The sequence below is a fragment of the Anolis carolinensis genome, chromosome 4 (genome assembly GCF_035594765.1).
Source record: "Anolis carolinensis isolate JA03-04 chromosome 4, rAnoCar3.1.pri, whole genome shotgun sequence".
NCBI lineage: Eukaryota > Metazoa > Chordata > Lepidosauria > Squamata > Dactyloidae > Anolis > Anolis carolinensis.
Genome location: NC_085844.1, coordinates 229,127,941 through 229,253,766, shown reverse-complemented (window position 1 = coordinate 229,253,766; position 125,826 = coordinate 229,127,941). Strand labels below are relative to the sequence as shown.

General features: G+C 40.5%; 1 protein-coding gene across 4 annotated transcripts; it reads right to left on the bottom strand.

The window, feature by feature from the left end:
• Positions 1-33,322: 33,322 nt before the first annotated feature.
• slc9a8 (solute carrier family 9 member A8) lies at positions 33,323-115,712 on the bottom strand. 4 transcript variants are annotated; one of them, XM_008110130.3, is made up of 16 exons: positions 115,337-115,712; positions 100,693-100,871; positions 85,330-85,410; positions 64,753-64,811; positions 62,579-62,662; positions 62,107-62,208; positions 59,394-59,428; positions 57,438-57,581; positions 54,983-55,121; positions 52,750-52,855; positions 45,875-45,991; positions 41,100-41,182; positions 38,189-38,300; positions 37,467-37,687; positions 35,333-35,479; positions 33,323-34,783 (listed from the first exon to the last, which is right to left on the bottom strand). In XM_008110130.3, the coding sequence occupies exons 1-16, from the start codon at positions 115,357-115,359 to the stop codon at positions 34,676-34,678; spliced, it is 1,740 nt and encodes a 579-aa protein (XP_008108337.1). In that variant the 5' UTR covers positions 115,360-115,712; the 3' UTR covers positions 33,323-34,675. The 4 variants fall into 4 exon arrangements, with proteins under 4 accessions (XP_008108337.1, XP_062834997.1, XP_062834999.1 ...); XM_062978927.1 differs by having other exon boundaries at positions 115,279-115,527; XM_062978929.1 differs by lacking the exon at positions 100,693-100,871 and having other exon boundaries at positions 115,337-115,558.
• Between the last annotated feature and the right edge of the window lie 10,114 nt (positions 115,713-125,826).

Sequence of the window (125,826 nt, the reverse complement as noted above, 5' to 3'; positions counted from 1 at the left end):
CATTGCCCTTTTTGTGTGCCTTTAATTGTATAGCTAAATAGTATTGCATTTTGTACTGTTTGAAACTTGGGATAAGTTTCCTTTTGAATTTCACAGAATGTCAAGTCATAGCAATGAGATTTTGCAGACAAGGGTCAAATCCCCCCTTGTAGAAGGTGCAGAAGAAAGGGTTCAAGGCTCCCCATGTGTAAGCCTTAGATCCAGTCTGCTCAAGATTCCATCTAATGCTAGCCTTAAATCCAAGCATTCATCTAGGCATAGCAGTTCCTCCCAATCCACACACTCATTCATCAGTACTTCTTCCAAAGCAGCCCACTACAACAGAGAGGCTGTCCGTTTGAAAATTAGAAAAGAGGTTTTAGAAGCAGAGGCGTCTGCAGAAATGGCTAGGCAAGACTTTGCCTTCAATGAAGAGGAACTCCTCCTTCAACAGGCTAAAGCCAAGCAGAAACTGCTTCTAGCTCAGGCTAGGGCCCAGCAAGAAGCTGATCTAGCGCAGGCTAGGGCCCAACAAGAAGCTGATCTAGCGCAGGCTAGGGCCCAACAAGAAGCTGACCTAGCGCAGGCTAGGGCCCAACAAGAAGCTGGCCTAGCGCAGGCCAGGGCCCAGAGAGAAATAGAGCTTGCAATGGCTGAAGCCAAGCAAGATGAGCTGCAACGGGATCTAGATCTGCTTCAAGTAAAAAGAGACACAGCACAAAAGATAGTCAGAGCTAACGTTCTAGCCAAAGCCCTATCACAGGAACTAACCCAAGAAAACCTTAGTTTCCTGCCAACACAAGAGCCTACAGCAAAGGTTTCAGCACACCTGCAACTGGCACCACCTGTAGTGCAGAGTCATATCTCCTTTTGCCACCTTGAAGATCGCTCACCTGTTCCAGTGTTCACGACTTCAAGGCCAGCCTATTCCTCAGAAGTACAGCAAAGCACGGCCGGGAGAGTGCCATCATCTCTGTCAGAGTCCATCCCTGCACTTAGGCCTCAGAGATACCACCTGTCTACTTGGGAACGAAAGGATGACGTCTTTCAACAACATCCAGATGTCCATTCAGATTGGCAAGGCATGGCCGGGAGTGAACCACCACATTCATCCCTGCATACCAAGTCAATTCTCCCATCGCTGAAGATAAAAGCTTCAGAGGTGCTGCCTGCCAGCAATCTGCTGAACCCAGCATCGCCTACCATCGCAACAAGATGTGTTCAACCAAAGAACATTCAGTTTGTCATGCCACATCACACTACTCAGATGTACCCTTACACACTGGAGTCTCAATTGGGTTCCCTCTTGCGAAATCCAAGAAGAGACATCAGAGACAAAGGCGTCCAGAAATTCACTGACCGACCGGATGACTACCTTCTGTGGAAAATCACCTTCATGAGGGCCATTCGAGATTTCAAGCTAGAAGCGGATGAAGAACTGTCCCTTCTTATGGCGTGGCTTGGACCCAGCTCAGCCGAGCAAGTAAAAAGACTTTATGCTGCTCATGTAGCAGACCCCCAAAGAGCTTTGTCCACAGCGTGGTCTCGCTTGGACCAGCGCTTCGGTGCGAGCACTGAGATAGAAGCATCCCTCATGGATCGACTCAACAGGTTCCCATCACTGAAGATGAAAGATTGCAAACAGCTTTGGGACTTTAGTGATCTTTTACTAGAGCTAGCTTCAGCCAAAGGAAATCCAGAGCTGCCAGGTTTAGCATGTCTGGACCAGCACACGTCGCAGAGTGCCATCCTCTGCAAACTTCCTTTTCCTCTTCGAGAAGCTTGGGGGAAACAGGTGTTCAAGTACAAAGAGGAGAATGCAAATGTATACCCGCCCTTCACCTTTTTGGTGGATTTCGTCACTAGAGCAGCCCGTGAGAGGAATGACCCTCAAACAGGTCTTCTCGCTTTGTACCAAGACCTAAAGCCTGAAAAGACCTCCAAAGAAGACAAAGCCCAGGGCAAAGATCTTAGAAGGAACCTGAGTGTCAAGATGACAGACGCAACTCCTGCAACTTCTGCTCAACCAGTCAGCAACAACACCATATCCTGTCCCATTCATCAAAGTCCACACAGCCTAGCTGAATGCAGAGAGTTCGCAAAGAAGCCTTACAAAGAACGACTCCAAATAGTTCAAAAGGCCAAGGTGTGCTTTAGATGCTGCGGCGCCACTATTCACTTCTCCAAGGACTGCAAAGAAAAGGTTAAATGCCAACACTGCAACAGCATCAAGCATTGCTCTGCAATGCACAACTTCGATTCCCCTCAATTCAAAGCAAAGTTAAATTCTCCTACCAAAGAAGAAACCAAAGAAGACCAAAAGCCTACAGAACCTCAGGTAGCCCTCAAGGCTCCTGCGGTTGCCTGCACCAAGCTTTGTCAAAATAGCCACAAGCCCAGGATTTGCCACCCAATCTGCCTGGCAGAGGTGTATCCAGACAAGCAGCCGTGGAATAAGAAAAGGGTCTACGTCGCCTTGGATGCCCAAAGTGACGCATCTCTTGCAACCCCAGAGTTCTTCGACATGTTCGATCTTCATACAGAGACAATAGAATACACCATATCCACTTGTTCTGGAAAGAATAAGATGAATGGCAGAGTTGCAACAAAGTTCAAAATCTCGCCTGTAGGACAAAAGGTCAGGTACGATCTTCCTGACCTTATAGAATGCAGCCTGATTCCCAGGAACAAAGAACAGATAGCCACGAAGGAGGTGGTACAAGCCCATCCTCATCTCAAAGGTATTCAAGATCTAATACCAGCTTTGGACTTGGAAACAGACATCGTCATGCTTATTGGTGCAGATTGTCCCACACTGTTCCGTGTTAGCAACCAGATTGAAGGTCCTAAGGGATCACCCATGGCCCAGCAGTTGCCTTTAGGATGGACGGTGTTAGGCCCAGTCTGCCTGAACAAGATGTTCCAGCCTGTCACTAAAAGGCCTTCACTAATGCAAGGATGTGCCAGCCACATCTCAGTTTGCTGCCAGGGAGTAATGCCCGATTACTCTCCCATCTTTGAAGTCACAGAGAGAGATGAGCAAACAGCCTTCTCTAAAAATGATCAGAAGTTTCTTGAGATGATGAACAACCAAGTCACTCAAGACCCTGAAGGTAATTGGATAGCACCTTTACCTTTCAAGCCGGAAAGACCATCTCTACCCAATAACAGAGATGTTGCCCTTCATCGTCTCCTGTCCTTAAGAAGAAGGATGCTAAAGGATCCGAAGGTAAAGACCCAGATCACCCAGTTTGTGGAAGACCTCTTCAAAAGCAACGATGCTGAACCAGCTAGTGTGTGTGTGGAGGGAGAAGAGCAGTGGCATTACATATCCACTTCAGAAAATCCGGCAGATGTGACATCCCGAGGAACATCAGCCGCAAAGTTGTCCAAGTCATCCTGGATCACTGGACCCAAATGTCTTCAAAATCCTTCCTTTCCAGAAAGCATTTCCATGCTCAAAGACACTGAGTTGCCAGAAATTCAGTCCTGCAAATCTACCATCAATGGCCAAGACTTATCAAGGCAAGGTTTAAATCCAGCCAAGTTTGAAAGATTTTCAAAATGGACTAGACTTCAGGCAGCCATTGCCAGGCTCATACATTACATCACTACAAAAAACAGTGGTGCAATTCAGCCCCAAGATCTTTCAAAAGCCTCAACAGTCATCCTGAGATCCACTCAAAGACAGTGTTTTTCAGAAGAAATAGCTTGTTTAGAAAGAAAAGCATCCTTGTCCAAAAATAGTTGTTTAAAGGACTTGAACCCCTTCCTGGACAATGAGGGTCTCCTTAGGGTTGGAGGTAGACTAAAAAGAGCAAAGATTAGATCCTGTGTTAAAAATTCTTTTATTTTGCCACACCATAGCCACATAGCTCTGCTGTTGACACAGCATTTCCACACAAAGGTCAAACACCAAGGAAGGTCATTTACTGAGTCTGCCCTAAAAAACTATGGGTTTTGGTTTGTTAATGCTCGTAAAGGTTGGGGATTTGGTGTTACTTAAAGAAAGATGCTCCTAGATACCAATGGGCTAAGGGTATTGTGTCAAAATTATATCCTAGCTCTGACAATAGAGTGCACAAGGCCCAGGTTAAGGTCGTCTCTAACGAAAAGGTTTCTTTGTTTGACAGGCCTATTAGCGACATGGTTATGTTATTTTCACAAGACATACAGTCTTAGAGTTATTAGAGTTAAAGGTATTTAACTCCATTTTGTTTAGATTTCCGAAAGTCCGGAAATCTAGGCCGGGAGTGTGACGGCGCGAGTGGCGCCATCTATATGTCAAACTATAAGTTTCAAGATTTGAATTGCTGTATCATGCCTGATTTTGCCCTTACCCTGTAAATGTAGTTGGATTGGTTATTTATATCTGTCAATCAATGTTGTTTGTACCTGTTATATTGCTCACTTAGCTAAACTATTTGGCTCCACCTCTTCCTGGAGTAGGACTGTATTTCCTCTTTTCATTCCATCAGCAAGTTCTGTATCGGATGGACGTGAAAGAGAGGCTTGGCTCAAAAAGCCCTTCAAAAGTTACCTCTCAGCACCAATTCTGAGGTTCTTACCCTTGGGACTCACACTTCATGTTCAGGGCCAACCTGAACAACGTTGAGGAGTCTCAAGCGCCTTCACATCAGTCCTTTGGCAACAGAGGAAGACTCTTGTCTTCAGATATAGGTCATTGGACTGAGGCTGAGTTTGCTCCGGCATTCACAGCCAGAGAAAGAGGGATCTGGACAAGCTTCATGGACTTAAACAATCAAAGACTGTAATGTATATTTTCTTTTACCCCCTTTGTGAAGAATAAATCCAGTTTTTGAGTTAACTACAGTGTTTTGGTCCTTGGGAGTTCCAGTTTCCCTAAAGGAGGGCAAGAAGCAATCCCCTGGGGAAAGATGTCACGTCCATGCCTCTTTCACTAAGAGTACAGCCCCAGGCGCGACGGCACATTAGGTATGTTTAGCTTGTAAGCGAGAAGATTGGCATGACAGCTAACTTTGTGAAGGGATGTTATGTAGAAGATGGGGCAAGTTTGTTTTCCTCTGCTCTGGAGATTAGAACATAAACCAATTGATTCAGATTACAAGAAAAGAGGTTCCATCAAAACTTTAGGAACAACTTTTTTACTGTAAGATGTGTTCAGCAATACCTCAAAGGGTGGTGGTCTCTCCACCTTTGGAGTTCTTTAAACAGAAGTCAGATGGACATTTTCAAGAGTGTTTTAATTCTGTGTTTCTGCATGATGGGCAGTTGCACTGCCCTTGTGATATACCCAGGCTTAGAAAGTTTCTATTTTAGCCTATGCTCTGCTTTGCAAGTACAACACAAATATATACATATACACTATGGGAATAGTTACTGTAAGATGAATAGAAAAGAGTCAGATCAGAGGTGCTTTTAAAATTCTCCTCATGGGGCATCACAATTATTTTTTTTTCTCCCTTCTGCTGTACTGGTGGGTGAGTGATTAGCAGCCTCTTTGTTAATTCTAATTGGTTTCTTATCACCCATTTTTACTGTTTATCTCCCAGGCATCTTCATTTGAAGCTTATCTTCTGCTGTACAGCAAGGCTCTTATTAATTTGTTCTTCACCACCCCACGGAACATGCCCATTCCCTGTTGTTCTGTGACACGGTCTGTTCAGGGGTTTAAAACAGATTTATTCAAGGTGGAATTGTCAGAATCTACTCTTCCAGGTCACCCCCCCCCCTCCCAACCAAGAACTCACCTGATGCATGCCAATTGAATTTTTGCTGAGAGAGAAGAGGAATCCTCATGCTCAATGATACCAAAAGGGAAAATACATACAGGGACTTAAAAACAGTATAATACATGTTTAGGAGAAAGGACATAAGGGGCCATGTCCAATAGTCATGGAAAGTTAAATGTGGAATAAGAAGTCTGAGTGTAGAAAAGGAGACCATGGAATGGAAGGGGACATGGCTGATTGTCTGGATGGAGTGCTTAACAGAAGTTGACCATAAGACCAAATTAGATATGTCTATGCTAAAAGTAAAAAAAAGTAAAATTCCTTACATTTTTATGAATGCCTTTCAGCATAACCAGAAGTGGTCTAGTAGCTGTGCATTCATAGTGCCCCTGTTCATCTTTCACTTTTTAATGCATACATGCACCCTTAAGCCCCATGTTTAAGATACAGTGACACTTCCCTATACAAAACTTGATGTTTGAAAAGATGCCAAATTGAGGAAGGGACAGACTTGTTTTCGGCTGCTCCAAAGATTAGAATTCAAATTGCAAGAAAAGAGATTCCACCTAAACATTAGAAAGAACCTCCTAATGGTAAGAGCAGTTCAACAGTAGAATATGTTTCCTTTGAGTGAGATGGGGCCTCCTTCTCTAGAATCTGGGTGGCCATCTATTGGGAGTGCTCTGTGTGTTCCTATATGGCAGGAAGTTGGACTGGCTGGCGCTTGTGGTCTCTTCTAACTCTCTGATTCTAGATAACACACATACCATTCAGTTTACAATGCCCACGTCCTTCCTTTAGCTTTCACTCCAGTCAAGGGTACGTGGTGTGTGTGTGTGTCCATTTGCCTTTTAAGGACTTTATTTCCTTGCTCTCAACTGCCTATTCCACTTTGACTGGCAACCAAAAAGGCCCAGAAAAGTGTCAACTCCTTCAGAAAGCTATCACTGGAACTGCAATCACTCTTGAAGAGCAATTCAAGGAAATTGCGTCCTCGGGGCCCCATTGCTGCCCATCACCTTGAACAGGCCCTGGGGAATAAAACTAGCCTAACTGATTTCACTAGAAAGAACACTTATTCCCAGAATTGTTCTGCCACCTCATTTTCTATCAGTTGCTGTCAGTAAGCTGCTGAGTCTTTGCTGATGGCTCACATTTACTCCTGTCCTTCTAACACCTGTTTCTTTTTTATGCAGGCCACTGGAAATGTTCAGATTTGGAAAGCAGATAAAATATTAGAAAGCATCAACAGGTGCAACTAATTCCCAGTGAATTTCTCTAGAACTGCCTTCCATTAGCCCTTCTCAAAAAATGGAGTTTCCCCTTCTTCCCGCCCACCTAGGAAGGCCCCTAGACTTTTAGAATCGATATAGCAAACAGAAATTCAGCTGACAAAGCTTTTCTTCTGTATAGAGACTTGCAGGAAAGAGGAAAGTTTGACCATTTGTCAGCAAAAGAAAGGCCAATCCTATCATGAAGCAGGGTGAGATAACTGACCCAGGCAGCAAATATTGTCTGACAATAAAATATGATATTATATGCCCAGGAAAAGGAGATACATTATATTTTGTTGCTATATGCTTTCAAGTCAAAACAGTCCTTCTGCTCTGGATATTTGTCCAAACTTTAAAGCAGCTCCTCAAGGTTCCAAAGCCACAGCAGAACCAGAGCCCCACTGAAAAGAGGAGCCATTAGCAATCTTTGGTGGATGACATTTGGGCTATGTATGCATTGTTGCTATCTTTCTCAGACAACAAGTCCTGAAGTAAATGCACTTTTTCTCAAGTAAATTTATTTATTTACTCTATTTCTGTTCTGCTCCTTCTCACCCTTGCAGGGGATTCAAGACTTCTGTGAGAAATGTGAGAAAGAAATACTTTCCCCATTGTGCTTTTTCCCTAGCTTATCATTCCCTATGTAACTTTTCAATATTTTACTTCCTGGGAGCCTTAGAAGGGTAACATTGGAAGTGTGGGTGTCACATGCTTTCATACTGACTCTGGTTTGTGGTAACTTGATCATCATATTTTCTTGGCAAGATTGATTCCGAAGAAATGTGCCATTGCCCTCCTCTGAGCGTATGTGGCAGAGCACTAGAATTCTGATTGTAGAGAAGTAAATGTTTCTGCCAGATAAGTGGTTTCCAAAGGAAGGCCTTTTTCTCTGCACTCAGAGGAGGAGATCCAAACAATGTTATGGTTCCAGGACACACTCTCATTATTGTCCATATTAGAGGACAATAAACACTAGATTACATATCGACAACATTGGTATCAGAAATTACACTTGCTTATTGGTAAAAAGAAATTTAAATATAGTCATGGCCTGCCCTCTAGTGGTGCTTCTTTGACAAATAGCCCTTTAAAGTTCATACACTGTATGCTTATCAGGCTTGTGCATGGATTCAGAGTGGTCTTCAGCTTGTTCGACTTGATCAGATGGCCATAATGGTAAGGGCTCAGCTGTCATGTTTTTTCATCCATTATGGGACGATGTGGCAGCTGATCACAGCTCCTCCTCTCTTATTCTGAGAGGCTGAGAGGCTACAGCATGCTGCTCGCACGGGGTTTCCCTGTGAGCCCTAACTGTTGGACTAATCAGAACAGAAGATACGCAAGCTGTGTCTAAGGAAAGGATCCCAGGAAGGATGCTTCCTTAACCCCATTCTTCAAACCCAAACTCCCTTGAAAGGAAGAAAGGAAAGGATCCCAGGAACAGAAAGGGGAGCCTCGTAAGTTCCCCATTCCCACCAGTGGGCCAGATCTTCCTAGATCTTTTGGCTGTGGACTGGAAATGGCTATTTGGCAACCTGCCCATTTTCGGGAGGCACATACAAATGGATCTGCGGGTCTCCCGGAATTCAGACATCAGAAACAGATTGAGGTTCAGCCAAAATGCACAAGCCTAAAGCTTATCATGTTTCTAAGAGCTTGTCTGGATGATCACTTGAATTCCTAGTTTCATCTTTTGAGCCTTGCTGCAGTCATGCAAAACTTGTGTTTACTTTCCCTTTCCACTGTGTAGACTGCCCCATTGTATGTGTGCTTTTTAAATGCCCAAAACAGCTGATCAAGCTGCCAAAACATGGAGCCACAGACACACAGCTGGCTCAAATGAAGCGAAATAGGAAAGCAATTGGAACTCTCTGAAACTCTTCGTTTAAACTTTATAATATTAAAGAGTGCTTGAATTAACAATTGGATGAAGAGAGAGATCTGGCAGGAGGTTTTTTTTTAATCACTCTGTTATGTGCTGGACCTCATATATGCACATGTGAATCTATTTGTGTTTATATTAGGATATTTACATATGCACATATGTGATCAAGGGAAGTAATGGTTCCCCTCTATCTTGCTTTGGTCAGACCTTACCTGAAATACTGTGTCCTGTTCTGGGTGCCAGAATTCAAGAGGGATATTGACAAACTGGAACGTGTCCAGAGGAGGGTGACTAAAATGAACAAAGGTCTGGAAACCATGCTCTTTGAGGAATAGCTTAAAGAGCTGGGTATGTTTAGCTTGGAGAAAAGAAGGCCAAAAGGGGACATGATAGTAATGTTTAATTATTTCAAAGGATGTCATATTGAGGAGGGGGCAAGCTTGTTTTTTGCTGCTCTGGAAACTAGGACATAGAGCAATGGACTCAAATTGCAGGAAAAAAATTCCCCAAAAATGTTAGGAAGGACTTCCTGACCGTAAGAGCTGTTCAGCAGTGGAACTCTCCGCCTTAGTGTGTGTGGTGGAAGTTCCTTCTTTGGAGGCTTTTAAACAGAGGCTAGATGACAATCTATTGGTGGTGCTTGGATTATGGCAGGGGGTTGAACTGGATGGCCCATGTGGTCTCTTCCAGCTTGGGTCCCTTACACACAGCTGTATAAAATCCACCTTGAACTGGATTATATAGCAGTGTGGACTCAGATAATCCAGTTCAAAGCAGATATTGTGGATTATCTGCCTTGATATTCTAGTTGTGTGGAAGGGCCCTTCATGATTCTGAAAGTTGAAGACTAAAACATATGTAGGCCATAGGTCCCCAAACTTCAATCCTTCAGGTAATTTGTGCTTCAACTTCCAGAGGCTTTGATCAACATACTAGTCATTAGGGATTCTTACAAAGCATGTGGAGTAAAGATATACTGTAAAACCACTAGTAGAGCAAATGTAGAGACTGATGGGTTCATGGTTGCCCTCTAATCATAGTTAGAATGTGTGGTACCATCTTTAAAAGAAAATCAATGGCTCAATACTGTCATAATTACCCCATCCAATGTCTCCTACTTCCCCACTAGACCCCATAAAAGCAAGCTAGGAAGAGAGTAGCAATATAAATAACAACTCAGATACATGACCATTAACAGAAGCACATTGAAAATTGCAGTTCTCTTTACAGTCCAATGGTTACTGCAAGGCGATATCTTGGCTCTCCCTGGCAGAAGTGGAGGCTTTATTTGCAAGTAAACATTCTGTGATTATATATGCAAATTGGGCAATTTAAAACCACGCTGATGCAAACAAATCTATACGGCATCAAACAGCCGGTATCGGCTTGGCCTGCCGTGCCTGAACTTTTGTTTCTATTAACTTGAGCTTAAATTGAAATGTAGTTTTCCCCATACGTGTCATTTGGATTAAAAGCCTGAATAATTTGCTGAGAACACAACTGGGCAAGGTTGGAATGCTAAGCTCTCCTTCAGACTGGCAATGTTTGGACTCCCAACATGGTTAATAATTTAAAGTGAAGGTTTGCAGAAAACAATCAGCAAGGAGCTGCCCACGTATTGCTGCTGCTGCTGTGAAGCTTCCATTTTAATGGAATGCAGTGAGAGGAGAAATATGTTTGCATTAGCACAGCCAGATGTAAAGGTGGCCTAAGCCTTCGGTAGTTGAGGGAATTCTGATAAATTCTGTCCACCATGTGAAGGTGAGATATAATTCCCTCTTGCACACTGTGATTAATTGCACAAGACACTGGGCCAGATAGTCCACTTATGCACTGCCCCAGAAAAAGAGAGCATGGGCTTACGCAAAGTTGGCAAAATGAAGACTTAGAAACACATGCTGTAAATTGGCAATGGTAAAATGCAGCCTTCCAGATGCTGCAGCTCCCAGCATTCCTCACCTTCAGCTGCACTGATTGGGGCTGATAGAACGCACAGTCCACTAACATCTAAAATGCTGCACTTTGCTCACCACTGATTTAAGCAGAACTACTGTCCATACAACTGGATTGAGGACTACCATTACTAGTATGCCTGCTCCATTTGCTGTCCCAAAAGCTGCAACTTCAATGCTCCTTCTCCTTTCGGGTTCTTTATCTTTAAATCAGACTTGCTTTCTTAGAGTAAGCAGCCTTTACATGCTTATGGTCACTGATTACTAGTTCAAATGTTACTTTCCAGAAGTTTAGGCACAGCATATACAGTAGAGCAGGGGTCCTCAAACTTTTTAAGTAGAGGGCCGATTCATGCTCCCTCAGATTGTTGAGGGACCAAATTATCATTTGAAAAAAAAAAAAAAGAACAAATTCCTATGCTCACTGCACACGTCTTATTTGTAGTGCAAAAAAAAAAAAACCAGCAACAATTACTTATTTATTTATTTACTACATTTATACCCCACATAGCATATTGTGCTATGCTAGTAATATAATATATTGTACATACAATATATTACATTATTAGCATAGCACAATATTAGCATTATATATTACTATATTGTACTATACCATTATACCGTAATATTATTAGTAATATTACATTTAATATATAATATATAATTAATATTATTATATTATACAATATTATTATATTGTATTATTATTATTAGCCCCCCTGAGTCTCCTATTGAGTGAGAAGGATGGGGTAGAAATACTGTAATAAATAAATAAATAAATATTATATTGTATTAGATTATAATATTATTATTAATATTATATGTATACACAATATATTATTACCATATCATTCATTTACAATATTTCATTTACAATATTGGTAAATGAAAGAACAATACAATATTTAAAAAATAAAAATAATTTTAACCAACATACTGTAAACTTATCAAGATTTCAGTGGGAAGTGTGGGCCTGCTTCTGGCCAATGAGATAATCAAGTAGGATTGTTGCTATTGTGTGCCTTCAAGTCATTTCAAACTTTGGGCGAGCCTAAGTCTAAAACTGAGAGCGGGGGCCAGGTAAATGGCCTTGGAGGGCCGCATCCGGCCCCCGGGCCTTAGTTTGGGGACCCCTGCAGTAGAGTCTCACTTATCCAAACCTCGCTTATCCAAGCTTCTGGATTATCCAAGCCATTTTTGTAATCAATGTTTTCAATATATCGTGATATTTTGGCGCTAAATTCATAAATACAGTAATTACAACATAACATTACTGTGTATTGAACTACTTGTTTTGTCAAATTTGTTGTATAACATGATGTTTTGGCGCTTAATTTGTAAAATCAGAACCTAATTTGATGTTTAATAGGCTTTCCCTTAATCCCTCCTTATTATCCAAGATATTTGCTTATCCAAGCTTCTGCCGGCCCGTTTAAGTTGGATAAGTGAGACTATGGTAACTTCCTGCTTGTTAGAATTTTTCTCCTGCATGTTCTGTTTGCATCACATTAAGCTGCAGCCTCTTCCTCCTCCTCCCCTCTCCCCCTCTCCTTCATTAGACCCTATGTTTGACTACACACTAATTAAGATTAAGTTCATGTATTTTTCTTTGCTAGTCTGGGTGTCAGGACATTGGTTGTTGTTTAGCTTCTGCCTTGCCATGTGATTATTTTGATAGAGAACAATCTACTACAAACTCTCACATTTCCCAACATTGTTTTTCAAACAAAGAGCCACCCTCAATATGTTGGATGTTGTAGATGTAAATAAATAGAAGCTTTACCATGGCTTCTGAACCAAAATTTACCCTGCAGTGTAATAACATACCACTCAGGTCTGTGAGATAAGTAACAGTAGGTTTACTTCAGTTCAATAGGTCGAACAGAGCAACAATATATACGGTAGTCTCTCCGGCTTCTCACAGAGAACAGAGGGAATAAACAGTCCTTTTAAAACAGTCTTTAAATATGCCTCATTGCCGTATAAATGATCAGGCTTCAGAGAGTTGGCAGCCATTAATTCCCTAGTTGTTACCTCTTCGCTCTCTGAGGTAAAAATGCCTGCTCAAACCATTTCTCTCAGCAGCAAGCCAGAGGCAGTAGCCAATCAGAATGTTGGCTCCTGGCACACTTAGCCAATCAGTAGCTGACACATGTCTTTCCAGTCAACCCATTACATCATGGTGCCTTTTACAAATCCCCACACAATAAAGTAGAACAAAGAGGCTACCATGCCCATTTGGGTGTTCTTTTTACCTGTAGAAAAGGAAGGACTGCAGTAAAGCAAGAACACTCAATACAATACACCACAATGTAATTATAATTTTAAATTATGTATTCAGCCAAGTGCATTTGAAACCACACTTTGAACATATGTTGGATCGAGGATGCAGGTGCACAGGCTGAGATTCTGGTGGAAGTCCTACATCATACTGATGGAGCAAAATTCTCAGCCAGTGTGTTTAATATGGGGCCGCAGGGACAGTCTTCTTTCACAGAATCATACAGTTGGAAGAGATCACAAAGGCCACCCATCCACCTCCCTGCCATGAAAGAATACACAAAGCACTCCCAACAGATGGCCATCAAGTCCTCCAGGGAAGAAGGCTCAACCACAATCCAAGGCATCACATTCCACTATCAGACAACTATTACTGTCAAAAAGTTCTTTCTAAATGTTATGGTGGAATCTCTTGCTCTAGTCTCTAGAGCAGCAGAAAATAAACTTACTCCATCTTCAACGTAACATACCTTAACATATTTAAACATGATTATCATGTCCCCTCTGAACAAATCTTTGCAAGAAAACCACGTGATAGGTTTTGCCTTAGGTTTACCATAAACCAGAAATAATTTGAATGCACACGCAGCAGCAGCAGCAGAAACACGAATAACTTAGAGACTAAGGTGTAAACAAGCACAATTTGTGATTGTGTACATCCCTCATGATCAAGGGACACATCTGTATAGAACATGACAGTGGCAAACCACTTCCTTCACTGTCAGATCTAGATATGGCTCTAGACATGCTGTTATCCAGTAAATTGAACCATTGATGCTTCACTGTTATCTCTTCCCTGCATCTCCGTTCTCAAACAATTCTGTTCGTTGTCTGTTCACTTAGAAATTTAAATACACACATCAGAGAGAATTTTAAATCTCTTTTATGGGCCAGATAGTATTACAGTAGAGTCTCGCTTATCCAACCTTCACTTATCCAATGTTCTGTATTATCCAACACAATCTGCCTTTTAGTAGTCAATGTTTTTGTAGTCAATGTTTTCAATAAATTGCGATGTTTTGGTGCTAAATTCATAAATGCAGTAATTACTACATAATGTTACCATGTATTGAACTGTTTTTTTCTGTCAATTTGTTGTAAAACATGATGTTTTGTTGCTTAATTTGTAAAATCATAACATAATTTGGAGTTTAATAGGTTTTTCCTCAATCTCGCCTTATTATCCAACATTTTCACTTATCCAATGTTCTGCTGGCCTGTTTATGTTGGATAAGCGAGACTCTACTATATATACAAGCATTTGGGCATGATAACATGCCACTTAGAAACCCTCCCATCTATTCTAAATGGCTCTATAAGAGCCTTAAATGATACGTATCATGATACAGCCAAAGACAACAAGAGCTTTGCCGCTGAAAGAGAAAAGTGCAGAAAAGTTCCTTTTGGGGAAAACTCTCCAAATGTCTTCACCAGTGGTGACTATGCTACGGTAGCTAGATGATTCTGGGAGTTGTAATTCCCTAAAAGGAAATTCCATAAGCTCTGTGCCTAAGTGACAAAGGATATGGGAAGGGAGATCAGAGATATCCTGGTAGCAATACCAGACAAGCTAAGAGAAGCTGCAGCAGCTGGCTTTTATCTGAGTGTACAAGGAAGAGGAAGATTATGGATCCATCTCTCTTCTTTCCCCACAAACTGAATGCAAACTATGTTTGTCCTTTGAACTCAATTTGCAGAAACTGAAGTCTGCTGAGAAAGGGGGAAGATGGGAAGAGGAGAAACTGGGACATTTTAAAAGCAGCTGAAAAGGTGGGATGGCAGAGGTTTGACCAGGACTGGCCCTGTCAATTTGAGTTAATTGGAGGGTTAACAGAGGCTGATGGGAACTGGACTTCAACAACACTCAGGTGTCCACAGTTTTCCAACCGTGTCCTACTAGCTTAATTTAAGTGAGCTCTGGAACACATTAATACTGAAGATGGGAAGAACCATCATAATAGTTTTAGAGCCTCTAATATGAGCCCACAATCACAGATTTCTTATTATTAATGGACGTAACAGTTTCATTATGCAGCTCTTTCATTTAAGGGGAATATTCACTGCAATTTTCATTTTAAAATCATCTTAAATCAAATTAGGAATTAAATGAAATCTTTTGCAAGGTAGATCTAAAAGCATGAACCTGCTCCCACTTTACCAAAGAGAAGCAGGCAAATTTAAAAGAAAAGAGTAAAAAGAACTACAGTAGAGTCTCACTTATCCAACATAAACAGGCCAGCAGAACATTGGATAAGCGAATATGTTGGATAATAAGGAGGGATTAAGGGAAAGCCTATTAAACATCAAAATAGGTTATGCTTTTACAAATAAGGCACCAAAACATCATGTTATACCACAAATTTGACAGAAAAAGTAGTTCAATGCACAGTAATGCTATGTAGAAATTACTGTATTTACAAACTTGGCACCAAAATATCACAATGTATTGAAAACATTGACTACAAAAAAGCGTTGGATAATCCAGAACATTGGATAAGCAAGTGTTGGATAAGTGAGACTCTACTGTACCTTAAAATCTTAAAGCCATGAGACAATAAACATCCTGTACACACAGGCGCAAACAGACATAATTATTCCAAATGCAAATGCAAAATCAGAAAATACATACCAATACACCCCACCCATTAACAAGTCAGAAAAACACACCAACACAGAGGCATATCTTTCAACATTTTGGAGATGGAAACTGGGATACCCTTTCTTAAGATAGCAAAAGTCTATGAGAGGCTGCAGCAGTTGCTTTTCCTTCCACTTATTGAGCAGAGCAGCAGTCTCCCCCCTCCTGTTCTCTCCCCCAGGTGAGTTGTGTGCAAAATAGTTTTGCACTTTGACCTCATTTTGCAGTAACTGAAGTAAGCCAAGGAGAGAGGCGGGAGAAACTGAGGCATTTAAAAAACAACTGGGAAAATGGGACAGCAGAGGATTAATCTGGGCTGTCTATTTAAAATCTGGTCAGTTTGGAGATATGTCACCAGGAAAAAACAGCTCCTCCTCCTGTTGACCATACTGTGGGATAACTACAAAGGGAAAGAAGAAAGCTGAACAGGGTCAACGGAATATATTTTCAGCTTGTGGCAAAAGACAAGATATGAAGCTGATTGGAATGGCACATAAAACATCCTTCGACACTGGCAAAGGGTGTGGTTGTTTACCATGCCTAAAGACAACTGGTTAATTTAGGAGATGCAAGACAAGACCAGATATTAATCAGAATGGAGACTGTAGTCAAGAAATAAGAGGACTAGGACTGGGAAGGGCAACTCTGAAGGAACTGGATACGATACTGAAGTGCAAAAATGTATAATTGAATCTAAAGTTAGGGTTGTCCATCCCATTGTATTTCCCATTTCTTTGTATGATTGTGAAGATGATAAGAAGGAAATCAACACAGAGTACCTTGGAGATCTCTCATGCATAGAATTGCCATAAGTAAAAGTTGACTTGATGCAAGTTCACAACAAACAAGGACGGGCTTTGGGGCATATGCAGCTTTGCCCCAGCACCCAAATGTGACGTTGCTCTGGAGTACCTGTCATTCATGTCCCCAAGCATCTGCCACTTGGAATGCCTCATTTTGCCTGTTTTGAAGGGAATGTTAGAGGAAAACCAAAGTAGGGTAATACCAACTGATTAAAGAAGAAGCTCAATAATCCCTAGAAGTACAGATTATGTATTAGAGGGAAAAGAGAATCTAGAATTGGAAAAGACCACATGGGCCATCTAGTCCAACCCCTTGCCATGTAGGAAAAGCACAAAGCACCCCCAAACAGATGGCCATCCAACCTCTGTTTAAAAGCCTCCAAAGAAAGAGCTTCCACCACACTGTTGAACAGCTCTTAGGAAGCTCTTCCTAATGTTCAGGTAGAGAACAATAAAGCTGATTGGGAACACATTTCCTGCAGATTGTGGGACTGGGAATTCACAGACATCACACCCAGACATCTTTCAACTACAAGGCATCGGCTGGAATTTGTTTCGAGGACTCTCCATGGATATCAGATTCCATGGAAGCGCAAATTCAGTTACAGTCTATACAATGATTTAGTAAAATGTCCATTTCATACAATGGCAAAATCAAGTTTTGCTTTTGGGATGGAGGGGATGGAGGGGCAGGATAATTTCAAACTGTGGAAAGTTAAATCCATAGATGTTGAATCTATAGATATGGAGGGTTAACTACATCTTTTGAGAGGCAGCCAGGTTAATAACTGGGGCGGCATACAGGGAGCACACAACTCCCATGTTACGCCAGCCAGGTTTGCTATCAGGCATAATTCAAAGTGCTGACTTTGGTTTATAAAGCTCTCAACGGCCCCAGCCCAGTTTAACTGTCCAAATGTATCTCCCTTTACGAACCATCGTGAAGACTAAGATCTTCTGGGGAGGCCTGGCTCTCGGTCCCGCCACCGTCACAGGCATGTTTGGTGGTGACGAGAGACAGGGCCTTCTCAGTGATTGCCCCTCGCCTATGGAACTCCCTTCCTGGTGAAATTAGATCAACCCCTTCCCTCCTGTCCTTCAGAAAGATGATAAAGATCTGGCTGTGGGACCAAGCCTTTGGGGCAGTGCAATGAGGCAATAATAGAAAACCTACTCCGCTGACTGGAACCAGCCCAGTGTCCTGAACTGGTTTAAACAGATGATTTTAAAGTAGGTATAACTGATTTTAATGTTTGTGTATATTTATAATTATTATGTCCCTGCATGAATTACTTGCCATATATATGTTATGTTCTGCCCTGAGTCCCCTTCGGGGTGAGAAGGGCAGAATATAAATGTTTTAAATAAATTAATAAGTTGCTTGGAAATTTCCTCTAACAATCTTGACAGTATCTCTCTTCATTTTAAGATCATCTGATTAAACCATGCACCTGTCTATGTGCTGGCTCTTGGCTGGCTCTTCATGTTAAAAAAAAAAAAACAATCTTAAGACTTTTTCTTCTTTTAAAAAGCTGGCAGAGAGAGTGATTTCTCATAGGCCCAGAACTATAAAAGAGAATTACCAAGGGCGTCTTCACCTCCAAGGAAGATGAATGGCAGTGCATGCCGTTTGCTTTCAGAAGGGCCTCAAGGCTAAAATGACCAATGGGAGCTGCTCTGGTTCTTTTAACTAATCGACTGGAACCTCTGAGCAATGGCAGTCATTAGGAACAGCAATGCAGCACTGCAGCCAACATGCCAAGACTCTTGTAACTAAAAGACGCTATGCCAAGAACGGCCCTTGTCGGGACTGCTTGAAAGGGCTTGGCTCCATTGGCTGTTCCACAAGCAATACAGAGAAATGTCACATATATTTTCAGTAAGCCTCTGGGTGTTCAGGAACACTTTCAGCCAAAGAGCTGTTGGCATTGAATTAGGACTATTGCTCTCAGGCAAGTTAAAAGGATACATGAAAATGCTGTAGGGGGTGGAAAAAGTTGAAAATTGTTTCTCTCTCAATCCTAGAACTTCATCCATCGAAATTAAATGGTGAAGAGACTCAGGATAGATTAAAGGGAGTATCTTTTCACACATTACATAGCTAAACGGTGGAATTGAGTACCACGACCTGCCAATGTGGGCATCTTTGAAGGGGGCTTTAGTTAAATTGATTAGATATACAGAACAGCTGTATGTCAGTTTCAGTATCAGAGGGACTAAGACTCTGAGCCCATACCCTCCAACACTTCACAGATGAAAACTAGGACACTTATGGCCAAGCACTATTAGTGTGAGAAAGTAGACATGGTAGAAGAAGCTTCAGTGGTTTGTTTTTGTCTAACCTTACATGGAAGAAGCATCTTTCTTCCTACCCTCTTCTCCATTAGTAGTAACTCCTTTTGCACTTTCAACTTACGGTAGTTTGTTTTTGTAGCAATTGAAGTAAGCTGAGGACAAGTGGGAGAAGAAGAAAACTGGGACATTTTAAAAGCAACTGGAATATGGGACAACAGAGGATTAGTCAAGTCTGTCAAATTGGGACAGTTGGAGCATGTGCAAGCTATAGCATCTGGGAAGCACAAATAGAAGAATGCTGTTGCCTTCATATTCTGCCTGTTTCCCAAAAAAAATAGGCTGTGAATAGAAAGATGGATTAGAGTGGCTTATAGTTTGATCCACCATAGCTCTTCTTGTTTTTGTTGGTGTGTCCCTTCAATTTGACAATGACTTCCATCAGGATTTTCTGGCAAGGTTTTTATAGAGTTTTGCCATTGCATTCCTCTCAAGTTGAAAGCATGCGACTTGCCCAAGCTCAGCCATATGTGTTTTCATGGTGGAGTGAGGGTCCAAATTCTACTATCCAGACTTATATTCCAACACTCAAGCCAGTACATTTGTGGTCTTGCTTCCTTGTGAAGACAAATCACTTGCTGAATCCATCAAATGACTTAGACACAATGAGGAAAATGTGACTTCAAAAGGTGGCTGTAGCTAGGGATGGCAAATAATTCATTCACTTTTTTTTCCAGACAGAGACATCTATTTTTTGCACCTACTGAGACTACTAATGCATCTGGTCTTAGAAATCTGAACATTGATGAGGCTTATGTTAAATGTTGAAGAAGAGACAAAAATAGGAGCACATTTCAAAAATGGAAATGGTTTAACAATAGATACATTTAAAAACCCTTCTCATTAGGGAAATGTACACAACATACATGTAAGGCAGTGGGGGGAGTACAGACTGTGTGAACATTTTGAAAACATAAATGCAAATAACCACAATATTTTTCAAAAAATGAGATATTGAAAACATTTAAATATGCACATTATTTTAATGTGAGAAAGAAAATGAAGTCTTACAATCCAATATGGAGCTGGGACCAAACCAAAGTATGGAAGAGACATGGAAAAAATCAGTGGTAAGCAAGACTTGAAGAGTTTTACAATCTCAACTGTAGGTAATTTACCTTAGCCATATTTGGCTTTGCCATATTCCCCCAACATTTCACAAATGAAAACCAGGACACATTTGGTCAACCAACATCAGAGGTTAATCAAAGTGGTGAACATTATTAATGAGGAAGAACACAAAAATTGGAGAGCCTGCAGCAATTTGCTTTGCCTGTGTATTGGAAAAGACAAGATTATACCTCTCTCCTCTTTTCCTGCAACTGAGTTAATAGGAATCTCTATGATAATGTGGACAGCTTCCAGTGGAAATTGATCAAGTTTTGCTGGAGGGCCTAGAAATTCATAGGGGGTATTTTTTTAGGTTAAAAAAAGCATTTTTTGTATTTGTGGTTGTTATTGTTATTGTTATTGGCAGAGGAATGAGAGACCAAATTACCAATACCCGCTGGATAATGGAGGAAGCCAGGGAGTTTCAGAAAAACATCTATTTCTGCTTTATTGACTATTCTAAAGCCTTTGACTGTGTGAATCATAATAAACTATGGCATGTTCTTGGTGGTATGAGGATACCAAGTCACCTTGTCTGTCTCCTGAGAAATCTGTATAAAGACCAAGTAGCCATAGTAAGAACAGACCACGGAACAACAGACTGGTTCAACATTGGGATAGGAGTATGGCAGGGCTGTATACTTTCACCTTCCCTATTCAACTTGTACGCAGAACACATCATGTGACGTGCGGGGCTTAACGAATCCAAGGCTGGAGTAAAAATTGCTGGAAGAAACCTTAACAACCTTAGGTATGCAGATGATACCACTCTCGTGGCTGAAAGTGAGGAGGAGCTGAGGAGTCTTCTAACCAAGGTGAAAGAAGAAAGTGCAAAAGCCGGCCTGCAGTTAAACATCAAGAAAACCAAGATCATGGCAACCAGACTGATTGACAACTGGCAAAAAGAGGTAGAAAACGTGGAGGCAGTGACAGACTTTATATTTCTAGGAGCTGCAGGCTGCAGCCAGGAAATCAGAAGATGTTTACTTCTTGGGAGGAGAGCAATGGCCAACCTTGATAAAACAGTGAAAAGCAGAGACATCACAATGGCCACGAAGGTCCGCATAGTCAAAGCAATGGTATTCCCCATAGTAACCTATGGATGCGAGAGCTGGACCATAAGGAAGGCTGAGCGAAGAAAAACAGACTCTTATACTGTGGTGTTGATGGAAAATTCTGAGGTTGCCTTGGACTGCAAGAAGATCCAACCAATCCATACTCCAGGAAATTATGCCCGACTGCTCACTGGAGGGAAGGCTATTAGAGGTAAAAATGAAGTGCTTTGGCCACATAATGAGAAGATAGACGCTTTTGAACTCTGGTGCTGGAGGAAAATCCTGAGAGTGACTTGGACCGCAAGAAGATCCAACCAGTGCATCCTCCAGGAAATAATGCCCAACTGCTCACTGGAGGGAAGGATACTAGAGGAAAAGATGAAGTATTTTGGCCACATCATGAAAAGGCAGGAAAGCTTGGGAAAGATCATGATGCTGGGGAAAATGGAAAAAGGAAGAGAGGCTGACCAAGGGCAAGATGGATGGACGGTATCCTTGAAGTGACTGGCTTGACCATGAAGGAAATGGGGGCGGCGACGGCCAACAAAGATGGCCAAACAAACAACTGTGTGAATGAAGAAGAGAGAGAAGATTGTTTTCTTACTTTCATTGAGGTCATGTGCTTCTAATTCAAATGAATGTGGAGTGCTTGTCATATGTCTTTGACATGCAGTTTCTCCCTTTATTATTTTGTTTACAGTTTGGCTGGCTTCTACTCTGGAATTGGTCAGTGCCTATGTCCTTGGCATTATACAAACATTGATATCTTTATCTTCCGTACTTGCCTAACAAGCTTATTGCTTTGCTATTTAAGTTACAGTTACATTGGAACCTCTACTTAAGAGCATCCCAATACAAGAGTATTTTGAGTTAAGAGATGGTACTGGGTCTAGGTTTTGCCTTGCCGTAAGAGCATTATTTTGAGTTAAGAGCTAGTGCCAGAGGGAGCACTAGCACAAGAGAGAGTGCTAGCGTGGGAGTATAGGGCTTTAGGATTTCAAGGGAGCAGCCTCCATGCCTCATGCCTTATGCTCTTGTCCACTTTGGGAGATTGCTGTATGCTTTGCTCTTGTCTGCTTTGTGGAACTTAGTTGATTTTGTGTGTTTTTTATTCCTGGTATATTTGGCTTCATGAAGAGAGAGAGGTAGAAAAAGCAAGAGAGGGAGGGAGGCTGGAATGAGTACGGTATGAAGAAAATTATGCTTCTGCCTCTTCACTTTGTGCTTCCTTGCAACAACTTTGTGCTTCTACCATTCTAAAGTTGACCTTTCTTTTTTATTGTTCCATGTGAATGTGCAGGTTTTGCCTTGCTGTTACACTGGCCAACACCCAATTTGTTGCCTCAAATGTGCTTCCTTGCCACAACTTTGTGCTTCTACCATTTTAAGGTTGATCTTTCTTTTTTATTGTTCCATGTGAATGTGCATTTATACATTATTATTTATAAAGAACATTTTCTTATTTTAAAATATGTAACAAAAATGGGGGGGGGGGGCATTCAGGAGGCCGGAATGGATTAATAGCATTTCAATGAGAAAATTAACTTTGAGATAAGAGCACTTTGAGTTAATTGCTGAGCCAGGAAACAAACTCTTAAGTCGAGATATCAGTCACTGTACTTACATTATAGAAAATGTAACCCCATCAATGTCCAGCTTATAATAGATAGTAACTTTAAAACAGGACAGGGGAAGGTGAATACAGTTAGGAAACTATAGATCAGTTACCTTGACATAAATCCAGTGCAGGGTACAGTGAAAGCTGCATTGTCAAAGAAGTCCCCTGATGATGCAGCGGGTTAAATCACAGAGCTGCTGAACGTGCTGACCAAAAGGTCGGCGGTTCAAATCTGGGGAGCGGAGTGAGCTCCCACTATTAGTCCCAGCTTCTGCCAACCTAGAAGTTTGAAAACATGCAAATGAGAGTAGATCAATAGGTATCGCTCCGGTGGGAAGGTAACAACACTCCATGCAATCATGACCTTGCAGGTGTCTATGGACAACACCAGCTCTTTGGCTTAGAAATGGAGTTGAGTACCAACCCCCAGAGTCAGACACGACTAGACTTAATGTCAGGGGAAAACCTTTACCTTTACCTGTCAAAGAAGTAGGTTTCAAATAGACTGCTACAAAATTATATCCCAAGACCTCAGCCTTCCATGGGGGTATAAAGAGAATGCTTATGTCAATACTACAGAAGACAAATTCAAGTGTAAAACAAATCTTGATGGGCTGAAACACTGGGTCACACATCTAAAATGAAGAGTATGTGACAACATGTAAATATAAAATAATAAGAAAAAGCTCAAATGTAGATCTTATCCAACTTTGCATTTTTATTTTTATTTTTTTTTAAAAAAACAATCATTTTCCAAGTGGCGATTTGACAAGAAAGCCAAATAGGGCTGTATGAAAATTCCCCCAAAGACTTCAGAACACCATCACACATTGCATTGCTTCCTGGGATAGACCATCCAACGTAGTTCACCACCATGTAGAAGCATCAGGAAGCCTGGGCATTAAACCTGATTAAAGGCATTTCTGACATCTGGTGAAGTAAACTCCAGTCTTATCAAAATTTATGTAATAATCAGTTAGTCCTTAATGTGCTATAAGACTATGTAGTGGTTGAAATTATAATGTATTGTTATACTGGATATGTTACTAGTTTTCTTCAAAGGAGTGGAATGCAAAACATAAAGAAATATACTTGCTTCTTCAACACAGTTATTCAACTCTACTGCTTCTAGCTATGACATTGAAGAGGACTTGGTTTTGAAAAGTTTATTATTCTTCATACTTTATTCTGGGACATGAGAGAAGCATCCCAGCAGGATGGTAACACACTGGGGCGTCCCCTGGGCAACATCTTTGTAGACGGCCGATTCTCTCACACCAGAAGCGACTTAGAGTATGTTCTCAGTTCGCTTCTGACATTTTTTTAAAAACCCTTTATTCTAAATGTTCTTAATAAATTATTGTTAGGTGTCTTTCCCAAAGCCACCACTAGAGGCCAGAACATGACAAAAGAAAACTGGAATGATTAAGATTATTCATGACTTTTCAAAGGAAGCAATAATAGAGCAGAACTGGGAGGCAAAGAAGCAATCAATGGGATATATCTGTGTTTAGTAAAAGAGCATATTTTAAATGAGTAACTCAAGAGAGTTATATTGCTAGAGATATGATATTTTTGTTGTATTCCAATCATAACATAATGCAGCTGTGTCCTAGTTATTGCCAAAAAAAAAAGGAATCATGTGCAGATAATAATGTGTGTTTAACATCATGTTGTTAATATACTGGGCTTCTTCATTATGTTTTATGATGCTCCTTGCATAACCCATTCTGGGAGCGGTTGAAAGTAAATATTGATGTAATGATATATCACTTCTTTGCTATTGCCATTTGCCACTAAGAAAAATGAAGGAAAGGTTCTTTAGCAGAGACAGTTGCTAAAGAAACATTTTAGCCATAAGATCATTTTGTTCCAGTCAGGACTTGCTTGTTTCAACTAGAGAAAAACAACTGAATCAATGGAATTTGCCAACATGGTAAATTACCAAATCTCCATTGATTCAATGGATCTACTATAGCAGAGACTAATAGTTACATTTATGCCATGGCTACCTTTGGCTTTGTAAGAAAGTTGTACAAGCTATGATAAGTGCGGTCCTAGCAGAGGTAGTTTATCTCCAAAATGGCCAGTTGGAAGACCCAGGTAGCACTGCGCTTGTCCCTGGGACTAACCAAAGCTTTGAAAATTTACTTTTTAAAGGATGCCCCATCAACATGGATAGTGGCCACACTGTATGGGGGAATCTGTGAGTTGCAGTTTGAACAAGGCAGCCTCTTTAAGCCCTGTCCCTAAATGATCTGCTTTGAACTGGATTATATGGCAGTGTGGACTCAGATAACCCAGTTCAAAGCAGGTATTGTGGGTTATTTTGCCTTGATATTTTGGGTGATATGGCTGTGTGGAAGAGCCCTGAGGGTCCCTCCACACAACCATATAACACAGAATAGCAAGGCAGATAATCCACAAGTATGTTTCAGTCTACTTGGAATACAGGAAGCGTGTTTAAGAACCGGTCCAAGAGTCCAGAAGAGCCTTGGCTCCCCATACCATCATCCCACTTACTTTGCTAGTTAACTTGAACCCAGTATGCTTTATTATGTCAATTGTTTGCCTTAAATCAGGCATGAGGTAAACTTCGGCCCTCCGGGTGTTTTGGGCTCCAACTCTCACAATTCCTAACAGCCTACCGGCTGTTAAGAATTGTGGAAGTTACAGTCCAAACACCCGGAGGGCTGAAGTTTGCCCCATGCCTGCTGTAGATAGTTGAGCCAATAGTTTTCATGGTTGCCCCTCGCTGTTAGGAATTGTGGGAGTTGAAGTCCAAAACTACCGGAGGGCAGAAGTTTGCCTATGCCTGCTGTAAAGTAAACAAATGCAACTTGGCAGCACTTTTAACTGCCATGACTCAATGCTATAAAATCCTGGGAGTTTCAGAAAGTTTTCAGACTCCCTCCCTCAAGCCCAAGTATCTGAAGCAACCAATCAGGAGGCCGCACCTCAGCCCTCCCCGGGAGCGCTAGGAGAGCTCCTTCAACCCCCTCCCAAACCCCCGCCCACCCCGAGTCCTGGCTTACGGTGCTGAGGAGTCGGGCGAGGGCTTGGGGCTGCTGCAGGAAGCGCCACAGGTTGAAGGGGCTGCCCACCTTGGCCGCTCCATAGGCACCCCCATCGTCCTGGCCCCCGCTTTCCACGCCACTGCCCTCCATTCCTCGCCAGAGCTGGGAGCAAGCTGCAGCCGCCACGCCTGAACTTGAGTTGCCTCCTCCTCAGACCACGCCCCCAGGGAGGAGACTTCAACTCCCAACAGCCTGACTGCTTTGGCTGATGCTCGGCATTGGTGGGAACTGGAGTCCAAAACACCTGGGTCACCACCGAAGCTTGGGAAGCACTTGAAGGAAGTGACTCTGCGCCTCTGCTTTAAAGTGAAGGCACCTCGGCCCCACTTTTAACTGCCATGGTGGCCTGGCTGCCGCGGAGGCCCAACCAGGCTGCGGCCGTGGAGGCAGGAAGGCCACGCCTGGGCGAAGGTGCCTTAATGGTGCACCCTAGACGCCATCTGGAGAATGGCGCCTTCACCAACTACATTCTTCACCTAATGGTTGAACCGCCTCTGGATTCCAGTCATAGAACCCTCTAAGGCAGGCATGGACAAACTAAGGTCCGCGGTGCTTGCCCTTTCCTTATGCTGAGAGGATAAAGGCAGGCAGTGCCTGAGGGAACTAGAGCACTCTCAGCCGCTGCTTGTCTTGTCCTCCTCTTGGCATAAGGATGGTGTGAGCAGGCCCATCTTTATGCCAGGAGGACAGCCCAAAGAAGGCACGTAGTGGCTGAAAGCCCTCTGGGGCACTCTAAGCTGCTGCGTGTCTCACCCTCCACCCAGCACGAGGATGGGGCGAGCAGCCCCATCCTTATACTGGGAGGACAGGCTGGGGATAACTTGCCCCCAGTACCGTTCCTCCTGGACCCGGCCAAAAAAGTTTTCTGATGCCTGCTTTAAGGTCTCATAGAATCTCAAAGGATCCATTAGCCTTCAAGGCTGAACCATTTTAATAGGTCCTCCACCCCTGCAGGGGTAGGTTGTAGTTGTGATACTAGCTATAACCAGAAAATTATCTCTCCATGACAACTCAGAGGTATTGATCACCTCTGTCCACAGATCTATATGTTCTGAGCTGAAAATCACATCAAGGGTATGACCTGCTGAGTGCATTGGTCCATAAACCAATTGGGATAGATCCATGTTTGTCATAGATGCCATGAACTCCCAAGCTGCACCTGAAAACCTGTCTTCCAGTAGTATGTTGAAGTCACCAAGAAGCAAAAGCGTGGGCGACTCCAACAACACCTCTGAGGCCCATTCCATGAGCTTGGCCAAGGAGTCTGTTAGGCAGTGGGGTGGATGATACACTAACATAATCCTGAGTCTATCTCTGGTTTTTAGATTCAGGTATATACACTCAATGTGATTTAGCTCCCTAGTAGGTAATCTGGTCAGGATAAGATGATCTTTATAGACCACAGCTACCCCATCCCCCACTTACTCTCACCTGCTCACTGACACAGTACCTGGATGGGAGGTTCTGATCCCAGGCTGGCCCACTATCATCCCCCAGCCAAGTTTCAGTGAAGCATGCTAGGTCAGCTTTTTCATCTTTGAGATCATAGATTGTATGTGTCTTATTCTTAACTGAGCAAGGTGAGGTTTTGTGGATAGCTTGCCTCACTCTCCAAGGTCCCCAGGCTGGCAGGGTGACTGGAAGGTAAGATATATTTGCTCCCTCCTTGGAGACTGCTAAGTCACACCTAGCTGGAATGGGCCTGGGTTGCAGTCTACTCGTGAGAAGTCCAGAAGCAAGCAATAAAAGAGCTGGATGGAAATGCTTCTGACCTCTTCTGCAGCAGCAGACTCTGAGGCCATGCTCATTGGGGGAATGTGCACAAAGGAGGGGAAACATACAACTGCCAAACATGTATTTCCATAACCAATAGACTTGGTAAATTGGATTACAGTGGTGTATTGTGATGAGAAAAACAAATGCCTAATGGGCATAAGTGTGGTCTTATTGCTTTCAGCAATTATAATCAATTATCTGCCAGCTATGAGCATATGCATGTCTTTGCCTGCACTCTTCTGAATGTAAAGGTCACGGTGCATATCTTTATAAGGAAGGAAGAGTAAAATATGCAGAACGTTGTCTTACAGATCACTGATGAGCTACAAATTAAATCAGCAAGAGAAGTTATTAGCAGAGGTCAATAAAAAGTAAACTGTTTTGCAGGGCTATGGAGTCAGAGTCAGAAGTAATTTGGGGAAGCGTCAGTTTGCAAAATTGTACCTTAATATAAAAGTTCACACTGAAAACAATATATAAATATGTCACTTTGTAGTTATATTTTGCTTTCAAAAATTACTATATGCCTTGTTTATTGCATGTTTGCTTTCATGGGAATTTTGGAAAGTTTTCTTGTTTGGAAATATAAATTAAACAAATGTATTTTATGTTCTATCAATCTAATTAGCCTGATGATTCACATGATGGTGATAAAATATTTGTGTTGCCATTTTTCTGGAGTTAATATGCTATCACTAACAATACACACTTACTGTTCGTGAAGGATGACCACCACTCCTCAGAGCTGGAAGGGGAAACCTTTACCTTTATCTGTGTTTGCTGTTCTAAGGCATTGAATGTTTGCCTTGTGTCTGTGTTTGCTGAAATCCACCCTGAGTACCCCTGGGGAGATAGGGCAGAATACAAATAAAGTATTATTATTATTATTATTATTATTATTATTATTATTATTATTGACACAAAGACAGAGTATGACACAGCAAACGAGATATATATGCTGGATTTTGTATCACAAAATCACAAGTTGAACACTTCCAAAGCATTTAGGACTGTGTGATGTATTTTCGGATGATGAGCACAGATCTCAGTAAAGTGACCTTTTGCAGTTGACAGATCGTAATTTTGTCAATGCTGATTGTTTCCAAATGCTGACTGAGATCTTTTGGCACGGCACCCAGTGTACCAATTACCACCAGGACCACCTGTACTGGTTTATACCAGAGCCTTTGCAGTTCGATTTTGCGGTATTGATAAGAGTTGAATTTTTTCTTGTTGTTTTTCGTCAATTCGACTGTCGCCTATTATGGCGACATCAATAATCCAAACCTTTTTCTTTTCCACAACCATGATGTTTGGTGTATTGTGTTCCAGAACTTTGTCAGTCTATATTCGAAAGTCCCACAGTATTTTTGCGTGTTAATTTAATACCTTTGCAGGTTTGTGATCCCACCAGTTCTTTACTAATGGCAGATGGTACTTGTGACATATATTCCAATGAATCATTTGGGCCATATAGTTGTGCCTCTGTTTGTAGTCCATCTGTGTGATTTTCTTACAGCAGCTGAGGATATAATGAATGGTTTCATCAGCTTCTTTGCACATGGGTGCCACCTTGTCATAGTGGGGGGGGGGGGGGGGCTTAACTGTTCCAAGGATGCTGAGAGCTGTGCTGGCGGTAGTGCAACTACCAGCAGGTCCAACAAAGCCAGAGAGGTCTCAGCTGAGGAGTGGAACTAAGAGCACCTAATACATTAGCGCTATGGAGAAACAAACCAAAACAAAGTCTATACTGGCTCGGTTGTTGCCCAGGATAAAAAGGACCGCAGTGGATGCTGCCGATTCTGGACATTCATCGACAAGTGGGCTACAGAATCAAAATACAAATGAACAGTCACAGAAATGACAGAAATATACAATGCCAGAAAACCACGCTATTATTATTATTATTATTATTATTATTATTATTATTATTATTATTATTATTGAGTTGGAGTTAAAGCTTTGGCATACCATCTCTACAGCCCCTTTGGTCTGCATCTTCTATGGAAGCTAAGAGTGCAAATCCCAACTCAACATCCAAGAACCAAACACAGTACTGATTTGTCCTGTATTTCTCAACCGAGAAAGGCTTAAGGAGCTAAATGAGGAATCAATTATGGGAAAGGGACAAATCTCAGATGCCTTACTAGTGGATTTCTGCACAGCTAGGGATTAATCCAGATGGCCTTGAAGAAAGGCCTTCCCAATGTTTTTTTATTGTGTCAGAAGCGACTTCAGAACATACTGCAAGTATGGAGATCCTACAAATCTATGTTGCTGGAACATATTCATTTAGGGCCATATGTTTAACAGCTGCAGTTAAGTATATTTTGTGAGCAAGCCCCAGTTTAGAACATTGTTTTTTTTATAGAAGCAACCATTTTAGTTTTGAGTCACTATTCACTTTGAGAGAAAAGCTTATTACTGGGGTGTTGTGTAATTTCCAGGCTGCATGGCTGTGTCCTAGCAGTATTTTCTCCTAGCGTTTCATCTGTATCAGTGGCTGGTATCTTCAGAGTATTGGAAGCCGAAGATATAACCACAGATGCAGGTGAAACGTTAGGAGGAAGTGCTGCTAAAACACGTCCATACAGCCAAGAAACCACACAACACCTCAGTGATTCCGGTCGTGAAAGCCTTCGACAATACAAAAGCTTATTATAATCCTAGTTTTCAAAAGGATATAAAATTGTTACTAAAATCCAAAATCTGCTATAAGCCACTTACAAAACACACTTTCCTCCTGTCTGCTTCCTCCATTTCCTCCACACCCACAACAAATCATTTGCAGCAGTCTGGACTTGTACTATGTGATATTCTTCCTTCACCATTTAGTGGAGGAACCCACAGCTCTAACTAAATTAACTAAAACAACTAATTAAATTTTTAATTCAATTATGCCTTTAAGAAATTAATTGGTAGTGCTTGGATATGTTGAACTGGTTGCATCCAGGCACTGTGTGGCTCTACTTAGCAAGATCATGTCTGTAATGAAACCCAGCAATTTTTGGGAAATTCAAGATAGGTGCAGAAGAAAGCATTTAACAAATATTTTCATCTCCGAGTTCCATTCTAGTTATGTAGGCAGAGATTTATCTTATAAAATGCATAACGTAATAGTTTAGCAAAGATTTTTCTTTAGGAATTCAAAGACCACAAGCGGTGCCAGTAGAGAGTTTGGTGTTGCATTTATGTTCTTCCAGGATGGACTAAACTCTTGCTGTTTCTCACTCTAGTTAGAGAACAGGATGGTTCCTTTTTCGATAGGAGTTATGGTACAGTACTTACATTGCTCTGTAGATAAATCAAACAAGTTTTTGCGTTGATTTTTAGCTAACATTTCTAGACTTACACGGTATATGATTAAAGCAGTCGTATTCATATATTCATATATTCATATTCAAAGGAGTTAAGTTAAGCCCTCCAAACCTATAGGTCCTGCATCCATGGATTCAATCAACCACAGCATGAAAATGTTTGAGGGGGGGCGGTTAAAAAAGGAATCCTTGATTTTGCCAAGTGCTGAGCACTACACTGATGTGTAGGCATACTCACTCACCATTTCACAGATCCACAGGCTCTCTTCAGAATTTGTCATCTATGTATATATATAAATGTTCTGATCATAATTCCCTTAATCTAAACAGCGAATCTACACGACCAAATCACACCAAATTTGGCTACAGAAGACATAGTAATCTGGTCTGTGTTTATACATAAAAAAACAACAAAAATAAAGTCCTAATTACAGGGAAAGGAATAACTGTTTTTCCCATTGCTGCCAGTTAGAAGGGTAAACTCTGCCCACTTTGTCTCCTAGCAACCCACTCAGCCATTTAATGGTACCCAGGGCTTCTTCAATCAGACCTCTTCCAAACTGCCTAAAAAATACAGATTATCTGATTTGAACTGGATTATATGGCAGTGTAGACTCAAGGCCTTCCACACAGCTATATTACCCATTTATAATCTTATATTATCTGCTTTGAACTGGATTATCTGGAGTCCACACTGCCATAAAATCCACTTCAGTGTGCATTTTATACAGCTGTGTAGAAGGAGTCTCATATAATCCAGTTCTAAGCAGATAATATAAGATAATAAATATACAGTAGAATCTCGTTTATCCAACATAAACAACCCAGCAGAACGTTGGATAAGTGAATATGTTGGATAAGAAGGGATTAAGGAAAAGTCTATTAAATGTCAAATTATGTTATGATTTTACAAATTTTACAAATTAAGCACCAAAACATCATGTTATACAACAAATTTGACAGAAAAGATAGTTCAATGTAAGATAGTTTCAATGTATTGAAAACATTGACTACAACAACATTGACTACTAAAAGGCCGACTGCATTGGATAATCCAGAACATTTGATAAGCAAATGTTGGATAAGTGAGACTCTACTGTAATATGAAATAATTACTGTGGTATAATAATACAGAACAATATAATCTCTAAAACCAGGACAGTAAATAAAGAGCAACACTCTGAAAGCAGGGAAATTGGGAATTCCAGAAAGGAAACAATCAGGGCCAGCTAACACTTCCCAACAAAGGATTCTCCCAGGCTGGAAGCAAACAGGCTTTGAAGCTGCAAGGCCATTAAATGCTAATCAAGGTGACTAATTGCAGCATTCATGCCTGCCACACTGAGACTATTAATTACTATTTAAACTGGCCAGCCAAGGATTCCGCAAGGTAGAAAGCGGCCAGGCTTACAAGCAGCAAGGCTATTCAGTGCTGTTCAACCTGGCCAACCAAGGTTTCCCCTAGATAGAAAAACCCCAAGCTCTGAAGCCACGAGGCTACTCCATCCCATACAACCAGGCCTAGAAAGGGTGCCCTATGTAGAAAGCGGCCAGACTTTTAAGCTGCAAGACCATATACAATGACATTCAATCTGGCCAAAGAAGGATTCCCCTACTAAGGAAGTAGCCAGGCTTCAAAGCAGCTCTTTGATTGAGGGTGCTACTCCAGCTACTCAAAAAAACGGCCAGGCTTTGAGGCTGCAAAGCTATTCACTGCTATTCCACCTGGCCAACAAATGATTCCCATAAGCCACAGCAACGCGTGGCCGGGCAAAGCTAGTTTCATATAAAGGATTTTACTACCCTGTTGGATGTAATGAATGTGAGCATTCATGGATTTGAGCATCCAAACCCTAGCAGATACCAAGGGCACATTGTATTCTTTACCTATTGCTTGGTCCTTGTAGTTTGAAAACATTAAAACTGTGTAGAAAGACCACAGGCTGAGAAAAATAACACATCCCAACAACAAAATATTGGTGTCTTGGCTTTTAGACCTATTCCTGGGGTTGCTTGGGGCATGGATTCAGAAAATTGCATTGGATTGACTGCATCAACTCTAGGTTTTTTGTTTTTTGCTATAGCGTGTCAAAGGACTGGAAAGTTTTATTTTAAATCTGTGCTTGTCTTTTACATTTTGTAGGGGCTTTTGTCCATTTATATTTTCTTTAGGCTTCAAATAAATTAATCTAAACACTATATTATTTGTTATGGGCGAGCAAAGTGAAGAGTGGTGTATGGCATATGTTCTCAAAAACTAGTGCTATTTTTTAAAAAAATAAGCAGGTCAAATATATTCAGGAACAGGTCTTTGAGGCATCAAAATGTGTGTTGGCCAGGGATGACATTCCCCCAGCTGGAACCTCTGTTTTCCTTGTTGATTCGCACAAATGAGCTAACAGAAGTATGATAACCCTACAAGAAGGGTGAGCAACCAGAGAAATACATGCTGACATGTCCAGGACTACACATCTGAAATTATTGACATGCACTTATGTAAAACCACTTTTATTCTTCAGTGATTCGAAGAGTATCAGCACAGTTTGGAGGATATGATAAAACAGAAGGCTGTAATAAATTTCCAGGCTGATTAAAATAGCCAGAAATTTCCAAACATTGTCCATTCTTTCCCATTTTAATTTTGAAATTCCTTCCCCTTTTCCAAACATTTTCCGTCTGTTCCTGGTGCAATCTGAGACTTTTTTTTTAGCTTCCCAGCTTGGATTGTTTTAATCCAGTACAAAATCAGAAAAAAATAGGAACAAGACTTTTTAAAGGAGGTGGAGCAAATGACTCCGTGTTTTCAGTCAGCCTGGATGCACTGTTAGACATGTGATTCTTCTACTTTCTGGACTCTGGCACACAGAAAAAGCATTCACGCTCCATGAATCCCATCATTTCCTTACATGTGCAGATAAGTCCTTCAAACCACTTAAGTAGATATGCCAAATGTCTGAATGAGACAATATCACAGAGGCTTTACTAATCCTGTCGTTAGCATAGATTGCTTTAAAGAAAAGGGATCAGTTTATTTGCCTCTGCTTACAAGGAAGAAACTTCCAAGCTCGTGCCACTTGCTGTTCACTTCAAGCTACAAGAGTTGACTAAAAGCTTGGTCATTCATCACTGTATGCTGTGCAACTTTTCTCAAGTTACCAGGGCAAGGGAGGTGAATTTTCAGCATCGTGGATTTCAAACAATGCTCTGTAGTGCAATTGAAAAATAATATGATTGGGTCAGGCCAGTCCAACCTTATTAAAAAAAAGAGAACAGGTCAATATAATTTGAAATCCCAGAGACTATGAGGCTTTAATTAGGTGCTTTTGTTCAAGCACAATAACAGTCATGTAGCAGTGTTCTTATTTTGCCTCTTGAGTTCATAATATACCAAGACAGCACATTAAAAATGGGCCTCAAATAATAATGTACGTGCTCATTATTCACAGTATTTATCCTCATGACTTCCAAAGCCAGTGTATCAGGAAAAAAAAGAGAGAGAATAAAGTGCACTAAAATTTTCTGAAGCTGTCCTATAGAGTCCCTCTCACATATAATAAATACAGCAGCAATTGTAATCAGTACAAACCCATTTTCTAATTATCCCAATGCAGATGGAGTTTACTGTTCAAGGATTCAGCACAATGTCCAGATAACCCAAAATTTGGCACAAGATACAGTCTTTCCCTTCAAAACATGTTGCAGCTGTTTGTTTGGAATAAATCTCCAGATGGCTAGCTCACCACAATGTATACCAAATGCAGTCTTGAGTACAACCCTGGAGCTCATCTTCATGAATTGTCCTACATTTTCAGTGCCATAAGTATAAGTCCCTGCTCTCTCTCCAGTTACAGTAACTCTTGCTCTTCATCTTCAGATCCAGACGGTCCTTGTCGCACCTCCTCGTACCATTTGTTGGTGAGGCTTTTCATCTGTATGCGACCATGGTGTAAGTCCTAAAACAAAAGAAAAATTACACGCTCATAGACAGACAGCACTTCTATCTTTGCAGAGCAGCCTTAGTTGTGAGGTCTGTACAAATTAAGCAAGGGCAACATGTGAATGCAAGTCAAAGTAGCAAATAATATAAAGCGAGACTATTAAATATATCATGACAATGGCAATATTTAGGACTAAACCAAATTAGTCAGGGGACAAAGCTCCATTGCCAGAAAAATGTCTCTCTACAAAACTCAAGATTACTTGAGATTCATCCATTCTAACTAATGTGAAATCACAATGCTAAAAATGTAAAAGGGTCTTTAAGTGTGTGGAAATGAGGTGTGGATGAGGTGATGCATAGAGAATATCCTTATCTTTAAATCTTTCTTGTACCAAGGGTTGAGCTCTGTACATAGCTTTGCAGAGATGAAGAAAGCTCTTTATACCAGTTTATTAAGCCAAGAAAGAACCTGACAAATGCGACCACTATGGCTTGGGGCTTGAAAGCAGGCTGCAAGTTGAGGTTGCTAACCTGCTGAGGTTATCACATAAACAGAACCCACCTCTTGTGTGAGCCGGCGGGTAAAGAAAGGATTCAAGTATTTGACATCAAGCCACATAAAGCCTTTGAGGTCCTGGCGCTTGATGTAGTGGGCTTCATACTCTTCCTCTGTAAGTTCAGACAAGTGTTCAGATTCAATTGTGTTACCCTGGAAAGATTAGAGAAAGATGGGAAAGAAGTGAGAATGATTATCTAGGTGTAAAATAACTGTTGCCTCAGTAACTCCTTGGTTTTTCCCAAATTCCTTATTTTATATATTAAAGCTAAAAACAACAACAACAACAACAATATCCAATGTAGGAAATCAAAAAACCAGCCAGGGAATGATGCATCAACATAAAGAAGACTATTGCCACTTACTGAATTCATTATGCATTCAGAAATACTTCAGACTTGAATTGCATCTGGTTTGAGGACATCCCTAATATCTCTAGTCCCTTAAATCTAAGATGGATCTTAGTTATACATCTACTATGATCAGGAAGGACAGATTTCTCACCTTTAACTGCGGTTCTTTCATGTCGTCATCATCACACAAATGGTTCTCATACCCGCACAAAGCCAACCACAGAATGTTCCAGAGCTGAGTAGCTTTTGGCAGTAACTCTGCTCCTTTGGGCAACAGTATAAGCACTGCCAAGATCTACTCCCATTCAAAGTCCATCTCTTTGTGTGAGGCACAGAGACCATGAAGAAGAACCAACCTTACTAGAGTCCCTGTTCACGGGCTCTTTCAAATGGCATATAGCTAAATGTGATTATAGAACTCTCTTCAAATGCCTTTCAAACACTGAATGCAGCAGAAATAATGTTAAATCACAGTTCATGTAATTCAAGAGCTGTTGATAACACTAATTATGATTTAGGGCAAGGGTGGGGAACAATTTTCAATCCAAGGTTTCAGAGTTCTCCTGAGTAACATTTCTTTGGTGGGAACAAAATGTCAGTATGTTTTAACATAAAGCCCTTACTGCCAGTAACCAAAATGTTGTACTATCTCTCTTTTAGTAATCTTTTAGAAATTGTGTGTTGGAGGCGAGGGGAGGTGGCAATCCAAAAGTTGGAAAGTGCCAAAATTGGGGACTGAGATAAAGGCCATTTGAATATATCCTGAAGGCTTAAGTGAGATAAGTTTGGCCCAGGGATGTACTGTCTCCTCTCTCCAATTTAAAGAAAAAAAGCTGAGTAATCAATGATAGCACAGCCCAACATAAAACCAATGTTTTTGGTGTCTTGGTTTTTAGGCCTGTTCCTGGGGATACTTAGAGTGCTGATTCAGAAAACTTCATTGGATAGATCAAATCAACTCTAATTTCTTAAGATATGGTTGTCATGGTTTTCTATGGGTGAGCAGACAGAAGGCAACTGGCATATGCCATATGTTCTGTATCTCAAAAGCTAGAGCTGATAGGAAATTAGTGCCATTTTTTGAATCAGCAGGTCAAATATACCCAGAAATGAGACTATCATTTGAGGCACCAAAATGTGTATTGGCCACTGTAGTTTGTAGTTGGGTTAGTTTCCCTAAACAATGCATGAACAAATATCACACTTTGGCTACATAAAGTGTGGCTCTACCTTTTGAATACTTTTTTCAAATTGAGTCATTTTCTCAATACACTTGGCTACCTTTGAAGCCAGCAATACCAGTTTAGGCAAAACCAGGTATTTTGCAGTGTTTCTACTCTGGCAAGAAAGGAAATTTAAATAAGCTGTGGTCTTTCGAAAATTATTTCCACCTTCCTCTGATTCTAGCTATGCATTTCCCCAGATCTGAACTGCCTGCCAATAATTTACAACTGCTGCTTATCAGCAATGTACACCCTGCCCTCTCTGACTCACTGACTCAATAAAATAAAACATATTTTATTATCATCCACTTATATGTGACTCAGCCCATCCAGTGGTACTAAATATGAATTTCAATTGGAATGTTAGTTTACTTAAAGGTGGCTGACTGATAATTAGATTGCATCATGGGCACTTCTTGAATGCTGAAATAGCTCTTTCAGGCACTGCATTAAAGTATGCAGAATCACAATTTTACACTCCCTCCTCAGTCTTAATTCACATATAACCCAAGATGATAGAACTGTATGAAAGATAAGAATCAATCAAGAATAAGGAATGCTTACCATTTTTTCTGTCTTGCTGAGGTTAATATCCTTCTTGTTCTTTCGCCTTGCTTTTGAGTCTTCAATATCAATCAGTCTGATTAAAGGCATAGTTCCTCCACCCAACAACAAGATTGTAAACAATACAATGATGATTGTCGTGGTTCCAATAAGCTGCCGCTTCTCTATTGGTTCTAACCCTAAATGGAGGCTCAACGCATAAGGAATTGCTCCACGTAAGCCTAACAAACAGAAGAAAGAAGCAAAAGTAATGTCTGGTGTCTCTACTAATCAACATGATTTTGATGCCACCCAATCTTATGACATTACTTGTTGCTTTAAGATTAATCCCAACATAAGGTAACACCTTGGTTTCCTGCAGCTCTATTCTCAAAGATGGGCAATAAAAAAACATGGGTGATGCAGAGAATTAAAGGCATGCCAGTGGTGGCCTACAGAATGTATTGCACATATCCGTATATAATTGAGTATAAGCCTACCCGAATATAAGCTGAAGCACCTAATTTTACCACAAAAAACTGGGAAAACTTATTGACTCAAGCATAAATTAAGGGTGAGAAATGCAGCAGCTACTGGCAATTTTCAAAATAAAAATAAGATAACAATAAAATAAAAAGTCCAACCCATAGACACTTCATGGTTGCGCACTCTGATGTGCATCAATGGTACTATATGAAGAAACAAACAAGAATAGAATAGTCTAACAAAATACATCGACTTACCACTAAACCACATGATGAACATCATTTTAGGAGTGATTTTGTGATCACGAAAGAAATTTAGCAGGTAGGAGAGTGGGAAAATATTGACTGCTCTGCCAAAAAGCACAAGCACCTGTCAAAAACAATCAAATTAGCAGCAGGCCTACAAGGGAGTATTGCAAGCATATTACAGAAGTCTAAATAACAAATGGCGTGTGAGGACAGGAATTTGGACACATTGTTATGATCAGCTCCCAAATAGCTGTTCTCTTGCAAAAATTCCAATCACAAGCTTCCTGTCAGTGAAATTAAACTATGCCAGATACAAATTGTTGATACATAATTGAATGTCGCCAGACAGATTTCCACAAATAATAAGTGAACAGAAAGCCAAGGCATTATTTACATGCTAAGGCATCAAAGTTCTATTTGAGTGCCGATCTTGTTATAACAGCCATAAGACTTTTTGCTGTCTGAAAAAAGGGACAAGACTGCCTTTCCCATTGTATGTACAGAAACTGACTAGTCAATGGGGTGGCATGGAAACAGTATAGTAGCCCACATGTGGGCCTGATTTTTGTGGATTTGATTACACTATGCAACACATTTTTTATTCCTGGGTTATAAATGCCATTTTCTAATTGGTTCTATCATGAAAAAGGTTTACTAAACTGCAAAAACCTTTTTTTGCAAGACATCTTGCAGCACACTTTGCTATAGTTTTTCAATGAATATCTCGTAAAATCTCAACTAATTCAACATAGATTGTGGCAGCCACAATAACGAAGTTTCTGGAGTATAACAACTACTTTCAAAGTAAGTACAGAACAATTAAACAGGAAGTAACACCTTCAAATCAGGAACATAATTTTTTAAAGTTTTGTTACATAGTGTTATTTGTGGACTTGATTAAAATGTTTTCTCTAGGAATCTTTAAGTCTTCCACTACAACCCTATGGTCAATTTCTGCTGGGAATCATGCTCAATTACCTAGAGACTTTCATTTGCATTTTTCCATTTTTGCAAGGCTCCTGGGTCTCTAATCCCAAAAACTGTGGCTGCAAATTCAGTGGGTTCAGGACAGGCCATTGGGAATGCACCGCTCTATCCTCCAGTAAAAGAGAGCACTCATTGAGCTCAGACAGGACAAGCCTCCTCACTATCTGCCACTTGAGACACTTCTCTTAGGATCTCTTCACACTGGGGTTTTTATGGCCCATTTTACCTCTTTTGCATGGGGTCTGGCAAACGTCATCAAACGATGCTGGTTTGACCCTCCTCCCATTCCTCCTGATGTTGCAAGATGCTTCCTCCTCCATGACGGAGAGGAAAGTGTGTTTTAGGTAGTTCCAACCGAGCTATCTGATTTTTTTTTTTTTTGCCCTTTCCTCCATATGATTGCCAGCGAAATGGTATGGCCCCAGGAGCAATGTGAAGAGGTCCTTAATATGCTAAACATTAAGAAAATTTTGCCCATGGAAGGTATCTAGATGCAACTTTCAACTAACAGTTACAACTAAATATCCCTCCAGCTTCCATCTCATAGTAATCTTCCAATGCATACTATTATATTTACACTATCTACTAAAGGGGAGATTAATAATCTTTTTTCCTACTTTTTAAACCACTTCTGACAGTGAAATGGTGCTTAAATAATGCTAATTGATTGCTGTAACTTCAGTCTTCAAGATGATTATTTGAGTGAAAAGCCCTGGTGAAGATTATCGTTTTAGTTGTTCAACAATATGTTCTATTCTGAGAGGAACAAGTGTAAAGGTCTCATGGGAGTCAAATGGTCAAAGACATTCTCACTTTAATTGAAAAGTGGAAATTATTTGGTTCCCTGAATGTTTCAGATTTCATTTATCAGAGGACTCAGTCGATATGGGTGGTGATTATGGTTATGGAAGTACAGCAGTCTCTCTACATTTGTGGGAGTTAGGGGTGCAGGACAGTTGCAAAAGTGGAAAAAAGAATATGGCAAAAGAACTGTTATTTACTTTTACCTGAGAAAACAGGAATCTCCATAGTCCCCCTGGAGACAAAATTCACGACTAATCAAAGCCGCAAAATTAAACCTGCAAATGTGAAGGACCAATCAACTACAACACTCCTGAAGAACCAATGGTTACTTAGTCCTGCTTGCTTTCCTAACATGAGGGAGCAAGAGAAGTGGGACATATTCATCAGAATACATTAGGTCAGAGTTTGCAAAGAGGCGTGATCAATGGTGCAAACAGAAATGCCGACTTAGATGGGCTTTGGCTTAATCATGCATTAGAAACTCTTAAGGTCCCAATGAGGACTAAATATTTTGGCCCCTTCTTTTTAATCCTAGTGGTAAAAAGACAAATTCAAAATGCTTAAAAATACAAAGCTGCCTCATACTATTAGACTACGGATCCATTTAAAGTAGCACTACATACGTTTGTGGAAGTTATTTTGGAATTAGAGGTACTGGAGTTCAAACCCAGGACTTTCTGCATGTCAAGCATGTCCTGCTATTGACCTAAATTTTAATGCATTCACATTTGTAAAATCTCATACAAATTGCACTGGATTGTTATGAAGTACAAAGTGCAACACAGCGTGCTTGCAAAGAGCAGTTATTCCAGTTTCCACCACAGTTTGTCTTATGAATAAATATCCTGTAGGCAAAATCAGTTCTGACTAGAAATGGTCCTAGCCTTTTAACCTTAAAATAAACAGCTATATAAACACTGTGTTTGCCCTGAGGACACTCCCTGATGGCTTCACTGGGTAGTGAAATGTGTCAGGCTCAAGGAGTAGCCATTCTCTCCAAGTCTCTGCCAGAAAAATCTTGATTTGACTTATAATGGGCTCTGGCTTGTCATATATAATATAGGTTGATCTTGACAGAAGGGGGTTGCAAGCAAGAAGGGAATGGGCATTAATATCCACTAATACTTACTATGCACCAAATAACAAAGGATGCTTCAAATTTGTGAGGAAAACTAAAAATCGACAACCCGAGAAATGCAAAAACACATGTTTCTGAAAGAGAGAAGACACAAGTAAGTACTCAAGCGATACTATGCTGAACAATTCAAAACCATATACACAACTTTTGTTAGTTTATGAATTTTGGACTCATTTGCAAAATGAAATAACTCTGGGATTTTTCTTCCATTAAAAGAAATGCTTCATATATGCAGCTGTATAAACAAGCAAGGAAATGGAATGGTCTCACTCAATCTTTCTCCAAGTAGAACTAGGAGATGGCTCTTATAACATTCTGGATGTCTACCTATTCCTCTCATGTCTCTATCCAGTTATCTCGTCTCAATGATGCAACACTGGTGTGTCTATATATTTTATTTTGATCTCTGAGTGGCGTTTTTCATTTCCTGCATTTCCCTTTCTCGGCTATAAAAGAGAAAGTGAAAGCTGGGGGACTGTTTTTTTTTTAGTTGTCTGCCATAATATTTTAGCCATCCATCTTGTTTACTGAAACTAAATAGAGGGGGACAAGAAAAGGGCCCCATAGCAAATTACACATATTGTACTGTATCTCCAGCATCCAAAAGGATGAAAGGCAATTTATTGGGTATTTTAATAATTAGAAAATATATTTAGGATGCACCTTCACATAAATGTTTTTGAACTCATTGAACAGATTTGATAGGCATGTCAGAAAACCACACATACAGGCCTCTACATACTTTCAGCTCTCAAATGACATGTGCAGAACAAAATAGACCTACAAAGCTGAATTCTGATAGTAGACAGGCCACTTCTTGATAGATATCACATTCATTTTGGGTACAGTAAGCAGCAAACAGACTGGGTCTGGAAGACTATAGGACCAAATTATTGAAAAAGATGTTCCACTCTGCTTTATATAAATTTCACAGTATGCAAATTAGATTTACAGTCCACCAATAAGCTCCAACCTTCTAGTTCTGGATTTTATCAGGAAATTCTAGAGTTAATAGGATCCGGCTATTCCATTCTATTGATTTGTATTCAGATGTACATCTCACTGAAGCTAAGAGTCCTCATTCCCAGTAAGTATATATAGGTTAGCAGCATTGATCAAGTGAAGTAATTATAAGCTGCTAAGTTGCTCAGATTTAAAGTCTATCAAGAAGACTTTGCAAGATGATACGAGCTAACTAGAAGCTTATGATTCCTCAAACTAACTGGAACTAAGCCAACCAAGTTGAATAGGAAAGACAAAGAACATTAGCAAAAAATGTTTTCTGAAGTATTGTTATATGAAGAATCCTAGGGATTTCCTTTACACATATAATTAGGAATCCCACTGGAGCACTGCAGCACACCAAAATACTTGGGAGTTACTCTGGACCGTGCTCTGACTTACAAGAAGCCCTGCTTGTATATCAAACAAAAAGGTGGGTGCTTGAAATAATACCATACTAAAGCTGACTGGCACAACCTGGGGATCACAACCAGACACAGTGAAGACATCTGCTTTTGCGCTTTGCTACTCTGCTCCTCAATACACATGCCCAGTATAGAAGACATATCACCACGTTAAAACAGTGGATGTGGCACTTAATGAGACATGCTACATTATTACAGGATGTCTACGCCCAACACTGCTGAAGAAATTATACTGTTTAGCCGGTATTGCACCACCTGACATCCGTCGGGAAATAGCAGCCTGCAATGAAAGGACCAAGGCATTGACATTTCCGGCCCATCCTCTGTTCAGATATCAGCCACCAAGCCAACACCTTAAATCAAGAAATAGCTTCCTAAGATCTACAAAGATACTCACAGGAACACCTCGAGAGTCCAAATGTGGCAGGTTAAAACCCAGAACCTCAATCAGTGGTTGATACCAGATGAGAAACTCCCCCCAGGCACACAGAAGACTGGGCAGCTTGGAAGGAGCTGAACAGACTGCGCTCTAGCACCACGAAATGCAAAGCTACTCTTAAGAAATGGGGCTAGAAAGCAAATGTGGAGAAGAGCAAACCACAAACCACTTACTACAATGCAGTCTGAGACCTGCTACATATACAATGGAGGACCTTCTTACAGCAACCCCAAAGGCACTAGAAGTGGCCAGCTTCTGGTCAAAGGAAATTTAGTATAATACCAAGTTTTTAACTTTGTGGTTTTTCTATACATTATAACTGTATTCTCAATTTGCTTCTGACACAAGAAATAAATAAATTAGCCATGTGATACAAATCAATGCAAGCATTAACATTTAGCCATTTATATTTCATTATGAGTGAAGTAGTCTTGATAGACATTATTTTCAAATTTGTACAAAAACATACAATTTAATAGGCCTATGCAACTCTTAAGTTATGTTTATTTCACATCCAAATTCAAGATTACCTAGTGAAATTAACTGGCAATAGGTTTATGGCAGAGAAGAAAATCCATTGCTTTAGCAGCTGGTGAGATGGCAATTCAAAAAGAGGAAGAAACACATGGAGGCTAAGTCCCTGGCTATTAGGAAGGACATCTATGGTTATATCAATATTTTATAGGCCAGATAAATGAGACCTACAATAAAATGTTACAAGAAAAAAGTATTTCTGCCAAGCATTCTAGAGCAACCTGCTTTCTTCCTTGATATTCCATTCCAAGTACACATGCCCCTGTGTTCCTTCTTCCCCCTTTTCTTTCTCTCCCAATATGGCTGCTGAGCAGGCTCCATCCTCCTTGAGTTATTTCAAGGAATTGGATTGTCTCTTTGTGCATATATTTCTTTGAACGATTTTTCTACAAGTCTTAGGGAGTCCCCCAAGCTTGCCACTACCTCATTGTTGTTGCTCAGTAGCCCTGTTTTGGCTATACAAGCACCATAAGTTGGCTTTTGGGGACATACAACTGAGGAGGGCTGCCAGCCATTAAGGATCTGTTTGACAGCTAGAATTGGTCAGAATGCTGGACCTGGGACACCCACTAGCCCATGAAACTCACTAGATGACTTTGGGTTTGTCACTTTTTCTCAGCCTGACCTACTTCACAAGATTGCTGTGAGAACAAAATGCAAGAGGGAGAAAAGTCTGGAACATCTCCTTGAACTCTTTAAAAGAAAAGCAGGGGGTAAAGGTAGCTAGACAATAAATCATTCATTGTGTTTCCTGAAGGAAACTGAAAGACCATTCTTTGAAACAAGATGTTGGATTACCCTGACTCATCATAGACTGGCTTACATTCTTGTCTTCTTTCTCCATGACACCAGCATTAACTTCTATGTGGGCATAATCAAAAGACCTAGTTTTTTCATCCCTGTCACTATTATTAATATTGTAGCAAGTCCCACAGTCCCTACTTAAAATGACAAAGCAATTTCCCCTGGACACAAAGCCTGTGTAAGAAAGGACAGGCAAGGGAGAGCATATTTTATATCTAGCCACTCTATACGCTTTCATATTAATTTGTTACCACCCCGCACCCCACAGTGTCTTGATATCCAAAAGCTTTTAGCTGATAGGTATATGCATCAGTGCGTCTCTTGCATCTAAAAATACCCTAGAGGGAGAAAGGAGTTGAAGAGAGAAGTTTTGTTATCTGTCTTGTGGCAAGACTGAGCTAGAGTGGGAAGATGAGGGAGAGAAAAGATTTACAGCACATTTTATCCTGTTTGTCAGTAAAGGTGACTTTAGACTGCTTAGTAGGCTCCATATTAGTGAATCTATCCTCAGAAATGTGCAGAAGAGATACTCCCACAGCTACAGAAACATTTGTTTTCACTGTGTTCACAGTTCATATTACTAAATCATTTCAAAAGTTAATTGTAGGAACTGATGCAAAATAAAGCTGCCAATGTCTTTGAAGTATAATAGCTAAAAGCTCCAGTTGAAAGACTGAATGATACTGATTACCCGTTTGGTGCCACTGGTCACCAAAAACAAAGCCATGCCATTCCCTGCCAACCTATTTGCGCTATTCTGGAAAAATTTGTGTCTAGTGGACACTGAACTAGATCAGGGATGGGAAAACTAAAAACCTCCAGATATTGCTGGACTGCAATTCTCACTTGCCCTAGAGTCTAGACAAAGGCCAGAGCTTACGGTGATTATATATCCAACACTATTTTTCCCACTCCTGAAGACTTGCCTTAGGTCTGATTCAGAAGGACTCATGTTAAATTCTTATATTAATGCAACAACACTATCATCTCATTGCCTTCACACTCAAATCAATGGAATTAATAAGAGTAATATTCCCATGCAAGGGTCACATCCTTTTACATATAACATCATCTGATTACTCAGTTATGATCAAATGCCAACTATCTTCAGATAAAAGGGATTTACTTGTGGTTAGGAGTGATAATAACAAGTTCCACTGTGACAGAGTTTGGTGATGGCCAGAAAAATGGACAAAAAGCACCCAGGAGAGCTATATTTACACACTGAAGCAATGAATCCAGAAGAGATGGATTTAAACCTCAGCTAAGCTATGAAAGTCACTTTAGGGCAGTCACTGCCAGTAAACTTAAACTACCATTCAGCACCATTGTGAGGCATAACTCCAGGCTCTCGGAATTCTTTGAACAGTGGGATACAACTGTGAGCAACCATACTACTAGTTCACTTATATAAGTTCACCCCCTTATGAAGTGTGAACCAATCTGCATATTTACACTAACATGGAACTATATAAAGAATTTCAATAAGCAGAAAGCTTTTGGACATGTTTTGGACAGCTGATGTTTGGAAAGACAGAGATCTAACAAAATATAGCACTTACCGCACATGAATGCAACTGTTCTCAGAGTCTGTTGCATTAGAATCTGTGTCACTGGAGAGAGGTTATGATGGGTGTAGTGAGACATTACAATACCAGAGAACAAGATAGCCATGATACCTGGAAAAAGATTGTCACAATCAGATAAAGATTGCAGAATGTGTTGATGTATACCATCGACTATTTCCTAATTTCTGCTAACTGTGAACCCACTAAAATTATCAGCTAAAATTATCCCACTTAAATGGGAAAATTAATTACATCATTCATGTACGATAAGTTTTGCTGGTCATCAGGAAAGCCATGATTAGCTATGGATAAGGTTTTGCATATGCAAGGGTTTTCTTATTCCCTTCAACACTGAAGGACAGCTCCATATGCCTGACTAGGATAGGTGTTAATGTCCCTGAAGTCAAAGCAGAGTGGGAAACAGCCCTTGCTTATGACATTTCATGGCGAAGATTTGGCAGACCTCTGGAGAAGGCTACTACAATGAATCACCAAATGAGAGCCTAATCCACATCTTCCTGCCTTAAATAGTAAAAAACAACTCTATAAACGAAAACAGCCTAAGGCTGCAAAAGCATACCATCTGTCCTACCACTTATGCATTGCCCTAATTTCTGGAAAACAAGATTTTAAAATATGTATATAAATATGTAAAATATGTATATAGACACACACACACACACACATTGAGAGGAAAGGATTGAATTGAAGATTGGAATTTTACCACAGAAACATGGGATAAGTAACACATTTCAGGAGAATGCCTATCTCAATTACCAAAGAAGCTTATTTCATTAAGTCTGCCTGCCCCTCTGGTTTCTTCCTTGACTAGCTGTAAGATTTGGAATGCACTGGCATTGAGAAGACAGTGAAGAAGGGCTGGATCTTTGGTACAGCAGAGTATTTGCATCAAATGGTTCAATAAGACTTGAACTGGGAAAGAATGGGGTTCAATTCTAGCTGAAACTTCTGTAGCTATGTGGTCCTGCCTTTGACATGTAACACAGAAAGGCACTTATCTATGCAAGGCTTACTTGACCTGGTTGTTTCATTTCACAAGTGTATGTTCTCAGTTCTGAATAAAATAAAAAACTTGGGTGACACATGTTGAATTGTTCTTCCTTTTTTGAGATGCAAGAACCCATTCCCATTCTTTCCATGTTATTTCTGCACTGGAACCATATTTTCTGTTGAAGAAGCAATGCCCATAAAAATATCTTCTTTTGTTAACTCCTTACAGATGAAAGTGTGTAGTGGCATACATTTCACAAGCAATAATAGTATCACTCTTAAACTATTACTGTTCAATGTGGAAATTTATTCAGTATTTCTGAGAACATGGAAAAATGGGACATTAAGTAGACTCTTTGAAATTAACGTATTTATTGGGGAAAGCTTTTTCTGTAACAGCAGCTCAGGGCCCTTTTACACAGCCATATAGCCCAGAATATCAACGCAGATAGCCCACACTGCTATATAACCTAGTTCAACGCAGATAATGTGGGATTTTATACAGCTGTGTGTAAGGGGCCTCAGTAGTTGAACTGTTTCTTAAGGGAGTTCCACCAGGCCTATAGCCGGGGGGGGGGGGGGTGTTAGGGGTTCAAACCACCCTGAAATTTTTCAGATTAAAAAAAAACCTGGTTTACTCATGAATTTTAACTGGTTAACCAAATTCCCATGCTAAGTCTATGAGACGCAAAAAAATCAAGTAGATATTGACCGGCCTGTAGCCGGGGGGGGGGGGGGGGGGGGGGGGTTCAGGGGTTCAAAACCCCCCCCCCCCCCAGATTTTCAAAACCCCTCCCGAATTTTTTTTCTGGCTACAGCCCTGAGTTCCACTACAGAGTTGCTGCTACAGACCTAGCTGTATCCCTATTGAACTTCTAGTGAGCTGCCAAAATTCTTAATCATTCTCTATGGCCTTTGGGTTTTAAAACTGATTTGTAGAAAAATAACTTGTAAAATCTGCTTTTCAAGGAACACTTTCTGAAATCTGTTTTACTGCACATTTTGTTTGGGGTAATGACAAGCACAAAAGTGATTAACAATAACAAATGTTTTAAACTGGCTTGGGGATCCGGCAAAGCCCGGGTTATTAGAAAAAGGCATTGTTTATTTTGGTACGTTAGGTACTATCACTTAAGTTGGAATGCCACTCAGTATTTCCTTCATTTTTTGGAAGTCAGCAATCTTAAAGTCTAGAATGCGTGTTTGACTTTTCTTAGTTTCAGCCTTCCTTTGTATGGCGAACTGCAGGAGCACATGGTCACTTGCCCCTAAGGATCCGACCACTTCGACTGCATTGATCAGGTCCTCCACGTTTGTTAAGATGAGATCTAGAGTAGCCGATCCCCTTGTTGCCTCTGTGCCAAGTGTGATCCTGCTCCATTGTCAGTGAGGGTCAAAGTATCTCTGGATGCAGGTAAACTACAACTCTCAATAATCAAGGTCAACCCCCCCCCCCCAATATGTTCAGTTGGTCATGGGAGTTCTCTGTGCCAAGTTTGGTCCTGGTCCATTGTCAATGTGGGTCACTCCTTTTTTGGTGAGGTTCAGAGTGCTCTTTGATTGTAGGTGAACTATAAATCCCAGTATGTACAACTCCCCCCCCCCAAAAAAAACCCCCACCAATATTCCAATTTGGGCATATCAGGCATGTTTATAAAGTTTGGTCCAGATACATAATTGTTTGGGTTCACAGTGCTCTCTGGATGTAAGTGAACCACAACTCCTATAAATCCAACCAAAGACCTCCAGTATTTTTTGTTGGTCATGGGGGTTTGTGTGCCAAGTTAGTTCCTGTCCATCATTGGTGGGGTTCAGAGTGCTCCTTGACTGCAGCCGAACTATAAATCCTAGTACCTCCAACTCCTATAAATCAGGTTCAATTCTCCCCAAATCTCTCCAGTATTTTACATTCATCATGGGGGTCCTGTGTGCCAAATTTTATCCAGGTCCACTGTCATTGGGTGTCATAGTGCTCTGTCTTGATACAGGGTGAACTACAACTTCCATCATGTTCAGTCAGTCCCTCAATCCCCTCCAGTATGTTCAGTTGCTGATTAATTCCTCTGTTTGATGTGCCAGAGAAAACAGTAGGGAAGGGTTATGGGAGAGGCAGTGGCCAGGGTCATGCAAATTCCACACCAATTGAGAGGGTAAGAAATACTGGGATGTCTGTGGTGGAGGAAAAACAGAAAATCTAGGATGAAATTGTCCCCATATGAAAGGCTTGACTTGGGTGGAGGGCAGCATGGTGTTTGTGGAGGACATTGGCAGGGCTCTTGGACATGTTCGTGGCACTTGCTGTAACTGGCAATGTCACTGGAGGGAGAGCCATTGCTGTTTCCTGAGTAGTGGGAGCTATAGCTATTTGTGGAGGCAGGAGCTTATCTGTGTAAGTGGGCCCCCAGCCAAACACCTACATATTTTCACTTTTATTAGGTGTATAGATAAACTTGGCAGCACGCAATAGTCCACAATTGAATCTGTTGTCCAACCCCTGGACTACCTTGAATTGTAGGTAATAGGGTGAATTTAGTACTTTAGATCCAAATTAAATTTCAAATTGAGTACATACGCTCAATGAACTGCTAAACAGAAAACCATAACTCTCACCGATTTAGTGGCTGTACTCTAAATTGGGACTAGCCATTGGATGAAGGATTTAGTAAATAGTGGAAATACACACGTGGAAACCTAGGAAACATTGGCTCTCTGATACATATCGGTACATTAAAAACATTGTTTCACCCCCAAATAACATGAGTTGTATTATGGGTAAAAGTCTTCCCAGGAAGCATTAACCATGTTCATGTGCGACGTAGATGTTCTTGCAAAATTAAAATAAAAACAATCATGTGTGATGCTATACCAGAATTGAGTTAAGGACACTAAAAGAGGGAAATTGCCACGCATCTGAAGAATCGGAACACACAATGTGATCTGATAGCAGCTGACAGCTTCAGTAAATCTCAATGTTGCCATAATCCCCTGGCTGATTTCTTTTTTAAATGTACAGTTACGTAATAATTCAATTTGTCCAATGTAATTTCTAACACTTGATCAAATGTTTATTAAATCAGGAAGTGGCTACAAAATTAATAGTTTTACATTTTCCAGATTTTATCAAGAAGGCAAGTGCCTTAATAGGGCAAACACTGGATCCTCAGGGGTCGTTTCAGGACAGGAGAAGAGCCTTAAATCCATTCTAATTTATGTGTGCAAATGCTCAAGTATTGCCATTTTATCTGGAAAGGAACTGACTGTCAAAACAGCACATTTCTGTGGAAGTCTGCCTGAATGCAAATGCAATTAGACTCAGTGTGCAGCTGTGATCAGTTGCCCATCACATCATTGAAGAAACCATAAAGATGCTGCCAGGAAGGGAGAGAACAGGAATTCTTGACACATGTAAGAAAAGATGGATCTTGAGTTCAGATGTCTGACAGTAATCAGAGGCAAGCTTAGTTGGAACAAATGCTTATTTGTGATGATACATGCCAAAATTCTATACACATCTGCAGAGGAATGAGGAAGAATGCTTCAGATTCTAAGTGCTGAAATCATCATTATTTGATTGCAATACACTGCAGTGCCAAAGGTTTATAACAAATATATGTAGGCTCATTCCAAGCCCACAACTCCACAAAATCTTTGCAGAAATGCTCAGAACTGCGCTTATGCTGCTTGCTAGCCAAGACACTTATTTTTCACAATAATAAAACATGCATTTCCTCAACATGCATTATGCCAGTATGTATGTGTATGTGTGTTTGCAACAACAGTTTTTTTAGCATGTCAGAAGCAACTTGAAAACATACTGCAAGTCACTTCTGGTGTGAGAGAATCTACAGAGACATTGCCTGGGGGATGCCTGGATGTGTTACCATCCTGCTCAGAGGCTTCTCTCATGTCCCTGCAAGTTAGAGCTGACAGACAGGAATTCGCCCCACTCGCGAACTCAAACTGGCAATCTTCAGGTCAGCAACCCAACCTTCAGGTCAGCAATCCAGCCAGCACAAGGGTTTAACCCATTGCACCACCCCGCTCTGGCTCTGCAACAATAGCTAAAAGGAAGATACGTCTCTCTATATATGTCGAAGTATCTTTGTATCTATATATGTATGTATGTATGTATGTATGTATGTATGTATTTTAAAGGATAGCTCCCAGTTCCAGATTTGGAACACATACCATCATGACCAACAGAAAATACTCGAGGTGTTTTTTGGGGTTTTTTTTGGGGGGGGGGGGATGATCCAGGATGCTGGAATTTGCACTCACTCACAACCAAAGAGCACTGTGAATCCAACCAACAATGGATCTGAACTAAACTTAGCACACAATAATCATCATGATCAACTTTCACTGCTGGTGGGAACTGGGGAGATTGAAAGGGATTGCAGTTGTAGTTAACTTACATCCAGACAGCACTGTGACTCCCACTAATGATGGATCTGAACCAAACTTGGCACATATACCCATCATGACCAATTATAATTACTGGTGCCATTTGGGGGCAATAACAGATAATGATGGAAATTGTAGTTTACCCATAACCTTACGCATTTTCTAATGGAACCAGCCATAAAATCTAAAAACAAAAAAGATTATTTCTAATACCTGTCATTACAAAAGACTTAATCAAAGCATTGCCGGATACATAAGCTAGTTGAAAATAAATTAAGCATCCTCAAGCCCATTACATTGCGGATAATGTAATCACAATGCCATTTTTAAAACACTTTACAAAGGTTAAAAACATACAGTTTCAAAATTTTAAAAATATATTCTTCAACTGATAAAAAAATTCAAGGCATTTAAAAGCACAACAGTTAAAAAGAAAACAACAAATAAACAGTGTAGCCTATTCTGAAAGGCTCTTTCCAATGTCTAATCAGCCATCAAAGGCCTGAAGAAATTAGCAGTTCTTCACCTGCCTATAAAAGGATAGCAAGATGGTAATCTAACTTCTCCAGAAAGAGAGTTCTAGGTCCTCTCCCATAAGGATGGTGTGGCAGAAAGACCCCCCCCCCCCTCCGATGATCTCAGAACATCTTTCCTGGCAAAATTTGACAGTGAAACAGGTTCTGGTCTTTTAAAACTGACAGACTCTATATTTCTTCTTCTTATGATCATAATCAAAATTCACACAAGACCAGATCCTCAACAAGCTCTCTCCTGAATAAAATATCTTTCAATTCAGTTCAGCACCAAGTTTATTCATATCTTGGCTCTTTGTAATTCCAATCAACATCTTACTCTGGGTTTTAGTGGTTTCAAAACAAAACCACTAATCTCTGGATGCAACCTACCAGAGATTTGGAATAGTCATGCTGGCTGAGAAAGTTTGGGACTTGTATTCTAAAAAAAAGTAACATTTTCAACCTCTGAGATGCTTGCCATAGATGTGGGTGAAACGTCAGGAGAGAATGCTTTTGGAACATGGCCATGCAGCCCGGAAAACACACAACTCTATTTTCAAGCTTTGTTTTCTGCCCAGACACACTGAGGTAGAGCAAAATTATGAATTAATTGGAACTGCTGGGGTGGTCCCACTGAATAACTCTCTTCGTGAACTGTGTTAAAGCAAATTCCAGAAGTTTTGTAGTATGAGGATGTGAGGTGAAGCTGTCACAAAGCAGAGGGAAAGGAATATCTAATCCTAGAGAATGTGGTGAATTCCCTCACTTCTCTCTCCTTATAGATACAGAAGCTTCTGAAATATAGAAGTGTTAGTTCAGGGAAGCATTACACCCTGTACAGAATATTACAGGAAATATATCACAAAGTTTAACACAATGAAGACTGGAAATCTTTGCAAAGTCATTAAAAGCTTTGAGCAAATCTATTTTGCAGCTTACCTGAGAGAGAAATACCTTCTGCCAGTCCATAGGGAAGGTAAGCAAAGATAATCATCATTCCAAACTCCAGAGAAGGTGTTTTCCTTAAGTCAATATGCTTCAATACGTCAATACCCAACAGTTAAGCAAAATACAAGTGAGGTAAGGGAAAAGAAAAGTTAAACAGCCAGAAGAAGATAATCATTTGTACTGGAGCAAACTAGAAGGCAAAATATTCCTATTAGCCATAAGCACAGTGGCACACTGTGCAATGTTCAGCGGATTAATTCTTCATATTTATTGTAACTTTCCTCAACATGATAAATTACAAATGTTTTGGTTACAATTCTCATTAGTCCCAGTCATGACAGCCAAGAGGCAGAGATAGTGGGAATTATACTCCAAAATATCTAAGAGTTGTTGTGGTGGAGATATAGGCATTTCCCAAGGTCATTTCTTGTCCCCAAATTTCACAGCAAACCATTTTTTTTTCATTTTACCCCTAGGGGTAGGAAATACGGGGGGGGGGGGATCAAATTCCCTGAGGGGGTAATGAAATCATGTCATCGCTGACAGTTTTCCATCCATATTTAATCATTACCCATTAGTTTTAATATGTTTAATATGTTTAATATTTATTAATATGTTTTATATGGCTAATATTTGTTTTTCTCATCATGAATGTGAGATATTCTCCCAAATATTTTTTCCAAGAAGATTTGCCCTGGGGGTGGGGGGAAGTTGGCACAGCAGCTGGCTTTACCAAGTGTGCCCCTTGGCCATGGACCACTGTCCCCAGTGAGGTTTGACATAAGTCTTTTTTCTACACCAGGTTGAACTGGTCATCAAAGTTCAGACATTTTGATGGACTGAAACTGACTAATGTTTTAATATTGGTCTTATGTCAATGGATCAGTCCAGAAATTCTTTTCAGGAGATTCTTGTTGTTTTTTTTCTCGCTTTTTTTTAAACCCTCAAAAGTTTTGTAACTTCTCAGTGCCCTTGAGTTTTTCCTTAGAAAACGATAATGAAGAAGTTGTTATCATCTCTATTGTTATTTAGGATGATGGTGGTGATTTAAGCATGCATTAATTCCTTGTTATCAATGAAGCTAGGTATTACATGTCTTTGCTAGGAGAAACATCTCCTTCTTTTCCTCCCAGATAAAGTAACAAGGAAAAGCTGCAAAGAAGGAAATAAATAAATATCTGGTACTAGCAGACACACTGTTGTCCCCAGCACCCACCATGAGCTGAACCAGGCCTTAAATGGGGAAAATGGGAGAGAAAGAAGAAAAATATCAAAACCAAGCTTCCAAGTTTGACTGGGGGCAGTTGAGGTTTGGGGATCTCTGCTTTAAATTGCTATTACATTGTTCAAAAATGGAAACTCCTTTTACATTTTTTTAAAATGGTCCATTTGGCACAGAAGAAGAGCCTTGGAGGTACAGTGAATACTGCAAAATCTGCCTTGGAGCTTCTATGCAGCCCATAGAATACAGGTATCCCATGCCTGCTGTAAAATGACATAACCAAATTATTTGGTTTGCCATTCCCAACCATGTAGCTGCCATTTGCAGTAACAGAGAAATCTGCAATATAACAATTTGCAATACTGTATTAGTTTTTGGTTATGGGGTGGTATGGTGTGGGTAGAAGAGTACACAGAGCCAATGAAGCTCCAACTGCCATCCTAGTGAGTGAGGCTTTCAAATGTTTAAAACTAGTTTTCAGCTAGTGCAGAGTCATAATCCATTTTGACATAAATCCACACTGAATTGGAATAAGGCCCAACCACTAGGTACATTTTTGTTATGGATGCCGATTCCAGCATTCAACAATAAACCCCCAAGGTTAAAAACCTAATTTGTTTACTGAATGTTTTCTACATATGAAAAGTGGAGCATATGTTAACAAATGATCCATTACTGAAAATGGAATTAATGTATTAGGACTACAGCAAATAATTAGCATATTTTAATCCTTCATTAGAATGTAAGATGAGCTATTACAGAGTAACCTAGGCCTTAATGACAGTAATGTATGAAGGCAACGGTTTTCATGTAAGTCTCAAATTACTGCCCACGAGCACCGTAGATATTAAAGCAGAAGAGAGGGACTAGAATGCTAAAATCAAAAGGCCTTCTGTTTTAAAAAGATCATCTCCCTAAGAAACACAACTGAGGGTCATTATTAAAATGGAACAGTTCACTCGTCTATGCATGGACATTACTTTCCCTAAAAGCAAAGGATATTACTGCAGAAATAAGGCCAGTCAGAGTCCCCAGCGCGGCAGAACCAAAGAACATCTTCAGAAAGTAACCCAGAGCCTGGAGAAAGGTTTGCCATCCACTTACGTCGGATGTATGTTCTCTTGTCAAACCTTCTGCTGTGCTGGGAACAATTAAAAAAATAATAGAAAGACAACCAGTAAAGTTGCAAATTTGAATCATAAGACTTGCAAGCACCACATTTTTTTAAAAAAGAAACAATCTCAAGAATCTACATTTCTCTGTTGAAACTGCTCTTAAAATGCTTTTACTGTGATATAACAAGTGGAATGTCAAAAGGCATTAAATCAAGTGCTGAGTGCAATTTCCCCACAGGGAAACACAGCTCTGCTAAAAATCTGGAAATCTAGCCTTGTTTCTGTAATGCTTTTAGCAATGGTACAAAAGAAGCTAGAATGGTGCCTGCTGCAAAAAAAAGAAATAAAATCCTTCTAGCAGCAAAAAGGAGACAAAGGTTTTAATGATACATAAAGCAGAGAGAAAGGCAAAATTTGAACTAGTTCCTGCTCTACAAAAAGAGAAATATAGTCTCAGAAAAGCAAGGGTGTTTCTTTCTTTGATCATCAAGGCATGGGAGAATATGGGGGTGTGGGGGGAGAGACAACTATTCTTGGGTAATCAGGGGGGAATGTGAGAATGTGGGCTTGGGCTGTGGCGCAGGCTGGAGAGCAGCTGCAATGAATCACTGCAATGAATCACTCTGACCAGGAGGTCATGAGTTCGAGGCCCACTCGGAGCCTATGTTTGTTTGTCTTTGTTCTATGTTAAAAGGCATTGAATGTTTGCCTATATGTATAATGTGATCCGCCCTGAGTCCCCTTCGGGGTGAGAAGGGCAGAATATAAATGCTGTAAATAAATAAATAATAAATAAGGTAGATCAGGACCCTGGCTGAATATGAACCAAAAAAGTAAATATAAAGAAAAAAAACAGATTCTATTGATAAGAATACTTCAGAATGCTTACACAAGGTTTGCTTCTTCACCAGTATCTGATTTCTTTGGCATCTGGATCATATGTCCAACATATTAGTTTAGGTAAAAAGTGGCAGATGTGTTCCCTTCTGTAGTGTAATTACACAAATAAAAACACTCATCCATGTCTATTATGCAGGAGTGACGGGGGGCAAAAAGCCTGATTTGACTTCAACCATCATACCGCCAAGCTTTCGCCAAGCCAAGATGCTCTCATGATGAAGAACATCCTGGGTTTCAGCATAGAGGGGTGGGATGAAAATACCTGTTTACCTGCTACAAGGCATAAGGAGAATTAAAAATAATAATAATTAAGAAGTCATGCCACAGTTGTGGCAGTATCAGAGGTGTCATCTGGATTACTGTCTAATGGTTCTTCTTGGGAACCGTTTCAGTGGGTGTGGCCTAATTATATGGATAAGATACTTGCATCAGTACTGCATCTAGGCTTGAATTTTCATTATTTTTGTCTTCAGAAAAAAAGTTGAGGATTTGGAGAGGCAAATGCCTTATTATATTGGGAGCACCTGCTGTTGGGGAACAGAGATGCAATGCTAAATCCTCTTCTCGAGAGGACCTCCCTGGATTTAGAGACATGTAAGAACTACCATCCCACTGCAGACCCTCCCCGCTGCCTCCTCCCTCCCCCTCCTCAGCTCTTTCTGGACAAGGTGCTCAAGAGTGTGATGGATGGGCAGGTCAAACTGCTCTTAGAAGATTATCTGATTATCATATTATCTGGATTCATTTCAGTCTAGTTTCAGGACAAAGTCCGAAACCAAAACTTCTCATGGCTGCTTTGATAGATAAGCTGCTCTCAGGTAAAGATGGGACAGTAATACCCAACCAATCCTCCTGGTTCTCTTGGAGACTTTTGAGACTACTAACCATGGTATCTCATTGGACCAGCTCTGTGAGAGAAAAATAGAATGCACTATCATATGAAATTTATATTGCTAAATAGCTGGTTACCAAAAGTGGGACTGGAGAACTTCTGTTCAGCTCCATAGCTGTTAGATTATGGATTACTACATGATTCCATTTTATCACTCATGTTATTAAATATCCAAATAGGACTAATTGGCAAGATCACCAATGACTTTGATGGCATCAGTATACTGAAAGCACCCAGTTCTATGTATCTGTGTTATTAAGAGTAAGAGGGATCCTGTTAAGGGGCTCAGCTAGATAATGTAAGGGTACTTGATAAGAACCATAAAGATGAATCTGTACAAGGTAAAGACTTAAAGGACTGTGGTTGCTACACCTGATAAATCTGGTGTAGTGACTGGCATGGATGGAACTGCACTCTAGCAAAGGGACAGGTGCATAGCCTAAGAAGTATAGATGCAAAGTACATGTCTTTCTCAAGTCCACACACTAATTAATGTTTGTTTGTTTGTTAAAAAAAACAGAATTGAACTGTTAAATTTGAAAGCACTTACTTTGTTAGGACAATTGAGACTGCATCATTGAGTATACTTTCCCCAAAGACCAGCATGTTAAGTACTGGATCAACATTAAGGGCATTAAAGATAGCAATAGTAGCTACTGGGTCAACAGCTGAGATCAGAGAACCAAATGCAAAACTGTAAAAAAAATGAAAAGACTGGATTAACATATGCCTGCAAATAGTCAATGCTGCTGCATATGTGATAACAAGCAGTGTTCAGCCTTTCTGAAACACCAAAGTGTTTTGTTTTGTTTTTTAAAAAGAATAATTATTTTGACTTTTCAAACAGGAAGAAAAATGCAACTAAGACACTTCTAAGCATCCTCAGACTCTACCTTCCCCGCCCCATATTTTTGGAAAAAAGCATTATTGGCAAGCTTTTTTCTAAAAAATATTCTAAGTATATTATAAATATTACAGTACACAAATATTCATTCCAAGAGGCATCACAGAGGAGGGTGGAAGATGTAACACCCAATGCTTGATTAATACAACCTGCCATCCATCATTTTATCATATTAAATCTATTTCTGGGAGTTGATGTCCAAAACAACAGGAAGACCAAATGTTGGGAACCACTGAATTAGACAGAAAGACAGACAGGCACCTTAAGAAAGAAGAGGCAGCAATAGCTGGGGATTTGGTAGTACTCCCTAGCACTGCAGCTACTTTTGTGCACGTGTTCATCCTGGAGGCAATGGTGGTAATGAGGCACTGCTTGTGAGAGATGGGTGCCTCCTTATCCAAATACACATTCATTCTGTCCTCAGGGAGCCAGATGCAGTGGGCATCATGGTGGCAGTGGCAGGGTTGTAGGACGCTCCCCAGATCTGCTTACTTATCTTTCAGGAAGCAGGTGGTCAAGAACACTTGTGGGGAGGGAGGGAGGGCAAAAGAGAGCTGCCCTACTATCACCAGAGTTGTGGTGATTACTGGGTTCTCATCTGCAGAAGACCTGGGTAGGAGAAGCACTGTCTGGGATTTAGCAGTGAAAGCAAGGGAGAGTGGAGAGGAAAGTTCTTTGTTTGGCTTGAGGCTCTACTCTGAGCCAAGGTTACAATTGTGCCATAGTTCAATATTTTTTTGATCTTGGAGCATTTTGGATTTTTGAAAAAGGGATATTAACCTTTATAAATAGTGCATCTACAGCAACCTTTTGGAGGATGTCTTACACGAAGAACAGATAATTACTGTATTTACACGAATCTAATGCACAGCTTTTTGGGCTAAATGACCTTGCCAAAATTGGGGTGTTCATTACATTATCGTAATACGGTAAAGAAAATAATAATAACAACTTTATTTGTATTCCGTCCTATCTCCCTAAGGGAACTCAGGGGCGGCACGCACAGGAGAGTTAGCAGGAGTGCGTGCCAGCCTCTTTGCCTGCCCGAAGTCGTCACTGCTTTCGCATCCACCTCCTCTGCTCCCGGGACCTTCCTCTTTTCTTGCTTTTTCCCTTTCTTTCTTCCCCTCTTCCTTCCTTTTCTTCCCATCTTTTTCTTCCTTCCGCCCTCCTTCCTTTCCTTTCCTTTCCTTTCCTTTCTCTTCCTTTTCTTCCTTCCTCTTTTCTTACCTACATTCTATTTTCCATCCATCTTTTCTTTTCCTTCTACCTTCCCGCCTTCCAATTTCACCCTATCTTCCTTTCCTTCTTTATCTTCCCAATAAGAGTTACCTGATTTCCTGGTATTACTTTCCATTGATGGAAGATTTGGTGATCTAACACTTTTTTATTTTTAAAGAAGGAATTCTAAGTGCACAGCAACTGCAATGAACACCTGTTTAGAACAAATTATAAAAAGTACACTTTTTGCCTCTGTGCATTAAATTTGCCAACAAATATTTTTTTTTGGTTTCAAGGTTTAGAAAATTGAGGTGCATATTAGATTTGATAGTGCACTAGCTTCAAATAAATATTGGTATACAGATGGTGCCAAAGGCTTACCTGTCGGTCATGTTGAGTTTATAAATTACATCAGCCTGGAAAGAATCCAACAAAACACAAGGCATTTTAATTAACTATGATTCTTTTACAATTACAAATCCCATTATAGAGACAAAGGCTCTACTGTGATGAATTATTAAGGTTTCCAGGCAGAGCTTAGATACCCTCACTAATGTAGTACATTGTCACCAAAGTGCCAAAAGAGGTTTTCATGAAAACAGAAGACAATGAAGTGTGAATAAGCATTAACATGAGAGAGTACCAAAGAGATTACAGCTATTCATTTATAGTTGAGGAAAACATAAAAGAAGCAGCCAACCTGCTACAGCAATTTCATTTTTTTTTCAACAAGAGAGAGGAACATTTGCTCCTCCACTAGGTTTGATCTTCAACTCCTTTACCATTGGTCATGCTGGCTGGGGCTGATGGCAGTTGTTGACTAAAGTATATGAGTTTTGAAATTATGTATGGTATTAAAGTTAAGGTGGCCGAATTTTTAGGGGCTGAGGCCAGTTTTCAGTCCCCAGGATCCATCACAGACCCCTAAAAAAACAAAACTAAATATAATCGGGAAAGCATAGGAGATGTAAAAAATCTTTGGGGGTTGGGATTTTACTCCTAGTCTGAAATTTCTCTTGTCCATTTCTTTCAAACTTTTTTTCTGTTGCCTCATTTCTTCAATTTAATTAAGTTATTTTGTTTTGACTTACATGCAACTATAAGTCAATAAAAGTTATTAACTAATTAATTAAAGAAATGTTGCAGCTGTGAAAAAATGCACACCAGTTGTTCTGTAGATTCAAGACCACAGTAAATTTCATGTGAGACCACCTCTAGATTCCCATGGATGTGGAACATTGCTGTTGTTCTTTTAACAAACTAAAGGGGAATGATTTTTTTTCAATGACTAATCCCGGTTCAAATTTAAAATGTAATTAGAGCAACTCAGTTTTAACTGCCTTTTGTATACTGCTGTGCTATGACATTTTACAAACAAGCAAGCAGTAATCCGTAAATATAACAGGCATATAATGAGAAAAATTGACTTTTGCTAGCTTTCTCATACCAGGGATCTGAACAAATGCTTATATAACTTACCTCTATGGACAATGACCTTCTAAGACACTAAAATGTAGGGCAGAATGAACTAACCATCATAATGGATAAGGTTTCAGTCTCTGCTTGGGGTATTAAATTGCATAGGAACTCCCTAGTGTTAATGGTCCCCATCTTTTGTTTGCTCTGGGATTTATTAATACTTTCTGTGGTTCAAAATATAATAGCACTATTCATCATTTCCCCATATCTTTATAAAAGATTGTTTGTTTGTTTTAAATCTGCTGAAAAAATAGATCTCTTTTTTGGATAACCATTTTCACTGTACCTCTGGATGTCCTTCTCAGTTTTTCCCTATGGACAGAGGCAAATATTTTGCTTCTGAATTCCTTATGCCCTTTAGCATGCCCTAAGCTGACAACACCCAACACACTTTGACTGTGATATTATTCTTTTAAGAGGAAATGTCAGTTTCTGATTGTTGGCTCCAACATACATTGCCCCATTTTGCCAAACATAGCTAAAGATACAAGTCATTTCCCAGAGTGTCAGAATAGCTTGACATAATTTTTCTATGAGGCCTTGAAGTTGGTCCATTAGTAGGGATGCTTAGAAGGAAGGGTTGATTCATTTTGCACTTTAATAGGTGCCTGCCTAATTTTTACATCCCCAAAACAGAATGCAAACTGAAATATAGCTAAGTTTCAATTTCATTTGTATGCTTGCAATTTTTGGGATGCAGTTCTCTGATCGAGAAGGCATACAAAGAGGTTATAATGGGGAGCATATATGCAAAAAGGTGTTTGTTGGTGAAAACAATACACTAAAAATGTATTGCAGTGGGCATAATTTCATTAAAACCCAGGTAGGGTAATTTCCAATAACATACAAGCAGATTTCCATCTCCCATCAAGACATCCTCTTCCTCTCCTGTGCCTCCATAACCCTATGAGCCTACTCCTAAATTTGCTCATAATAAGGGTCCCCCTCTTGTTCAACTATATTATTATTATTATTATTATTAATAATAATAATAATAATAATAACAACAACAACAACAACAATAACAACAACAACAACAACAACAGCAACAACTTTATTTCTACCCTGCCTTTTCCTCCATGGGGACTCAAGGCAGCTAACAAATAAACACACCTAATAACATTTTATAGTAACATCGATACAAAAACAATTAAACATTTGTGGGTGGATACAAAAGTTAAAATGCAGTTGAAATATAAAAAATGTCATTGAAATTAGGTTCAAAGCCCACCATCCCACAAAATCCCACCTGTGACCTCCACAGCAGTGTGCCCCTTGAGTAGAAAGAAACTATTCTGTCACTGGCACCCATTTCTCCTTTGAACAGACACAGTTGAATACCACCCTCTCTTTGGAGAAATGCACATAAAATGTATACATTCATAATGATTGTTTTAAAAAATCAGAAACAGATGCAAAACAGGGTAAAACAAATGCAAAACTGAACAATGAGAAGTTGGAGAAAACTTTAACTGGCAGATTTATCCACCCATCCCTATCTCTTGGTCAATGTTTTTCAAACCACAAATGGTTGTGTCGTCAATCATTCCTTTTCACAACCCAACTAAACAATTGATCAGATCACACCAAACCCTGAATATGCAGGAGCTCTCACCTGACCCAGAAAATAGATGCCTCCTCCAACAATGAAAGCTGAAATTGCCGTCCCAATCACAGAAAATAGGGTGATGGAGCCTATGTTTTGAAAGAAATTCCCCTAAAAACAAGATAAAAAGAAAGAGAAGTAAAATACAGTGAGATTGAATATGAATCCGAAATTACCTACCAACTCAGCCTCAAAACTAATATTCAGTGGCGGGACTTGGCATCTGAACAAATGAAGCACAAATAAAGTACAATTGATTAGAAAAAATGCATAATTGGAATGGTTAATTCTGGATAAAAAGTTTGCTGGGACATGTTAACTGCTCTTCTATTTTTGTGGTGAAGGAAGCTATCCCTATTCTTTCCATGTTATTTGTGCCTCTAGTACCACCGTTCCTATTAAAGAAGTAGTGCTTTGGGACACATCTGCTTCATTAGTTGAGGTATACCTGTTTAGAGATAAAGGTTTTGCAACATCTCACCTTGTGTAATGAATACCCAGATTCAAATATGATTGGTGGAAGTAAAAGAAGAAAAAACATATTGGGACGAAACATTTCTTCTTCCTGCAAAATACAGCAAACAACAAGATGACAGGATTATGAAGTGTGTGACAAAGCCAATAATACCCCAACTGACACAAACAAACAGGCCTAAATCCATCCTCTTTGAAATATTTACCACTCCAAAGGAGGGAAGGGTTTTAAGAAGCAAAAATGCTGGCAAATGTTTATATTGCCTCATTCCCAACATCCCTGGAATTACTCTTTAAATTGCTTTTCATCAAATAGCTACAAAAAGGAAGCTCTATTTGAATTGCTATGTCCAAATACACAGCATTGGAAACAAGACAACCGTGTCAACAAAACAGTACAATTTTCACAAGCCGAAGCACAACTGCAATAGATTTTGTCTTCAACTGTCCCAGATAATGCCATCCATATGACAAAGATGCAAAGCAGGTGGCTTTCACGTGTGCTTGGAACTCTTTGAAGCTACAACAGGTGAAGGGCATGATAGGTCAACTTTCAAAAAGGGATGAATTTGGGAAATCCATCCTTCTGAATCCTTATTATCTGAATTTGCTTTCTATAGAAAACATATTCAAAATGCTTCCTTTGACCATTTACTCCTAAACCCCCACCCACCCAACATCCCATCCTCAGGCATTATAAGCAATGAAACACCCGATACAACTATTTCCAAACATAAAGTTACAACACCAAAAATCAGTTTGGGATAGCTCTATTTTTCATAAACATATATTCAGAAATTGCAGTGGACTGTTCTCACTGCAAATTTTCTTTTTCCTGATAAATAATAAAAAGGATTGACCAACTCCTCCAAGATCTATAGCCCAAATAGGAAAATATCACACATAAATCAGCTGGGGCTTTTTAAGACATAAAAGAAAAAGAGAACTTTCCAGAAAAGAGCTGCTTCCTTCTTCTATGCCCCCTTCTTTCACATTAGGAGAAGCAGTTCCATGAAGCACAGAGTTCACTAAGGAAGGGAAGTGCTTCCTGTGAATTGTAAGAACATTTTGTTGTGTTGCTAAGCTCCACGGGAGTCAATATGATCTTGTATTCAGGATTAGTTCTACAGTCCTACAAAATTAAACCTGATATGGGACTCTATCAGAAGTGATTAATGACACGTAATTTGATCAATAAAAGGAAGATCAGAAACCAAGCTAAGGACAGAACTAGTCAGAGAGTTGATAGGAATAATGCAGATCAAGTACATTAACAGCTCTAGGTGAGAGCAGAAAGGCATAATCATTCCTGAGGTATCAGGAACAGTGTAGTAAGATATGAAGGCTAGAAACTCTAGATCAGCTCCTCGAAACAGAACATTTTCAAAGTCACAGAAGAATGACAACAGCAACTTTTTCCCTTGAGGGGTGCAAATGTTAATTTTTAATATACCTGACAAAGCTAAAAAAGCTAATTTATTGGGGAAGTTAGCAATCTGTCTTTCAAAATAGTTGATTCAAACAAATCGGTTTTGAACACTCATTTGCAACACTTTTAGAGCATGAAGTTCATTTTTGAAATTATACATGATGGCTTCAGTAAAACCATTTTGTCAACTTCTCATGCATTTCTTTGTGTGAGTGTTTTGGTACTGCAAGCATAAAATCTGTACTGTGAAAACACAGTCTTCAGACTTTTGGAGAAACATGATATATAGTAGAGCAAGAACGTGTTTTTATTCTTTATGCCAGTTAACTATCAGGCCTGTGAAATGCTAATAATTTTCTAAAAAGAGCTAGACACACTTGATTTAAGGAAGACTTCTTTAACTAAGATTCTTTACATTTTTGTGTGTTCTGAAACTATGGGGAGTCTTATTCCACAAAGATCCCAAATTCCAATATGGGTGTGTTCCAAGGGCTTTACCCCGAGAGTGAAAAATACACATCAGGTATTTTCTTACCGAATACATAAACCACACCATAATTCTATGCATATACACTCAGGAGTGACCTGGGATGAAGAACACAAGATTATCTTGCTTGAGGGCTCTGAGGAGCAAAGAATGCTAAATAAAGGGAAAGGGGTTTCAAGCAAAGTTTCATTCTGATACCTCTTTTGTTCATATTGAGGGAAATAGAGAAGGTGAAAAAATAAACTTAGAACATTGCAGGTTATACCTTCCAGTTGGCTAGCTTTTGTGCTTCTATGATTTTTATAACTGCTCCCATGAGGATACCTAAAGAAAAAAGAGAAGACAAAGAACCACAAAGTGTTTACATTCTCAGTTTGCTTAAGGTCAATGTCACCAAGGCATTTATATGTTTGTATGGCTTTAGTGAACATGAAGGTATTTAGTTCTATCTTGCCCTAAGGCACTATCCTTAAATATTACAGATTCCTCAGTTTATATCAATATAAATTAGCTAACAAAATACAGAAAATTAAATTGTATGTAAATTACACACAAAATGTAAGCAATGGCACTATGAAATGGCTTTGGACTCCCCTTCTCCCTTTCTACGAGGACTGCAGCAGCCTTTTCATCAATCCTGACATCCTGTTTTTGATGCAGTCCTTGTTACATTTATTTATATCCTGTCTTTTGCCCAGTCTGGTAAGAAGGAAGCTTACCAATTAGGAGTCATTTCAGACTTAGGGTGACCCTAAATCTAAAGTTTAGAGCAGAGGCTGGGTAAATGAACTTGGAGAGCCGCATGCAACCCAAGGCCCTTAGTTTAGGGACCCCTAAGCTAAAGCATTCCCCACAAAGTAGATGCCCAGCCACTTTTTGAAGACATTCCTTATCTATTCCTTTTCACTTTCCCTCTTCTCTGTGGTGTCCCACCTCAATGCTATTGAAAGCAGTGGTCTGTGGACCAGTGTTTGTCCCTAGGCCATTGATTGCCAGAAGATTCCAAGAATGAAAAAATAGTAGCAGTCAATGGACACAAATATGGTGCTGGCCCCAAACATAGGTGGGAGGCTCTGCCAATCCTCCACATTAGAAAGCATAAGATCTATCCCACAAGGTTTGATTTTAGCTCAAAGAATGAAGCAACTTTGTTTTTTAATTGCTTGTAAAGAAGAGGCAAGAAATCTGTGCTCAGATGTTATTGAGGTATACTACCTAGAATCATAGAATCATAGAATAGTAGAGTTGGAAGAGACCTCATGGGCCATCCAGTCCAACCCGCTGCCAAGAAGCAGGAAATCTCATTCAAAGCACCCCCGACAGATGGCCATCCAGCCTCTGTTTAAAAGCCTCCAAAGAAGGAGCCTCTACCACAGTCCGGGGGAGAGAGTTCCACTGCCGAACAGCCCTCACAGTGAGGAAGTTCTTCCTAATGTTCAGGTGAAATCTCCTTTCCTGTAGTTTGAAGCCATTGTTCTGTGTCCTAGTCTGCAGGGCAGCAGAAAACAAGCTTGCTCCCTCCTCCCTATGACTTCCCCTCACATATTTGTGCATGGCTATCATGTCTCCTCTCAGCCTTCTCTTCTGCAGGCTAAACATGCCCAGTTCTTTAAGCCTCTCCTCATAGGGCTTGTTCTCCAGACCCTTAATCATTTTAGTTGCCCTCCTCTGGACGCTTTCCAGCTTGTCAACATCTCCCTTCAACTGTGGTGCCCAGAATTGGATGCAGTATTCCAGGCGTGGTCTGACCAAGGCAGAATAGAGGGGGAGCATGACTTCCCTGGATCTAGATGCTATACCCCTATTTATGCAGGCCAGAATCCTGTTGGTTTTTTTAGCAGCCGCATCACATTGCTGGCTCATGTTTAACTTGTTGTCCACAAGGACTCCAAGATCTTTTTCACATGTACTGCTGTCTAGCCAGGTGTCCCCCATTCTGTATCTTTGCATTCCATTTTTTCTGCCAAAGTGAAGTATCTTGCATTTGTCCCTGTTGAACTTCATTTTGTTAGTTTCGGCCCATCTCTCTAGTCTGTCAAGATCGTTTTGAATGCTGCTCCTTTCTTCTGGAGTGTTGGCTATCCCTCCCAGTTTGGTGTCGTCTGCAAACTTGATGATCGTGCCTTCTAACCCTTCATCTAAGTCAGGGGTCCCCAAACTTTTTAAGCAGAGGGCCGGTCCACAATCCTTCAGACTGTTGAGGGGCCGAATTATCATTTGAAAAAAAAAATACAAACAAATTCCTATGCATACTGCAGATATCTTATTTGTAGTGCAACAACAACAACAATGAAAGAACAATACAATATTTTAAAATGAAAACAATTTTAACCAACATAGACCTATTTGGATTTCAATGGAAAGTGTAACACAATATTAGCATTATATATTACTATATTGAACTATACCACTATACTATTATATAATAGTATAGGGGCCGGGCTGTGACGCAGCTGGCTAGTAACCAGCTGCTATAAATCACTACAGACCGAGAGGTCATGAGTTCGAAGCCCGGGTCGGGTTAAGCCTCCGACCATTAGTAGCCCCGGCTTGCTGTTGACCTATGCAGCCCCGAAAGACAGTTGCATCTGTCAATTAGGGAAATTTAGGGACGCTTTATGCGGGAGGCTAATTTACAACACCATAAAACTGCCAGCAAACACGAGGAAAGGAATGAGGAAGTACAGCCACTACTGGATGGTGAAGCAACAGCTCCCCCTGTGGCCGGAATCGTGAAGCTGGAAAAATGTTTTTTTTAAAAATGCCTCTGAGTCTGTCTAATGTATGTTGTTTGTCTGTTGGCATTGAATGTTTGCCATATATGTCTTCATTGTAATCTGCCCTGAGTCCCCTTTGGGGTGAGAAGGGCGGAATATAAATACTGTAAATAAATAAATAAATAAACAAATAATATGTAATATATAACATATAATTAATATTATTATATGGTATTACTACTAGTATTATATTGTATAACATAAGACTATTATCAATATTATATGTATATACAAAATATTATATTATTAAAACTGATATAAAATATTATATTATAAAACTGAGGGCGGGGGCCAGGTAAATGACCTTGGAGGGCCGCATCCGGCCCCCGGGCCTTAGTTTGGGGACCCCTAGTCTAAGTCATTAATAAAGATGTTGAACAGAACCGGGCCCAGGACGGAACCCTGCGGCACTCCACTCGTGACTTCTTTCCAAGATGAAGACGACACATTGATGAGCACCCTTCGGGTTTGTTTGGCTTCGACCTACAATTCTTCACCACTGTTTACATTGATGTGAGCTAAAGAGAGCTGCAGTTCACCTCCATCTACAGAGTGACCTATTTCTATACTCTTCTTCCTCGCTATGTCGTGTACACAAATGTCACAAGAATAATTATCATAGCACCAACTTCTACTATTTAAACAGTAAGAGACATGGGAGCAGAAGCAACAGGCCATATGGTGTTGCACCTAGTATGAGTTCAGCAGCTTTGTTATAGTTATAGAGGTGTTCCTCACAAAAGACTCTTGACTCAGTTGCTCAGTAGTGGTTTGCAAAGATACAGACCAACCAGAGCAAATCAAGAAGTTGCTTAGGTAACACCTCAGTTTGTCATTTTGAAGTGGTAAAAATTGCAACATCTTTAAAGGATATAAAACCATTTGTACATAAAAGATTTCCAAATGAGTAGCACAGCCTATGATTGCCAAAGGTCTTTGAGAAATTTCTAATCCTCCACTCTAATTCCTCTTATACATAGTACTGTGCATCGCTTGTCTGGAATTCTGAAATCTGAAATACTCCAAAATCCAAAATTGTTCACATGGCTGGCTGAGATAGTGACAACTGTACTTTGTGATGGTTGAACATGTACAAACTTTGTTTTGTGCAAAAATGTTAAAATATTTTATATAAAATTATATTTATATTATGTGTATAATGTATATACAAAACAAATATATTCCTTATTTAGATTTGGGTCCCATCTCCAAGATATTTCATTTTGAAAATACAGTACAGTAGAGTCTCACTTATCCAACATAAACGGGCCAGCAGAATGTTGGATAAGCAAATATGTTAGAGTAAAATGGTCTTACAAATTAAAATGATATACAGCCTATATGTATTTCAATACAAATAGGCAGTCATTAATACTCAGAAACTATTCTTTACTCTTGCCCAGTAAGACATGGTTTGAAGACTGAAAGTGAGAGTTCTGAAGAGTATTTTTAAAGGCAGATGCTGCTTTGACCTACTGATGTGAGCAAAAGACCATCAAAGGATCAGATCTTCTTCACAAATGCCCATATAAAGGCTGACAGTTCGAAATGCTGGAGCTTGTTTTCTTTCATATTCAAATTTCAGGGTGTCAGTACAGAATGACCCTACAAAAAATATCACAAAGCAAAGGAAATAAACTGCATAAAAACAGGAATCGATGCTCAGCAGCAAAACATGGAGAGTAAAAAAAAATGTTATTTGTGTTTTTTCAACCAGTCTTGTTACCTAGAAATAAGAAGTAGTCCAAACTGAACTACTTATAGTTTGGATAAAGCAACCACCAATATGTAAATCTTGCTCAAATTTGAACCATTATTTTTACCAGTAAAGCAATGACAGGGTTTGTGTGTGTGTGTGTGTGTGTCAGGAGCGACTTGAGAAACTGAAAGTCACTTCTGGTGTGAGAAAACTGGCCAACTGCAAGGACATTACCCAGGGGATGCCTAGATGTTTTGATGTTTTTACCATCCTTGTGGGAAGCTTCTCTCATGTCCCTGCATGGAGCTGGAGCTGATAGACGGAACTCATCCACACTCTCCTCCGGTTGGAATCGAACCAACAACCTTCAGGTCAGCAACCCAACCTTCAAGTCACAAGGCTTTAAGCCACTGCATCACTGGGTGTTGATTAATTCAAAGAATGCACTCTCTCTCCAAGAAAGTTAAAATCAGTGTAAATATCACTGCCAAAGGAATCAGTGAAGAAGCCAAATTGACTAATAACATAGACTTGTCAACAGGACAACTGTCACTATGGCAGTGTCACATTTACTTTTGCCTGAACTAGATCAGTGAACTACAGCCACTAAATATGGTAAAAATTTCCTTTGTGCCAAGTACAACTTCATATATCCTCTACCATAGAAATGTGAACTTCTAGTTGTGGGCCAAACTGGCTCACCTGAGCTCTTTGACCAGTACAATATATAGTTCCCATTAAGGTTTACTCTGCTCACAGAGTCTTTGTCTTATCCAAAAAAGAGAGAAGAACGTAATAGGCAGTGTCTGGAGTTGCTGACACAAGACATCTACAGTGCTTTGAAACGATTCTTTGCAAACCTCAGTTGGGCTGCTGCCTCATTTCTATTTCCCAAAAAAAACAAAACTACAGTAACAGTTATCTGGTAATTTCTTCCTGCTTTCTAACAGCCAGAACTGGCACGGACCACATCTCCACCATCTGCTCCATGGGCCTAAATGGATAACCCTTATTTTTAAACAGCCTTTTAATCAGCTCCACTATTTCCAGACACTGAAAATTTGGACCTGACCATCTCGTCGTCAGTTCAGAATATTAGGGAAGTTTTCAAGAAACTCGAAAACACTTGGAACAGGCTCTTATCATGTTGTTTTAAAACTACTGGAACAAGCGTTTGGCAACATTTGCAATTCACAGGCTGGAAGAGAAAGCACTCCAGTACTGAAACTACTTATCAAACTCTACAGTGCCTTTGATTTTTTTCTCATCTGCCCACGAAGTTAATAAGTGTTTGCTCATTTTATACTTGAGAATCATATAAAACAAAGGTTGTCAATTGAAAGTGAGGAAGAAAATACAGTTTCCTAAGGGTTTAAGGGTTTTTTGGTTTAATGCCCATATATGCAACCTCATTAGCATCTTTCTGGAAGGCTGCTAAGATGTGTGCCTAAAAACAATAATCTTACTAAAGAAATGTGTTTCCCAAGCAAACAGCAAAAGGTAGCCTCCACTTAGTGTCAGGGAATACCATTCCCATCATCTCCAGCCAACATAAGTATGCTGGTGGAAGCTGTAGTCCCAACATATCTGAAAGGCACCATGCTGTGGAAGGTTGCCACAGACAGATCTAGGCATATTGCTTTAACAGTTACAGGAAGATGTATCATTCAGCTACATAACCTATTTCTTATTCATTTGATGGGAAGCCCTAATTAAGCAGGTGAACTGAAATTTATTCATTCTATGCCCAAGGAATGATTACCGCAATGAATGGACTATACAAAATGTCATAATGAGGCTTATTGGTTGAAGTCTCAGTAGTGATTTGTTTTCTGTAACTGCTTATAATTAATGTTTTCATTCCCTGAATGCATATTATTTAATATTTTATTCACTAAGTATTTATTTGTCACAAAACATAACCTGAAATCCTATGAATATTCAAGACACGTTAACAACTTCAGTACAGCATTTATGAGACTGATTTTCTTTCTAGGCTATTCAAAACATTCAGGTTTAAAATAGGACAGAACCACAGAATCATAGAATCATAAGAGTTGGAAGAGACCACATGGGCCATCTAGTCTAACCCACTGCCATGCAGGAAAAGCACAATCAAAGTATCCCTAACAGATTGTGTATGGAAAGCAGAGATTATGGTTACTTTAAATTCCACTAAGTTGTGGGTTATCTGTGACCACTAATGGGGTTCTATTCTGTCCTGCCTTTAGTCCATTCTGAGTGAAAGTTTTTCCATGCTGATTTGTTTTTTTATTTCATAAAATGGGTACTGAAGCTTGAGAAATGCTTGTAATTCCATGGTTTGGTGTCCCAGTCTTGTGTGTCTGAAAAGATGTAACTGTCTTAGAAGACTTGGCTATAAACAATTTGGTATTGTGTTAAGGGTGGAAACTGGGCTTACATAAGTACATGTAATGTTTAGTGGTTTTACAATACAGTGTGGTGCTTTGTCTGTTGTGAGTTGTACATTGATGTCCAGAAAGTGAATTTGTTATGTTGGTAGTTTCAGGCTAAAACTGATGGGAGGGTAAAAGTTGTTGAAATTCTCATGGATAGTCTTGAGTGAGTTCGTGAATTCAAATTATGAAGAAAGCATGAATGTATTTCAGACAGAGAATATGTTACTGGAAGCAGAAGTTAAAGTTAGCCATAAATACAGTGTTCCCTCACTTATCACTGAGGTTAAGTTCCAGGACCACCTGCAATAAGTGAAAATCCGAGAAGTAGGGATGCTATATTTATTTCAATATTTATACATTATTTTAGTAGTTATACATTATTTTAAGTCTTTATCAACCAATCGTGTGTTGATAAATTGCCTCCTTCTCCTCCTGTTGCCGCTTGGGCTCCTTTTCTCTCCCTTTGGCTTCTCCTTTCTCCCTTCCTTAGGCTGTAAATTGTAATTTTTTATGATTTATAATAGTCTTTTAGAGTTTATTGAAAAACCACGAAACTGCGAATCCGCAAGGTGAACCGCGAAGTAGTGAGGGAACACTGTATGTTGGCATATTATGGTGCTATGTGTCTGCTCATGGCTGTATCATTGAGCTGAAGGTATAAGTTATTACCAAAAGTGAAGTCATGATTTGGCAGACCTTGGTATCCAGGTCTACTACTGCCCTATCTAGAATGATGTTTCTAACAGCTTTCAGTCCATCCTTATGTGGGATGTTGCTATATATTCCATAGGCCAAGATGGTGTTCCCTGCAGGAAGTTGATAATGTCCTCTACATAGTTAGAGTCACTGGTGGCATATAGTCTAAGGATAAATAAATAAATAATAAATAACTTTATTTTTATACCCCGCCTCTATCTCCTCAAAGGGGACTCAGGGCGGCTTACATGGGGCCAAGCCCGAATAAAAACAATAGCAATATAAAATACAACAATAAACAAAAGACATGCACAATTATAAAAATTTAAACATTAGCCAATAAAAACAAATGACAAGAACTAATAAAAACATGGATATACCGCCCTTCTTTATTTATTTCTATCCCATTCTTCTCCCAGAATGGTACTCTATGGATTTTTGGCTTTACTTTCAGTATTACAGTAGAATCTCACTTATCCAAGCTACATGGGCCAGCAGAAGCTTGGATAAGCGAATATCTTGGATAATAAGGAGGGATTAAGGAAAAGCCTATTAAACTTCAAATTTGGTTATGATTTTAGAAATTAAGCATCAAAACATTATGTTATACAACAAATTTGACAGAAAAAGTAGTCCTATACGCAGTAATGTTATGTTGTAATTACTGTATTTACGAATTTAACACCAAAATATCATGATGTATTGAAAACATTGACTACAAAAATGGCTTGGATAATCCAGAGGCTTGGATAAGCGAGGCTTGGATAAGTGAGACTCTACTGTATTATTATTCTCAATAATATACTTTTTCCATAGAACCCTCTTTTTTTAAATAATGTGTACATCAGTTGCTAGATTCCTGGAATCTATCCAGGAATACGATCTGTGATCGTATCCAGGAATACGATCTGTGAGTGTCCCAATGCTTAAGTCAATGGGCTGTTCAGGGTTGCCTTGCTTATGTATTTTGGATAATAGTAATAATAATAATAATAATAATAATAATAATAATAATTATTATTATTATTATTATTATTATTATTATTATATCATAACTGTGCGGTTTTCTGGCATTGTATATTTCTGCCGCTTCTGTGACTGTTTATTTGTATTTTGATTCCGTAGCTCACTTGTTGATGGATGTCCAGAATCAGCAGCATCCACCGCGGTCCTTTTTATCCTGGGCGACGACCGAGCCAGTATAGACTTCGTTTTGGTTTGATTCTCCATAATGCTAATGGGTTAGGTGCTCTTAGTTCTGCTCCTCAGCTGAGGCCTCTCTGGCTTGGTTGGACCTGCCGGTAGTTACACTACCGCCAGCACAGCCCTCAGTCATCATTGGAGCAGTTAAGCCCCCACCACGACGTCAAGGTGGCACCTGCGGGTACCACCTCCCAGCAGCAAAGAACTGGTGGGATCACAAACCTGCAAAAGTATTGGAAAATGAGCACACAAAGATACTGTGGGACTTCCGAATCCAGACTGACAAAGTTCTGGAACACAACACACCAGACATCACAGTTGTGGAAAAGAAAAAAGTTTGGATCATTGATGTTGCCATCCCAGGTGACAGTCGCATTGACGAAAAACAACAGGAAAAACTCAGCTGCTATCAGGACCTCAAGATTGAACTTCAAAGACTCTGGCAGAAACCAGTGCAGGTGGTCCCGGGGGTGATGGGCACACAGGGTGCCGTGCCAAAAGATCTCCGCTGGCATTTGGAAACAATAGATATTGACAAAATTACGATCTGCCAACTGCAAAAGGCCACCCTACTGGGATCTGCACGCATCATCCGAAAATACATCACACAGTCCTAGACACTTGGGAAGTGTTCGACTTGTGATTTTTTGATACGAAATCCAGCATATCTATCTTGTTTGCTGTGTCATACAATAAAATAATAATATAATACTTTATTTTTGTACCCCGCCACCATCTCCCCAAAGGGACTCAGGGCAGCTAACATGGGGCCAAGCCCAGAAAAAGACAAAGTGTAGACAAGTTAAAATATAAAACAAGACAATAAAATAACAAACAATATAACAATCAAAAACAGATTCAAAGAAATTATACAAATATACAAACAAAACCATAAAACAAGATAAAAAGTTATAAAAACAATTCCAGTTTCACCACCAAGGGATAAAATGGAGAGTCAGAAACAAAGTGCATAATTGCTAGAATTATTTGGTAAAGAGCCTTTCCTAAGATGAACACTAGGGTAGGATGGGGTGGGACAAGAGATAAAGTGCAGAATAGCAACATAGTTGTCAAGGAGTCTGTAGTATCTTTGTTTAACCACGTTTTAAGTTGTTTAGTAAAAGCAGACAGGGTTGGGGCCAGCCTAATCTCCCTGGCGAGGAAGTTCCAGAGCTGAGGGGCCACCACAGAGAAGGCTCTCTCCCTTGTCCCCACCAACCGAACCTGTAATGTTGGGGGGAACGAGAGGAGAGCCTCCCCAGAAGATCGAAGAGATCTTGTGGGCTCATAGGGGGAAAGCGTTCACTAAGGTAGACGGGTCCCAAACCATGTAGGGCTTTGTAGGTGATTACCTACACCTTGAATTGGGACCAGAAGGTGAACGGCAGTCAAAGGAGCTCCTTGAACAGGGGGATTGACTGCTACCTGTAAGTTGCTCCTGTTAGCAATCTGGCTGCTGATCGTTGGACTAGTTGTAATTTCCTGGCCGTCTTCAAGGGCAGCCCCACATAGAGTGCATTGCGATAGTCCATTCTGGAGGTAACTAAGGCATGGACCGCCATGGCCAAGTCAGACTTCACGAGGTACGGTCACAGCTGGTGCACAAGATTGAATTGTGCAAAGGCCCTCCCGGCCACCGCCGACACCTGAGCATCAAGTGTCAGTGCCGAGTCCAGGAGGACTCCCAAGCTGCGGGCCTGCGCCTTCATGGGGAGTGCGACCCCTATGCTCTGATCGGCCGAGCGACAGACCTGGAGGACCTCTGTCTTGTCAGGATTGAGCCTCAGCTTGTTCGCCCTCATCCAGGCTATCACAGCGGTCAGGCAGATAGAATGTGCCTGGTTAAGGTTCATGGGGTGTGCCAATTTAGATTTAGAACTTCTGTGGGAAATTTCCTAATTAGTCTGTGTAATTCCTTCCAGTATTTATGTGTGTGATTGTTAGGATTCTGTAAGGTGTAGTGTTGAATAGTGGGCTCTCAATCTTCTGTATGCAGCCAGGTTTGTCCTTAATGACTACAGCTCCTCCTTTGTCAACATCTTTGCTTACAATATTAGGGTTGTTCCTGATACTTTCTCTTGATTAGTCTCGAAGGTGCTACAAGATCACTCTTCTTATTAAATAAGGATTCAAATCATAAGGAATCATGAGAACTGGAGGAACTTTGTTTTTCCCTCTCCCTTCCAACAAGTATATCCTCTGAAGTCAAGATCCTATTCTGAAAAAACGCAAAGTGTTGCAACATATGGACTTGCAACACTTGTTTCCTCTCCAGAACTGGAGTGACATCAATGAGAACTCAGTTTCGTACTAAAGAAATTGCCAGGAATATATGTTCAAATAAAAGTTAAGCCGATTAATGGGAACTACAACTTCCCACGTCAGTAGAACACAGACATGTGTTTAAAGTTTAAATTTAAAACCAAATTGTTTTCCCACACATCCCACAACACAGCAGTCTGTCAATGTAACACATTTTACAAAATGGGATGCATATAGCAGTATTCTCTAACTTTCACAATCAGGTCACTCTGTGAGACTTCTATTAAACATTCTTATCTGATAGTTATATTTATGGGAAGTTGTCGAGTACATAAATATTGTATGAAAGAATTACAAAACCATAGCCTAATTCAAAGCTACCTTTTCACTACCTTTTCTTTTTAGAGCTCCTCCATACTACCCCCCAAAATTGAGATTTGGTAGAAATTATAGCTGTATTCAGGGAGGGATGACATTCGTTTCTCTTGACATTCCAGTACTAGATAACCTTTTACATATCCACTGAGGGAGCTAATATTTTTTCTGTACTGGGAGTTTTCTATAGAGGCCAGATTAAATGTAACATATCAGTATCACTTGTCTCCATTCTTCCTGCTATGAACCAGGAATAATGCTATCATGGGTTGTTTTTTTGTTTTTTTGTTTTTTGGTATTTGCTATCCTCTGAGGTCCAGAGAGTATGATTCACCCTAGCTTGGATGAAGATTCAGACCCTGGTCTCCAGAGTCAGAATAAAGAGAAAATTAGAAATGCAAAATGGAAATAATGTGTGAGAGAGTGAACACGGATAAATTCCAATTAACAGATTGAACATTTGTTCTCTTCCCCTTCTCTTCATAGTTAGTGTTAAAATGCTATACCCTTATTACTTTAGCACTATCATTATATACAAAACGTATATAAACGTATATATAAAGGATAGCTTTAGAAACAAGAAAGCAATTATTAATTCATGAAAGGGGTGCGCAGGGATGGAGGGAAAGATGTACAGGTTGGAGAGTTGTTCTAAAATCTACAATATATCCAGCAAAAAAGGTGTGATTTATGGAATACTTGAAGCTAGTATAAATATTTATTACTAACTCTCCTCTCCCAAACCACTACTGCACACGTACATCCTGATTGTCTACAAAAGAAACCATGGCAATCTCAATTTATAACCAAACAAAAATGCTGCACAGTATGTTTGACTATTTTTAAACAAGGCTGTCTCAGGCAATTGTTGGTTTCTCGGAAAAGAATGGCTTGGGCAACATAACCTGGACCTCTCATTCTTTTTCCTTTTCCCAAGGCACCCAAGAAGGGTGAACTTAAAGAGACATACAAGACTGAACAGAAACCTAATTCGTTCAGCCTTCACACAATCACCCACCAAATCACTAGTATGGTTATCACAAAGAACATGTATGAGTGCAACAGCATCCTCCTGCTAGTGTTTTGCAAGCTGGGATTCAGAAGGATCAGAGTGAGGTAGCAAATTTCTTAGCTACTTTTAGTTTCATATATAAGAAACATCTGGCTTGAGGTTAGAAGTGTTACAAGAACAATATCACAGAATATCTCTCTACAGTTGCATGTTGGGCTGGTTTAGATATAACACGAATCATAACTTGGATCTTTGTTCTTACAAATTCTCTTCCCCACACCTGCAAACCAGTCTGTTTTCAAATGTGAAATGCTAGAAGGTATGTAAAAATAGCAAGGAGACAGAAATAAACTAAAATTAGAAATTAATTACAAACCCAAATGGAACACATTCTCATGCTTTCAAGGTACACTCATTCTGAAATCAGTCAAATTGCACTAACATATCAAATTAGTGGGGTAAGCAGAATGCAGCTGAACTTTTCAGACTTGATCAAATATCTAAGAGTGTGATCAGAATTTAAGATGACATTCTTTTACGCCTCCCCACTGCCAGAACAGAAATATCCTTTACAACTCTACAGTGAAAATGCTTTATAATCTTTCAATAGCTCTAAGATTTTATGATACAAGAACTATGCTCTCAATAGCACGTGCCCTTGAGGAAATTCTTCTATATCTGTTTCATATATAGATGTTACACCATCCAAGACAAAAATAAATTTGGCAAGGTACTCACCAATTTCTAGGTATATCTCCATTTGGAGTTGGAATGTATGATTAGTTAAAAGGTAGATTAAAGGTAGACAACTAAAGCTTTGACAGAATTGAAAAGCCCTGATTCTTCAAATTAATGACAGTCTCAGGGTAGCAGAAAACAAGCTTGCTCCCTCCTCCCTATGACTTCCCCTCACATGCCCATCTTGTCTCCTCTCAGCCTTTTCTTCTGCAGGCTAAACATGCCCAGTTCTTTAAGCCGTTCCTCATAGGGCTTGTTCTCCAGATCTTTAATTATGGTGCCCAGAACTGGACACAGCATTCCAGGTGTGGTCTGACCAATGTGGAATAGAAGGACAGCATGACTTCCAGTTTGGTGTCATCTGCAAACTTGATGATCATGCCTTCTAACTCTTCATCTAAGTCATTAATAAAGATGTTGAATAGAACCAGGCCCAGGACAGAACCCTGTGGCACTCCCTCGTTACTTCTTTCCAGGATGAAGAGGAAGCATTGGTGAGCATCCTTTGGGTTTGTTAACTTAGGCAATTACAGATCCACCTAACTGTAGTTTTGCCTAGCCCACATTTGACTAGTTTGTTTGCCAGAAGGTCATGGGGGAGCTTGTTGAAGGCCTTACTGAAATCCAGATACACCACATCCATGGCGAATCAATTCTTACTCCGTTTACAAAACCGTGCTCATCTGGAAAGGATACTTACTATAGTTAGCCCAAGGGGTATTTGTTTGAAAACCTGCCCTAAATAATTTCCTTCAAAATTTTCTCTAAATTTTATGCAATTTGAAAAATATGTACATTTAATAATATTCTCAAATACTTATATACAACCATATATGGTAATAATGTAGGTTACAATGCTTGCTCAGTGACAATTTAGGTACATTTGTTTGGCAAAAGTTAAAACCTCAACAGACACATTTTAGCAACCTTGCTATTATTGTGAATGCTGGCAATGGGCCTCTGCTGCCTACACTAGAGTTACAACTGTTACATTCATGGCTAAATGAAGGTTTCAGTAAAGAAAAATGCAGCACATGAATTATGAGTGCATGCATATTACTTAACTGTACAAAGATCCCACTTGGCCACCACACTCACCAAGAGATGCAGCAAAAGCAAAACATTCCCATCACATGCACCAGCTGTGGCATGTTCCGCTTTTTCACACAAAAACTAGTCAACTACATCTGCTCCAAATGCAAACAGATGACTCTGATGGAGCAGAGGATCCAACAGCTCGAGCACCGTATTAAGACCCTTAAGGACATTCAGGCACTCGAGCTCTTCTTGGACACTGCACAACACTCTGCTGTAGATCTGCAGCCTGCATCACACCAACACCACCATGATCATGATCAGGAACCTTATGGGGAGATCAACTCACAGGTAGACAACCCTCAGGCTTGGAAGGAGGTCACCCATAGAAGGAGACATAGGACCCGGCAGCCTCCGCAGACCTCCTCTGCTCAGCTGGATTTACACAACAGATTTGAAATTCTTACATCATTAACATACAATCAGGAAACTCATCTTGTGGAGGACCACAGTTTCTTAGATACCACTCAGTGGGCCACCCTTGATCAATGTGCAGGGGATAGCCCTGACGGGGACAGTGCATCACCACATTCACACTTATGTAATCATGCAAATGCTCCATCCCCAATCGTAGACCAGGAGCAACAGGAACATCCTTGGGAGAGTAATGGGCTCTCGGATGTATCTCAATGGATTGTCATTGATGAATGCACTGGGGATGTTGAGGAGGAGGACAACACTTTACACCTACACGATTCACTTCAACAGGAATACTCTTCAGGGGACATACACACTGTCTTGCACAAAAGGGACCCTGTCAATCCTCAAAGGAAACAGGTCTTGGTAGTAGGTGACTCCCTCCTTAGAGGAACGGAAGCCATCATTTCCAGACCGGATGGGATGGCTCGAGAAATATGCTGCCTCCCGGGGGCAAAAATACACCATATCACTCAGAGACTCAGCAGGCTCCTAAAGCCCCATCACCCTCCCCACCTTATGTTGATTCATGTAGGTACCAATGACACCGCTAGGCATACTTTTCAAAAGATCACAAATGATTTTCGAGCTCTGGGAACAAAGCTAAAACTGTATAATGTACACGTGATCTTTTCATCCCTCCTCACCGTTGTAGGACACGGCTCTACAAGGGCCGGAAAAATAGTACAGGTCAATAACTGGCTCAGAAACTGGTGTCAAAAGGAGCATTTTGGCTTCCTTGACCATGGTCTACTCTTCCAAGAGGATGGACTACTGGCAAGTGATGGGGTGCATCTCACACAAGTAGGAAAACATCTTTTTGCAGACAGACTCACAAACCTCATCAGGCGCACTTTAAACTAGATCCACTGGGGGAGGGGAACAACAGCCTGGCGAACACTATATTACCCATGACCACAGGGAACCGCCAAAAGGCTAAACGGAGGGCTGCACAAACACAGCAAGGACCAAGTACGGAAAGCACAATAATCCCAAATAAACAGCTCAAGGGGAGGTCACAGGGGCTTACATGTCTTTACACCAATGCTCAGAGCATGGGAAATAAGCAAGACGAACTCCAACTCTTAGCACAGCACCACACATACGATGTCATAGGCATCACTGAAACCTGATGGGATGACTCCCATCACTGGAATGTAGCCATTGAGGGCTATAACCTCTTTCACAGAAATAGAACAAAGGGGAGAGGAGGGGGGGTAGCTTTATATGTCAAAAACAGTTACATTGCAGAAGAAATGCAAGACTGTAATCTGGGAAACCAGCTTGAAAGCATCTGGATAAGAATCAAGGGAACCGGGACTCAAAAAGATCTTGTCGTGGGTGTCTACTACAGACCTCCAAGTCAGGATGAAGGACTCGATGAAGCCTTCTGTCAACAGCTGACCAAACAGGCACAAAGAAGAGATATAGTAGTCATGGGCGATTTCAATTATCCCGATATCTGCTGGAAAACAAACTCAGCCAAGAGTACAAAGTCCAACAAATTCCTCACTTGCCTTGCAGACAATTTTATGGTCCAGAAAGTAGAAGAGGCAACAAGGGGATCAGCAACTCTTGATCTAATCTTAACAAATGTGGAAGACCTGATCAATACAGTTGAAGTCGTCGGATCCTTAGGGGCAAGTGACCATGTGCTCTTGCAGTTTACAGTACAAAGGAATGCTGAAACTAAGACAAGTCAAACACGCATTCTGGACTTTAAGAGAGCTGACTTCCAAAAAATGAAGGAATTACTGAGCGGCATTCCATGGACGCCAGTATTAAAAAACAAGGGAGTTAAGGATGGATGGGAGTTTTTCAAAAGTGAAATACTCAAGGCGCAAATGCAAACAGTGCCAACAAAGAAGAAAAATAGGACAAGTGAAAAGAAGCCAGAATGGATGTCCAAAGAACTTCTAACTGAGCTAAAGTTCAAAAGTGACATGCACAAGAAGTGGAAAAGGGGAGAAATCACCAAAGAAGAATTCAAACGTATAGCCAACACCTGCAGGGAAAAGGTTCGCAAGGCTAAAGCACAAAATGAGCTCAGGCTTGCCAGGGACATAAAAAACAACAAAAAAGGCTTTTTTGCTTACGTTGGTAGAAAAAGGAAGAAAAAGGAGGCGATAGGGCCACTGCAAGGAGAAGATGGGGTGATGGCGACAGGGGACAGGGAAAAGGCAGAACTGCTTAATGCCTTCTTTGCCTCGGTCTTCTCACAAAAGGAAAGACATCTTCAACCTCAGCAACATGGAATGGACGAAGGATTGGGGGAAATCCAACCCCAAATAGGGAAACAAGTTGTCCAGGAACACCTGGCCACTCTAAACGAATTCAAGTCCCCAGGGCCAGAACAGCTACATCCAAGAGTATTGAAGGAACTAGCAGGAGTTATTTCAGAACCACTGGCAATTATCTTCGAGAGTTCTTGGAGAACAGGAGAAGTCCCGGAAGATTGGAGGAGGGCGAATGTGGTCCCTGTCTTCAAGAAGGGAAAAAAGAACGACCTAAACAATTACCGTCCGGTCAGCCTCACATCGATACCAGGAAAGATTCTGGAAAAGATCATTAAGGAAGTGGTCTGCGAACACTTAGAAACAAGTGCGGTCATTGCTAATAGTCAACACGGATTTACCAAAAACAAGTCATGCCAGACTAATCTGATCTCTTTTTTCAATAGAGTTACGAGTTGGGTCGATACAGGGAATGCTGGGGATGTAGCGTACCTGGATTTCAGTAAGGCATTCGACAAAGTCCCCCACGACCTTCTGGCAAACAAACTAGTAAAATGTGGGCTAGACAAAACTACGGTTAGGTGGATCTGTAATTGGCTAAGCGAACGAACCCAAAGGGTGCTCACCAATGCGTCGTCTTCATCATGGAAAGAAGTGACAAGTGGAGTGCCGCAGGGCTCCGTCCTGGGCCCGGTTCTGTTCAACATCTTTATTAACGACTTAGACGAAGGGTTAGAAGGCACGATCATCAAGTTTGCAGATGACACCAAACTGGGAGGGATAGCTAACACTCCAGAAGACAGGAGCAGAATTCAAAACGTTCTTGACAGACTAGAGAGATGGGCCGAAACTAACAAAATGAAGTTCAACAGGGACAAATGCAAGATACTTCACTTCGGCAGAAAAAATGGAAATCAAAGATACAGAATGGGGGACGCCTGGCTAGACAGCAGTACATGTGAAAAAGATCTTGGAGTCCTTGTGGACAACAAGTTAAACATGAGCCAGCAATGTGATGCGGCAGCTAAAAAAGCCAACGGGATTCTGGCCTGCATCAATAGGGGAATAGTGTCTAGATCCAGGGAAGTCATGCTCCCCCTCTATTCTGCCTTGGTCAGACCACACCTGGAATACTGTGTCCAATTTTGGGCACCGCAGTTGAAGAGAGATGTTGACAACCTGGAAAGCGTCCAGAGGAGGGCGACTAAAATGATTAAGGGTCTGGAGAACAAGCCCTATGAGGAGCGGCTTAAAGAACTGGGCATGTTTAGCCTGCAGAAGAGAAGGCTGAGAGGAGACCTGATAGCCATGTAGAAATATGTGAGGGGAAGTCATAGGGAGGAGGGAGGGAGCTTGTTTTCTGCGGCCCTGCAGACTAGGACACGGAACAATGGCTTCAAACTACAGGAAAGGAGATTCCACCTGAACATCAGGAAGAACTTCCTCACTGTGAGAGCTGTTCGACAGTGGAACTCTCTCCCCCGGGCCGTGGTAGAGGCTCCTTCTTTGGAGGCTTTTAAACAGAGGCTGGATGGCCATCTGTCAGGGGTGCTTTGAATGCGATTTCCTGCTTCTTAGCAGGGGGTTGGACTGGATGGCCCATGAGGTCTCTTCCAACTCTACTATTCTATGATTCTATGATTCTATGACAGTAAACAACCAGATTTCCCAGAATACCTTGCATTTCTCTTCCATCTCTCTTCCACTCAGCCAGTTTTAATCATGAATTTTAAACTTGCATCTTATGTTTAATCTTTGTTCTGTGTATTTTAAAATGTATTAATGTTTTAATATGTGTATTTTGCAGAACGTTTTTAGATAATTGTGTGTTTTAGTAATGTTGTAATTCACCACAAGGAGAGGCAAGGTAAGAAATATTATCATCATCATCATCATCATCATCAGCATCATCATCTCTTAATTATTTTCATTTTATAAGATGGAAAAATCCATTCCTGTATTGCACTACAACAAAATTGAGTTCTTAGGAGAAAGTGGCATTTTCTAACGCTTGAGGAAACAAATTAAATTATGCTTTGTGGTCTTTTCCCATAACCACAGAAAATATTAAGTGTGTTCATTTTTGTTTTGGTTTGAACAATGAACAGTAGATACTAGAACCTGATTAAAAAAAAACTTCTATGACCTCTGTTGAGAGGAAGAAGTGGGAAGGCACACATCCAATGTTCATTTGTGTGGGGCTAACAACAAATTATTCAAGTATTCCCAATCTCTTTCTCCCAGCCTTCTAGTATGACAGCTCATTTGATCATCCCCTACTATTTGCTATATTTTGGAGGCTGCCCTTCATGCTTTTGTCAACAGCTGCAGAATGCATTCCCCTTTTATCATTCAGACCACTTTCAGAACTGTTTTACAAATAATTAAAACATAGTCTCAATGCAGCTGTCTTCAGAGAATTGCGAAAGCTTCTGAAAGAGATAGCAGCATTGTGTTTGTGTGTGTGTGTGTGTGTGTGTTCCCTCTCTCTCTCTCTCTCTCTCTATATATATATATATATATATATATATATATATATACAGTAGAGTCTCACTTATCCAACACTCGCTTATCCAACATTCTGGATTATCCAATGCATTTTTGTAGTCAATGTTTTCAATACATCATGATAATTTTGGTGCTAAATTCATAAATACAGTAATTACTACATAGCATTACTGTGTATGGAACTACTTTTTCAGTAAAATTTGTTGTATAACATGATGTTTTGGTGCTTAATTTGTAAAATCATAACCTAATTTGATGTTTAATAGGTTTTTCCTTAATCTCTCCTTATTATCCAACATATTCACTTATCCAACGTTCTGCCGGCCCGTTTACGTTGGATAAGCGAGACTCTATTGTATAAATATATATGATTGAATTAAGGTCAGCTGTTAACACTGAATATTATTTCATGAAAATGAAAGTGCTCTTCAAGAACAGGATGTCATGAGAATATATATATATATATAAGTGTGTATGTGTGTGTGTATGTGTATGTATGCTGTTCACACTGTAAATTCTGTTGTCCTACCTATTGTTCTTATACAACATAGGCAAGTGAAAGCATACTGGCACAGTAAGAAGATTCTATAAAGCATCTGGCAATACTAATTGCTTATCAAACAGAATAACACAGATTCCTGAAAACCCTTCACCCTTAAATGTATTTTAAAGTCCTTCTTAGCACAGACTACAGTAGGCAAGCAGAGAGGCTGAGGCTGATACATATGGACATTTCTAGATACCAGCTCTATTGCCTGAATAATAATCATCAGCACGCTTCCTATTTTAACATATAATTTAATAAGCATCTTAAACTATCTGATATGGAGAACAAACAGTTTATTATCCCAGTGTGCTTGGCATGGCCACCATATTTGTGTCCAATTACTCCAACTGTTTCCTTGGACATCAGTTTGGGTATCACTGAATTACAGAACCAATAAGATGCAGCTGTAAGTATGTTGCGCTAAGAATAAGAAGACCTATGTTCAGCAGCTAAGAACCCACTAGGTAATCTTGTCCAGCTTTTGCCCACTGCTTCCTCAATCTAACCTATTTTCCAAGTTTAATAGGACGATAACACAACTAAGAAATTATGGTCTTGAACTACTCAATAAATATCAGGTTATAAATGCAAGAAAATAATGAAAAATGATGAATATAATTAAATAAATGATTATCATTTAAGACATAATATTGCATATATAATTTTGATAAATGATTAATAAGGTATATTACATTAATAAAAATTATTAATATGATAATATAAATAATAAGTAAAAATAATAAATAGAGAATTGGATTACCAGTATGTATTGGAAAGAAAGAGTGTTACAGAGTGTCTTTTACTTGGGCAATTAGAGCACAAGAATGCAATCACTTTTCCCACTGTTAAAGGTACTCACCTAACGAAACAACAGCAACACTCTCTGGCATGAAATGTAGCCTATATCTTATCAATAAATGCACCAATATGATACAGATACCTGGAAAGAAAATAAAACAACAATTTGGATTCAGTCTGTAAAGCAGCAAATTTCAGACTCAAACAATTTATTAAGTATTATTTTAACTTAAAATTAGTGAAAAGGGTGGGAGAAGGCTGAATATACCAATGAACAAGACCAGGAAGTTAGATTTTCTGGTTTTTCTTTTTAAAAACGTCAGTTTTGGCCAAGAGCTGTTCGAAAAAAATAATAGTGGTTTGGGATCACAAATTTTTATGAAGTATTCCATATATTTAATATCACTTTTTGATCATTTCCCCCACTCTTCTACAAGACATTAGCAAACAACTTCTAGAAACTTTCCAGAATTGTGTACAATGTGCTGCTGGAGACTACAAGCCAGACAGCGACAGAAATCAGCACACAAACATCCTATGCATGAATGTCAGTTTGCCCCAGAATACAAGTCGGTGCCACATACAGTGGAAGTGTCTTAAATTCTATTAAATTAACTTTAATTATTTTTATCTATGAATCTAGCTTTTAAGACATGCTATTCTATTCAATAAACCTGTCCTACATATATTTACATCCATGTACCATAATAGCCCTGCAAGTCCCACCTTATACCATATTTTGCTTGCAGTTACTTTGGTGGACTGAATAGTAGGTGTACCACCAATTTCAGCACAAGGAAACAGAGCATGTGCTTAACTTTCTTAGTAAATTAATGAAACCTAAAATTCAGGAAAGTGGTCTAAAAATTGGCCATATACCTTGTTAAATATTTATATCCAAATAAAACACATCATCTGCTCAGGTATGCTAACTGAAAGAACTTGGGAGTAAATATTTATATTTTATTTATATTTATTTTTCAAACTTATATGCCGCCACTCCCCTAGGGAGTGAAACCACAGATAATGCAACATTATTGTCAATGGGACAAACTGGAGAATTACGAAGAAAATTGTAGAACTTGTACAGAAAGCCCTAAGTGAATAACTGAAACTGTGGATACATGACACTGTCAATATTAGTTTTGTGGGTACAGAGGTTGTAGACTACTGATGCTAAGTCTTTTCCAATTCAGCATTGTGCCATGGCAGTTAAAGCTGCATTAATTCTACAGTGTAGATGCATCCTTAGTGGGGTAGACGATAGATGGCGCAAAATCTTGCCTTTCTCTGTAGACTCAGGCTCTCCTAACTAGCAACTTCTTCCCCATAAATTACTTTCTGCACCTAGATCACACTCTGATTAAACTGTATCCATGTTTTGCAGTTTTTTTCCCTAGGAAAAATTGGAGAGTTTGGAATAGGTGTTTTCCAAAACATAAGCATTAGTACATGATAATATTTAAAAATAACTAGCAAGCAATACAGCCAGTCTGTCACATTCATTTGATTTAGGGTGTAGGAGCCTCTCAAAAGTGGAAAACATGCAAATAAAACCACTATAGGAATCTTCAAGTCCAGTTTATTTTGTGTTGTATTATGTTTTTTTACTTGCATTTTATTTGGATTGTTTACTTTGCACTTGTAGTTTTGTGTTTTGGTATTACTCAATCCCTCTGTGCATATATGTGCATACACACATATTTGTCAGGACCCATTGTTTTCCCTTGCTTTATGGTACAGTGCCAAAGAAATTTCATGGTGCTATTTAAATTAATGACACTGATTAATGCTCTTTCAGAGTATCCCCCAGGTGGCAAACGTCCATGTATTCTGACTCTGACAAATTTGCATATAAATCCTCCTCTTCTATCCTTACACCATTATATTTCTTCACCCTGAGTCAGCCTGACATCATAGGCACATTTACATAGAAGTCAAAAACCCTACAGATTTTGGAGGGATTTAACTTCTAAGAAAAACATATTCAGGATCTCAGTTCAGCTTCCAACTGTTCTCAACCTTCTTATTTGGGAAAGAAGATTAATACTCATCTCACAGAGGCATTTGCTGAATTAAGTAAATGTTTGATACCACTGCACAAACACAACATTAATAGCTTTACTTCTCCCCAGAGGAAACAAAGTACTTTTTCGTCCTTCGATTCCAGGAGCTTTCTTGACCAATAAAACGCTAACTGTAACAATAATACCCTCAGAACAGGGGCTCATTTATAAGTGATGTTAGGAGCAATTGCAACATCTAATTTGAGCATTATATGAAACTGGCTCCCTGTAAAGCAGCCTAGCAAAGAGCAACCAGTAGCCCCAACTTGCCATTTCTCTGAGAAGGTTTGAAATTGAAGCAGGCAAAAGGACAGAAAAGAAAAACAGGCTTTGCAAGAATGTGGGATAAAAATGTGGTAATAAAAATGAGAAGAGGAAGGGGACTTTTCAGTCAACCTGTGTCACAGAATAAGTACACAGGCAACAAAAATAACATGTTATAATATTAATGGTATCACAAAGAAGGACACTGAAAAGGTTTTAATTTCTAACATGTCCATGATGGAAAGGGGGCTTTTCCATCGTATGGGACCATACAAGTCTTAAGATTATACAGAGGGCATCTCATGCAGATCAGATCTACCACAAGCTCCAGAAAAAGGTAAAACATTTGCACAGTAAATCTTGACTCTGAGAAAGTATTGTTGAGCCATATTTATTTATTTATTAAAGCATTTCTATTCTGCTCTTCTCACCCCGAAGGAGATCAGCGGAACACAACATATATTCGGCAAGCATACCATGCAGGGACATAAAATAATTATAAATATACACAAACATTAAAGCATTAAACATTAAAATTGGTTATATCGACTTTAAAATCAGCTGTTTAAACCAACTCAGGACACCATGCTGGCTCTGGTCAGCTCTTATTGTCTCACTGCATTGCCCCAAAGACTTGGTCCCACAGCCAGGTCTTTACCATCTTTCTAAAGGACAGGAGGGAGGAGGCTAATCTAATCTCACCAGGAAGGGAGTTCCACAGTCAAGAGGCAATCACTGAGAAGGACCTGTCTCTCGTCCCTGCCAATCACGCCTGTGACAGTGTCGGGAACAAGAGCAGGGCCTCCCCGGAAGATCTTAATCTCCATGGTGGTTCACAGAGGGAGATGTGTTCAGACAGGTAAACTGGGACGGGGCCGATAACACCCACCCCAGAAGATTTATAGTTCATCAAGAGCTTAGAAAATAAATATATGATTTCTCCTTTTTATAAAAAAAACGCTTTATGGACTTGCACAAGTTCAAAGCATCAGAAGATTGAGACCGACCCAGTATCTTTCTGTGTACTGTATATAAAATGAACAAACTGCTTTAGAAAATGTATCAAGACATATCCCAGAGACAGTCAACACTCCATGACCCTGTGAAGATAATCCCCTGAGAACAGGAAGACTGGACAAACCCCTCAGGCTGTTTCCCATTGTTTAAGTGTATGCCGTAATACATGACTTCTCGTATCAGCTCTGATAAACCAATCACTGTTTGTCTAGTTAAATGGCTCACCTGAAGCTGAGAAGTTGCTTCCTGTAGAAACAGAAGCTCAGAGTACATGCATTTTGTAAACTCTTTTATTGACAGCCAAGCCCTTGATTGCCCAAGATCATCACCTTTTGTTCCAGAAGCCCCACACCTAGAATCATAGAATCACAGAGTTGGAAGGAATCTCACCAGCGATCCAGTCCAACCCCCTGCCAAGATGCAGGGAAATCAAATTTAAAGCGCCCTCTACAGATGGCTATCCAGCCTCTACTTAAAAGCCTCCAAAAAAGGAGCCTCCACCACATTCTGAGGCAGAGAGTTCCACTGCTGAACAGCTCTCACAGGAAGATCTTCCTAATGTTCAGGTGGAATCTCCTTTTATGTAATTTGAGGCCATTTTTCCGTGTCCTAGTCTCCAGGGCAGCAGAAAACACGCTTGCTCCCTCCTCCCTATGACTTCCCCTCACATAGTTATAAATGGCCATCACATCTCGTCTCAGCCTTCTCTTCTGCAGGCTAAACATGCCTAGTTCTTTAAGCCACTCCTCATAGGGGCTGTTCTACAAACTTGATGATCATGCCTTCTAAGCCTTCATCTAAATCATTAATAAAGATGTTAAACAGAGCCATGTCCAGGACAGAACCCTGTGGCACCTTTGTTTTCTGAAGCTCCTATCTTTGTTTGACACGGAACTGGACATTTGAGCTCATCAGAAGCCCATCAACATATATTTACCATTTGTTTTCCTCGGACTGTGCCTACCCAGGAGGTGTCTCTACAACTGATTGGTCCTCCACTCTGACCAAACCCTGGCTCCCATTCTCCCTCCCAGCCAATCCCAGCACAGATCCTAGCCTGCCCTTTTTCAGTCAATCAGAGGAGGGAGCGGGAATTCTGAATGGCTGTCAGAACTGTATAAGATGTCTTGTATTTCTCTGTATGTTTATGCTCGTACATTTTTAAATGAATTGCTGTACTTGCATCTTTTTTAGCCAAATCGTAATAAACCTATATAGCTTGTCTTCAATCTGGTGAGTTGGTTTCTCTGTCCTGGCCTATCTGGTTTAGCATATGCTCACCAGGCACAGATACTCTTATCCACGGTCCTAGCTAACCATGACAAAAGTAAACTTATGATACGTGCTAAGATGACAAGAGCTCAATATAATCACTGGACCTTCCTAAAGCAATCCATGTAATGTCACTCGTACAAGTATCACTCTTGCAATAAATACAAGGCCAAATGAATCATAGAATCATAGAATAGTAGAGTTGGAAGAGACCACATGGGCCATCCAGTCCAACCCCCTGCTAAGAAGCAGGAAATCGCATTCAAAGCACCCCCGACAGATGGCCATCCAGCCTCTGCTTAAAAGCCTCCAAAGAAGGAGCCTCCACCACGGCCCCGGGGAGAGAGTTCCACTGTCAAACAGCTCTCACAGTGAGGAAGTTCTTCCTGATGTTCAGGTGGAATCTCCTTTCCTGTAGTTTGAAGCCATTGTTCCGTGTCCTAGTCTGCAGGGCAGCAGAAAACAAGCTTGCTCCCTCCTCCCTATGACTTCCCTTCACGTATTTGTACATGGCTATCATGTCTCCTCTCAGCCTTCTCTTCTGCAGGCTAACCATGCCCAGCTCTTTAAGCCGCTCCTCATAGGGCTTGTTCTCCAGACCCTTAATCATTTTAGTCACCCTCCTCTGGACGCTTTCCAGCTTGTCAACATCTCCCTTCAACTGTGGTGCCCAAAATTGGACACAGTATTCCAGGTGTGGTCTGACCAAGGCAGAATAGAGGGGGAGCATAACTTCCCTGGATCTAGACGCTATTCCCCTATTGATGTGGGCTAGACATTGGCTTTTTTAGCAACCGCATCACATTGTTGGCTCATGTTTAACTTGTTGTCCACGAGGACTCCAAGGTCTTTTTCGCACACACTGCTGTCAAGCCAGGTGTCCCCCATTCTGTATCTTTGATTTCCATTTTTTCTGCCGAAGTGAAGTATCTTGCATTTGTCCCTGTTGAACCTCATTTTGTTAGTTTTGGCCCATCTCTCTAGTCTGTCAAGATCGTTTTGAATTCTGCTCCTGTCTTCTGGAGTGTTAGCTATCCCTCCCAGTTTTGTGTCATCTGCAAACTTGATGATCGTGCCTTCTAACCCTTCGTCTAAGTCGTTAATAAAGATGTTGAACAGAACCGGGCCCAGGACGGAGCCCTGCGGCACTCCACTTGTCACTTCTTTCCATGATGAAGACGACGCATTGGTGAGCACCCTTTGGGTTCGTTCGCTTAGCCAATTACAGATCCACCTAACCGTAGTTTTGTCTAGCCCACATTTTACTAGTTTGTTTGCCAGAAGGTCGTGGGGGACTTTGTCGAAGGCCTTACTGAAATCCAGGTACGCTACATCCCCAGCATTCCCTGTATCGACCCAACTTGTAACTCTATCGAAAAAAGAGATCAGATTAGTCTGGCATGACTTGTTTTTGGTAAATCCGTGTTGACTATTAGCAATGACCGCATTTGTTTCTAAGTGTTCGCAGACCACTTCCTTAATGATCTTTTCCAGAATTTTGCCTGGTATTGATGTGAGGCTGACCGGACGGTAATTGTTTGGGTCGTTCTTTTTTCCCTTCTTGAAGATAGGGACCACATTCGCCCTCCTCCAATCTGCTGGGACTTCTCCCGTTCTCCAAGAACTCTCGAAGATAATTGCCAGTGGTTCTGAAATAACTTCAGCTAGTTCCTTCAATACTCTTGGATGTAGCTGATCTGGCCCTGGGGACTTGAATTCGTTTAGAGTGGCCAGTTGTTCCTGGACAACTTGTTTCCCTATTTGGGGTTGGATTTCCCCCAATCCTTCGTCCATTCCATGTTGCTGAGGTTGAAGATGGCTTTCTTTTTGTGAGAAGACCGAGGCAAAGAAGGCATTAAGTAGTTCTGCCTTTTCCCTGTGGCCCTATCGCCTCCTTTTTCTTCCTTTTTCTACCAACGTAAGCAAAAAAGCCTTTTTTGTTGTTTTTTATGTCCCTGGCAAGCCTGAGCTCATTTTGCGCTTTAGCCTTGCGAACCTTTTCCCTACAGGTGTTGGCTATACGTTTGAATTCTTCTTTGGTGATTTCTCCCCTTTTCCACTTCTTGTGCATGTCACTTTTGAGCTTTAGCTCAGTTAGAAGTTCTTTGGACATCCATTCTGGCTTCTTTGCACTTGTCTTATTTTTCTTCTTTGTTGGCACTGTTTGCATTTGCGCCTTGAGTATTTCACTTTTGAAAAACTCCCATCCATCCTTAACTCCCTTGTTTTTTAATATCGGCGTCCATGGAATTCCGCTCAGTAATTCCTTCATTTTTTGGAAGTCAGCTCTCTTAAAGTCCAGAATGCGTGTTTGACTTGTCTTAGTTTCAGCATTCCTTTGTATTGCAAACTGCAGGAGCACATGGTCACTTGCCCCTAAGGATCCAACCACTTCAACTGTATTGATCAGGTCTTCCACATTTGTTAAGATTAGATCAAGAGTTGCTGATCCCCTTGTTGCCTCTTCTACCTTCTGGACCATAAAATTATCTGCAAGGCAAGTGAGGAATTTGTTGGACTTTGTACTCTTGGCTGAGTTTGTTTTCCAGCAGATATCGGGATAATTGAAATCGCCCATGACTACTATATCTCTTCTTTGTGCCTGTTTGGTCAGCTGTTGACAGAAGGCTTCATCAAGTCCTTCATCCTGACTCGGAGGTCTGTAGTAGACACCCACGACAAGATCTTTTTGAGTCCCGGTTCCCTTGATTCTTATCCAGATGCTTTCAAGCTGGTTTCCCGGATTACAGTCTTGCATTTCTTCTGCAACGTAACTGTTTTTGACATATAAAGCTACCCCCCCCTCCTCTCCCCTTTGTTCTATTTCTGTGAAAGAGGTTATAGCCCTCAATGGTTAAATTCCAGTGATGGGAGTCATCCCACCAGGTTTCAGTGATGCCTATGACATCGTATGTGTGGTGCTGTGCTAGGAGTTGGAGTTCGTCTTGCTTATTTCCCATGCTCTGAGCATTAGTGTAAAGACATGAAAGCCCCTGTGACCTCCCCTCGAACTGTTTATTTGGGATTATTGTGCTCTCTGTACTTGGTCCTTGCTGTGTTTGTGCAGCCCTCCGTTTAGCCTTTCGGCGGTTCCCTGTGGTCGTGGGTAATATAGTGTTCGCCAGGCTGTTGTTCCCCTCCCCCAATGGATCTAGTTTAAAGTGCGCCTGATGAGGTTTGTGAGTCTGTGTGCAAAAAGATGTTTTCCTACTTGTGTGAGATGCACCCCATCGCTTGCCAGTAGTCCATCCTCTTGGAAGAGTAGACCATGGTCAAGGAAGCCAAAATGCTCCTCTTGACACCATTTTCTGAGCCAGTTATTGACCTGTACTATTTTTCCGGCCCTTGTAGAGCCATGTCCTACAACGGGGAGGAGGGATGAAAAGATCACATGTACATTATACAGTTTTAGCTTTGTTCCCAGAGCTCGAAAATCATTTGTGATCTTTTGAAAAGTATGCCTAGCAGTGTCATTGGTACCTACATGAATCAACATAAGGTGGGGAGGGTGATGGGGCTTTAGGAGCCTGCTGAGCCTCTGAGTGATATGGTGTATTTTTGCCCCCGGGAGGCAGCATGTTTCTCAAGCCATCCCATCCGGTCTGGAAATGATGGCTTCCGTTCCTCTAAGGAGGGAGTCACCAATGCTAGCCAAAAAAAACACTCTTTCCAAACAGCAATGCTCCATTTTGTTAATCTTTCCCATTCTTTTATCAAGATCCTTAGGCATTCCCTTCTCCAGCATTTAAAAATGAAACCTTGCCTCATCTTATCATTTTAAGACATTCACTGGCCATAGGTTTGTAACAGGACTGACTCTTCCTTGTTCCACTGGGTAGAGAAAGGACTCAATGTTGCAGCAATAAAAATAAGATTAAGTGAAGTTTTCCCCACCAACTGAAAAGCAGCACATTAAAAAAAGACTGCCAAATATATACTATAATAAAGGTGATTGATTTTAATATTGAATGTAATGTTTAAATGTTTAACATATATTAATTTTATTTTAATGTATTTTTAAGCTTAATGTTTTGTACGTGTTTTAAGGCATTGAATAATTGCTATATGTAAGCCGTCTTGAGTCCCCTTTGGGGTAGAGAAAGGCAGGGTATAAATAGGATAAAATAAATAAATAAAATAATATCTGATTTCTTAGTACTTTTATTACAGAATAATAAATCAGCAGAGGCTAACTTTATCACATGTGTTGTCATCCACAGGTAAGGGACCCTTTTAATTTCCAAATGTTCTAACACTTCAGCTTCCACTAATCATTCCAAGAACAGAAAATGCAGTCATGATGGGAGTTGTAATTTAGCAACGCTTGGAGGAACACAGATTTTCCATTCTAGTACTTGGTAAGTTTCCAATCACTGCAACTACCGTGGTATCTTGCCCAAATATACCACACTGACCCACTGAAAAAACAGCCTTTGAGAAACAGCCCTTGCCATCGCATGAGCATCATTCAAGGTACTGCATAGCTTCCTTTTCCCCAAACTTCTGGAGTGGAGCAGGAGGCTCCTCTAAGGAACTGGAAAGATTCCAGCTGTTTCTCAATCCTTCACAAGTGTCATTTCTTTTCCTCAAACTCTTGTGCATGTCTGAGGAGTCCAGGAAAAAGATTAATGATAAGAGATAGTCAGCCAAGCCAATATTTGTGGATCTCCTAAGCTCACATTTATTCTGTGCCAGACAAATCTTGGGTATTATTACAGTCATGTGAACTTTATAATGACATAATGCTCTTGTCAATAGGATGTGGGCAGGAAAGGTGGAATTTAGTGCTGGTTGCTCTCAGGATTTCCTTGGTCTTCCACTTACATATGTAGGTTTGGGGGCTTTATTCTTCACATTTTAAATCTATCTGAACATCAAACTGGTTCTAGTAGAAATACAGGCATCAATTTGCTCTAAAGACAAAGGTCTAGTTAAAATGTTAATAGAAGGATTGGTTTCTTAGGCCCCTTTTACATTGCCATATAATACAGATTATCACATCATATAATCCACATTATCTGCTTTGAACTGGATTATATGAGTCTACACTGCCATATAATTCAGTTCAAAGTAGATAATCTGGATTTTATATGGCAGTGTAGAATGGGCCTTATACTTCTTTAAAAAAAATCCTGATTATATTTTCCACTGTTGCTTTTCTTAATGAAGTCCCAGGAGACTTTATCAGATTGTTTACCTCACTGGGTTTAAAAATGGCAATGCTTGTGCAAACAAGCTGAAACTTTCTGACACATATATATTGAGTAGATATAACCATCCAAATTTTCACTGAAAAGTCATAATGATTTTGAAGAGGAAATCATCAAAGGAAAGGAAAATTAATGATGAAAAATGAAATGACATTGAAATAAATTTAACATTTGGAAAACTGAAAACTGCTAAGATATTTATTCAAATGATTTAAGAAACCTTGATAACATTGCTGAGAGCCATTGTGGTGCATTGGACTACAACTCTGGAGACCAGGGTTCAAATCCTTGCCCAGCCATGGAAACCCGTTGGATGACCTTAGACAGGTCATATTCTCTCAATCTCAGAGGAGGGAAAAGGCAAACCCTCATTTGGCAAGAAACCCTGAAACAGTTCATCTTTAGAGTTGCCAAAACTGAGAAATGAATTGTGAGTACAGTAAAACCCCGCTCGTTCGAGCCCCGCTCGTTCGAGCCTCCGTGCAATCCAAGCAGGTGAACGGGGAGGCTTTTGCGGCCCTCCCCGTTCACCCACCCGCCGAATGAAGGGGCTTTCTTCCTTTGGCGAAGGCTTGGAGCCAGTGAAGCGGGAGCCACTTCCCTGGCTCCAGGCCTCCGCCAAAGGGAGGGAAAGCCCCTTCGTTGCGGGGGTGCTCCCAACCATGGGGAGGCCTCTCCGTGGGGATGAGGGCTGGATCGGGAGGCGCTGCAAATGCCTCCCAGTCCACTCCTCGTCCCCATGGAGAGGCCTCTCCGTGATGACGAGGGCTGGATCGGGAGGCGCTGCAAACGCCTCCCGGTTCAGTCCTCGTCCCAATGGAGAGGCCTCTCCGTGATGACGAGGGCTGGATCGGGAGGCGCTGCAAACGCCTCCCGGTTCAGTCCTCGTCCCCATGGAGAGGCCTCTCCATGGGGACGAAGGCTGGATCGGGAGGCGCTGCAAACGCCTCCCAGTTCAGTACTCGTCCCCATGGAGAGGCCTCTCCTGGGGGACGAAGGCTGGATCGGGAGGCGCTGCAAATGCCTCCCGGTTCAGTCCTTGTCCCCATGGAGAGGCCTCTCCTTGGGTACGAAGGCTGGATCGGGAGGCGCTGCAAACGCCTCCCGGTTCAGTCCTCGTCCCCAAGGAGAGGCCTCACCACGGGACAAGGACTGGATCGGGAGGCGTTTGCAGCGCCTCCCGATCCAGCCTGCATCCTGCCTGGTAATCCGAGTTATCCGGTTGACCGAGTTGAGGTCCGCCGGTTTAACTCGGAGTACCGGGGTTCTACTGTATATAAGAATGAGATAGAATTGTTACAGAAATTCAGTATTATGGCCTGTCCGAGTCTCTCCGAAATTTAAAAGTACACTATTTGGGGGGAGGGGAGGAATGTTAATAGTGATTAGTCAGATCATACTTGGGACCTATTTGTCTTATTCCCAGCAAACATCTGCAATGCAGCATGTTAACTACTGCAATATTACACACATCTATTCAGAAATCAGCCTCAGGGTGCGTGTTTCAGGGAAAATAAAAGATGTAGGTGTTTCTCAGTGAGTGTGGAAGTACTACAGCCATATACATATCAGGACTAGAGTGAGAATTGAAAAATTTATTGTAATGACAAATTAAGGAAGAAACATCATTTGTTAAGGCCTAAGCCAACTAAGAGGGAAAGTGATGGCAGACCCCCCCTCTCTCTCTCTGTCTCTCAAAACATCCACAAGCCCTTATATAGTGACAGTGATAAAATATAGAACCCCTTGTAAGTTAATTACTGTGTACTTGTTCGTTTTGTTTTTGTAACTGAAGTTTGATAAAATATTTTATATACACACGATACTGTACTATGTCTGTTTTCATAATGTAGTTAGCAATTGTATTTTGATGATTTTATTTCTAAAGTGTTGTTTATAAGCTTTGAATCTGCTCTGACATGGAAGTTAGCACCAATAATTACTATCTATTTCTGGAATTGCATAATAATTATCTATCTACAAACCTGCACAACAAGACCATGTCCTATGTAACCACTATCAACATTTTTGTTTTGTTGTTCTGCTTTTTCCATGTTAATCTCTGTTTAATAAAAGTTTGTTTTCATAAACTACTTTGAACTTCAAAAAACAGTTATATTCAATCTCAATATCTTTATCCGTGTGTGTGTGTGTGTGTGTGTGTGTGGAGAGAGAGAGAGAGAGAGAGATAGAGAGGGAGAAAGAGACAGAAGAGTCACTGTTGCAGGAAAACAATTGTTAATTCCTCTCACTCCAAGCCTACATCAATATCAAAAGACATCAGTAAGCCTCCAGAGAGCTTTGCAATTCAGCTGGAATAAGCATTCACATCAATGGAATTACTCTTACAATAAAAACATAAATACCTCCATAGGCCCTTGGAAATCCACAAGGCAATATGTGAACGCCAGCATTTGACTAGTTTGATGCCAGAAGGTCATGGGGTACCTTTTCGAAGGCCTTACTGAAATCCAGGTATGCTACATCCATGGTGTTCCCTGCATCTACCCAGGTTGTAATTCTATCGAAAAAAGAGATCAGACTAGTCTGGCATGACTTGTTCTTGATAAATCCGTGTTGACTATTAGCAATGACCACATTCCTTTCTAAGTGTTTGCAGACCACTTCCTAAATTATCTTTTTCCAGATTCTTGCCTGGTATCAAGGTGAGACTGACCGGATGGTAATTCTTTAGGTTGTCCTTTTTTCCCTCCTTGAAAATAGGGACCATGTTTGCCCTCCTCAAATCTGATGGGACTTCTCCAGATCTCCAAAAATGATTGCCAGTGGTTCTGAAATAATTTCTTCTAGTTCCGTCAATCCTTGGATATGGTTGATCTGGCCCTGGGGACTTGAATTTGTTTAAAGTGGCCAGGTATTTCCGGATGACTTATTTCCCTATTTGGTGTTGGATTTCCTCTAATCCTTCGTTCACTCCATGTTGTTGAGGTTGTGTCAGATCATTGTTGTCTAGTATGTTTTCGTTTTAGGAAGGTTGTCTTGGTAAGACACCCATAGCAGTTTGGAGCACAATATCTGGACAGTAATATTCCAGCAACTTATCGTTATTTTAATTGTTACTCGCAGTCTACACACCCTTGACTGAAACTCAGTCAACAGCCTACATAGAAGAAGAAAAACAGCTGGAACACCAAATATGTGGCAAATACCTTTCTGACCACTAATTTGTCACCCCAGTCAAGCAAACTATATACAAAGCAGCCTACAGCTAGTAAGTCTTGACAGAAAACTCCCTTCAGTTTTGAAATATCTTCATCTCAAGATGAATCAGCTAATTAAAGCATCACCGGAATATCTATTAATACTGTCTCTTGTTTGGGAAATCCACCTGCTACTTCAACTGAATTTTCTTTTAGCCAGCTCAATTAAAAGTCAAGAATCTTTGAACGGTTCCTATTCATTCTAAGAGCAAAGCTCTTGAATTCTCAAGTTAAACCTCCTCAACATGCAACAAGTTGTTAATAGCCTCCTCCCCACTCTGTGAAATTTCTTCAGAAAGGTCCTCCATGGAACTCGATACACACAGTCATTCTGTTGCATTGTATCTAAGGTTTTCTAAGTGTCCTCTTGGCACAGTATCCATTTCCTTTAACTCACCCCTAGTACAGTCTTTCAGGCTCTCAGGCTGAAACAAAGCACCTTGGTTTCCATGACCAGAGTTTTCCTTCTTCTGTCTACCAATCTGCTGCTTCTATTAAAAACTCCAGTGGCTACATTCGGAGACCAACCATTTCAATGCTGCTGCTCAATTATATAGAGAGGTCAAATAGTTAGCCGGCCCTCCTAAGCAACCTCCATAATGAATACACAACTGCTGTATTAAGACTACAGACATTCAGCACATCACTTGGCTCTTAGGAAGCCTACATCTCCCACAACAGCAAATGGCATGACAGTGAAATATCATTTGCTTTAAAGTAGATGGTTGAACGTTCTTGTGACCAAGTTAAAAGCTTAGAACAATATTACTGTTTTCTTTACCTTTCTCCGTGATTGCTATTTTCTTTAGACCAGTCAAGGATCAAGGGGAGGTTCCTCTTTATCAATATTTTTGTAACAAAAAATAGTAATATAAATGAACAATGTAGTCCAGTCTAAAGCTAAAGGTTACTGAAGAGTGGTGTATGAATCATGTTTTACTTTCCGTAAACATTCATGGTACAATAAAATACATGTGCTTTAATCTTAATCTTTGTTAGTGAGCTATTTGAACCATCAGCCATGTGTGAAGCCCTCTGCAAAAGATATCAATATTTCTTCTCTGGTCAAAGATATATGCAAGTATTTCATGTTTACAGATATGTGTAATCAAGAGCACAGAGCAACAGCCAATTCTACATTGTGAGATTAAAAGTTAAGTGACTGAATGTCAAAAGTTTGACCCATTCAGCTATTTGAAGTTAATGTCTACATTATATCCAGTATGTAGAAACCTGGATAATATGACCAATGTACTGTATGTGAAACTGCCCTTCAAATTTACACGAAGGCTGCAATTAGACCAAATTGCAGCAGCTAAATTGCTGACAGGTACACCTTGCAGAAATCATGACACAACTATGAAAATAATTGCACTGGCTTTCAAAATGCTTCTGATCAGAATTCAAGGTGCGGGTGGGGACAATTAAAGTTCTAAATAGCCCAAAACCTGACGCTGAAGAAATGACCCTTCCTGCATTTAACCTGCAGAGTACTGAAGTCTCCTAGAGGCATTCGCTCTCTTCCTAGTTCCACCAGTGACCTATACTGGACCCTTGATAGCCACTGGGGTTTGGTTATTTGACACCCCCCCCCCCCCCACATGGATATCAAAATAAGTGGATGCTCAATTCCCATTTTATACAACAACACAGTAGAATGGGGCTCCTTATATACAATGACAAAATTAAAATTTGCTTTTTGGATTTAAAAAAATAATATTTCGAAGCTCTATAGATTATTGCGAATGCAGAGCCTGTGGATACAGAGGATCAAGCATATGTATTCTGTGGAAACATAGGAAATAACCTGCTCTGCTGTGGCAGCACATTAGTAGAACTAACGTCTCTCAGAGGCTGATTGGTAATGACTCTGACATGATGTTGGTCCCATACTAAACTTTATCAAAACCTTTGGGATTGAAATATTTTGTCTTAAATTTATATGTGTATTTTAAATGTTTCAACAGACTAATTAAAACAGTATTTAGTATGTTTTAGTTCATTTCAGGTTGTTTTAAAAAAAGGCTTTTGTCTATAACATTTGTATCGTGTACGATACAAATATTTAAATAAATAAATTTATCAGTTTAGGCACAAGTTACTATCAACTCCGAAAATGCCTAGGTTGTTTGTTTGTTTTTATTAATCCAGGTTTGTGTTTGTTTCCATCTCTCTGAAACCTCCACAAATTCTCAGGTCTCTGATATATATATTTTTTGCAAAATGGAAACATTGCACTATGAATAGTGCAAATATCAATAAGTAAAATCAAATATCACAACTACCAAATTTCCCCTTATCTACTAGAGTTATGAACTACCAAATTCAGCCAAAAATAAGTTAAATGAGATATTTGAATACACATTCACCTCACCTAATACAAGAAGACTAAAGAATATAGTCATGCCACTCGATTGCTCCTCTTGTTGAGCTTGAACTCCAGTTTGCACTGGCAGTATTGGCTTGGCAGGTGTAGGAAGTACCAGCTTTGTGGTAAGAGCCAGCGTTGTGTGAAGGGTGATATTGAATACATCATGTGTAGCATTGGGAAAGCTGTAAAAGAAAACAAATCTAGATCAGGCTAAGAAAAACCAGACCAAAAACAAATTCACAAACATAGAACTTTGTGGGAAGATTAATGGAAAAACTATTATTTTGGAAACAGCATACTAAATTTCTACTTATCTTAAAGCAGCTGTCTCTAATTAAAGTCCCACATATAAATACTGTAACTGCAAAGTTTCTTGGAAAAAATCATTGTAGGCAGTCAATTATTTGTCAGAAATGTAGGTGAAAATATGCTTCAGAGAACAGGTTGGCTTCCTCTGGACTTAAGGTACATGACCAAAGTCTTCCATAATTTGGACATTATAGAAAAAGGAACATAAGTATAACCTAGAAGAGCAAGCCTGATTTTCTGAGAGCTTACAGTACTCTTTTAGGAGGAATGGAGGGGTGCATGTTATGTCAATATTCTTGGAGATAAAACATCCCTTATCTTATCAAGTCCAAAATACTCCAAAACCCAAAATTGTCCACATGTTGTGTTTGGATGTGGGTCCCATCTTCAAAATTGTGTATAAATAAATATTCCAACTTTTTTAAAAATCCAAAACACAAAGTTTCTGGTCCAAAACATTTTGAATAAGGGATGTTCAACCTGTAATTCATTGAATCAGTTCAAAAATTTTATTTATCATGTGAGATTTCATTAAGTATCCCACTTCTAAGAGAAGGAGATTGGTGGGTACTTCAAAAAGTTCCTTTTCTGTAGTGGCCTCTGTATTGTACAGCATTTCATACTTTACTCCCCCCTCTTTTCATTGTTAATTTATCTGTACACTGCCACAAATGTATTGTGAGTCAATAGGGAGACTATTTTTTTCTGCATGAATACTGATACAATTGAAAGCTTATTAACATTTATATATACCGCTCAAGCAGAGCAACTCTGAGAAGGAAAATCGCTAAAATGTTGGATACAGCAAACTAGACTCATTAGCAATACTACTAATTCAGTAAATACTGAGACAAGTCAGCTTTTATGGTCTCTCTGCCAACGGAAAACAATAGCCATATAGGCAGCAATGCCTCTTGATCACATTCACTAACCCTAAGAAATCACAAGGAAAGCAAACTCAGTTAATTTGAGCTGTGACCTGTATCAGTCATTTAACATGGCATGGCAGAAAGCTAATGTCCTGTACAACATGAGTCAAAGCATATGTCTTATAGTGACTTTGCCTTAGGTACGTAACAATGTTATTCCCAAGGAGAGTGTGAAAACTGGCTCATTTTACACAGGACTGTGTAGGTTCCTTATCATTATATGAAGTACTGTATTTATATGTTTCCATGGCCTATCATTAACAATACGCTTCACCCCTCAAAGCAAATATTCAGCAGTCTTCGTTTAATAGCCATTAAGTGCTGAGCGCAAATATTAGAAGTCAGTTATTCCATCTTTGGTATATTAAATCAGGCAAACAATGTCATTTATGGCTTACAAACTAAATTGTCCATAATCCATTATCTGTACTCAATTAAAAAATTAGGAAAGAAAAAAATAGGATTCAACCTGACCAGGACCATGGAGACATCCCACTGGAGAAAAAAGTGGAGAAGACAAAGCAGTGAACTCTGATGAGTCTATTGAATTACCAAACTGCAAAGACCTTTAGGCCCTTAACAATTCCTTCAGGCAGCCCCAACTTTAACCTAAAGACTGGTAGAAAATCTAAAGCTAGAGGATAAGCATACATCTAGCTGCCAAGAAGCTTCTCCCTCCAAGTCATTCTCAGAAAGAGGAAAGTGGTATCTGTTCAGCAGGAAACTAGAAGGGGAGCAGATGTATCCTATTACACAGCAGGAAACCAGGAAGATTGACTATACATCTACATATCTATTATTTCCTGCAGGCAATACAGGTATTTTTAGGCAGCTCAAGGGACACCTTTTTTGAATTTCTGTTCTGGTTCTAGATTCATTTCCTGTTTCTGATCCTTTCCTCTCTTTATTTATTTATTTATTTATTTATTTTGCTTTATTGTCCTATCTATCATCTACATACTTAGTTGTGGATCCTTCCATTCTAACTAAAGCTGAAAGCTAAGCTGCATCCAAAATTCTTATTTGAGTTAGACAAAGAACTGACATCAACCAAGCTGCCTTCAAATCACAGATTGTTTCTCCATCTAATTTAGGTTTGGGTAATTTTGGTGTATCCATGGGTTAATCTGACACAAGCTATACCTCTCAGCAAACTGCCAAAAATTTGGGAGTTCTGCTAAGCAAAAGTGATGGGAAAATCAATTCTGATATATATGAATAATTGATTCTCTAACATTCATCCTCTAAGCATTTCAGACCACCTCCAAAAGCTCCTGGCAGCCAAGGTTAAAAAAATATGGAAGACAAATGTTTGAGAACCACTGGTCTGACCCACATTTCTATGGTAAAACAAGGCATCTTCCCTGCATGTCTTGTGTTAGCGTGGAAATGGATGGTGATTCAGCGACCATACAACTAGCAGGGAAGCACATGCAGCCCATAAGTTGCCCACTCTTGATCTAACCCCAATATTCAAGCTTCTGAGGAGCAGAAAATTTATTTATTTATTTATTTACAACATTTATACTCCGCCCTTCTCACCCGAGGGGACTCAGGGCGGCTTACAAAAATTGGCAAAATTTAATGCCCAAATTGCAATCATAAAAACAAAACAATATAAACAGATCTGTTAATAACATTGTTAAAACACATTATAAAATCCTTAAAAACGTATATATAATTAATTCCATTCATCCGAGATCCTCATGCTTCATCCTTAAATCAGACCATGTCAACTTTGTCATTTACTCATCAAAAGCTGGGGCACATAACCATGTTTTCATGGCCCTTCTGAATCCCAGCAGGGTAGGAGCCTGTCGGATATCTCCAGGGAGGGCGTTCCACAGTCGGGGAGCCACCACCGAGAAGGCCCTGTCCCTCGTTCCCACCAGCCGTGCCTGTGAGAAAGGTGGGACCGAGAGCAGGGCCTCTCCAGATGATCTTAGTGATCTTACTGGTTCATAGGAGGAGATATGTTCGGACAAGTAGATTGGGCCAGAACCGTTTAGGGCTTTATAGGTCAAAACCAGCACTTTGAATTGGGCTCAGTAGCATATTGGCAGCCAATGGAGCTGGCTTAGCAGGGGGGTGATACGCTCCCTGTATGCCGCCCTAGTTATTAATCTGGCTGCCGCCCGTTGTACTAGTTGGAGCTTCCGGGCCGTCTTCAGAGGCAACCCCACGTAGAGAGCGGGATGTAACCAGAGCGTGGACCACTGTGGCCAAGTCAGACCTCCCAAGGAACGGGAGCAGCTGGCGCACAAGTCTGAGTTGTGCGAAGGCTCCCCTGGCTACCGCCGAGACCTGAGGCTCCAGGCTCAGCGATGAGTCCAGGAGAACCCTCAGACTGCGAACCTGTGTCTTCAGGGGGAGTGCGACCCCGTCCAACACAGGCTGTAACCCTATTTCCTGTTCGGCCCTACGACTCACCAGGAGGACCTCTGTCTTGTCTGGATTCAATTTCAATTTGTTAGCCCTCATCCAGTCCGACACAGCGGTCAGACACCGGTTCAGGACCTGAACAGCCTCCTTAGTGACAGGTGGAAAGGAGTGACAGAGCTGGACATCATCTGCGTACAGATGACACCTCACACCTCACCCTGAGACATGATCCTTTTAACTAAATGAGTTAGGGAGTTAATATTAACTTTATTACTAGCCCACTTTTCCCCTTAAAACAGGGGCAAGCCCAAAGCCTCCTTGATGTTTGGTATGTGAAAAATGTTCACAGATTCTTGTTACCAAAACAAACATTGTGCAATATATCTAGGGCGTTGTTACACAGATATACTATTCTCCTGAAGTTATATTTTGACAAAACAGATAGTACAGTGAAACAAATGCTGGTTTCTATATTTAAAAATCAACACTGAAGTTCTTGGGAAACATGTATTGCTAAGTCTGTGTGTTATTATGGGCATCTAAGGGGCTTTATGCTCTGCTACCATTAAGACAAATACTGTCATTAAGACAAAAGGCCATTCATCAACCATAGTGGGAAATGGTGAAAACTAGCAAGAACTCAAGTAGATGAAGCTGGAATTTCCCCAGAAATATTCAATGGTTTAAAGAGAATACATCTATCCCAGGTCCATAAAACCTAACAAATGAGTTTGTAACTGAAGAACCTGACAGTGTATTAACAAAACCCATTAAAAATACTTTTAAAAAACTTAGATCAGTGTTAGTTACATCTAGAGAAGTGAAGACCTGGAAAGAACAAGAAAAATGTGAGGCTGTATTTTTTCCCCATTTTTCATTAGAGGAAAAGTGAAATTGTGGATTGTTTTACAGTGATTAATAAATTGTTTAAGACAAGACATTTATATATCTGCTCTTCCCTATACGGTATAAATGTGGATGTTGAAAACAGCAATTTAAGACGATATACAGTATCTCACACCACTGTAATTTCTGCTCTTCTCTTATTTTTATGGGCATGGGTGAGTGCTTTAGGACTGCCTGGCACTTTGGATTACTAGAAAGAACAAAATATTTTTTCCTTACTAACACTGATTAATCCTTCTGTGATGACCCATGGGCCTTGTAGTCCTGCTCATGACATTGTGATGCCTGATGAAGAAGAAAACTTGGGTTTTTTACCTTCCCAGTCAGAACTGGATTCTTCCCAGACAGATTCTTCCCAGCCAGATCTGGGAACCTTGCACCTGCAAGAGGGTTATGTTCCAGAAGTATGTCAAACAAACACTGAGGCTACATCTCCTGTGTTTTCTCGCCATGAGTTTTGTAAACAACAGAGAGGTTTGGAAGCGGCCTCGCGCAGGAGTGCTAGAATAATTGCTAAGAATTTAGCCAATTAAGCCTGCTTTCCATGAGAATCTTTAAGGAGTCAAACATCTGGTCTCAGAGATTAGCTTTCGTTTCTGGTTCCCAGAGAACTGCTCTCGGCGGGAAAGTTAGACTCTATATAGGTGTTTTACCCGCGGAGTAACTTTGCGGAGTCAATTCGTCAGCCTCCGGAGCGAGTTGTGTCTGGACAGCGCGCTCCGATCCAAGCCTCGTTCCTGTTCAAGCCTTGTTCTTGTTTTCAAGCCTTCGCTCCTGTTTCCCAGCCTTGTTTACCTACGGACCTTGCCTCGCCTTTCAGGACTAAGCCTTGCCTTGTTTCACGGATTTTACCAAGTAATTCCACGGATCTTGTTCTTGTTCCTTGTTACCTTGTGCCACGATTCAAGCCTTGTTTTCAAGTATCAAGTTAATTCCTAGCCTTGCTCAAGTTCATGGACTAAAGGACCTTGTCATCTCCCCTCACTTTGCCTGGCAAAGTGAGTGTTTCGGTTATTGGATTACAACTTTGGACCTTAATATTTCATATTGGACATTGTTTCTTTGGACTAATTTTGACCTTTCCTGAAAGGTCTGCTTCTGGACTAACTTTTACATTGGCTTTTATTAACTTTATATATTTCCTTAATAAAGATATTAGATAGAATCTGGCCTCTGCGTATGGTTATTGGTGCTCTGTAGCCTGGGTCGTGACAGTTTGACTCCGCCACCCTAAGCACCAATTAACCTCGGCCAGAATGTCTACCGGAGCCGGACCTGGACCGGGCGGCCAGCCGATTACCTACACCATCGACAAGGATGAGGTGGACCGAATCCGTGATAAGCTCAATGCACAGGATGGGGAAATAAAGGGTTTGAAGGAACGCGGAATCCGTCTTCCGGCCATGGCGTTGCCAACCAAGTTTACTGGAGAAGCTTCTAAGGTTCATGTTTTCCGTCGCCAATGCCAAGCTTATCTAGAGGCCCGTGCTGCCGAGTTTCCCCAAGAAGACATCAAGGTGGCGTGGGTTTACAGTCTTCTAGACGGGCCAGCGGCCAACTGGGCGACGGCACTGTTCGACCAAGCCTCTCCACACCTAAGATCAGCGCAACGCTTCTTGGACCACCTTAAGGAGACTTGGGGAATCGAGGACAATTTGGAGGCAGCCGGTCACAAACTCCGCCGCCTCTTCCAAGGAGACAGACCCATGTCTCAGTACATAGCCGAGTTCCGAGTGCTGGCCCACAACACCGGCTGGAACGATGTTGCCCTCAGAGGACAATTTCGGGAGGGTCTCAACATTGAAATGCTGGAGGAAATCTCCAAGGTGGATCCTCCCCAAATGCTTGAAGCACTCATCGATCAATGTTTACGGGCTGAAGTCATGATTGCCAACAGGAAACAGTGGGTACGAGGCCAGAGCGGTAGAGCTGGGGCAAAACCCCCCGCTCCCGCCAGCGTTCAGCCGCGTCCAGTGTGGAGACCCCCACCACCATCCCCATACCCCAGAGGGAGCGAGGAGGTGCCGATGCAGTTGGGCAATGTGCGTCCCAGATTAGATGCCGCCGAGAAGGCCCGCCGCCAACGCCTAAATCTCTGTTGGTATTGCGGGAATGGGGGCCACTTCGCCAGAGAGTGCCCAGCCAAAGGGAAGCCCGCCGCCCGTCTTGCGGCGGCGTCCTCCACGGAGACGAAGGCGTCTGAGGCGGCTGGCACACAGCCGGCGGGGGAAGCCAACGACCGGGCGTAGAGAGGCTCGCCAACCCGGTCAAGAAACCCATTCAAGAGCCGCCAACCGGGGTCCTGTTCCTTCTAGTGGTCACCTTATGGTCAGCAAAAAAGGGACCCGTCATGATCCACGCCATGATAGACTCAGGAGCTACCAACAATTTCATTGATAGAGAGTATGCCGACTCTCTGGGATTACAATATCATGACTTCAAGAATGCCCGTGTGGTGCAAGCCATCGATGGCCGCCCTCTCAAGACGGGCCCCGTAAGCCAGTGGTCGGAACCCACCAGGATGTGGATAAGGGAACATATGGAAGAGATTTCCTTCTTTGTTACCGAGGTTCCCCATTTCCCTGTGATTTTGGGGATTCCATGGCTGACACTTCACGACCCAAGCATCTCCTGGTCCAACAGAGAACTGCAGTTTGCTTCAAAGTACTGCCAAAACCATTGCCTCGTAGCCAAGGTCTGCCATGCCACAGACACCGAGCCCATTATCACCTTGCCAAAGAAGTACTCCGAGTATTGGGATGTATTCAATGAAAAAGAAGCCGAAAAATTACCCCCACATAGACCTTATGACTGTGCCATTGACTTGGTGGAGGGGGCCCCGATCCCGCGAGGGCATCTCTACTCCCTGACTGAACCAGAGCAAGAAGCTCTCAGGGAATTCATAGAGACAAACCTTCGCAAGGGATTCATCAGACCCTCTCAATCGTGACACCTTCTGTTTTTAATGCCCCCCCCCCCCAGTCCTCATAAATGAGCAAAAGCAAACAGATTCCCTCTAGGTCAGATGTTCCTTGCAATTTGGGACCTGGAAGCTGCATTTGTAACAATATTAAAAGAAATAAATTCAAATTTTAAATTATTTCCTAAATAAACTGTATATTTAATATGTCATGCACCAAACTTTCATGCCAAACTGAACTATACACAATGCAATTTATGTTCTTAAAGTAACAAATTGATTTTGAATCTGGAAAAAGTGCTTTTTTGTTCACATTTCTGAAAATTACCACCACTGCCACGAACACACCAAAAAACATAGGAAACTATTTTCTGTGGATTCAGCATCTTTACAACTGTCAAAGTGCTACTTAATCCTCCCAGCTTTGGATGAAAATATTTCATGTAGAAAATCCAGCCACATTGAAAAGGCAATGTGTAGTAGAAAGCAGGTAAAGTTGAAAGGCAGGTATGTCCATCATCACATGGGAATAACGTGATGCATGCCATAGAATGAATCCAGAGGACTGAGGCTGCTATAATACAGTTCCAGAAAGAACTTAATTGGCTTTACAGTTTTCCCAACCTCTCAAGGACAAACATAGTTGCTTTAGACACCAAACTCTTGGCCTAGTAAGAATGTAAGAGACCCTGTTAACATGTATATAAAATATGGTAATTCAGTCAGGTGGATGGGAATGTACAAGGAAAAGGAACGAATCATTTCAACTATATGGCTGGGGTCAAATAAGGATCATAGTAGGAGAAATCTTGTTGCATCTGAAAAATGAGGAGTTTGTTGCTATTTATTTGTTCAGTCGCTTCCGACTCTTCATTACCTCATGGAACGGTCCACGCTAGAGCTCCTTGTCGGCCATCACCACCCCCAGCTCCTTCAAGGTCAAGTCAGTCACTTCAAAGATAACATCCATCTATCTTGCCCTTGGTCGGCCCTTCTTCCTTTTTCCTTCCATTTTCCACAGCATCGTTATCTTCTCCAAGTTTTCCTGTCTTCTCATTATGTAGCCAAAGCACTTCATCTTTGCCTCTAATAGCCTTCCCTCCAGTGAGCAGTCGAGCATAATTTCCTGGAGTAGGAACTGGTTGGATCTTCTTGCGGTCCAAGGCAATCTCAGAATTTTCCATCAACACCACAGTTCAAAAGCATCTGTCTTTCTTCGCTCAGCCTTCCTTATGGTCCAGCTCTTGCATCCATAGGTTACTACGGGGAATACTGTTGCTTTAATTATGTAGACCTTTGTTGCCAATGTGATGTCTCCACACCACACTATTTTATCAAGATTGGTCATTGCTCTCCTCCCAAGAAGTAAGCATCTTCTGATTTCCTGGCTGCAGTCTGCGTCTGAAGTAATCTTCGTGCATAGAAATAAAAAGTCTGTCACTGCTGCTGTGTTTTCTCCCTCTATTTGCCAGCTATCAATCAGTTTGGTTGCCATATTCTTGGGGTTTTTTTTAGTTTAACTGCAACCCAGTTTTTGCACTTTCTTCTTTCACCTTGGTTATAAGGCTCCTCAACTCCTCCTTGCTTTCAGCCATCAAAGTGGTATCATCTGCATATCTAAAGTTCCAGCAATTTTAACTCAAGCCTTGAATTCATGATGTGTTCTACATACAAGTTGAATAGGTAGGGTGAGAGTAGACAGCCCTGCGGTACCCTTTTCCCAATTTTGAACCAGTCTGCTGTTCCGTGGTCTGTTCTTACTTGGTCGTTATACAGATTTCTGAGGAGACAGACAAGGTTCAAATCTGTGGTCTATTCTTATTCTATTTTCAAAAAGACAGAAGATGGTGAAAAGATACATCTGATTCCCTGCTAAAGAGCCGTACACTGGAAAAATATAGATACCAGAGACATTACAACACTTGTGTTAAAACATTACAACATTACACTGCAAACAGAACAAGAGGAGACTGTTTTGTATACTGCCATACACATGGCAAAAACAAGTGAAAACATATGGGGGCAAAAAATGATGTGCTAGATGACATCAGAATTATCTGATAAGACACAGGGTTAAACAAGAACACAGAGGCTGCATATTTTTCAATTATTAGCCACTGAAGATTAGACACATAGGCTGTGCAAAAAAGGGCGGTGCTCCCCTGTGAGATACCAATCACAGCTATACACACACACACACACACACACACACACACACACACACACACACAGGAGCCCCTGGTGGTGTAGCGGATTAAACTACTAAGCTGCTGAATTTGCAGACTGAAAGCTTTGTGGTTCAAATCTGGGAAGCAGGGTGAGCTCTCACTGTTAGCCCCAGCTTCTTCCAACCAAGCAGTTCGAAAACATCCAAATGTGAGTAGATCAATAGGTACCACTCCGGCGGGAAGGTAATGGTGCTCCATGCAGTCATGCTGGCCACATGACATTGGAAGTGTCTATGGACAACGCTGGATTTTCGGCTTAGAAATGGAGATGAGCACCAATCCCCAGAGTTGAACAGAACTGGACTTAATGTCAGGGGAAAACCATACACACACAAACCAAAGCTCAAACAGTAAACTGAAACACAACAGTGCCTAAAAAACTGCAAGATGGCTTTGTGTGTTTTGGACAGGAGGGTGGACTGTAACAGCCATCTACTCAAACTTACTTTGACCTTATCCTCTTTCCATGTGCTACACGGAAATGTAATAAAATGTCAAAAATGAAGGAAATTGTAATGATTCATATCAATAAACCAGCTGGAGCAGTTTTCCGTTTCACCAGAAACATGTCTATTTGTAAAACTAATGGATCTTTACTTCCTATTTATTCCAACAACATATCAACACAGATAGCTCACAATTGCACACTGTCACTCATTTTTACTCCGGACAAGAACAAAAGGGAAAAGGAAGCATTCAAGGGGATGCCAGTGATGTCACTATCCCTCCTAATGAAATATAAGGTAATATAAGCTGGTTCCACAACACCAGACATAATTAAAATAGTGATACTTGAACTGATGTGGATACACCATCCATCAGCTGCCAGTCCCTTGTACATTTCATAGAATCATAGAATCACAGAGCTCTGAAGAGATCACAAGGGCCATCCAGCCCAACCTCCTGCCATGAAGGAACACACAACCAAAGCACTCCTGACAGATGGCCATCCAGCCTGTGATTAAAAACCTCCAGAGAAGATGACTCCATCACACTCCAAGGCGGCATATTCAACTACTGAACAGGAAGGAAAGAAATCATTGCAGTCAACAGATGCAAATATCATACCAGTCTCTGACACACTGGGGAGGAAATATTCCTGGTCCCCAACATCACTTACTCTGGGTGGGTATTTGCGGTTATTTCACTGAAGCCTCCTCTTTCAGGCTCCTCAACATCCTAGCCACACAGACAGCAGAGGTCACTGTCACCTATATGCAAAGCACCCACCATGTGATCTTGGTACAAGATTCCACATAAATTCAAATACAATAAAAACTGAAGAGGATGCAAGAATCCAGGCCTTCAATGTAGGCAGCACATAACCTAAATCCAATCTCAATAAGTGGAGAGGTGGTGGGTTCACAAGTGAGAGGTTAAGGAGGGAAAGGATTTGTTCGAATGTTGCAATGTACCTGTTTTGCTAGTTAATGTCATTTTTGCTTATGCTTGCCACTTATATACAATTAAAAATTTGGGAAAAATAATTTCTAATTCTAAAACTAAGATTTCTAGGCCAGTAGAAATTGGAATTAGGCAGACATTTTCAGGGTGGGTAGTCTCATGGCATGTTAACAGACTAAAAAACATGGTTTATTTTATATACCACTCTTCTCCCCTAGGGGGACCCAGAGCAGTCTGTCCAGTCATGACCGACTCTGGGGGTTGGTGCTCATCTCCATTTCTAAGCCGAAGAGCCAGCGTTGTCCATAGACATCTCCAGGTCATGTGGCCAGCATGACTGTGTGGAGCGCTGTTACCTTCCCGCCGGAGTGGTACCTATTGATCTACTCACATTTGTATGTTTTCGAACTGCTAGGTTGGCAGAAGCTGGGGCTCATTCCGCTCCTGGGATATGAACCTGGGACCTTTTGGTCCGCAAGTTCAGCAGCTCAGTGCTTTAACACACTGTGCCACCAAGGGCCCCTTACATAATGTCTTACATAAAGTCTTACAAAATGGCAAAATTAAATGCCACATATAATACAAAATGTAGTAAAACCAAACAATTGTAAAACACAATTAAAAGCTGATATCCAAATCCAATTAAAACAAAAAAGCCATGTGACCATTACAACAGGGGCAGTAGAATTGTACCAAAAGTCAGAGCCAGTCTGTGTTCAACTTCATATTAATCCAAATAAATCATCAGGTCCTACCAACCCATATCCTAGGATGGGCCAAAAGCTTGGTCCCACATCCAGGTCTTTAGTTGCTTCCTAAAAGTGAGGGGGCTTCCCTAGGCCCTTGGCAAGGAATTCCACAGCCACGGAGCCACCACCAAAAAAGCCCAGCCTCTCGTCTCTGCCAACCGCACCAATGACGGCAGCGGAACTGAGAGCAGGGCCTCACTCGAAGATCTTAATCTGTGGGATGGCTCGTAGGGTGGGATACATTTGGAGATACTTTTATGTATTTATATGCTAGTGTTTTATGATTTTCATGATTTAATGTGCAATATGAGTGGGACTTTTTAAATAAAAGGATCCTCTTGGATTTTATAGGCCATCTAACCCAACCCCCTTCCATGCAGTTAAAGAACAATCAAAGCACTTGTGACAGATGGCCATCCAGATGGAAGAAAGCAATATAGCGATAGTTTGACGATAATAATATTATGACTTAACATGAACCAAGAGTGTGATGAAGGAACTAAAAAGTCCAATGTGATTCTAGGCTGCATCTATAGGAGTTTAGTTTCTTTCACTATAGGAGTGATGGTATTGTTTTACATGTTTTTAATTGTTTTAATTGTATTTTATAATTCCATTTTAAATGTTTATTTTATTGTACACTGTTTTTAAAGGTATTGAATAGTTGCCTATGTGTAAAGCTGCCTTGAGTCCCCTATGGGGTTGAGACAGGCAGGGTAGAAGTGTTGTAAATAAATAAATAAAGGAAAGTAATAAAGCTGTGGCTTGACTATAGTAATATATATGGCTGAACATAGGAATTTTTATAATTTTATACTCTTAGAATTTTATTAGTGGGATTTTATATGTGCTGTTGTTTAAATGTTGAAGTATTTTGGCCACATCATGAGAAGACAGGAAAGCTTGGAGAAGATTATGATGCTGATTCATAAATGGAAGGAAAAAGGAAGAGAGGACGACCAAGGGTGAGATGGATGGACGGTATCCTTGAAGTGACTGGCTCGACCTTGAAGGAAGTGGGGGCGGTGACGGCCGACAGGGAGCTCTGGCGTGGACTGGTCCATGAGGTCACGAAGAGTCGAAAACGACTGAACGAGTGAGACGACGACGTTGTTTAAATTTATGTCATTATATTGATACTTGTGTATTGTTGCTTATATGCAGCACTTGGAGTACTTCTGTGAGCCGCCCCAAGTCCCTTTGGGGAGGTGGTGGTGGGGTACGCACAAAGAAAAAAAAGATTTTATATATATTGTATTTTGTTTGTCTTATTTTGCTTAAGGTGCCATAAGACCCGTTGCTGTGGACTCTAAAACAGCACTCACCTTTCCTGAAACCTGACCTCGAAAGGGGTGGGTGAGGTCAGTGTGGTGACTGGGGTTTCCAAAGAAACGATACCTTTGTTGTTGTTTATTCGTTCTGTCACTTCTGACTCTTTGTGACCTCATGGACCAGCCCACACCAGAGCTCCGTGTCAGCCATCACCACCCCCAGCTCCTTCAAGGTCAAGCCAGTCACTTCAAGAATACCATCCATCCATCTTGTCCTTGGTCGGCCCCTCTTCCTTTTCCCCCAGAAACATTATCTTCTCCAAGCTTTCCTGTCTTCTCATGATGTGGCCAAAGTACTTCATCTTTGCCTCTAATATCCTTCCCTCCAGTGAGCAGCCAGGCATTATTTCCTGGAGGATGGACTGGTTGGATCTTCTTGTGGTCCAAGGTACTCTCAGTATTTCCCTCCAACACCACAGTTCAAAAGCATCCACAGTAGAGTCTCACTTATCCAACGTTCTGGATTATCCAACGCATTTTTGTAGTCAATGTTTTCAATACATCGTGATATTTTGGTGCTAAATTCATAAATACAGTCATTACTACATAGCATCACTGCGTATTAAACTACTTTTTCAGTCAAATTTGTTTTATAACATGATGTTTTGGTGCTTAATTTGTAAAATCATAACCTAATTTGATGTTTAATAGGCTTTTCCTTAATCCCTCCTTATTATCCAACATATTCGCTTATCCGATGTTCTGCTGGCCCGTTTATGTTGGATAAGTGAGACTCTACTGTATTTTCCTTCGCTCAGCCTTCCTTATGGTCCAGCTCTCACATCCATAGTTTACTATGAGAAATACCATTGCTTTAAATATGTGGACCTTTGTTGCCAGTGTGATGTCTCTACTTTTCACTATTTTATCAAGACTGGTCATTGATCTCCTCCCAAGAAGTGGCCAGATCTTTGCCTCTTATATCTTTCCTTCTAGTGAGCAGTAAGGAATTATTTCCTGGAATATGGGATAGTTGGATCTTCTTGTGGTACAAGGCACTCTCAGGATTTTCCTCCAACACCACAGGCCTGTCCGGCCCACGCTGGGCTCACCTTGACAGGACATCAAAATACATTCATTCTATATGCAGTGGTTCCCAACCTTTAGGCTTCCAGATATTTTGGGACTTCAACTCCCAGAACTCCCAGCCAGCTTACCAGCTGTTAGGAACGGTGGGAGCTGAAGTACATAAATACCTAGAGGCCCAAAAGTTGGGAACCAATGTTCTATAGTATAGACCAGGCATGAGCAAGCTTGGGCCTTCCCTCCAGGTGTTTAGACTTCAACTCCCACAATTCCTGACTGTTAGGAATTGTGGGAGTTGAAGTCCAAAACACCTGGAGCACCCAAGCTGGCCTATGCCTGGCCTAGATGCACCCAACGCAGCAAAAACAATGACTTTATTACCTTCATACTATATTATAATCATACCTTACATCCATACTCTGCTACCACCCTCATCCACCCTGCCCTTCAAGCTTCCACTCACTCAATGTCCGCCATTTTCTCCATTGTGAAGAAGGTGAGAGGTGATTCTCCCTTCCACCTGCCTTCCTCTTTTTTTTTACAGCGCACTTCCGGGTATTCTTGTTTACGGCGCGCTCTACGCAGCGAGGCGAAAGGGATTGACAGAGAGGGAGGGGGAGGAGGGTGCCGTTCCGCGCCTGCGCGTTCGTCACCGCGCGGGCGAGGCGCTTCCTGCGCGGGGTGAGTCACTGCCCCGCCCGCGTGTTCCTGTCTCTGAAAGGAAGGAGTGACGTCACGCCGTTCCCGGCAGCCGCGCCTCCCGTTGCGGAATCCAGGCAAGGCCGGAAGAAACCTTTCTGTTCTCGGGGCCTGCCCCAGGCCCTGAAACTTTGTCTTCGAAAGCGTTCAGCTGCACCCATTTACCCTCGTGGTTTACCGCGCTGGACGAGGGGAGCGACTCAGACGTGGGCAAACTTGGGCCTTCCCTCCAGGAGTTTTGGACTTCAATTCCCACAATTCCTAACAGCCTCGGGCCCTTTCCTTTCCCCCCTCAGCCGCTTAAGTTGAAATGGAGGCGGGTTATAAGAAATAAATAAATTATTATTATTATTATTATTATTGTATGACACAGCAAACAAGATAGATATGCTGGATTTCGTTTCACAAAAACACAAGTCGAACACTTCCCAAGTGTCTAGGACTGTGTGATGTATTTTCGGATGATGCGCGCAGATCCCAGCAGGGTGGCCTTTTAGTTGGCAGATCGTGATTTTGTCAATGTCTATTGTTTCCAAATGCCGGCCGAGATCTTTTGGCATGGCACCCAATGTGCCCATCACCACCGGGACCACCTGCACTGGTTTCTGCCAAAGTCTTTGAAGTTCAATCTTGAGGTCCTGATAGCAGCTGAGTTTTTCCTGTTGTTTTTCGTCAATGCGACTGTCACCTGGGATGGCAACATCAATGATCCAAACCTTTTTCTTTTCCACAACTGTGATGTCTGGTGTGTTGTGTTCCAGAATTTTGTCAGTCTGGATTCGTAAGTCCCACAGTATCTTTGTGTGCTCATTTTCCAGTACTTTTGCAGGTTTGTGATCCCACCAGTTCTTTACTGCTGGCAGGTGGTACTTGAGGCATAAGTTCCAATGGATCTTTTGGGCTACATGGCTGTGCCGCTGTTTGTAGTCTGTCTGTGCAATTTTCTTACAGCAGCTGAGGATATGATCAATGGTTTCGTCGGTTTCCTTGCACAGTCTGCATTTTGGGTCATCAGCTGATTTTTCGATCTTGGCCTGAATTGCATTTGTTCTGATGGCTTGCTCCTGGGCTGCAAGGATCAGGCCTTCTGTCTCCTCCTTCAGGGTCCCATTCGTGAGCCAGAGCCAGGTCTTCTCCTTATCAGCTTTTTCAGTTTTGTCAAGGAACTTTCCATGCAATGTCAGCTCTAGTTTGTAGTGCGGTTTTCTTGTACTGGTTTTTGTCTGCTGTGCTTTGAGGAGTTTCTGATTTTTGACTTATTATTATTATTAGGTGCCCTTTTTGACTGCCATGATCTGATATACCATACAGGGCTGTTGCAATTATAAGCCTGAGAGGAGGAGAGCCAACCTATACCTAAACCAAATGGAAGAAAAGGTCGATACTGATGCAATTAATAACTACTTAATGACAACAAGTGAATGGGCTCAAATGAATCATAGAGTTGGGAGAGACCTAGTGGGCCATCCCACCCAACCCCCTGCCAAGAAGCAGGAAAATCGCATTCAGAGTACCCCCGAGAGATGGCCATCCTGTCTGTGCTTAAAAGCCTCCAAACAAGGAGCCTCCACCACATTCCCTCCAGGACAGAAAGTTCCACTGCTGAACAGCTTGCAGAGTTAGGAAGTTCTTCCTGATGTTCAGGTGGAATCTCTTTTCCTGTAGTTTGAAGCCATTGCTCCGCATCCTAGTCTCCAGGGCAGCAGAAAACAAGCTTGCTCCCTCCTCCCTATGACTTTCCCTCACATATTTATGCATGGCCATCATCGTGTCTCCTCTCAGCCTTCTCTTCTGCAGGCTAAACATGCCCAGCTCTTTAAGCCGCTCCTCATAGGGCTTGTTCTCCAAACCCTTGATCATTTTAGTCGCCTTCCTCTGGACACCTTCCAGCTTACCAACATTTCTCTTCAATTGTGGTGCCCAGAATTGGACACAGTATTCCAGGTGCGGTCTGACCAAGGCAGAATAGAGGGGTAGCACGACTTCTCTGGATCTAGACACTATACTCCTTATTTATGCAGGCCAAAATTCCATTGTTGGCTCATGTTTAACTTGTCCACGAGGACTCCAAGATCTTTTTCAAAATGCTGCTATTGAGCCAGGCATCCTACATTCTTTGCATTTCATTTTTTCTGCCTCAATGCAATGTCTTGCATTTGCCTCTGTTGAACTTCATTTTGTTAGTTTTGGCCCATCTCTCTAATCTCTTAAGATCATTTCAAATTCTGCTGCTGTCCTCTGAAGTATTGGCTATCCCTCCCAATTTGGTATCGTCTGCAAACTTGATGATCGTGTCCTTCTAACCCTTCATCTAAGTCATTAATAAAGATGTTGACCAGAATCGGGCCCAGGACGGAACCTTGCGGCACTCCACTCATGACTTCTTTCCAGAATAAAGAGGAAGCATTGGTGAGCACCCTTGACAGGAAAAGGATTCCACCTGAACATCAGGAAGAATTTCCTGACTGTATGAGCTGCTCAACAATCAAGGCTCTTCTGGAGGCTTTTAAACAGAGGCTGAATAGCCATCTGCCCAGAGCTCTTTGTTTGCGCTTTTACTGCATGGCAGGGGGCTAGACTCGATGGCCCATGTGGTCTCTTCCAACTCTATGATTCTAGGGCAACCATGCACTACTTTCAGTGTCTTCCTCATCTGTAGAATAGTAGTTCTCTTGGTCTGGCTTGTGCAACTCTGCTGGCCAATTTTAGTCTCAAGGTACATTGTAATTTTAGGTCTTTACCTCTTTCAAAGAATGCTGGTGCCTCACCAAACTAGAAATCCCAGGATTCCATTGCATTGAGCCATGGTAGTTAAAGTGTCAAACTGCAGTATTTTTGCAGGTGTAGTATTTATATCTAAGAGGTACATTTTCACTTATTTTTGCTGAGTGGATTAAGCAAATAGCCCAACCCTTTGAGCTACTCTTTTGAATCAGGTTTGGCGGATCTTGCAGTTCTTACTGAGTTAGAAGAGCGCCATCTAGATATTCACAAAGCGCTCCTGAGGGGGAAGGAGACTCCACCACACTCTGAGGCAGCATATTCCATGGTCAAATAGTTCTTATCGTCAAGGTATTTTGCGTAATGTTTAGGTGGAATCTCTTTTCCTATAATCAGATTCCATTGTTCTGTGTCCTAATCTCTGGAGAAGCTGGAAACTTAGCTTACACCATCTTCAGTGTGACATCCTTTCAAATATTTAAACATGGCTATCATATCACTTCGCAACCTTCCAGCTTTTCAATGTCCTTCCTGAACTGTGGTGCCCAGAACAAGACACACTATTCTAGGTGAAGTCTGACCAAACCAGAATAGAATGGTAATATTGCTTTCTTAAGTGTCAATACTATACTATTGATTTAGCCTAGAATTGCATTGGCTTTTGTAGCTGTCACACCACACTGTTAATTCATATTCAGCTTGTGCTATGTTAAGGCTCTAGATCCCTTTCACTTGTACCAGGTATAACTCTTACTATATCTGTAAATTTCATTTTTTTTCTGCCTTACATTCCTTCCTATTGAAAATCATTTTGTTAGCTTTGGTCCAGCACCTCACTAGTCACTTTTCTCCAGTATGAAGAGGAGCCATTGTTGAACACTATTTCAGATTCTTTGGTCAACTGATTACAAACCCACCAAACAGTAGCATTGTCTACAGTTTTTACTAGCTTGTTTACAAGACTATCATGGGTGGACCTTATCAAGGACTTACTGAAATCAAGGTATGCTACATCTGTAGCATTCATCTACTAACTTTGTCAAAAAAGCAATGCAATTAGTCTGGCATAAGTCATTGATTTTTAGTGATAATAATAACAATAACAATAGTTTTATTCCTTCCATGTCTCTCCTCATGGCTCGAGGTGGGTTACAGCATTACTAAAACAAACACACAGCCATTTTAAAAGGTTCCGTAAAATACACATATTAAAACATACCTCCATAAAATACATATAAAAGTACACAAAAACAAGACATGCAGTGGAGTTTAAAATTCGCCATCAAAACTATCTGGGTAGGCTGGCAGGAAGAGATAGGTCTTCACTTGTGTCTAAAATTCCGACAGCTGATCCAGTCGTGGAGCGGCCGATGAAAAGGTCCTCTGGTGGTGGGTACCAGTCAGATTTTGGCTAGTTGGAGTAACTGCACCCCAGAGGACCTATGTGTGGGGCGGATTGTACGGGAGAAGGCGATCCTGTAGGTACCTGGACCCAAACCATGTAGGCCTTTAAGGTTCAAAACCAACACATTGTACTTTGCCCAGAAACTAATTGGGAGCCAGTGGAGTGACTTTAAGATTGGTGTAATATTCTCATTCTCAGATGTTTCCGTAATCAAGCTGCCATATTTTGAACCAGATGGAGTTTCCAAACTTGGTATAAGGGTAGCCCAATGTAGAGCACATTGCAGACGTCCAACCTTGAGGTTACCAGTGCGTGCGCTACCATCTTTAGGTCCTCCAAATTTAGGAAGGGACGTAGCTGGCCTATCAGCCGGAGCCGATAGTAACCACTCCTAATCATCACATCTACCTGGGCTGACATTTGGAGAGACGGATCCAGGAACACTCCCAAACTGTAATCAGTGTCTTTCGGGGGAATGTAACCCCATCCAGGACTGGTTGACACACCTCCATCCCCAGATTAGAACCCTAGATGGCAAACACCTCTGTTTAGTCTGGATTCAGTTTCAATTTGTTTTTCCTCATCCAGCTCATTATCCCCTCCAGGCATTCATTCAGAAAGACATACTGTCCTTAGATGTAGCTGCTTTTGTAGGCATGGAGAAATATACAGACAGCATTCCTTATCTGCTCTAAAATCTATCCTGGTATTGGTTGTCATGTTGACTTGGAGGCAATTGTTAGGGAATTCTTTCCCCACCCTTTTTGGAGATGGGAACATCTGCTCTTCCTCCAGTCTGCTTGGACTTCTGTTCTCCAGGAATTCTCAAAAATAATTATTAGTGATTTTGAGTTTACTTCTGTTTATTCTTTTAATACTTTAGGATGTAGTCCATCTGCTACTCGAGACTTGAATTCATTGACAGTAATAGATCATAGGGGACCTTATCAAAGGCCTACTGAAATCATTGTAGAAGAGTCTGTTTTCTAACAATTCTCCAGAGATTCTGCGGACATGGCACTTATAACACCCAATATAGGTTGAGTATCCATTATCAAAAATGCCTAGGATCAAAGGTTTTCCATGTCTTGGAAATTTTATTTATTTATTTGAGTTTTGGAGGACTTGCACATACATAATGATATATCTTTAAAACCAAGTCTAAATATGAAATTTATTTATGTTTCATGTACACCTTATAAGTGAATTTTAAGCACAATATTCTAAATCATTTTTTGCATGAAACAAGGTTTGTGTACATTGAACCATCAAAGAGTAAAAGTGTCACTATCTCACTATCCATTTTGCAGTATTTTGGAATTTCAGATCAGGGATAATCAATCTGTATTTTCCTATAGAAGCATACATGGGTGATTGTACATTCTTTTCCAAACCCACTCAGGCAAGTGACATTATTAGATATATTTAAACAGTACCTTTGACCAAAGAGGAGTATCAACGTTTACATACTTTTGAACAATATAAGGATTCAACGCAAAATAAAATCAACAACAATCAAATCAAAATCAAATAAATAGAACCTCAGAAAATCCATTGATTAAAGAATTAGAAGAGATCCAAAAAATTTATAAAAACGTATCTTGGTTCCAATACCACCAAATAAAAGAAAGCTATAAAACAGACAAAGAGATTGGATTTAATATGACTAATAATTTTTGGGACGGCCTTCTAAAAAGAAACAAAAAAGTAATAACGATCTTATATAATAAGATACTTGAATGGAAGACAGAATCTGAAATAGTAAAGGAATCAATGTTAAAATGGTCCAGAAATGTAGGCAGAAATATAACCATGGACGAATGGGAAAATATCTGGAACAGAAAAATGAAATATTGTTATGCTATAGAATTAAAAGAAAATTGGTTAAAAACAATCCATAGGTGGTATCTAACACCAAAAAAACTCGGATTAATGTACAAAAATAGAGATAAGAAATGTTGGCGATGTAAAGAAAGGATAGGGTCATATTTTCACGTTTGGTGGAAGTGTAAAAAAATTAGAAATTATTGGAAAGAGATACACACGGAATGTAAAAAAATTCTAAAAAATGACTTTGATTGCAAACCGGAATATTACCTATTAGGACTTTATGATATGGAAAACAAAGACGGAATATACTCTCCAGGGGAAAAAGAAAATAAATCTAAAATTTATGTATATGCTGTAACAGCAGCTAGAATAGTGATAGCCAAAAATTGGAAAAATCCTAATTGCCCTACAAAAGCAATGTGGTTAGAGAAATTAATGGACATAAAAAATATGGATAAACTAACTTATTTACTAAAAAGAAGCACCGGTAAGGCGATGAAAGAAACAGACTGGTCCGAATTTGAAGAATACGTAGCGGAAGAACTGAAAGGATAAGACAAGACATAGTATGTAAGAAAGAAGATTGGAAGTCTACCCCCTCCCCCCATTAGGCTACCTTTCCGGATGTCTGTATTCAGACTCCTCCCCGAACTTCCCCTCTGACTTCCCCAAAACCCACCCTCTTACAAATCTATCTATCAATCTATTTAGATAAATCTCACCAACCCAAAAATATGTACCCAATCCCTCAGTATTCTCAGAATCACTCATTCACCCCCTATTAACCCTCCCCCACTAACCTAAACCCTTCCCTCCCCCATACCTTCCCTTAGCAAATCTAGAAGATGTCAATCTTTTTTAAAATATTCTTTAATAAAAATGATTTATATATATATATATATATAAAACAATCCATTCCTTAAAACAAGCCATAATGTCCTATTCTTGACCTTTGTGTATAAACACTCTATAACTTACTTTGGTCGCTGAAGATCTATAATTTGAGTTTGTTTTGATGCACCTGAAGCAAATGTTGCTGTCCCTGTACTTATTATTCCATTTTAAGTAGTAGGTGTTGAAATCATAAAGTCCAGATAATCATGTGTTTGTAGAAGAGTCAACGCAGAGAAAGTATTTAATAGGATTCTTTGATCCATCAATCTGGGTTTTTGTTTCACTGTGTGAAGTGCAGAAAAGCTAGACCATGGTTCTCAACCTGTGGGTCCCCAGATGTTTTGGAATTCAACTCCCAGAAACAGCTGATAAACTGGCTAGGATTTCTGGGAGTTGTAGGCCAAAACACCTGGGGACCCACAGGCTGCAAACCACTGAGCTAGAAGTTCCTCTTGGGCATTTCTTGCAATTTGTAGTGAATCCAGTTTGATAATGCCTGGTTCAGATTTTTATATGGTTGAAAGTTCTTCTGTGAAAGCAGCAGACATTTTTGTCATTGTCACCTGCAAATGCAGTTCAAGGATATAGAAGCTGAGTTGTATATGTGATGCCATTGTACATGGAAATACTATTTTTTGGCCAATGCATACCCACTTGCCCCTGCAGAAACTAGAAGTAGTATCCCTTTATTGTGCATTCAGTAGTATACCATTGCCATTCTATACAATCTGGACATCTATGCCTGCAGAGATTTATTGTACATCACCCCAATATAGGATTTTCAACTAGATGAAATCTTTCATGCTGTTAGGTGCTGGTTAAGAGAGTTGCACATACTTGCTCTGTCCCAGAATCAGCTTTATTTGAACACCATTTCCTTTCTGTTTAAAATTCATGATTAGATCTAACCTCAAGTACATTAGTGCACAACTACAAAAAGTAAAGAAATATCTTTTTGTAACAAAAAAGAAACTGAAAATAGATCTAAAATAGACCTACTGGAAATTATTATTTTATTTATTCTTATTTATACAAATAATCCCACTAATGTATGCATGTTTTCAAACTCCCATCTTGATCTTGCATTGAATATATCCTTTTGAGCTCAGGGGAACTTATTTTTTTAGTAAACATAAACATGCTTCCAATAGCACATACAGGATGCTTTGCAGTATCAAACGAACTGGAAGTACAAAGATGTTTAAGTTGTCCTTTCAACTATTTTAATTTTTTAAAGCTGTTGTAGTAAGGGGAAATTAGACCATGGAAATAGTAGATGGGGAAAATACCATACAACATTTCTGGTGGCTTTCCATTTTGAATTTGCCTGTCTGAAGCAGCTTTTCATTTTGGGGAAAAAATTGAAATATAGCGATGTCTTTCTCTGATATATTATTAGTATTATTGTCTTTATTTATACCTGCCTTTCTCCCTGTGGGAACTCAAGGCGGCTAACACTCCATAGTAAACAAGTTTTAAAAGGTAAAATACAAAAGCTAAAAAACAATTAAATAGCAGTGTGGTAAAAACAGAATTAAAATACATTAAATACACTAAAATGGCCTTTAAAACTCATATTCCTCCCAATTATTAACTCCTAAAGATAGAATTTGGGAGATTATATGAAAATAATTGAAGGTTCTTGCAGCTAGGCAAGTGAAATTTTAATTTCTCTGCACATAATGCAAATTATTTCAACTGTCTATATTAAATATATGGATAACTTTGTTGTAATAAGCCATTAAGTAAACTATCATTTTGGGAAAGCTATCATACAATTTTGGAGCCCCTGGTGGCGCAGTGTGTTAAAGCGCTGAGCTGCTGAACTTGCAGACCGAAAGGTCGCAGGTTCAAATCCGAGGAGTGGAGTGAACGCCCGCTGTTAGCTCCAGCTTCTGCCAACATAGCAGTTTGAAAACATGCAAATATGAGTAGATCAATAGGTACTGCTCCGGCAGGAAGGTAACAGTGCTCCATGCAGTCATGCCAGCCACATGACCTTGGAGGTGTCTACGGACAACACCGACTCTTCAGCTTAGAAATGGAGATGAGCACCAACCCCAGAGTCGGGCACAACTGGACTTAATGTCAGGGAAAACCTTTACCCTTTATCTTATCATTACAATTTACTTGGCAAAATTTATTCAGAGGATGTTTGCTGCCTTCCTCATAGGCAGGATCACTTGCCCTTTAGGTTTCTATTATTGAACAGAGATTTCAACTGTAGTCTTCCAGTCCCAGTCCAACACTCAAATTAAAATATTAAAATGACAGAAAATTAGAAAACCTAATGTGCAGCTCAGGAAACAGACTGTTTCATTTCCTAGGATTACACTAAGTAGCAACATTCAAAAATGTGTTTATTCCTGGTTTGAAAGTGTTATTTCCTATTTAAATGTGTGGTTCTAACTGCAAGTACAGTAGTTGTTATACTCCAGAAACTACATTTTTGTGGCAACCACAAACTATGTTGAATTGGTTGAGTTTCTATGAGATCTTCATTGAAAAACTATGGCTGCAGGATGTCCTGAAAAAAACAAGGTTTTGCAATTTAATAAACTTTTTCAATTTTTTAGTGATAGAACCAATTAGAAAATGACATTAATAACCCAGGAACAAAAATAGTGTTACATAGTTTTATCAGCTTAGATTTATCTTCTTGTTTAGATCATTTTGAGCAAATCCTGAGTTACAGTTCTCTTGTTCTTATCAGCTTCCTATCTAAATTTCCTGCTACTAAACAGTGGGTCAGCTCATTAATGTCTCCAACTGTCCATCTGCAGATACATAATTGCAAAAATTGAAACATCTCCCAAGCGTTTGCCGCAGAATCCAATAGTCCCCTCGGGGAGATAGGATGGAATAAAGTATTATTATATACTTTTAACATACGTCGCATAACCATAGGATTTGTTTTACATCTTTCAAACAGCACAGTCTAACAGTTGAATTACATAGCTTCTAATATTCTTCACAACTTTGCGAAACAACTTTCTGGTCATCTTTAACATGTGTGCATTTCTTCCACATAGGAACAAAGTGACCTGTATTATTTTCATATGCAGACTACAGTGAGCTTAAATATGCTTTACTTTTTTATAGTTACAGTAGAGTCTCTCTTATCCAACATAAACGGGCCAGCAGGATGTTGGATAAGCGAAAATGTTGGATAATAAGAAGGGATTAAGGAAAATCCTGTTAAATGTCAAATTACATTATTTTACAAATTAAGCGCCAACACTTCATGTTTTACAACAAATGGACAGAAAAAGCAATTCAATACACGGTAATGTTATGTAATAATTACCATATTTACAAATTTAGCACCAAAACATCGCAATGTATTGAAAACATTAACTACAAAACATTGGCTACTAACAAATTGACAACAAATAAAGATAGAA

What these genes read in the sequence shown, in the direction of transcription:
- slc9a8 (XM_008110130.3), bottom strand. Translation starts at nt 115,359, where the DNA reads ATGGAGAAAATGGCGGACATTGA. An exon ending in GAGAAAATGGCGGACATTGA is followed by an intron (nt 100,872 to 115,336) that starts GTGAGTGGAAGC and finishes TTTCTTTTACAG; the next exon opens with CTTTCCCAATGCTACACATG. An exon ending in AGAAGGTATTTCTCTCTCAG is followed by an intron (nt 45,992 to 52,749) that starts GTAAGCTGCAAA and finishes ATCTTTTTCCAG; the next exon opens with GTATCATGGCTATCTTGTTC.